Below are 144,179 nucleotides of genomic sequence, written 5' to 3'. Positions count from 1 at the left end.
CTCATACTAAGACCACAGTGAATTTCCTTCTAGCTCCATGCTCTGAATTTCAATCTAAGGGGAAAAGTCTATTAAAGGAAGATAATAGAAAAAATGAAAGCAACTATATGTAAGTTTTGAGATATTTGTTAGAAACTTCTCATTCTTTATTTTAGCTGTCTAAATAATATGCCAGAATTTTATTATAAACTGAAAGATTCAAAAATATTTTTAAGTTCAGTAAATTTACTTTCCAAATACATTTAACATGGCTGTTTAGCCTAAAAATCATCATTGACAAAGGACATCAGATTTCCTCATTTATATTAATTCTTACTGAAAGAACTGGAAATTTTTCTCCGGCATGGTATTTTCATTTCTAAGTCCAAAAGCTATGATTGACATATTACTATATTAAAAATTCTGTAATTGTCTTTAATGTAGCAGATAGACAATGATATGGCAAAAACATATGAACACAAGACTGTCATTTACTGATGTTCAATGTTACATTTCTTGTGTGTGCCTACAATTTTTAAATCCTGTAGTTCTTAAAATTATAGGTATGAAAACCACAAGCTAAATCAAATCAGAGAAAAACAATAACTGTGAAATCAGTTTCTTTTGCTTTGACTATCTTGTTTCTACTGATGTTGGAAATGGAAAAAGTTGTAGTGGTTTTATAAATGATAGAGTAGCCTTGATCTTAGAAACAGGAGATTTTAAAGCTTCTCTTCTTGGAGAAAAATTATTTTATTTTTACCTTCTCATGTGAGTGGACTTTACCATAGAGCATATTAGCAATCAGAATACTTACAGAAACTCTACACATTTTAATTGCATGGTTATTCATAAAGATGACTTTGATAATCACATATATTTCATACAATTATCTATTTCCTGTCTTCTCTGTATTTTCAGAAACAACTGTTCTAACATAGTATATGACATAGCACAGTATTGCATTATATGTAGTGTATGGGTTTCTAGGGGTAAAAAAAAATGTATGAGGAAAAGATAAATTAAAACATTGCTAAATGACACCAAAGGGAATAATTTTGCTTTAAACAAGTATACCAAGTGAATATGTAGAATATTTCCATAATTTAGACTAACACTTTCCTATTTCTTAGAAAATAATTCGACCATATATTAGATTGAGTAATTTAATATCATGAACATTTCAGAATGGGGAATTCTCTTGACAGCTTTCTGAGCTGTGTTCTAACAATGGCAGGTACCCCTGTTGCTTACCATGTAAGACTAAATATGCAAATATTCTCTGTGTTATGGCACTTTAGGGCACCTGGAGACTTGCCATTTGTGCTATTATGATAAGAGCCAGAAGCCAATTTCCTCCAAACCATGTATTTTGAGATAGAGAACATTAGCCAGGAGCAGTCAAAATGACAAGGCAGTAAGTATATGAACAGAATGAACATCCAGCAAAGAAGTTTAAAGGAATATGAATGCAATAAAAACTGGTAAAAACTGCCCAGTGACTTAGGTGGTGGACTATCTTCGAGTTTTAAACACTTTGAGAGAGGGTGTGTGAATTATTGTTCCAATTCCGTGGTATTTTTTGAGAGAAATAGGAATCTGGTCTGGCTGAAATAAAAATGGCATGAAAATGTCAGCTGAGCCTTTGAAGATTTAGGTTATGCTGCTCTGAGATTTAGGTGATGGCACATATCAGTAACCTAAGCAGTTCATTTCATGCTCTGATTTCATCTTCAAGGGAAACTATTTTAGACGTAACTCATAAGAAGAAGAATTAAGAACCTTCTCCTAATAACCATGCTGTCAAAGACCAATTTAAGTGGAAATGCTTAATTAGGATTTCTATGGGAAGAAGATTTTAGGGAAACAATTCAAAAACAGAACTCAAGTCCAAATCCACAATGCATTCATTTTAGCTCTTCTTTAGTTCATTCATCCAATACACATTCTGCTATTGTTGTTTGCTTTAGTATAACTGGCACATTTAAACAAAGACATTATCTTGAACTCTAACCAATTTTGGAGTTGTAGCAAGATGAACTTTTCACTTATTGTTATTACTAATTTATAGCAAAGAAGACTAATAGAAGTGACTAACAACACTGGATGAGGTATTTTACAAAAAAAACAGATTATTATTACTTAGGCCACCTTTCACCTTTTGCGTCCCTCACTAGCAAATGAAAATTCCAGGTTCAGAGAATAATGAGAGTTGAAGAATGAGTAGTTCATGGATATGAGGAGTATGTTCCTATCCTGTCACTCAGGCCTCCATGGAACATAGTGGGACAAAATACAGTAATTTTTTGAACAGTACCTATACAGCAAAATAAGAAAGTACCAACATGTTAGAAGAGTTATGTAGAGTTGACATTGAAAATGGCTATTTGGTGTTTGGTATTTACAATTTTCAAACTATAATAAGTTAGATTTCTTGTTACTTTTTTTAAAAATATCTTTATTGGAGTATAATTGCTTTAAAATGATGTATTAGTTTCTGCTTTATAACAAAGTGAATCAGTTATACATATACATATATCGCCATATCTCTTCCCTCTTGCATCTCCCTCCCTCCCACCCTCTAGGTGATCACAAAGCACCTAGCTGATCTCCCTGTGCTATGTGGCTGCTTCCCCCTAGCTATCGGTTTTACATTTGGTAGTGTATATATGTCCATGCCACTCTCTCACTTCGTCCCGGCTTACCCTTCCCCCTCCCCATGTCCTCAAGTCCATTCTCTAGTAGCTCTGCATCTTTATTCCCGTCTTGCCCCTAGGTTCTTCGTGAACATTTTTTTTTTTTTTTAGATTCCATATATATGTGTTAGCATACGGTATTTGTTTTTCTCTTTCTGACTTACTTCACTCTGTATGACAGACTCGACTTCACTCGACTTCACTCTGTATGACAGACTCGACGGACTCCACCTCACTACAAATAACTTAATATCGTTTCGTTTTATGGCTGAGTAATATTCCATTGTATATATGTGCCACACCTTCTTTATCCACTCATCTGTCGGTGGACACTTAGGTTGCTTCCATGTCCTGGCTATTGTAAATAGAGCTACAATGAACATTGTGGTACATGACTCTTTTTGAATTGTGGTTTTCTCAGGGTATATGCCCAGTAGTGGGATTGCTGGGTCATATGGTAGGTCTATTTTTAGTTTTATAAGGAACCTCCATACTGTTCTCCATAGTGGCTGTATCAACTTACATTCCCACCAAGAGTGCAAGAGGGTTACCTATTCTCCACACCCTCTCCAGCATTTATTCTTTGTAGATTTTTTGATGATGGCCATTCTGACCGGCGTGAGATGATATCCCATTGTAGTTTTGATTTGCATTTCTCTAATGATTAATGATGTTGAGCATTCTTTCATGTGTTTGTTGGCAATCTGTATATCTTCTTTGGAGAAATGTCTGTTTAGGTCTTCTGCCCATTTTTGGATGGGGCTGTTTGTTTTTGTGATATTGAGCTGCATGAGCTGCTTGTATATTTTGGAGATTAATCCTTTGTCAGTTCCTTCATTTGCAAATATTTTCTTCCATTCTGAGGGTTGTCTTTTCGTCTTGTTTATAGTTTCCTTTGCTGTGCAAAAGCTTTTGTTTCATTAGGTCCCATTTGTTTATTTTTGTTTTTATTTCCATTACTCTAGAGGGGGGTCAAAAAGGATCTTGCTGTCATTTATGTCATAGAGTGTTCTGCTTATGTTTTCCTCTAAGAGTTTTACAGTGTCTCCCTTACATTTAGGTCTTTAATCCATTTTCAGGTTATTTTTCTGTATGGTGTTAGGGAGTGTTCTAATTTCATTCTTTACATGCAGCTGTCCAGTTTTCCCAGCACCACTTATTGAAGAGGCTGTCTTTTCCCATTGTATGTTCTTGCCTTCTTTATCAAAGATAAGGTGACCATATGTGCATGGGTTTATCTCTGGGCTTTCTATCCTGTTCCATTAATCTGTATTTCTGTTTTTGTGTCAGTACCATACTGTCTTGATTACTGTAGCTTTGTAGTATAGTCGGAAGTCTGGGAACCTGATTCCTCCAGCTCCTTTTTTCTTTCTCATTGTTGCTTTGGCTATTCGGGGTCTTTTGTGTTTCCATACAGACTGTGAAACTCTTTGTTCTAGTTCTGTGAAAAATGCCATTGGTAGTTTGATAGGGATTGCATTGAATCTGTAGATTGCTTTGGGTAGTATAGTCATTTTCACAATATTGATTCTTCCAATCCAAGAACATCGTATATCTCTCCACCTATTTGTGTCATCTTTAATTTCTTTCATCAGTGTCTTATAATTTTCTGCATACAGGTCTTTTGTCTCCTTATGTAGGTTTATTCTTGGGTATTTTATTCCTTTTGTTGCCATGGTAATTGGGAGTCTTTCCTTAATTTCTCTTTCAGATTTTTCTTCATTAGTGTATAGGAATGCAAGAGATTGCTGTGCATTAATTTTGTATCCTGCTACTTTACCAAATTCTTTGATTAGCTCTACTAGTTTTCTGGTAGCATCTCTAGGATTCTCTATGTATAGTATCATGTCATCTGCAAACAGTGACAGCTTTACTTCTTCTTTTGCCATTTGGTTTCCTTTTATTTCTTTTTCTTCTCTGATTGCTGTGGCTAAGACTTCCAAAACTATGTTGAATAATAGTGTTGAGAGTGGGCAACCTTGTCTTGTTCCTGATCTTAGTGGAAATGGTTTCAGTTTTTCACCATTGTGGATGATGTTGGCTGTGGGTTTGTCATATATGGCCTTTATTATCTTGAGGAAAGTTCCCTCTATGCCTACTTTCTGGAGGGTTTTTTTTTTTTTTTTATCATAAATGGGTGTTGAATATTGTCAAAAGCTTTCTCTGCATCTATTGAGATGATCATATGATTTTTCTCCTTCAATTTTTTAATATGGTGTATCACATGGATTGATTTCCGTATATTGAAGAATCCTTGCATTCCTTGGATAAACCTCACTTGATTATGGTTTATTATCCTTTTAATGTGCTGTTGGATTCTGTTTGCTAGTATTTTGTTGAGGATTTTTGCATCTATGTTCATCAGTGATATTGGCCTGTAGTTTTCTTTCTTTGTGACATATTTGTCTGATTTTGGTATCAGGGTGACCGTGGCCTTGTAAAATGAGTTTGGGGTTGTTCCTCCCTCTGCTACATTTTAGAAGAGTCTGAGAAGGATAGGTGTTAGGTCTTCTCTAAATGTTTGATAGAATATGCCTGTGAAGCCATCTATCTGGTCCTGGGCTTTTGTTTGTCGGAAGAGTTTTAATCACAGTTTCAATTTCAGTGCTTGTGATTGGTCTGTTCATACTATCTATTTATTCCTGGTTCAGTTTTCGAAGGTTGTGCATTTCTAAGAATTTGTCCATTTCTTCCAAGTTGTCCATTTTATTGGCATAGAGTTGCTTGTAGTAATCTCTCATAATCCTTTGTATTTCTGCAGTGTCAGTTTTTACTTCTCCTTTTTCATTTCTAATTTTATTGATTTGAGTCTTGTCCCTTTTTTTCTTGATGAGTCTGGCTAATGGTTTATCAATTTTGTTTATCTTCTCAAAGAACCAGCTTTTAGTTTTATTGATCTTTCCTATCATTTCTTCATTTCTTTTTCATTTACTTCTGATCTGATCTCTATGATTTCTTTCCTTCTGCTAACTTTGGGGGTTTTCTTTGTTGTTCTACTTACTTTAGGTGTAAGGTTAGGTTGTTTATTTGAGATGATTCTTGTTTTTTAACGTAGGATTGTATTGCTATAAACTTCCCTCTTAGAACTGCTTTTGTTGCATCCCATAGGTTTTGGGTCGTCATATTTTCATTGTCATTTGTTTCCAGGTATTTTTTGATTTCCTCTTTGATTTCCTCAGTGATCTCCTGGTTATTAAGTAGTGTAATGTTTAGCCTCCATGTGTTTGTATTTTTTACAGCTTTTTTCCTGTAATTGATATCTAGTCTCATAGTGTTGTGGTCGGAAAAGATACTTGATATGATTTCAGTTTTCTTAAATTTACCAAAGCTGGATTTGTGACCCAAGATATGATCTATCCTGGAGAATGTTCCATGAGCACTTGAGAAGAAAGTGTAATATGCTGTTTTCAGATGGAATGTCCTATAAATATCAATTAAATCTATCTAGTCTATTGTGTTATGGTTTTTTTTTTTGGTGGTATGTGGGCCTCTCACTGTTGTGGCCTCTCCCGTTGCAGAGCACAGGCTCCGGACGCGCAGGCTCAGCGACCATGGTTCACGGGCCCAGCCGCTCTGCGGCATGTGGGATCTTCCCCAACCGGGGCACGAACCCATGTCCCCTGCATCGGCAGGCGGACTCTCAACCACTGCACCACCAGGGAAACTCCCTATTGTGTTATTTTAAGCTTGTGTTTCCTTATTAATTTTCTGTCTGAATGATCTGTACTTTGGTGTAAGTGAGGTGTTAAAGTCTCCCACCATTACTGTGTTAATATCGATTTCCTCTTTTATAGCTGTTAGCATTTGCCTAAGTGTTGAGGTGCTCCTATGTTGGGTGCATATACATTTATAATTGTTGTATCTTCTTTTTGGATTGATCCCTTGATCATTATGTATTGTCCTTCTTTGTCTCTTGTAATAGTCTTTGTTTTAAAGTCTATTTTGTCTGATATGAGAATTGCTACTCCAGCTTTCTTTTGATTTCCATTTGCATGGAATATCATTTTCCATTGCCTCGCTTTCAGTCTGTATGTGTCCCTAGGTCTGAAGTGGGTCTCTTGTAGACAGTACATATATGGGTCTTGTTTTTGTATCCTTTACCAGTCTTTGTCTTTTGGTTGGAGCATTTAATCCATTTACATTTAAGGTAATTTTCGATATGTATGTTCCTATTACCATTTTCTTAATTGTTTTGTGTTTTTTATTGTAGGTCTTTACCTTCTCTTGTGTTTCCTGCCTAGAGAAGTTCCTTTAGCATTTGTTGTAAAGCTAGTTTGGTGTTGCTGAATTCTCTTAGCTTTTGCTTGTCTGTAAAGGTTTTATTTTCTCTGTCAAATCTGAATGAGATCCTTGCTGGGTAGAGGAATCTTGGGTGTAGGTTCTTCCCTTTCATCACTTTAAGTATGTCCTGCCACTCCCATCTAGCTTGCAGAGTTTCTGCTGAAAGATCAACTGTTAACCTTATGGGGATTCATTTGTATGTTATTTGTTGTTTTCCCCTTGCTGCTCTTAATATTTTTTCTTTGTATTTAATTTTTGATAGTTGATTAATATGTGTTTTGGCATGTTTCTCCTTGGATTTATCCTGTATTGGGTTCTCTGTGCTTCCTGGATTTGATTAACTATTTCCTTTCCCATATGAGGGAAGTTTTCAACTATAATCTCTTCAAATATTTTCTCAGCCCCCCTTTCTTTTTCTCTTTTTCTTCTGGAAGCCTTATAATTTGAATGTTGATGTGTTTAATGTTGTCCCAGAGGTCTCTGAGAATGTCTTCAATTCTTTCATTCTTTTTTCTTTATTCTGCTGTGCGGTAGTTATTTCCACTATTTTATTTTCCAGGTCACTAATCCGTTCTTCTGCCTCAGTTATTCTGCTATTGATCCCTGCTAGAGAATTCTTTTTTTTTTTTTAAGAGAATTCTTAATTTCATTTATTGTGCTGTTCATCACTGTTTGTTTGCCCCTTAGTCCTTCTAGGTCCTTGTTAAACGTTTCTTGTATTTTCTCCATTCTATTTCCAAGATTTTGGATCATGTTTACTGTCATTATTCTGGATTGTTTTTCAGGTAGACTGCATATTTCCTCTTCATTTGTTTGGTGTGGTGGGTTTTTGCCTTGCTCCTTCATCTGCTGTGTGTTTCTCTGTCTTCTCATTTTGCTTAACTTACTGTGTTTGGGGTCTCCTTTTCGCAGGCTGCAGGTTCGTAGTTCCCGTTGTTTTTGGTGTCTGCCCCCAGTGGCTAATGTTGTTTCAGTGGGTTGTGTAGGCTTCCTGGTGGAGGGGACTAGTTCCTGTATTCTGGTGGATGAGCCTGGATCTTGTCTTTCTGGTGGGCAGGTCCACATCTGATGGTGTGTTTTGGGGTGTCTGTGACCTTATTATGATTTTAAGAAGCCTCTCTGCTAATGGGTGGGGTTGTGTTCCTGTGTTGCTAGTTGTTTGGCATATGGTGTCCAGCACTCTAGCTTCCTGGTTGTTGAGTGGAGCTGGGTGTTGGCATTGAGATGGAGATCTCTGAGAGATTTTTGCCATTTGATATTACATGGAGCTGGGAGGTCTCTGGTGGACCAATGTCCTGAACTTGGCTTGCCCACCTCAGAGGCACAGCCCTCATGCCTGGCTGGAGCACCAAGAGCCTGTCATCCACATGGCTCAGAAAAAAAGGGAGAAAGGAAGGAAGGAAGGCAGGAAGGAAGGAAGAAAGGAAGGAAGGAAGGAGAAAATAAAATAAAATGAAATGAGATAAAATAAAGTTATTAAAATAAAAAATTATTATTTTTTAAAAATTTAAAAAGTAATAAAAAAGAAGGAAGAACGGGGCTTCCCTGGTGGCGCAGTGGTTGAGAGTCCGCCTGCCGATGCAGGGGACGCAGGTTCGTGCCCTGGTCCAGGAGGATCCCACATGCCGTGGAGCGGCTGGGCCCGTGAGCCATGGCCGCTGAGCCTGCGCATCCGGAGCCTGTGCTCTGCAATGGGAGAGGCCACAGCAGTGAGAGGCCCGCGTACCCCCCCCCAAAAAAAAACGACGAATGAAAGAAGAGAGCAACGAAACCAGAAAACAAATCCACCAATGATAAGAAGCACTACTAAAAAAAAAAAACAAAACGGACAGACAGAACCCTAGGACAAATGGTAAAAGCAAAGCTATACAGACAAAATCACACAGAGAAGCACACACATACACATTCACAAAAAGAGAAAAAGGGAAAAAATATATATATATATATCATTGCTCCCAATGTCCACCTCCTCAATTTGGGATGATTTTGTCTATTCAGGTATTCCACAGATGCAGGATACATCAAGTTGATTGTGGATATTTAATCCGCTGCTCCCGAGTCTGCTGGGAGAAATTTCCCTTTCTCTTCTTTGTTTGCACAGCTCCTGGGTTTCAGCTTTCGATTTGGTCCTGCCTCTGCATGTAGGTCACCTGAGGGCGTCTGTTCCCCGCTCAGGCAGGACGGGGTTAAAGGAGCAACTGATTCGGGGGTTCTGGCTCACTCAGGCCTTGGGGAGGGAGGAGTACGGAGTGCAGGGCGAGCCTGCGGTGGCAGGGCACAGCATGATGTTGCTCCAGCCTGAGGCATGCCATGCGTTCTCCTGGGGAAGTTGTCCCTGGATCACGGGGCCCTGGCAGTGGCAGGCTGCACAGGCTCCCGGGAGGGGAGGTGTGGATAGTGACCTGTGCTTGCACACAGGCTTCTTGGTGGCTGCAGCAGCAGTCTTAGCGTCTCATGCCCGTCTCTGGGGTCCGTGATGATAGCCGTGGCATGCGCCCGTCTCTGGAGCTCCTTTAAGCAGCGCTTTTAATCCCCTCTTCTCGCGCACCAGGAAACAAAGAGGTAAGAAAAAGTCTCTTGCCTCTTCGGCAGCTCCAGACTTTTTCCCAGACTCCCTCCCAGCTAGCCATGGCACACTAGCCCCGTTCAGTCTGTGTTCACGCCGCCAACCCCAGTCATATTTCTGGGATCCGACCTCCGAAGCCCGAGCCTCAGCTCCCAGCCCCCACCCGTTCCGCTGGGTGAGCAGACAAACTTCTCGGGCTGGTCAGTGCCGGTGGGCACCGATCCTCTGTGCGGGAATCTCTTCGCTTTGCCCTCTGCACACCTGTGGCTGTGCTCTCCTCCATGGCTCCAGAGCTTCCCCCTCCGCCACCCACATTCTCCGCCCGCGAAGGGCCTTCCTAGTGTGTGGAAACCTTTCCTCCTTCACAGCTCCCTCCCACTGGTGCAGGTCCCGTCCCTATGCTTTTGTCTCTGTTTTTTCGTTTTTCTTTTGCCCTACCCAGGTACATGGGGAGTTTCTTGCCTTTTGGGAGGTCTGAGGTCTTCTGCCAGCGTTCAGTAGGTGTTCTGTAGGAGCTGTTCCACATGTAGATGTATTTCTGATGTATTTGTGGGGAGGAAGGTCATCTCCATGTCTTACTCTTCTGCCATCTTCAAGCTCCTCCCCCCTTGTTACTTTTTAAAATCCTCTTCTCTGTATGTAAGGTCCTCATCATCAAAGTTCTGCCTAAATGTCATATTTCATGGAAGGCTCCTCAGATCCCCATAGTCGAGAACTCTATTTACCTAAGCTCCTATAGTCTCTTATTTGTACCTCTTCCATAAAACTCTAACAATCTACCAAGTCCTGGAGCCATTTACATCTTTCTTTGAGTTCGTAGAGAGCAGAGACCATATTTTGCTATTATTTTATCCCCAGTATAGGGTTTTCACATATATCAATTTCTCAATAATTTTGCAGTAAATTAAAATATTTTGTACTTGTTCTTTTGCATAAAAGTAAATACACTTAGAAAATGTAATAGATTCTATCCATAAACAAATACATATCTTCTAAGAATTTTTAAAAATGAGAATTAATCTCAAGACTTAGTCAACTAGAGAGAAAAATGTTTCAGCTCTGAAAATGAAGCATCAAGATCTAAAATGAAAAATAACCAAGTTTTCCAGTAACATGTTTAGAAAGTACATTTTAATGTATTTTCTTTAATTCTTTTCTGCTATGCTTATTTTTAAAGAGTAGATATTATATTTTATCTTTTAGGTAGTAACATAACATACATGTTTCCCATGCCACTAGATATTCTTCATAAATATCTTAACAGTAGCAGTCTAATCCATCCTACTGGTATAGAATAGTTGACTTAGTTACACTTTTTGTTGACATTGAGTTTTACTTTTCCTATAGTAGATATTTTGAAGAAGAGTACAACAGATATTGTTGTATTAAATAGTTTAAAACATTATTTTAAATCTTAAATCATTAGAAATAGGACCTTCAATTTTTGCACAAACAGCAGTTGATAGGATAACACTGAAGACCTAACAAGACAGAGAAACCATGGCTAAAATAGCAGGATGATTAAAAAAATATTTTTCATATATATTTGCATTGCTGGAATTTTACCTGGAATTCAAAGAGACATGGATCAAAGAGACATGGAATAATGTCCAAAAAAGAAACACATCCTCAGCTAACATAAGAAGGGTATATATGCTGTAAGGCTAAGAAACCTACCTGTACACACCTTTCATACTTAGTACTTGAAGTGGAGTGGGAAGCTGGAAAACAATTTATGACGCCTAAGAACGATACCCAATTAGAGCTTATACTAAAAATTACTCAGTGTGGGAAGGACATTTAATAAGTGTTTAGTAAGGAACTGCACTGTTTCAGATTGTAGACTAGAGCCAAACTCATGGGTTCACATCACATTTCTTCCACTGATTGGTTGTGTCATTTGAGGAAAGTTTTTTAACTGCTCTGAACCTATTATTTCAACTCCAAAGAGGGAAATAATAACTGCACTTATCATCTAATATTGTGCATAAAAAATAAGCTCATAAGTATAATTTGAAATTTGTACAATTCTGTTCTAAGTATTTACAGTAATGTGTATATATGTGTATATACACATGTGTATATATCTATTTGTGAGTATACTGTATATATACTATACTATTGTAAGTATATTATATATATGATATATTATGTATATCATGTATATATATATATATATATATATATATATATATATATTTATAATTTGGAGAAGCAACATAGCTTAGTGTTTAAAAATGTGGTTTGTGGAGCTAGACTACCTGGGTTTGAAATCAGCTATCTAACTTATTGGCTGAATGTCTTTGGACAAGTTATTTAATTTCTTTGTGCCTTTATTTCATCATTGGTAGAATGAGATAATAATAATACCTATACATCATGTTATGTTTTAAAGGTTAAATAAGTTAATGTTTTTAAAGTGCCTAAAACATGTCATGTAAAAAGCTGTATATTCATTTGTTAAATTGATATAAGTAACACCAAAATATTATCAATAAGGAAGGTAAAGAGTGATATACAGAAATGATAAATCTCTGCTATCAATACCCCTCCTTTAAAAAAAAACCCTAATGCCTCAGAAATTAAAAGAGAAAATAGTAATAGTAGATGCACCACATGAGCATTGGTCTTCCTTTTTGTTTCTGTCACTTGAAATGTTGCCATAACTAAAGATTACATACTTCAAACATGTAAGAAAATTCCCCAACATTTCAGAAAACTACAAGATAAACCCTGAAATGTAAAACATAATTACTCAATTGGAATATGGCCAGCATTGTGGGGAAAGCAAAGTACCACTGTCACTATAGGAAGTGGAATAGGAAAACTCTTAATTCAGTGGTAGAAATGGAACTTAAACAGAATGACAAAACAGGACAGCCAAGAAATATAAGGAACAGATGCCAAGTAAGGTATAAAGGAGAAAAAAATGATACAAAGTGAAACCCAGAATTTGTATATAAATTAATTTGTCTTAGAAAATGTGAAAAACATCACTGTGTTACAAAAGCAGTAAGTTGAGAGTATATCTTTTTTTTTAACCAATACTGACATTTCTGAGACTTCAATATCCCATAAACATGGAATAGGTTATACTTTACTAAATGCAAATAGTTTTCTGTTAATTTAGCATAGTATTTCCCAACCCAGCCATACTGACATTTTTGATTGGATAATTCTTTGTTGTGGAACACCATATTGTGCAATGTAGGATATTTAGCAGCATACTTAGTCTGTACCCACTAGATGCCACTAGAACCACCCTACTTACGACAAACAAAAATGTATTCTAGACTTGCCAAATGTCCCCTGGAGGGGAAAAATTACCCCCAGTTGAGAACCACTGCTTTAACCAATTAGAGAATGAAACAATCTCAGGTTTGAATGACAGCTGAGAAATCACATAGTTCAGTTCTTAACACATATTCTCCTTATTACTAGATGAATCAGTGTTCATCTAGCACCTCCTTGAATTGTATCTGTGATTAAGAACTCATTTTCTCACACTCAAATTTCACACTATCTATTATTTAGCTGTTCTACCTTACATCCACTTCTCTGGGGAAAATTTTACCTTTTATATTTCTGTTTTATTTCTGTTAAGTCTTCTTATTCTTATGGGTGGAGAGGAATTCCTCTTTTTCCTTCCTGAATACTCAAATACTCCTATGTCATAGCTTTTAGCCTCTCCCAACAGTGTGCCAGTAGAGACACTAGTAAACAAATTCTCCAGATTCAGTGTGAGCTGGGGAAAATACACTCTGAAGTATGATGGTACTTTAATCTTCTTTGTTCCAAACTCTATATGGAACCTGAAATCATATGACCCTTTTCAGAAGCCTTATCAAACTGTTCAGTCATATCAAACTGGAAGACAAGAAAATACCCAGTCATTTCCATTTTCTCTGCTACTATATTTATTGCATGTACTCTATGCTTGTAGAGCTCTTAAAAGAAAAGGAGTTCCGGAGACAAAAAATAATTTTATAATAACTAACAATCCTCATTTATACTACCCTACAGAGGAGATAGTCAAAACATTTAACAGTGGGGAGATCAGAAGAACTGATCAATTAAAAAAGATGCCTCACCAGTGAAACTGGAATCCTGCCATAAAGAACCAGTAAACTCACCTCTGTACAAACCAACTAAATACCAGGCAACTCTCACAGGTGATTTTTTAAAAACTGATTTCAGGACTCTGTATCAAGGTCCACTAATTTTCACTTGCTCTTTCATTCTGTCCAGACTGTTTTGGATCTTGACCATTACTTAAGGTAAACAATGCAAACTAACTTTTTTAATGGTAACAGATAAAAACTTTATTTGACTTTCCTTAGAATGAGGAACCTAAAAGAAACACAAGTGAAGTGCTGGGAGTTCTATTAGTTAATATTGCACCATCAACTCCAGTCACATGGAAACGTACCATCCTTGTTCTTCTGACTCCAAACAAGACTGTAAACCTACTGTGTCGACTATGTGTTTTTCTTAATGGTTTTCCTAAAACTCTGTCTCACACAGGGCTTCTCAGCAATCTTGGTATCTTCCACCTTTTACTATTCTTACTGTGATGTGAGGCAGTCTTTACCAGTCAGAGTTGTTCATGCTTATCACATTTATTCCTCAACTCATTTTTTTTTAATCCTAAATCAGTTTATAGTGTCATAAAATTTAAACAAATTGTATGCCAGGCTTTTTCACAAAATTGATCAACATATTTTTTATAGACAAATTACCACACTGTGTGCTTGAGTAGCACAAATAATGAATTAACAATTAAATATAGAATTTATATGCTAAGTATTTTATTTTGTAATCTATAATCCTTTAAAGCATTTTATTACACTTTATATCCTTCCCCCTCCAAAAGTTTGGGGATTTGATATGCCTACCATAAGTTAGACTGAAAAAATTAGTATGAAAAAATTAGTAACATATAAATAGAAAACCAGATCATGGAGAAAAAATTTAAAAGATGAATACAAATTGCTAATCTGAAGGCTCCTAAAGCTACAAAAAAATTAGTTTTCTTTGTATTTCCAGGGCCCAGCTTAGTATCTGGTATCTAGAAATGATAGATAAATGTCTGCTATATAAAAAATGAGCAAAATAGTTATTCATACTGGAAATATTCATAGCATATCCAGGTTTTACTATAAATTTTATCACCTTGAATTTTCATATTTTAGGAAATAAATCCTTAGGAGTTTATTTAGGAACTATATTTTATAAAAATTTTTAGCAAAATGAATTATTAATGAAGTATAGATTTGTAAAACAAAGTATTAATGGATGCTATTAATTTCTTTCAATGATACTTAATGTAATTAATTCTAATACTTTGATTAAAATCATAAACTCTTATAATTAAATTAAGGGAATTTTTTGCTATAGAAGATCTAGAGGATTGTTCTCCAAACATTGATTAAACAATCCACTTTCTAACAATATATTTTGTTAGAGTTTAGAGACATTAAACAGAACCCACTTCATTACATTTCTACTAGAAAATTTTCTTTCTGTTTTTTCTCTAGAGTTTAAGCTTAATCTGTCAACATATAACAATCTCTCTAGTTTTGTTCTCTGGAGAAGAACAGAGTAAGTTCTTATCCATGTTTGCCAAATCTAGTTTATGTTCAGAAATCCTGGGAGATGGTGGTGGTGGATACATTTTAAAGATATGTATATATTTTTTCTTTAAATCACATCCCCTGAGAACTCTGATATAGCAGACCTGACTTTAGAGCTCTGAAATGTGTATTTGTAAATGTCATCTTGGTCATACTGATCATCAACCTGCACTGGCAACCACTGGTCCATGCTATCAACTTCGTATCTTAATGGTGAGACCAGTACATTACTTGGGAAGTGCATTTGGTATTGAAATTAGAAAACAGAAGAGAAAACAGAGTTCATCCTAAGTATATGTAGACCATTTTGAAAACAGTAGCAAGGCAGAAACTTCAATTGTTGAGATATCTTAAGAAATAGATTTTCTTTTTTGTGGTAAGCCTATTGATGAGATCTTGCTTTCTGCAGAATAAGAGACTGAAGTGTAATTTTCAATAAAGTTGATTCAATTCAACACGTGGAATAAAACACTCTTCTTCAACAGATGGATTTTGATGACCTTATTAGAAACTCTGTAGGAAAGACCTTTTGGTGACTAAATCTATAGCTAGTTCCTGATGAAAACTTATTTGATAAATAAACCATTATGAAGTTGAATTGCAAAACTCCAGTGGCCTGCTGGCATTCCCTCTTTTGGAGTCTTGCCTGAGTCAGTTCACACTAAATTTTCAACAAGTATATTAAGTGAAGAATTTGGGTGCATATCACAGGGAATATCAAAGAGTATTTCCTACAACTAGGATGGAGAATTAATAAATATAAGTCTTCCTTCTTTCCCTGACACCAACTGGCTTTACAAAAGCAGGCAAATTACCTTATTACACTTATATTCTTTGTTGTTTTTTTATCTGAAAAACAAAGGAATTAAAAGAAATACATTGATTTATTGAGCATATTTTTTAAAGTTCTTACTATATTAAGCATTCAGATAGATATGAAAGGATTTACAAATAAGATAAAAATAGAGCCCCTAGGAGACAGTAGAAATCAATTGTCATATGCATCAGTATTTACAATTCAGCATAAAAAGGAATATATGAAATAGAGAGGTGTGAAAAAATGCTGTGGAAGTTCTAAGAAGAAAGATAGTATTTTTGCCTTGGGTTCCAGAGAAGGTTTCTTTGTACTACCACTTGAGGAGTAAATAGGACTATCACATGCAAGGTTGGGTGAGATACTTTATGACGAGGGAAATTTCTGAACAAAGAGATAGAATAGAATATCATTTGTTTGGGGATAGACAGTTTGGGTAAGCTAAGGCTAGAGAGCAGTTACAACCACTTTCAGAGACTTAATATACTAAGGGAATCCATTAATGTATGACAACTTTATTATCTGGCGTTGGGAGACAGTTCAGCAAAACTTTACTTTTTCCAGAAAAAGTAAATATTGGTTTAAAAGCATTGAGATGTTGATTGTTAATGGGAGGGAGGTTGTGTTAATAAAAGGTTAAGAATGGGTTTAAGAATTTTCAAATACATCAGTGGTTTTCAGGTTTATTCTCTTGATTATTTTATTGACAAATAAAATCTTATCCAGAAACCCTATAAAATATCAATAAATAAAAGTCCTGCTGCTCTGATTGAGAGAGAGAGGAGAAGGGTGGGACCCAGAACCCCATAGGAGGAACAACCTGCTGGATTAGTAGGCACCCCTGAGGAATGTTATGTTTACTCAGAGCACATATTGAAAACTGTGGGCAGAGTGACTGGGAACAGGATGATGCTATGGACAGAAATCAGATCAGTAAGAGGAGCAAGTTGGGGATAGAGGTTAATAAATTGGCTGGTCACATTGAGGTACCAAATTTACATTCAATTATAAATGCCTAAGAGGAGATGGAGTGAGAGCTAAGGGGAGAAGTTGAGGTGAGGGATATCATTTGAAAGGATTGCTGAAATCCTAGTGAGAGATAATATTGCCAGAAAAGGTGCACAAAGAGAAGACAAATGGGCGAGGTCCAAGTCTTAGGGAATGCAGTAATTCAAGGTGTGGGAAGCAGAAAAGAAGCTGAGAGTGGAACAGGGAGAGAATAAGGGACGAAGCAGGCAAATGTCAGGTCACAGATGCTTGAATTACAGCTGATGATGCTTGTAGAAAATAAGGAATGGCATTTGGTTTGTTGGCTGGTTTTGTTTATTTGTAAGTTTTTGATAAAGGCATATTCAAAATTTATAACACTTTAAATATGATATGAATAGACACAAAATGGCTTGCTAAAAAAGGAAATAACATGTATTTAGAAACACAGACTTGTTTACTAGATTAATTCATGAGCGAATGGAAACATTCCTTCTGGCTTGAATTTGATGCAAGGGAGTCAGACTATACACCCACCAGTGAAGGGAAAGAGAAAAAACTTGAAAGCAGAAAAAACAGAAAACAAAAAACCACCATTACCATCTTGATTTGTATTAGATTTATTGAAGTCAGAAACTTTTTTTTTTAGAATGAACATGTGTCAAAAATTTTACTCAGCCTATTGATGAGGGAACCAAAATGATGGCAATAGTGGTTCAAAGGAGGAGGCAAGGAATGCAGATTTATACTGTAAGTTGTTCAAAAGGAGCCAAAATGAAATAGCTAAGAGATTCAAAACTGGGCAATGTCCTACAATCACTAAACCATAACTGTTTGGGGTTCTTTTTCTTTCTTTCTTTTAAACATCTTTATTGGAGTATAATTGCTTTACAATGTTGTGTTAGTTTCTGCCATATAACAAAGTGAATCAGCTATATGTATACATATATCCCCATATCCCCTCCCTATGATTCTGTTGGGGAGTCCAAAATGTTATATGATATATTAAAGGAAATAAGATAAATTTATTAATGGCATTATTACCTGGAAATATTACCTCAAATATCTAACAAAAATATGTTTAAAATAATTTCTAAAGAAGGTCATGACTAAGTGCTATAGAGAAGCAAAAAAAAAAAGTGAAGACTGAGAAATGATACCAGATTGGAAGATTAGATCAATGCTGATCACCAGGGTTGAATGATCTCCCAAAGCTTCTAATAGTTATAGGATTATTCCTGACTATATATTTATATATTGGCAATGTGAATATTTTCTTTTTATATGTAAAATGTGCATGTGCATCTGCCTCTACACACATACATGCACACATATACACACATACTCACAAATGCTAATTTCTATTCTAAATGGCATGTACATTGATCATCATTGTGTATATAATATTTACTAATAAAGTTTTATGAATTTTAAGTGCTTTTCTGATGTTACACGTTACTAGAGTAGTGCCAATACTGCAGATCATGAGAAATACTGAGTAATTTATCTGCATTAGCTAAAGATTTAAAAACTGTGTTGATATTAACTCTTTGTATTCTTGATAATAAAACACTGTTACCAGACTTATCAGGGTGGGGATGAGATGTATGTCTTTCTTATATGGCATTCCTAAATTCTGTGTGGTAAGTTTGAAGATGCACTGAAATATTTCTAATGTCAAGAGTGACAATGTTTCATTGCACATCAGTTCTCTGTTAGATCTTTTCTTCCACAGTTGGAAACCATGCCATGTGACTTTTTTTAAAATTAGTTTTTGTGCCTGCCCTAATAGATCTTGTGCTTATAGAGTAAGTCATAGTCTTCTGTATTATTCCATGTTCTCCTCCATGAATACTTAAACTGCTTTTTCTTAGCGCAGTCTACTCATATTAAACTATTATAACCAAATGTTTTGCATTTAATTCTCTTTCCAAACAAATTAGTACATAAATGGGACCATAGAGCAGCTCTAGAAAAGAGAATAAAATTATCAAAAGAAACAGCATATGAAAAGAATTATATAGAAAATACAGATAAATATCCCATATCATAAATGTTCTAGAAATAACTAACTTACTTGAATGTAAAACTATAAGAATGAAAGGTAGCTTAACGTTATTGACCTAAATTGGTCCAAAGTTTTACTGATCAGTTAGAGTATTTAAAAATATTTCAGAATAAAAATGCTTTTCCTTGGAACTAATTTCACTTTCCTCCATGGCAACAACAAGTTCTCCCTGAGGCAGCGTCTCCTCATCTTGCCCCAGCTCCCCCAACCATGCAAAGTGTGTGAATGCACTTGGCAACCTCCCAGCTTCACTCCTGGGATTTTGTATACTTGGCTATAGGTGGTTGTGTTTGTGATATTGAACTTAATATACTGAGAATGCATTCTAGAATTGTAATTAATTGTCAAAATATAAGCAAATACAATCAAAAGATAAATATGTTTTACTGTATACTACATCTATGACAAAAACACAGCAGCTGCACTTGCAAGTAGAGATGTAATGCAAGGTGTGTACCATTAGAAAGAAAAATGTATTAAGTACTAATGAAGTCCTCCAGTATAGGCTAAAAAATTAAAGATGGCCGAGTTGATATTACATTTAATGATACACTTTTTCCTAATTTTTTAAAAAAAAATTTATTGGAGTATAGTTGATTTACAATGCTGAGTTAGTTTCTGCTGTACAGCAATGTGAATCACTTATGTATATATACATATATCTGCTCTTTTTTAGATTCCTTTCCCATATAGGTCATTACAGAGTATTGAGTAGAGTTCCCTGTGCTATACAGTAGGTCCTTATTAGTTATCTAGTTTATATATAGTACTGTGTATATGTCAATCCCAACCTCCCAATTTATCCCTCCCCCCCTAATTTTCTTCACTATGTGATGATAATGGAGGTGAAGCATGAAAAGACAACTAGGGAATCATGGGAGATAAAGAGTTTTTGATGAAGTTAGCCCATCCCAATATTATGTGTCCTTCTACAGGTACTGAGTTATTTCTTCAAAACCTGTGATTTTGCACATACTTTGTATCCCTCAGCCTGTGATGTTCAGCCTTCATTCTGTGGCCTGCCTCTCCTACTCAGTATTCAAAACATAGTTCAATTACCCCATTCTCTGAAAAACAGTTCCTGATCATGTCCTATCTACTTTTTACTGAAATAGCAATGACCTACAACCTAGCTCTTATCCTTGCACTTGACTCTCTTATAGCATCTATCACATTGTGTTATAATTACCCATGTATCTCCTGTTCTAAACACTGAGTACCTTAGGAGTAAGAGAAGGGTCTTTATGGAAAACAACCAGCTAAGCTCTTGGAGTATAGTAGGGGCTCAGTAAATGCTCAGTGAATTGTTGAAATGGATTGTCACTAATTATTCACTGGATCTCAGTTTCTCATCTGAGCATGGTGTGACTGTCCTAGTTGATATCTAAAGTGCTTCCGAACTTGAAAATATAGATCAGTTGTATGAAATTCTGACCCCAGTATCTCCATTAACACTATTGACCACCTTTTCTGAAAATTTTTTCATTTTGCTTTGAGACTACTCTTCTTTTTTCTCTCTCGAAAGAGATCCTTCTCTTGATTTTTCATATTGAATTCCAGTATCCAATTAAAAAAAAAAAAGCTTAATTTGCAGTTGCTTCCTGCTCTCTCCCCATCTTTCAATCGCCAGTTCTTTATCCATTATTTCAAAGCCTATATCCCCAGTCTTCAATACACATTGTCAGTGAGAAGTTATGTCTCTGAAGAGCAGTTTTTGAATTCTGGCCTGCTTTTGAATTCTGACTGTAAATAGGAATACTGTTTAGTGTCCAACTCAGGGTCGTTGTGAATATTAAATGAGATCTTACACATAAAGTGCATAGCATGGGGCCTGGTATAAGATAAGCATTCAAGAAAAGAATAAGAATGTCTGCATAAGGTACATATTCAATAAATGCTTGTACCTTGTATGTACTTTGAAAACCATGGTAGTTTTAGATAGAACCCACAGCTGTGAATGAAGCTTAGTGTTATTTATAGTTGTGGCAGTTGAGTTTGGAAATAATCTTAGGCAATCCCTTAACCTTTCTTAATGTTTCTTAAAAGGGCCCCAGATTAATGGTTCAGCCCAAGTAATCTGGTAAAACAAAAAAAGCCTATCAGCTGACTTGGTTTATTTAGGCTCATCTAAAGCCCATTTTAGAAAGAAAGCACTATTTGTGTGACTTCATCTCAAGAGACAGTCTATTTGTAAGGATACTTTCTTAAACTGATAATAATTCAGGTAGCTAGAATTTCAGCATAATAGTATGAATTCAGTGGAGATAGGCATTATTGTTTTTTTAAGTCTTGAAGATTAATAGTTGATAGGAATGCTATAATATCTAAAATCTAAGGCAGAGTCTCTTTATTTCACTTAAGATTCATTTTTGACATAATCAATATTTTTTAAATGAAAGTTTATTAACCCACTATCATGGGAAATAAGAAGATGTGATAAAAATACCACCCTGAATAAGACTTCCAAATCCTTTAAAGCTACATCTTCCCTTTTTATTAAAAAATTTTGTGAAGGAATTATACTAAATATATTTTAATCTATCATTTCAGAAATATATTTCAATGTATCATTTTAGAAATGGCAAGAGAATTTGCCATTTGTCAAACACAAAATACAATAAAAACATCCCATAGAGTTAAGCACTGGGGGATAATGTCTATTCAGTTCAGGTGTTCACTTCCATTTCTAAAAACATTCTCCATCCCTCCCTACAACTCTAGGACTTCTTTTCCATGCTGTCAAACATAGAGGCAGATATAGTGTAGCCTTAATGTTTCACAACTTTTATAATAAAATATTTTATAATAGACATTTTTCCCACAACATCATTAAATTTGCTTTAGAATTGCTATGGGCTTAATACAAATTTAGAAAGCAAAAGGAAAACATACTACTCCATGTATTGTTCCATCAACTGTCAACTATGGGCAAGAAAACTAATGGCAAAATGCCTTTTTCTTTTCAAACTAAACTCAGTTCACCAGAAAACACATTCTGACTCTCTCAATACTTTAAACTTTTCTTTTTATGTATTTATTGGAATGCTTATTTAAATTTATTTTGAATTATGAAAATCTCAATAAGACTAATGTTTGCCATCAAGTGTTCCAAAGAACAATAGTTAAGAGGGATGTTAATAGATAACTATTTAAAAAATAAACAAAAACAAATGTTTCATGTTCAAAAAGGTTTTGGAAACTCTGGGTCAAACAAAATAAGATAGGTTTCTTTACTACAAAATATGCAGAGACTTTAATATGGTAGTTTGTATTATGAGTCTCCAAGTTATAAAAAGCAGCATTTCTCAAGAAAAGATAATGGAAGCTTTTTTCTTTTAGCCTAGTTTCCATTTACTTGTTCATGAATCAAATAACTACTGATTTGAGTGTTTACTATACTTTCTCTTTTCTGCAGCTTACATTCTTATATGGCAGAGAGAGAAACAGACACACAAATTGTGTTAAATGTTGAGTGAAGAGCAGATGATATAATGGGGAAGGAGGAAAAAAAGTCACATAGGATCTCTATGGAGATATGACATTTGGGTTGAGAAAGAAAATTCTAGCCAGAAGAAGCAGATGCAAGAAAGGGTTAAGTGCATCTGTGTTGTAGAAATAGAATGGAGAATACTACAGCTAGAGAAGAACTGCACAGAGGGAGTAAGAGATGAGGTTGGAGAAGGACACAGACAGATCATTTAAGACATTGTAGGTCATGTTAAGATGTTTAAATTTTATTATAAAAGTCACACAGTGGGACTTCTCTGGTGGTCCAGTGATTAAGACTCTGTGCTTCCACTGCAGGGGGTACAGGTTCAATTCCTGGTGAGGGAACTAAGGTGGTCAGGGAGCTAAGATCCCGCATGCTGGGCGGTGTGGCCAATAAATAAATAAATAATAAAAGCAACACAAAGCAAATGGCTGGTGATGGTAATAGATGGTAATGAATGTAAGCTCTATGAGGGCAGATACGTGCAGCTAGCCACAGAGCCTAGAAGGATATCTAGCCCATAGTATGCATACTATAATGTTTCTTGAATTAAGACCCAGAAAGTGATGATTCTTAGCTAGAAAACAGAAATTTAATATAAAACAAAAACAGGAATATCCAATTTGGCAATGGTATTAAAATTTAAAAAGAGATATACAAAATGGTTTCAGTGAGAGCTCATTCTGAATATATTTTTACAGTTTATAAATGACTTTAGTCCTGGACTTATAAAATTATTAAGGGTCTACAGAGGTCGCTTTTATTTTTCAGATTTATTTCACTGCATTTTATTGGTGAGTTAAATCTTATGATGCATTTCTACATACTCGGAGAGTCTCAAAATTCTTAGGATATTTACTTTGTATATGACAAAGGTCTACTCCATTTGCAGATAGGTAATCTGTAAGTAAATGAGAGATTCTCAAGAATACAAACTGTCCCTAAAACAGAATTTCTTAGGAAAAATATGTTTTATTTTAAGTAAACTTTTCTAAGTTACCTCAAGTTATAATAACATCCTTTATATCAACTACATAGTTTACTGTAAAATATTTTTGTAAATATACATATTTATATGGAAATTTTCATGCAGGTACTTTACTGTGTAAATATGTAAAATGGAGGTAGAGAAAATATCTAATTGCACATTAATACCCTTCCATATTTGGTGTAAACATCTTTAGCTAAAATTACAATATAATCACATGTACATAAATGTTTAGTTTACCAATTATAGCATAATTATTATCATGTTTACGATGAAAGTGATATATGAAAAGATATTTTCAATAGTCTCAGAATCATGAATCTGCTTTTCTTATTAATTATAGCTAATTCCAAAGGCTGATTACAAACACAATTTTAACTCCTAACTTCATATACTTAATGTTTATTCAAAAGGCACTATAATTTTTTTTAACCAATAGGAAATATAGGTTTAGGGAAAACATTTAAGTGTTTGAAGAGGGAAAATTAATATTTATTTTTTATGCATACTATAGTTTTGATAGATAAAGATCATCTCAATTGTGCTAATTTCTAACTACCACCATCTGCCTTTTAAAAAAAATTTTAGATTTAAAATTATATAATTTTTGACCATGTTAGACTTAAATAGTTTAACTTTAGGATTCGTGCTGATCCACAATGAGGTCAGGAATATAAACTGTAATTATCACTTTTAATTACCTGAAATTTTTTTTCAAGAACTGAGATAAACAATAAGGTTGCCATATTCACCGAATTCAGAAGGGCCATTATAAAGTCAAGATCCTAGACCATTATTGAAGTAAGCATGAGCTAAATGACATAAAATTTTAATCCCAAAATATTTGAGTTTCATTTAGATATCCTTAGAGTTTCACTTGGTAGGAAACATCAGGTAGGTCTTTTATCTACCAATATTGCTTAAGTATTTTTTATAGCTAGTCATGTCATTTGAACACAGGAGACAATTTTAACATTGATGGATCCTGAATGTGGATGATGTAAAATCTTGGAAATAGGGATAGTAATCTCTATTCCCAAAGGTTATTGTGAAGTTGAAATTAAAATAAAATGTATTATGTGTGTTAATGTACTTTGCATATTCTAGATGCTCAATTTATTTCTTCCTATTATTAAATGAAACAACTAACTAATAGGATCTAGGACCTTCTCAAATAGTTGCTTGGGTATAGAACAGATACACTTCCTTCAAAGTCCTTCAGTAATGCTTCCTATGGAATCATTCCTGGGAAGAAAGAAATTCTTCTAGAGTTGCTAGTACCTACTCTCCAGTAGATAACATCTATTCTTTTATATACATACCTACATACATATACAAGCACACACATATAATATATCCATTATATCCATATATACACACACACACAGACACACAGACACACAGACACACACACACACACACACACACACACACACACACACACATATATATTTGATATCATTTGTCAGAGATCTTGAAAACACCAGTAGGTGATTCTGCCCACTTGTGGGATGAGGGTGTAATAATTAACCAATACCATTCTGTTGATTACTGGGTTGCCTTTTGAAGATCCTCCTCTGCCCCAAAATTTGAGTGCCTCAAACTACAGAGTGAAGCAAAGAATCCAAATAAAAACCCCAGAGCAAAAATCATTCTTCTTTTTGTAGAGAAACTCCAAAGAAAATTTTTTAAAGTAATTGCCTTTAAAGATAATCATCTTAAAGATCAATTACTGGTAGAAATGATTAAGTGTATTTATTATGTGTTATTAAAATTAGAAATGTTAACTCTGTGTCTATTTTAACAAATAAACACATTCTAGAGTGAGTGTAATCAGGGAGAAGTAAAATTGGAGAGTGAGTAGGGTAAAGGCTTTTATTTTAAAAAATGAAGTATCCTTTTAGGAATTTTAAGTACTTAGTGATAGAAGGACAGATAAGACAGTGCTGTGAGATTTCTTCCAACCCCAATAATTCTGCCTTTGAAACTTATTCTGAATAAAATAAACAGTATTAGTAAACTGAATGAAACCATTTGGTGAGAAAGTCACATTCTGAAATAAAACATATACTGGACCTGAAAATATGGAATAACAATGACCTCTTATGATGAATATGAATTTTTTTGAGAAGACTGATACAGGAGAATCCAGTAAATGCATTTAGACATTACAATCCCTTTTTAAACAAAATAGGAAATGGAAGAAAATCACTTTGGGAAACATGGTTATATCTAAAAAGTAACAAGTAAAGATATCCTCCTTCCAGGAAATATAAAACTAAATGCCTTGCCACAAATTACTAAAGTTATACAAATTCCAGCTGAATAAATAAATAAAAACAATACTAAGTACCTTGATCAATGTTTTCCCCAAGGTCAGAAATGGGACAATAAATATTTTGACAGTCAATAAACTGATGGATGAGGAATTATTACAATTTTAAACAACTTTTTTAGAAAAAAAATTTGAAAAAATCAAATAGCTGTATTTTTCACATTGGGAAAATCACAGTTAAAATATTAAACATTAATTCTGAAGGGCTTATAGGTTTTACCTTTCAGATGAACATAGCTGTAGGTAGTATGGATGGCAGGCTTTTGTTTTCATACAGGTCCATACATTCATTCCTCTTCATTAAGGGAAAACAGGATATAGATAAGGATTGGTTTTGGATACCCAAATTATCTCCATCTGCATCTTGATTTTCCTCTATGAAAATCCAATTACAATATTCTATTTGAATAACATATTCAAAATAATTAACAATAGTTATGCTACAACCCCATGTGCTCAGAAAAAAAGGCCATCTGTAGTTATCTATTATGGCCAAATAGATACTATAATAACTGAATATCAGCTTTTCTTCTACTAAAATATAGAAGTAAATTATTACCACAGCTATGTCACTTCCAGAGGGGTTTCCAGGTTCATGTATTTAACTTCCTCCTGAGTATCACAATTTGATTTTCCAAAATGCCAACACATACCAAACATGCACATAACTTAATGCATATCTAATCCTCAGAACCTTATGCTCCTATTCCTGTGATTTTTATTTAGAGAATAACACTACCATCCAACCCGATTCGAAATTTAAACCATTGAACAGATCAGAAGCCAAGGAATCATTCTTGGTATTCCAGGGATAGGGATGGGGAGGCAAGGCACAAGTAGAGAGGAGAAGCTGCAGAAATTTTCTAGAGGCAGTTCGCTGAGGACTTGTAAACCATCTTAAAGTTTTTTGAACTTTATTCTAAGCATAATGGATAGCACTGTGATTTTAAGACTACAGTATAAGGTATGCTAAGATCTAGATTTGCGTTCTGAATTTTTCAACATTATTCAGTGTTGCTGATTTGTAAGTTGTTTCAGTATCCAAACGTTATTTTCAATCTGTTTTTTCTGGATACGATCATTGCTATTTTTATATGATGAATTCCATTTCATCCTATTTTGCACATATTTGTAACTTTCTATATACAATTTCATTCTGTCCTCTCCATGGACTTTGAAATACCTTTGTTTTAGCAATGACTAAACATTTTGTGAACTCTCCATCTACTGTTCTCCTAGCTTTAAAATATTAAATGGCAGAAAGCATATTATCTTTTCCTTCAGTATGTTAATTCCCATATGTTCATTATTTTCAAGCAAGCTTTTCAGCACATTACATTCACAGAAAAATCATAATCGTTAGTGTACTTTTAACAGATATGTATGAAATACTTCAGTGAATTTTTTCTTATGTATACATCATAGTATATATTTACATAATATACAAAAATCATTTCATATATGATTAATATTTCTTTATAGGGTAATGCTTTAAATAAATTTTAAAACTTCACCTTGCTTATTTGAAATGTAAGGCCAATCAGTATTGTCTTCTTTTTTTTTTCATTATTTTTTTTAACATCTGTATTGGAGTATAATTGCTTTACATTGTTGTGTTACTTGCTGCTGTATAACAAAGTGAATCAGCTATCCGTATACATATATCCCCATATCCCCTTCCTCTTGCATCTCCCTCAAAACCTCCCTATCCCACCCCTCTAGGTGGTCACAAAGCACCAAGCTGACCTCCCTGTGCCATGCGGCTGCTTTCCACTAGCTATCAATTTTACATTTGGTAGTGTATATATGTCCATGCTACTCTCTCACTTCTTCCCAACTTACCCTTTCCCCTCTCCGTATCCTCAAGTCCATTCTCTACCTCTGTGTCTTTATTCCTATCCTGCCCCAAGGTTCTTCAGAACCTTTTTTTTTTTTTGATTCCATATGTATGTGTTAGCATACGGTATTTGTTTTTCTCTTTCTGACTTACTTCACTCTGTATGACAGATTCTATGTCCATCCACCTCCCTACAAATAACTCAATTTCATTTCTTTTTATGGCTGAGTAATATTCCATTGTATACGTGCCACATCTTCTTTATCCATTCATCTGCATATGGACACTTAGGTAGCTTCCTGGCTATTATAAATAGTGCTGCAATGAACATTGGGGTAATGAGTCTTTTTGAGTTATGGTTCTCTCAGGGTATATGCTCAGTAGTGGGATTGCTGGGTCATATGGTAGTTCTATTTTTAGGTTTTTAAGGAACCTCCATACTGTTCTTCATATAGGCTGTATCAATTTACATTGCCACCAACCAACAGTATAGGAGGGTTCCCTTGACTCCACACCCTCTCCAGCATTTATTGTTTGTGGATTTTTTGATGATGGCCATTCTGACTTGTGTGAGGTGATACCTCATTGTAGTTTTGATTTGCATTTCTCTAATGATTAGTGATGTTCAGCATTCTTTCATGTGTCTGTTGGCAATCTGTATATCTTCTTTGGAGAAATGTCTGTATGGTTTTCCGTGCATTTTGGGATTGGGTTGTTTTTTTTTTTTGCTATTGAGCTTCATGAGCTGCTTGTAAATTTTGGAGATTAATCCTTTGTCAGTTGCTTTGTTTGCAAATATTTTCTCCCATTCTGAGGGTTGTCTTTTCATCTTCTTTATGGTTTCCTTTGCTGTGAAAAAGCTTTTACGTTTCATTAGGTCCCATTTGTTTACTTTTGCTTTTATTTCCATATCTCTAGGAGGTGGGTCAAAAATGGTCTCTCTGTGTTTTATGTCATAGGGTGTTCTGCCTATGTTTTCCTCTAAGAGTTTTATAGTGTCTAGCTTTACATTTAGGTCTTTAGTCCTCCTTGAGTTTATTTTTGTATATGGTGTTAGATAGTGTTCTAATTTCATTCTTTTACATGTAGCTGTCCAGTTTTCCCAGCACCATTTATTGAAGAGGCTGTCTTTTCCCCATTGTATATTCTTGCCTCCTTTATCAAAGATAAGGTGACCATGCATGCGTGGGTTTATCTCTGGGCTTTCTAACCTGTTCCATTGATCTATATTTCTATTTTTGTGCCAGTACCATACTCTCTTGATTACTGTAGCTTTGTAGTATAGTCTGAAGTCAGGAAGCCTGATTCCTCCAGCTCCGTTTTTCTTTCTCAAGATTGCTTTAGCTATTCGGGGTCTTTTGTGTTTCCATACAAATTGTAAAAGTTTTTGTTTTAATTCTGTGAAAAATGCCATTGGTTGTTTGATAGGGATTGCATTAAATTGAGATTGCTTTGGGTAGTATAGTCATTTTCACAACGTTGATTCTTCCAATCCAAGAACATGGTATATCTCTCCCTCTGTTTGTATCATCTTTAATTTCTTTCATCAGTGTCTTATAGTTTTCTGCATACAGGTCCTTTGTCTCCTTAGGTAGGTTATTCCTAGGTATTTTATTCATTTTGTTGCAATGGTAAATAGGAGTGTTTCCTAAATTTCTTTTTCAGATTTTTCATCAGTGTATAAAGATGCAGGAGATTTCTGTGCATTAATTTTGAATCCTGTTACTTTACCAAATTCATTGATTAGTTCTAGTAGATTTCTGGTAGCATCTTTAGCATTCTCTATGTATAATATCATGTCATCTGCAAACAGTGACAGCTTTACTTCTTCTTTTCCCATTTGGTTTCCTTTTATTACTTCTCTGATTGCTGTGGCTAAGACTTCCAAAACTATGTTGAATAATAGTGGTGAGAGTGGTCAACCTTGTCTTGTTCCTGATCTTAGTGGAAATGGTTTCAGTTTTTCACCATTGTGGATGATGTTGCCCATGGGTTTGTCATATATGGCCTTTATTATCTTGAGGAAAGTTTCCTCTATGCCTACTTTCTGGAGGGTTTTTATCATAAATGGGTGTTGAATTTTGTCGAAAGATTTTTCTGCATCTATTGAGATGATCATACGGTTTTTATCCTTCAATTTGTTAATATGGTGTATCACATTGATTGATTTGCATATATTGAAGATCATTGCATTCCTGGGATAAACCCCACTTGATCATGATGTATGATCCTTTTAATGTGCTGTTGGATTCTGTTTGCTAGTATTTTGTTAAGAATTTTTGCATCTACGCTCATCAGTGATATTGGCCTGTAGGTTTCGTTTTTTGTGACATCTTTGTCTGTTTTTGGTATCAGGGTGATAGTGGCCTCGTAGAATGAGTTTGGGAGTGTTCCTCCCTCTGCTATATTTTGGAAGGGTTTGAGAAGGTTAGGTGTTAGCTCTTCTCTAAATGTTTGATAGAATTTGCCTGTGAAGCCATCTGGTCTTGGGCTTCTGTTTTTTGGAAGATTTTTAATCACAGTTTCGATTTTAGTGCTTGTGATTGGTCTGTTTATATTTTCTATGTCTTGTTGATTCAGTCTCAGAAGGTTGTGCTTTTCTAAGAATTTGCCCATTTCTTCCAGGTTGTCCATTTTATTGGCATATAGTTGTTTGTAATAATCTCTGATGATCCTTTGTATTTCTGCAGTGTCAGTTGTTACTTTTCCTTTTTCTTTCTAATTCTGTGGATTTGAGTCTTCTCCCTTTTTTTCTTTATGAGCCTGGCTAATGATTCATCAATTTTGTTTATCTTCTCAAAGAGCCAGCTTTTAGTTTTATTGATCTTTGCTATTGCTTTCTTCATTGCTTTTTCATTTATTTCTGATCTGATCTTTTGATTTCCTTCCTCCCACTAACTTAGGGTTTTTTTGTTGTTGTTCTTCTTTCTCTAATTGCTTTAGGTGTAAGGTTAGATTGTTTATTTGAGATGTTTCTTATTTCTTGAGGTAGGATTTTATTGCTGTAAATTTCCCTCTTAGAAGTGCTTTTATTGCATCCCATAGGTTTTGGGTCATCGTGTTTTCATTGTCCTTTTTCTCTAGGTATTTTTTGATTTCCTCTTTGATTTCTTCAGTAATCTCTTGGTTATTTAGTAGTGTATTGTTTAGCTTCCATGTGTTTGTATTTTTTTACAGGTTTTTTCCTGTAATTGATATCTAGTCTCATAGCGTTGTGGTTAGAAAAGATACTTGATAAGATTTTAATTTTCTTAAATTTACCAAGGCTTGATATGTGACCCTAGATATGATCTATCCTAGAGAACATTCCATGAGCACTTGAGAAGAAAGTGTATTCTGTTGTGTTTGGATGGAATGTCCTATAAATTTCAATTAAAGCAATCTTGTTTAATGTGTCATTTAAAGCTTGTGTTTCCCCTTTTATTTTCATTTTGGTTGATGTGTCTGCTGGTGAAAATGGGTGTTAAAGTCTCCTACTATTATTGTGTTACTGTTGATTTCCCCTTTTATGGCTGTTAGCATTTGCCTTATGTATTGAGGTGCTCCTATGTTGGGTGCATAAATATTTACAATTGTTATATCTTCTTCTTGGATTGATCCCTTGATCATTGTGTAGTGTCCTTCTTTGTCTCTTGCAGTAGTCTTTATTTTACAGTCTATTTTGTCTGATATGAGAATTGCTACTTCAGCTTTCTTTTGATTTCCATTTGCATGGAATATCTTTTTCCATCCCCTCACTTTCAGTCTGTATGTGTCCCTAGGTCTGAAGTGGGTCTCTTGTAGACAGCATATATATATGTCTTTTTTTTGTATCCATTCAGCCAGTCTCTGTCTTTTGTTTGGAGCATTTAATCCATTTACATTTAAGGTAATTATCGATATGTATGTTCCTGTTGCCATTTTCTTTTGTTTTGTATTTATTTTTGTAGGTCCTTTTCTTCTCTTGTGTTTCCTTCCTGGAGAAGTTCCTTTAGCATTTATTATAAAGCTGGTTTCATGGTGCTGAATTCTCTTAACTTTAGCTTGTCTGTTAAGGTTTTAATTTTTCCATTGAATCTGAATGAGATCCTTGCTGGGTAGAGGAATCTTGGTTGTAGTTTTTTCCCTTTCATCACTTTAAATATGTCCTGCCACTCTCAAACTCTGCCTTGCAGAGTTTCTGCTAAAAGATCAGCTGTTAACCCTATGGAGATTCCCTTGTTTGTTATTTGTTGCTTTTCCCTTGGTGATTTCAATATTTTTTCTTTGTATTTAATTTTTGATAGTTTGATTAATATGTGTTTTGTTGTGTTTCTACTTGGCTTTATCCTGTGTGGGAGTCTCTGTGCCTCCTGTACTTGATTGACTATTTTTTTTCCCATATTATGGAAGTTTTCAACTATCATCTCTTCAAATATTTCTTCATTCCCTTTCCTTTTCTCTTCTTCTTCTGGTACCCCTAAAATTTGAATGTTGTGTTTAATGTTGTCCCAGTAGTCTCTGAGACTGTCCTCAAGTCTTTTCATTCTTTTTTCTTTATTCTTCTCTGTGGTAGTTATTTCCACTATTTTACCTTCCAGGTCACTTATCCATTCTTCTGCCTCAGTTATTCTGCTATTGATTCTTTTTAAAGAATTTTTAATTTCATTTATTGTGTTATTCATCGTTGTTTGTTTGCTGTTTAGTTCTTCTAGGTTCTTGTTAAACGTTTTGTTTATTTTCTCCCTTCTATTTCCATGATTTTGGATCATGTTTACTATCATTACTCTGAATTATTTTTCAGGTAGCCTGCCTATTTCCTCTTCATTTGTTTGTTCCAGTGGGTTTTTACCTTGCTCCTTCATCTGCTGTGTGTTTCTCTGTCTTCTCATTTTGCTTTACTTACTGTGTTTGAGGTCTCCTTTTCACAGCCTGCAGGTTCATAGTTTCCATTGTTTTTCGTTTCTTCCCCCAGTGGGTAAGGTTGGCTCAGTGGGTTGTGTAGGCTTCCTGCTGGAGGGGACTGATTCCTGTGTTCTGGTGGATGAGGCTGTATATTTTCTTTCTAGTAAGCAGGACCCCATCCGGTGGTGTGTTTTGGGATGACTGTGCACTTATTACAATTTTTGGCAGCCTCTGCTAATGGGTGGTGTTGTGTTCCTGTCTTTCTAGTTGTTTGGCATGGGGTGTCCAGCACTGTAGCCTGCTGGTCGTTGAGTGGAACTGGGTCTTATCGTTGAGACAGAGATCTCTGGGAGAGCTCTCACTAATTGATATTACATGGGGCCTGGAGGTCTCTGGTGGTCCAATGTCCTGAACTCATCTCTCCCACCTCAGAGGCTCAGGCCTGACAGCAGGCTGGAGCACCAAGACCCTGTAGCCACACAGGTTTTGGCAGTCTGAGGCCTTCTGCTATTGTTCAGTAGTGTCCTGTAGGAGTTGTTTCCCATGTAGATTTTTTTTTTAATGTATTTGTGCGGAGGAAGGTGATCTCCACATCCTGTTCATCCACCATATTGAAGGTCCTCTCTCTTCACACTGCCTCTTACTAGAGGATCCTCATTTCATCTGGAAAGGACATAAATCTGGCAATCTCACTTCAGGCCTAGCCCATCCATGTTTTTTCCCTTTGTGCTTAGTCTGTTTCACTTGCTTATAGCCGGCCCCATGCAGAGGCCTTGGACTCAGCCCTTCAGACCAGAGTTCCTCGTGAAATGGCTGAGCCAACACCTCAGCTCGGGATGTGTGCTGAAGCTCCTCACAAGACACTCAACTCAAGATGGCGGCAGGCCATGCACAGAGACACTACATATGCCCTGCAGTGTGATGTCAGTATTGTCTTCTGTTTTTAAAATTTATTCAGAAGATGATTCAATAAACAAAGATACTTTCATTTTCAGTCAAGATTTTGGTCAGTAAGGTTTTCCAGATCAATTTTTCTATGCAAGGAGACATATATAAAACAGGTATCAAATGAAATACATTTAGCAACTGTATTAGTTGCCTTTTATGTTACTGTTGTGGTGAATAAAAAATTGACCCAGACTGGAACTTGGTCTTCCAAGAGGTAGCGTTCATTCAAGTAAAAGATGTTAACAACCAAAGTGATAGGATTTCTTTTTTTATTGTTTGTTTGATTACTGAATTTGAAAAAGTCTATTTGTAAAGAAAAGTAAATGAAGGAATTTCTTCAATTAAAAGAAATGAAAAGTTAAGTAAATATAATTCCTCTCAGAAGTAAAATATTTAACATTAGTATATAAATACTATTCAATGCAATTTTTAAAACCTCACCTATTGAAAAATGGGTAAATTATATGAAAAGGAAATTCACAAAATAACAAATGTAAATTATTTAAAATAATGTTAGACTTTTTGGTCACTTTCGATGAGGTTTGGAAAGTCTATGATGATTTGAATACAAAGTAAAGTAAAGCTTTTAGACAGCAAAATGACAATAAATTTTAAAAATTAAACTTCCATACTGCAGACTAATCCTTAGAAAACTACAAAAACTTACAAAAAGACATACATAAAGTCATACTGTTGATTTTATTTTATTTATTTTTTATAACATATTTATTGGAGTATGATTTCTTTACAATATTGTGTTAGTTTCTTTGATTTTATTTTAAAATTATAAAACAATCTGTTAAATGTTTAGAGACTGATGAAATAAAATACACACTAAAGATGGACATTCATACAGTATTAAAATTACATTCCATGTAAAGATAAAAGAATTACCTTATATGCTAATATAATTATCTTAAGTGATAAAAACACAAAAATAGTATAGTCCATATGAACTTCATTTTATTGTGTACACATATATGTATATGTGTACAAAATGATAACAAAAGCAGAAAAATTGGCAAAGATAACTCGGGGGAGTGTAGATATAGGTAATTTTTCAAACATTTTACAGTAAAATTTAGAAAGCATAGAAGGAAATTTATCATTGAATTTGGCCCATGCTGTAAACATTTAAGAACTATGTGGTACATACATATAAAGTAAGGATTCTGCAAGATAAAATGAAATTAGTGTTATAATAAAATATTGAACAGAATTTAAGGATTCTGAGATAGAACAATTATTTCCACTAAAATAATTCATCAAAAAAGCTTTGGGCTTCCCTGGTGGCGTAGTGGCTGCGAGTCCGTCTGCCAATGCAGGGGACATGGGTTCGTGCCCTGGTCTGGGAAGATCCCACATGCCACGGAGCGGCTGGACCCATGAGCCATGGCCGCTGAGCCTGCGCGTCTGGAGCCTGTGCTGCACAACAGGAGAGACCACAACAGTGAGAGGCCCGCGTACTGCAATTAAAAAAAAAAAAAAAAGCTTTTATGTAGAAATTTAGAATAGTGTAGAATTTTAGTTGAACCTTAGAAAAGAACTGAGGCACACCATAATCAAAAGCAACAAGACATCATGTGTATTTTTGGGAAAAGGAATAATTTTTGTGCCACCTGAACAGAGCTTACATGCAGGAAGTCGATCTAAGGAACCTGGAATTTTCCTAACCAGCTATAGGAATCTTTTGTTGCCCTAAAAAAGACAAAGAAAGAGAGAGAGAGAAGGAAGGGAGGGAGGGAGGGAGGGAGAGAAGAAGGGAGGAAGGGAGGGAAGGAGGGAGGAAGGGAGGGAGCGAGAGAAGGAGGGAGGAAGGGAGGGAAGGAAGGAGGAAGGGAGGGAAAGAAGGCAGGAAGGCAAGAAAGAAGGAAGGAAGGAAGGAAAAAGGAAAGAGAGAGAAAGAAAGAAAGTTAGTAGAGAGTATTTCCTATTACCCAGGGGTAAATATAAGCTCATTCTCCTTCAGTTGCTCGAGTTAACTACTCACTCAGTGATTAGTTAAATGAGTCATTGTCCAGATTTTTCTTCAAAAAGGGAAGTTATGTTCCATGTTTATAAATAAAAATAAATGAATCTGCAAATTGCAAAGATATCTTTGAGATTAATTTGATTTTGCTTTTGGAAAACGTTAAGGCTGAAAATACTTCACAACCTTTTTCCAGAATCCAACAATTTTTTTTCAGATATCTCAGGTGATTTATTTTACAAATGTCAATCTAGATTATTTTACATAAAAGTTTTCAAAATTATGTATACACTTAATCCTCTAAAAAGTGTTTAAAAGTATTTTTTCTATAATATTATAATTAGCTTCTCTTCTATCAACTTCTGTGTCAGAGGTTTAGAGAATCTAATTTGGGACAAGTTTTATAATAATCATTTTAAAAAATGTCACTATTAATATTCTAAACTCCTTTAGTTTTGCAATTTGACACAACCCAAAAGAAAATATCTTCTAAAATCAAATGAGCTTCTGAATACAGTTTTCAAAATAAAACATTGAGATTGTTCTCATAATACTATAAATTTAGTCACCACATTTCTAAGTTACATCAATTTATCAACATCCTTGGACCTAAAATAGCAGCACTCAACTGTTAAATTGATATATTACAGACATCCATTATTGTATAGTTCTGGACATATTTATAATATTCAAGCAATACACAGATAATTAAATCCTTTGTCTAGTGAGTTTTCTAAACTTAGAAAATTACAGAAGAGTTAACTCTAAAAGTCTCCATCAACATTTTAGAATGATGCCTCACATGCGACAGTTAGAAAAACTAATGTGAAGGACTTCAGGGTACTTACACAGAAATCAGTGACAGGACTGAAATGAAAAGAAACAGCATGCAAGTTAGGAACCTGGGTCTGAAATCACACTGATGGCATTTAATGTGCATGTCTGCCACTAACTACTTTTGTGACTTTAGGCAAATGATTTGATCTCTCTGGGTTACTATTTTCTAATCAGTAAAATGAAGGTAGCAATATAGTTTAACTCAAAAATTTTGAGAGTTCAATAACACGATAACATTCAAACACCAAGAAATATATCTGACACAGAAAAAATGCCCAATACATACATGTTATTATTTTCTTTTAAATAGGTGTCATAAAAATACAGAAAATAGTATGTCTAATTCTGTTGTTTCAAAGGAGCATATATCTAAATGCTGAGTAATTTCTTATGAGACCTACGGATATACTTATAGCTTTTTTCCCCTATTGTTTCCTCTGGAGTTATTCAGAAATGCATTTCCTTTAAGCGAGTTCTAATGGCTGTCACTATGATTTAAAGCTTTCTACAGAATCTTTCACATAGGGTATGGCTGCCTAAATTACTTTGGACCTAATTTTAGATAAACTGCCATAGCAAGTGTTGAATAAATGCATGAGTAAGCAAAGTAAGGCAAAACAGATATTTAACATTTGTGACTGGTGTTATCTTTCTAGAGTGTTTGAATAGAAGTAGTTTAAGTTGGTTAATTAGGTTCCTCCACACATGCAAAACTTCATGTTCAGAAACATTACATTACACTCATCATCTCTCTAAAAGGCTTGTCACTAAATTCCCTCACAGTGGGTGAGAAAGCAAGAGGTAGAGAGAGAAAGAGAGAGAGAGAGAATGAAATCAGATCAATTCCAGATACATTTCCCTCAAAGACACCATCTCATCTTTTAACACAATAATACTGAAGTATAAGGTGGAAGTCTGATATTAAAATACATTTAGGCTAGCAGTGTTTTTCGACAGAAAAGTTCCATGATGTAAATGATGTTGTTTTGGTAAAATTAAATTCATTCTATTGACATGATGTATATTGATTATACATATTAGTTATTACACTGGATGAACATCTTAAACATAAAATGAATTTAATACAATTAATTTGACAATGTGAAAAATGGAAAGAATGGCAAAATTCTACAACCTGTGGTTGAATTTTAAATATAACTGAATGTAAAATGGAAATGTAAATATGGACTACACATGGAGAGAGACTGATACCCCCTTCTCCTTTACATCATCTCCCCCATCATTCATAATAAACACAAAGGTCTCCTTACAGAGCTGTGACTAGAAATATGTTACAAAATAATTTCATTTTTAGCAGTATTATCTTGAAAATCATTATTTAAATAATCTTTAATTAGTGTATGTGAATAATTTCCTCTTCATCCACTATGATTTGCTTCAGGCAGCTTCAGCAGGTAACTCAGACACCGGTCTCTGAAACTCCTTGTTAATATCCAGTATTACAAGTGCTTCTTCTGAATCGAATGCAAACTTTGAATGCAAATTGACCACAGGGTGAAATCAATGAAGTCCACCCAAATGCTAAATGAGATCAAAGAAAAAAGCCATAATAGACAAAAAATAGACAAATGAATAAAGTGATGAAAGATAGCTAACTGTAAGAGTTCTGTAAAAGTTACTATTATCAATCATAAGCACCAAAGTCACGTTTAAAATGTCAAGAGTAAAGCTGAACATTTAAAGGAAAGAGAAAATAAGTGCTCTGTTAATTTACAAAAGTCACGTTTAAAATGACGGTTTAGTACTGAGAATGTGTGGCTGAGAGCCAGAGCTCAAAATTTATAAAAGTCACGTTTAAAATGTCAAGAGTAAAGCTGAACATTTAAAGGAAAGAGAAAATAAGTGCTCTGTTAATTTACAAAAGTATAGTTCTCTTGTCTAGAAAATTGAATACTTGCAACTTTACGCTATCCTTTTAATTACAAAAAGGTCTTTATTGATAGTTGAATTATTTAAAATTCATCCTAGGTCTGTTTAGTTCATATTCAATCATTTCAGATTTAGTTGATTTCAAACACAGTGAGTATTTCCCATACAACTTTGGGGAAATGTTGTTCTGAGCCCTTAGAAACTCAATGGCTATGAAAAAGTACATTTATTGACAAAGAGCCAGCTTTGGTATTAAGCCACACCTATGTGACAAAGTTTTAAAAAGTTATTTTAAATTTTGAGCTCTGGCTCTCAGCCACACATTCTCAGTACTAAACCGTCAGAGCCAATTTCTCCTAGGCAGTTAAATTAATTCAGAAGGATGCTCTTTGCCAACACTATGCTTTACAGTTTGCTAAGATTTTATTGCTACTCTACATTCGCTATCCAGTCTTCTCCAGGCCAGATGACTGGCTGCAACTTCAGCAGATGAGCTGTAGATTTTCTACATAAGCATGAATAGCAGTTTCTTCCAAGGTGTTCACCCATTCCAATTTCTGCTCCATCACTTTTAATTTAATTCTTCTTGGCTCTCCTTAACCTCTTAATTTTCTGTATCCATACATATTCCACTATTCAAGAATGCCTTTTTCCCTTTTTATTCAACAGACAGCATCTACCACAGTTTCCACAACCATTGCAGGTGGGTTGAGGGTCATAGCTGCAGTTCGAATAAAACATTTTTGTTTTTTAGCTCCTTCCTCCTTGAGAGCTTGTTAGAAATGCAAGCTACATTCCACCCAGACCTATTGAATTAGAATTTGCCATTTAACAAGATCCCAAAGTGATTTAAATACACATTAAAATTTGCAAAACACTGAAGCTAACACAGTTCATTCAGCTGAGAAGGTAAGATGACTTTCTTTATTCCCCCAGGTTGGGTGGATGGAGAGAGCATGGGTAAGTCAAGGAAGACCATGCTCTTTCCACTGTCCAGGATATAGCTCAAAAAGCCTCCACGAACACACACCACTGAAGCACATTAACCACCAAACAGTCCAACTCACTAAAACAGAGGTCTCCAACACACAGTGCTCTTTTATCTCCTATGAGCCATAGTATGTTACTACATATATAAATATTCAAAGTAGACACAATACTAATTTTTTCTACAAAATTTCGTGGTAAGCATTTCCAAAAACAAGCTTCATTTTGTGAAAACCTATCAAACAGTATTTTACTATGAACAGTACATAAATCATGCTCCCAGAAGACACAAGATAGGGGAGACAAACACGTATTTTTAGAAACTGGAAAACTGGAGATGGACCTACTTTTCTTTGTTTTAAGAAGCAAATATCTACTCCTTCTGTTATGTATGGTGTATGTGATGTTCTTACGACTGTCTCATTCCCAATGCTATGCACTTTCAACATGCATATGATATTTAGGGAGAAGACTATTTCAAAATATAGTTCAGACTCAAAGGCTGAAAAATTGAAGTCTGTCCTCATCTGCACCACTGATTCCATCTATAAAGCAGTAGCAACTGCACAATACAGGTGGGCAAACACTGCATAAAATGTGTGTAGAGCATGTCTACCACAATGAAATAAAAAGGCTATATTTCAAAACATGGCACTCCATTTTAGTAAAGGTGTACACTGACATTTTAAAAATAAATACTCTGGGCTCCTGGTGTACCTCTCACGGGCATAGAGTATATGTCTACACTGCAGTTTTGATAGCATAATATTATTTTTTACTGTTGGTTCACATTATGTAATTTTCATATTTATATAAAGATGCAATAAACATGAACTATTTTCCAGTAAAATGCAATGAAGAAAATTTAAGTTGTAAGAGTAATAAAAATTAATCCAAACTTTTTCTTTATATGCATATGCCAGGATTATTATTAAAAAGTTTAAACTTTATTACTAACAGTTCTATTCATTATACTTCCTTTGGAAACTTCCTAAGAAAAATTGTTAAAAATTACAGTTTTTTATGACCTGTTTTTTGATATGAAAAACAAATATTTGGTAGTGTTTCCAAAACCATTGAATTCAATCTCTTCTCTCTCTCTCTCTGGGCAGTACATTTCTATCATAATTCCCAGAAGATAGTTAATTAAATTTTTAGAATTATGACCAACTCCTTCTTTTCAACACACACACACAGACTAAAAATAAATAGGTTGATGTTGACTTTTATGAAATGAATTGATCCTTTAAAGACTTTTTTTCAGGGGGATGAAAAAAGTCCTCATCTTTTTTTTTTATTGAAGTATAGTTGATTTACAATGTTTCAGGTGTACAGCAAATCCCACTTCTTGGCCCAGGAGTGGGATTCCTAGGTCTTATGGTAACTCTATTTTTAGTTTTTTAAGAAACCTCCATATTGTTTTCCATAGTGGCTGCACCAATTTACATTCCCACCAACAGTGTAGGATGGTTCCCTTTTCTCCACACCCTCTCCAGCATTTATTATCTGTAGACTTTATGATGATGGCCATTCTGACCAGTGTGAAGTAATACCTCATTGTAGTTTTGATTTGCATTTCTCTAATAATTAGCTATGTTGACATCTTTTCATGTTCCTGTAGACCATCTGTATGTTTTTGGAGAAATATCTATTTAGATCTTTTGCCCATTTTTTGATTGGGCTGTTAATTTTTTTTGATATGGAGCTGTATAAGCTGTTTATATATTTTGGAAGTTAATCCCTTGTTGGTTGCATCATTTGCAAATATTTTCTAAGTCCTCATTCTTGATTAAAGTAATATTCTTAAAAATTTTCAGACCTTCTATAAACATTTGGTCTATACCAAAAATGGGTCCATAAATTTATAAATAAATATCTCATATTGATGAATAAGTGGATTACAAATGATAGTTATAACCAGACATTTTCTAAATAGGTACTAAACTAAATGGTTCCCCTTTCTTAATTTATATTGCACAACACTGGTAAAATCCTACAAACTCACGTGATAGGTGAGGTTATTTATGCTAAAGTTGTTTGTCTAGTGATACAAATCTGGATTATCCAGACCAAAAGCAGAGGTCCTGATCCCAGATATAACTGATGATTGATTCTCTCCTATACCATTTTGCTTCTCAGAAATGAAATCTTTGATTATGGGCCAATCACCAATATGAATTGGTTAGTTCCTGCTTCCTTAGAGAAGGAAGGTACTGGCCAGACATGGTCTGTAATTGATTTTATTCATGTCTAATAACACTGACACTTGACAGATTATTTTATCTCTGATGTTATAAGACCTAGAAAAGTGGAAACTTAGAGCACTTGAAGGGAAATGCGAAGTGTAATCTTCAACAAGCAAGAACACGCTGGAGCTTTACTTCTCTAAGTAACTAAAGAAAAGAGTCTAAGGGTCAGCATCTTACAATGAAAGCAATATAACAAGTGTTCATATGAGGAAAGCCCCTTAAGGCCCCACCTAATGGTGTTGTGGTGCCAGGTACTAATGCTTCAGGTACCTAAATTTGAAGATAGGGGGTGCCAGGACCTTCTACTTTAAATCCTCTCTGTAGGAAGGACAGGAATAAGACAGCAGGCCAGTGTAGAAGGAAATGCCTAGATCAATTTTTCAAGACCCTTTGGTAATAAGATGATACCTGGACTTGTTTCCTGTCATGAAGCTCCTAGTTGCCTATGTAGGTCGTAGGGCCCAAGGGAGACAGCACCAAAAGAACCAAAAATTGAGATGATATAAGATTCTATAGGTCTTTGCCCAGTAATCCACATTATTACATGCCAGTATTAGCTATTTCACTTTCAAATGTAGTTCAGGCATACATTGAAAGAAGAAACTAATTTCCGAATTGGGGAAACATACCCCAAATCCATTCCCATAAGTTGTTCATACATATGCTTTTATTTCTACTCAATAGTAACAGATAAGTTTGCCAAATAATTTAAAGTGATGACCACTTGCAGTCTTTGTGATAGTGATTGGATCACATATCTACCATGTATTCATTTTTCCTATTATATTAACTGCAAAAGTATGATCACTGTATGTTTTAGTACAATTCTGTATTCCACAATAAGATATAACATGGTGGTGTTATACAATTACTGCTGCAAAGTCATACCACTCGGAAAGTATACTGGATAGGAAATGTTCATGTCTTGCTACAATGATCAAAACTGCCAGAAGCAACACCCGCATACGAGTCTCAGCACCTGACATTTTGACATGTTGATGGATCCAAGGAGCAGCTGCTGGAACTTAGTGAGAAATCAAGGTTTTAAGAAGCTTGGGGTGTTTTCTGTCAAGTGCAGTCAAACACAAAGAGAGATGAGGGTAGAGTTAGGGTGGGGAAAATGGTAATGACAAATGAAGATCTGTATTAAGTACTTATCCCAAAGTCCAGAAGACAGAGATATACTGATAGAGGAATGCAAAGCACTGGCACGGGGATAGTACAAAATTTGAAGTAATTTGGGATAAACATCCACAACACCCTTCTCGATGTGGTGTTCCAGTTGTTCCATGAAGACAATTTTTACTTTTATTTTCTTTATTTCCCCTGGACTTTAGGAATTCTTTATGTTTTTTCATACTCCTGTTCTGTTCCTTTGCCTTCTTTTAGCTCAAATTATTCCCCTCCTCTCTCAGCCTAATCTTTCAGTCCGGCAGCAATTTCTATAGGCCTTGCTCATCCCCAAGAGTAATGCTTAGGGATAAAGGGATTATTCTTCAAGATCCCTCAGGAGTAGGATTGGAGCTGGGAAATCATCCCTTAGAAATAAAAGCTTTCCACAGATCACTTCATAATCTATTTTGATGATGAAGATAGTGTGTAGGAATCATTCTAAAAAGCAAAGAATACTAAATGTTCCTATTAAAATTATAAGGAAGAGGTGAAATACAATATGGAATACAGTAAACCATCAAGATATAGAAAGTAAAAATGTTATACTTGAGAAAGTATAAGTTCAAAGTATATAGGAAATTGTGAGTGAATTAAAGCGAAAAACAATTATACTGAGGAAGGGGAAACACTGGACAAATCAGTGCTGAAATCACCACTAGAAACCAATAATATTGCACTGTCATATGACAGTGAGTACCTTAGAGAATTTATCTTAGTAATTTGAAGAATTTACTTCAAAAAAGTGAATTGTGATTTCTTAGTTCTAAAGCCTACGAGGATATCAAATGTGTCCCAGAAGAGACAGAAATAAAAGTAAAGATAACAGAACTGCTACCCAATCCTGAACAGCATTAATAGTTACTCAGGAAGATCCCAAAGTGGCATCATAAGGTAAAGAATGAGAATGTGAAAGGAGTCCAAAAGGACTGACAGGAAACAGCAAGAATTTGATAATTCAGGGGAAAAAAAGTCAGCCTCTCTTAATTCCAGTGACACAGATGTAGGTGTGGCTATTTTCTATTAATCCTCAATTTTTCTACTCTTTGACAGTATAATATATATAGGAATTTAGAAAGAAGGGAATAAAATATCTCCTTTAAAGCTAAAGACTTGCCGTCATATGGTTGAGTTTTATGTGATTTGATGGCTCCCAAGGCTGGTTTAGAATTATTGTAGTCACGTTCAATATCTGACCTTTGGAGGACTTGTTGGTGGCCTGAAAACACAAAACACACTGTATTACATTCTCCCCTTACCCACACTGTCATCTGTCACCCTGGCACTTGTTTGTAAAAGAAAGAAATAAAAATACAAAGAGTGTTGCTATATATGACAAGCATTACTTTTCAAGCAACAGTGTTTACCATATACCACATATTGTCTAGTCAGTGCTTTAGGTGGTATGTAGATCAATAAACAATTTTACATTCTTTGTTTTAAAATCCTATTGGCTTCTTTGTTACACTAGACTTATAAATCCCAACTACTTCAAGTTTCTCAACCTCTCTGAGCCTTAAATTAGCCATCTGTCATATGAGGATAATAGCTATCCCTGTAGGTTATATAAAGATTAAATGAGATTCTTTAAGCACACAAAGTTTAGCACATTGTAAAAGTGCAATAAATTGTAGCATTTGTTATTACTGCTATTGCTGTGGTTGATATTCCTAAATTTTATCCCAGAGAGTATACATTCATGTGAGTATGCATGTGCATTAATGTATACGTTCAAGACTTGGAAGGAAATATTTTAAACCATAATAGCCTAAGGAAAAGATATATTTTGATTTAGGGAAAAAGATATAATAGTAGTATAGTGAACCTAAAACTTCCCCAAGGTACTTATCTTGTATACATTCTATAACCATAGACTTTGTATTGCCTTTGAATGTCATTAATTTGAAATTACTACCCTCTTCCTTTCTTATCAAAAAGTGGAAGGGAAAATGAAAATTCTTATTTATCTCTCATATTAAAGTAAAATGTGTAAACATTGATTTATTTCTTGGTTAAAAAACACTTTCACATACATGCACACACACACACACACAAACACACAGTTCTTGCCTTGATCAAATTTTGCTTCTGTGATTTGGAAAAGTATTTTAATGTTTAAGTCTTAATGTTTGACCTATAAAATTGGGTCAAAGAAGTTATTTTTGTGAATTGTTTTGAAACTCAAATGAGACAATTTATAGGAAAGTGCTGCATAACTTAAAAAGTTCAATGCGACCACCTAGAGGGGTGGGATAGGGAGGGTAGGAGGGAGACACAAGAGGGAAGAGATATGGGGATATATGTATATGTATAGCTGATTCACTTTGTTATAAAGCAGAAACTAACACACCATTGTAAAACAATTATACTCCAATAAAGATGTCAAAAAATTTTTTTAAATAAAAAGTTCAATGCAAATACTTGACCTTACTCTTAACTGAAGAGGAGGAAATAGAGTGTCTGTAAAAAAATATGACCCAATCCCTTAGATTTGTACCCCTTTTGTGAAGAAATCCTATTTATCTGTAATCCATGAGTTTACTTGTTTAAGAATTCCATTAAAATGATATAATGTAAGTTCAAGTTTCCAGTTTGAAGTCTTGCCAGTCACCAAATATAAGAGCAAGATACTGCTGTCAGAAAGATCATCAGAGAGACAGAGCTGCATCCCAGCACAGGGATTCCCCTCCATTTTTGCCCTCTTTCAAGATTCCCTCTCCCTCTGCTCCCTCCATCTTCCAGCCTGTACTCTGGTCACTTTCCAGACACTCAAACTGCACTATACTATACTACAGTAATTACTGTACTATACTATACTATACTATACTATACTATACTATACTATACTATACTATACTATACTATACTATGCTATACTATATTCCTTTCAGTTGCTTCTACAAGCTACTCCACCTAGAGGAGGCAAAAAGCTATTCAATATCCTCAATCAATCCTAGGCAAAATCTGACCTTATTTTACTTTACTTGATTCATCTCCTTAGAATTAATCAAGATAGCATTGTACTATATGGAAACTACATTTCTACATGAGACAGTTTAAACAAAGATCTGTTGTTCCTATGTATTCTCCAATACATTATTTTACTACTGACAGTACATTAAGTTGAAACTCATACAGTTACAAAGAGGAGTGACCTATATGTTTGCATCACCCCAAACTCTTCTACATCCATTCAAATCACTTGAATACTTCAGAGTAGTTCAGGATTTTTTTCTTTTTCTATGTAGAAATAGTGCCAGCACTGATTATTTTTTTAATTAAAATGAAATGATTTTTTTGTTGGTTGCTGTTACCTGTGTAGGACTGTGACATGAGTTGTATGCAGTTCGAAAATAAACAAGATTTCCTTTATAGCCTATATCTCTGGACACATAAAAACACATTTTCCTGTTTGAATACTTTTAGTCACTCATAAAGAATGCAAAGGGAAAGTTCTGCAAATTCTACTTGGATGATTTTGGCAAGTTTAACTTCTATACCCAAGAACTGGTTGCAGATCCCCAAGGAATAGAAATTCCCCACTACTGAATCATTTCACCTGAGAACTGGCAGCTGTTGATACTGTAATTCCTTGCAAGAGTGTTTGTAGCTTTGCATGGTGATCATTATTAATATAGATAACTTTAATTAATGAGTTGCCTAAGTAAAAAAGGAAAGATCTGGAATAATTACAAATAAGTAACATATGGGTCTGAATTGCCAGATTTATGAGTGTAATTCCACTTAATAGAAATGACTTTTGAGAGATGCAGCAGACTGTAGAACACCTAATTATTACCAGACCCTATCCTAGTAAGAAGGAGTATTTCAAAAACACCCAGCAGCACATACAGTCATCAGCCAAGAACTGATTATTCACAGGTGGATTGCCCACACTGCAGTCTCCAGGCACAGCAGATTTCCTTGCTCAGCTGCTTCATATCACCTTAGGCAAACTCTGCTCTCCAGCATAGCATTTCTGCCGCTCAGTCACGTTGCCCTACCCTCTGCAAATTTTACACGGTCTTGGATAGCCCAATCCTCATGCCTCAGCTTTAAGAAGCACAATCAACCCTTCCTGGCCTTCCACTGCCTTTGCATTCTCAGCTGGCTCTCCCAGGTCTACAGGTAAGTGCATGCCTCCAAAACATTTCTACTTTGGCTTCCATTAGGAGTCTCAGCCGTTCCCTAAAAAGTCCTTGGCACAAACATAAATCTCTTTCTAATCCCCTCTGATCCTTACTTCCCTGCACAGTATCTACTGCAGGGAATTGGGAGAATGTAAACTGACCCAGAGACATTTCCAGTTATAAAAAGCAATTCTTAGAGGCTGTCCTACAGAGAGCTGGGAGCTCAAAAATAGCAATACAGAAAATCAGAAAGCCTTCATATCACTCAAATTAGGACCAGGGGGCTTCCCTGGTGGCGCAATGGTTGAGAGTCCGCCTGCCGATGCAGGGTACACGGGTTCGTGCCCCGGTCCGGGAAGATGCCGCGGAGCGGCTGGGCCCGTGAGCCATGGCCGCTGAGCCTGCGCGTCCGGAGCCTGTGCTCCGCAATGGGAGAGGCCACAACAGTGAGAGGCCCGCGTAAAAAAAAAAAAAAAAAATTAGGACCAGGAAAACATTGAAGGGACATGTACTTTTGAGGCTAATATTTACATAATCACCACATATTCAAGAACTTAGTACAATTATAATCATTCATATAAATTTTCAAGTGACTGCTATATTTAAGGCCCCATAAACTAAGGGCTATATACATTACCTATGTTACCCCTGTACTTCCGATGGCTAACAAGATGCCTAGTGAGTCCAACAAATAACTATTAATTGAAAAAAGAATATTCATATAGAGAAATGATTTGTTAATGGCTTTTAAGAAGTCCTAATTTGACCTGGTATAGAAAAAAAAAATCAACCAGTTTGTAGTAGTTAATAAAACACTTGAAATTATAAACACTCCCAAAAATACCTCCTCAAAATAATTTCCTATAATTTATGGAGTTGACTGGAATGCAATTTGATCTCCCAATTGGAATGAGAGGTTAGAAAATAACCTTGCAGGGGCTTCCCTGGTGATGCAGTGCTTGAGAGTCCGCCTGCCAATGCAGGGGACACGGGCTCGTGCCCCGGTCCGGGAAGATCCCACATGCCGCGGAGTGGCTGGGTCCGTGAGCCATGGCCGCTGAGCCTGTGCGTCCGGAGCCTGTGCTCTGCAATGGGAGAGGCCACAACAGTGAGAGGCCCGTGTACTGCAAAAAATAAAAAAATAAAATCCTTGCAAACATTACAGTGCATTTATTTTTCTTATAAGGTCAGGTTCTCTTTTATGTCATCACCAATGTGAGGTATATCCTTTCTCTTTTAGTCCTTTCCGTTTTCTTTCTGTGCTCCATTTATTCATTCAGTATTTATTGAGAGTCAACTGCATGCCAGGCACTAAGCAAAAATGAAATACTCCCTATAGTCAAATTCTCAGTATTATAAAAACATCATCTTATAGGGAACATGACATGTTCTGGAACATCAGGAAAGGCTGCCCTGAGTTAATGGATGTAAAATGAGATCTAAGAGACGTTGCCGTAAATCAGATTCATCAGAGTACAGATAGTAAGATAAGTATTTTTGTGCAAGTGGTTTATCGAGGGAGTACTCTCAAGAGTGGGAAAAGCAGGACAGGAAAGGTGACAAAAGTCAAACAAGTGTGTGATTTCAGGCAAAGCAACAAGTAGCAGGAGACTGAGGGCAAACCTCCAAAGAATGTATCAGATGTGAGCACTTAGATGCAAAAGTTCTGGAAGTAAGCCTCATAAAGGCATTAGAGAGCATTCCAGGCAGAAGGAATACCATGTACCAAGGTCCTGTGGTAGAGTGAAGCATTCAAGGAACTGAATGAAGTTTAGTGAAAAGAACATAAATAAGAGAAAGCAGAACAAAGTGAGGCTGCAGAGATAAGCTAGACCACCTTAGGTCATGTAGGCTATATAAGCTAGAATAATACTGGGTATTCAAATATGCAAATCCCAAAATGTCAGTGGTTTAGCATGATGTAGTTTACTCTTCATTTACCTGAAAGTCCAGTATAGCTGTTTGTTATTGGTAGATGACTTCTTGCATGGGGCGATTCATGACCCAAACTGCTTTTGTCTTGGCTTTCTGCCAACTGTGTGATCTTAGAGCTGTCTGTGTATATGCAGAAGGGAGAGAGAATCGAGAAACTCCATTGACTTCTTGAAACCCTAACCTAGAAAAGGTAATGATTACCTCCACTATATTTCGTCGTGAGAACTAGAAAAAAAGGAAGGAATACAGGGAAATGCAATCCCATGCTAGGTAGTTGTCTTGACAAGTCCAAACTATGGAAAGGGGAACATGAATTTTGATGGACAGGTTAATATTTGTTATGGGTTTGAGTGTTTATTATAAACCAGTGGAAACATTCTTAAGGAGATATATAAGAAACAGTAGGGACCGGTGTAAATTACATTAACTGACATAAGGTATAATTTGGATGTGGGAAAGATGCATATATTAAAAAAAAATGTCAAGAGCTAATAGCAAAATGGCTATTGATAGAAATAAAAGAGATCATTAGGTTTAAGATATTTTGGTAGATAAGTAGGCTTTAGTAGAATAAATGGGACAAGAAAAAAAGATATCAATAAATTCTAGGCTCTGGACTATACTATGGTATGAATAGTATTTCCGTTCACTGTTACAGGGAATATGGAAAGAGGAACATACTTTTAGGGGCTGCATATGGATGTTGTAAATTTGGCTATGTAATTCTTTGTACACCCAGACTGAAAAGTCATTTTCACACCTTTGCTTGGCAGACTCTTCATAGTTGAAGATATTAATTAAAATGTCTCTATTGGAATATGAGTATCAATAAATAAAACTCATCTCTTCAATTCTCAAATTCAGAACCAACTCATAGCCTGAAGAGTCAGACAGATGGAAATCAAAAAATGACTTTTATTACTATTAAAGCTAATTGTAAAATGACTTGGCAAACCAAACTTGCATCCCAGAATTGAATTTACCCATTCAGACACAGACAGAGTGCACGATCACAGATTTCTGAGTATGGGCTCGTCCTATAAAATTTCAAGGCATGGAGAAGCAAGGAATGCCTTCTTTTTGTATGTGGAACTACACTACCTAGTTCCTTCTCCCAAACTAAGATAAGTCAATCCTACTTCTATGGGGCGGTATGAGTAGAAGGGAGGTGTGAATAAAAAGCCAGAGAGAGGCCAGAGTGGCACTGTTGCAACTCTCCTCACATGGAAATACGAAGAGTCAAGTCTAAGTGTTCCACCTTAGGTCCTTCATCAAGGAGTATCCCTGAAATTTTTCCTTCATCAATAGTAATTTTATTTTACTAAGCTTTGTTTCATTTTCTTCATAGCCCTTATTACTATTTAAAATTATTTTACAAAGTTTTTTACCTGTTTATATTCTTTCACCCTCTCTAAATTATAAGCTCAAAGTGAGAAGCAATTTTTTAATCTTGTTTACATCTAGTCCCCAAAGTCTAGAATAGTAACTGGCACAAAAGTAAATGATCAATACATATTTGCCAAATAAAATAAGCAAAGAGCCCTGTGGGAGAGAGTATAGAATGAAAAGATGAGGTCTGGGGTAGAGAGTGATAATAATGGTCCCCAATTAATTATGACTCGCACTGTTCATGGTCTTTGACACTGTGATGTCACCGCTCCTTCTATCAAGAGGTGGAGTGGATTCCCACATCGCTTTGAGTCTGACTGGCCTTGTGATTTGTTTTGACCAAAAAATTTGACTAAGATGACTTTGTGCAAGTTCCAGAGCCTAAGCCTCAAGATATAGTATAACTTCTACTTTTACATTCGTGAGACACAGGCACTGTGTAAAGAAGTGCAGGTAAAACAACTGAATGATGAAAGACCATGTGGAGAGAGAGGTCCCAGAAACCCGCCTTCCCTGCCAACATTCTGGACATGAGAGTGACGTCATCTTTTACTCTATATGTCTAGACTTAGCAGATGAATAAAGACATACAAGTGAGCCTAGGTGAGACTAGGAGAACTATCCCGCCAACCCACAGTCATGAGAAATAATAAGTTGTTATCGTTTTAAGGCATTAAGTTTGGGGATGGTTTTGCTTTATGCATAATTGAAACAAGGGCATATAACCAAGTGTTGAGATTCTCTAATATTCAATTGCTAGACAGAGAAAAATTAGACTGCATGGGAGAATAACAAGTAGCAGGCAGAGAGGTAGAGGAACATTTAGGAAATTATATGTCATGAAATACAAAAAAAGAAAAGAGAGCGAACAGGGGAGACAGAGAGAGAGAGGGAGAGTGTCTCAGTGTGAAAATTATCAATATGTCAAATATTGCTGATAAATAAAGATGAGGTCTGAAAATGACCATTGATTTAAGAGTATTGATGACCTAGTGAGAATTGTTTTGGTAGTGATATGGGAAGAAGTCAACTCAGAACAGATTGAGGAGGGAATGAAAAGATAACAAATGGAGACAATTTGTTCAAGTAATTCTTCTGAGATGTCTTACTGTAAAATATGGGAGGGAAATAGAATGATGACTGGAGAGACTTGTGGGTTCAGAGATGGGTTTTTCCCAGTGTTTATAAAGTTTTTTTGTTTTTAGTTTACTATGATTATTTTAAATTTAGACATACATAATGGGAAGTACCAGAGAAATTTTGAATATATAGAAGAGAACAGGCATAATTGAGAGGGTCTGGTTTCTTAATAAGTGAGTCAGGTAGAGGAAGCATAGGGAGAGGAAGTGGTTATAGGTGAGAAAAGGTAATGCCTCTCTATTAAAAGATCAAGGAAGAAGCATATAATGAATATAGACATAAGATTATCACAAAAGTATATGGAGAGAAAGTTAGAGTTTCCATTTAATAGTTACCATACCACTCCCATTTTTTTCTTAAATCAGGAGGCATGTTCATTTGCTGAAAATGAGAAGGATTGTGAGTGGGAATTGGGTAGGTTGGAACATCATTGAAAAAGTTCGAAATAATCTTCACACATTTGGGGGATTGAATTGACAGAAAAACAGACTTTTGAGCAATGTAAAGATTCCAGCTGTGACAGGTAGTTATTAATTTATAATAATTTACTGTGCTATTGTTTTCCACTATTAATCTTCTCCAAAATTATTCACTGCTCACATGCATACATAGAGGAAATAGGCAGTTGAGTTCAACCAATATTAATATGGTGTATCACATTGATTGATTTGCATATATTGAAGAATCCTTGCATCACTGGGATAAACTTCAGTTGATCATGGTGTATGATAATTTTAATGTATTGTTGGAGTCTGTTTGCTAGTATTTTGTTGAGGATGTTTACATCTATATTCATCAGTGATATTGGTCTGTAATTTTCTTTTTTTGTAGTATATTTGTCTGTTCTTGGTATCAGGGTGATTGTGGCCTCATAGAATGAGTTTGGGAGTGTTCCTTCCCTGCAATTTTTTGGAACAGTTTGAGAAGGATGGGTATTAGCTTTTCTCTAAATGTTTGATAGAATTCACCTGTGAAGTTATCTGGTCCTGGACTTTTGTTTGTTGGAAGATTTTATTCATAGTTTCAATATCATTACTTGTGATTGGTCTGTTCATATTTTCTATTTCTTCCTAGTTCAGTCTTGGAAGCTTATACATTTCTAAGAATTTCTCCATTTCTTCCAGGTTGTCCACTTAATTGGCATACAGTTGCTTGTAGTAGTCTCTTATGATGCTTTGTATTTCTGCAGTGTCCGTTGTAACTTCTCCTTTTTCATTTCTAATTTTGTTGATTTGAATCCTCTCCCCCTTTTACTTGATGAGTCTGGCTAAAGGTTTATCAATTTTGTTTATCTTCTCAACGAACCAGCTTTTAGTTTTATTGATCTTTGCTATCGTTTTCTTTGTTTCTATTTCATTTATTTCTGCTCTGATCTTTATGATTTCTTTCCTTCTACTAATTTCGGGTTTTGTTTGTTCTGCTTTCTCTAGTTCCTTTAAGTGTAAGGTTAGGTTGTTTATTTTAGATTTTTCTTGTTTCTTGAGGTAAGATTGTATTGCTATAAACTTCCCTGTTAGAGCTGCTTTTGCTGCATCCCATAGGTTTTGGATCATTGTGTTTTTGTTGTCGTTTGTGTTTAGGTATTTTTTTGATTTCCTCTTTGATTTCTTCAGAGATCTCTTTGTTATTTAGTAATGTATTGTTTAGCCTCCATGTGTTTGTGTGTTTTATGTTTTTTTTCCTGTATTTTATTTCTATTCTCATAGCATTGTGGTCGGAAAAGATGCTTGATATGATTTCAATTTTCTTAAGTTTACTGAGGCTTGATTTGTGACCCAAGGTGTGATCTATCCTGGAGAATGTTCCATGTGCACTTGAGAAGAAAGTGTAATCTGCTGTTTTTGGATGGAATGTCCTATAAATATCAATTAAATCTATCTGGTCTATTGTATCATTTAAAGCTTGTGTTTCCATATTAATTATCTGTCTGGATGATCTGTCCTTTGGTGTAAGTGAGGTGTTAAAGTCTCCCACTATTACTGTGTTACTGTCGATTTCCTTTTTTATAGCTGTTAGCATTTGCCTTAAGTGTTGAGGTGCTCCTATGTTGGGTGTATATACATTTATAATTGTGGTGTCTTCTTCTTGGATTGATCCCTTGATCATTATATAGTGTTCTTCTTTGTCTCTTGTAATAGTCTTTATTTTAAAGTCTATTTTGTTTGATATGAGAATTGCTACTCCAGCTTTCTTTTGATTTCCATTTGCATGGAATATCTTTTTCCATCCCCTCACTTTCAGTCTGTATGTGTCCCTAGGTCTGAAGTGGGTCTCTTGTAGACAGCATATATACAGGTCTTGTTTTGTATCCATTCAGCCAGTCTGTGTCTTTTGGTTGGAGTGTTTATCCATTCACATTTAAGGTAATTATCGATATGTATGTTCCTATTACCATTTTCTTTTGTTTTGTGTTTGTTTTTGTAGGTCCTTTTCTTCTCTTTTGTTTCCCACTTAGAGAAGTTCCTTTAGCATTTGTTGTAGAGCTGGTTTGTTGGTGCTGAATTCTAATAGCTTTTGCTTGTGTGTAAAGCTTATGATTTCTCCGTCAAATCTGAATGAGATCCTTGCTGCGTAGAATATTCTTTATTGTACGTCCTTCCCTTTCATCACTTTAACTATATCATGCCACTCCCTTCTGGCTTGTAGAGTTTCTGCTGAGAAATCAGCTGTTATCATTATGGGGATTCCCTTTTATGTTATTTTTCGATTTTCCCTTGTTGCTTTTAATAATTTTTCTTTGTCTTTAATTTTTGTCAATTTGATTATTATTTGTCTTGGCATGTTTCTCCTTGGGTTTATCCTTCCTGGGACTCTGTGCTTCCTGGACTTGGGTAGCTATTTCCTTTCTCATGTTAGAGACGTTTTCAACTATAGTCTCCTCAAATATTTTCTCAGGTCCTTTCTCCATCTTTTCTCCTTCTGGGGCTCATATAATGTGAATATTGGTGCATTTAATGTTGTCCCAGAGGTCTCTTAGGCTGTCTTCATTCCTTTTCATTCTTTTTTCTTTATTCTGTTCCTCAGCAGTGATTTCCACCATTCTGTCCACGTCACTTATCCATTCTTCTGCCTCAGTTATTCTGCTATTGATTCCTTCTAGTGTATTTTTCATTTCAGTTATTGTATTGTCCATCTCTGTTTGTTCTTTTATTCCTCTAGGTCTTTGTTAAACATTTCTTGCATCTTCTCAATCTTTGCGTCCATTCTTTTTCCAAGGTCCTGGATCATTTTCACTCTCATTATTGTGAATTCTTTTTCTGGAAGGTTCTCTATCTCCACTTCATTTAATTGTTTTTCTGGGGTTTTCTCTTGTTCCTTCATCAGGGACATAGTCCTCTGCCTTTTCATTTTGTCTATGTTTCTGTGATTGTGGTTTTTGTTCAGCAGGCTGCAGGATCATAGTTCTTCTTGCTTCTGCTGTCTGCCCTCTCGCAAATCATTTTTGATTAAACTGCATATTTCACTTCCCTTTTAAAGATCTTCACATGATGCAAAGTTCTGAGTCTTGCATAATCTTTTAAAGTTTCTGATTTATATAAACCTGGAACCCATTTTTTCAAATTATATCTATTGAAATATTTAGCAAAACATTGCAACAGAATAACAATAAGAGATATAACTTATTTCATAGTCACCATGGCTGGTTAAAGTTTTTTACACAATATTTCATCAAATCCACATAGTAAGTTATAAAGTAGGTAGAATTTCCCTAATATTATAAGCTTAAAAGTCACTTATCCAAAATTGATGGAACCAGGATTCAAGCCCAAAGTACTCTGACTCCTAATCTCTTTATTTATATATTATGCAGGAACCCCTACATAATCTGTAGGACCCATTGCAAAATAAAAATGCAAGGCCCCTTGTTCAAAAATTATTAAGACTTTCAATACAGCAACATCAGAGCATTAATACAAATGTGGGGCCTTCTGAGCATAGAGCCTTATATGACTGCACAGATGGAATGTCCACAGAGCCAGCCTTATGATTATGAATATTGCCTCCAAGTATGCTATAGTCACTATAAAAAAAAAATACTGTCACTAGAGTGAGTACCATTATCATTTAAACTGTTGTGCAAGCTCCCTGAATAGAATAGCTCAGACACTTCCAGTTTGAGTTGCCCATATTATTGTGAAGACTAAACTCTGCCACTTAATAAGTATTTGTTAAGTAAAATAAATAAGTGACATAACCATCTGTCCTAAGTTTATTACCATTAGCATGTTATGATTTCAAAGTCATCATGAACCTGACTTCTCTGTTCATGACTTAAACTGACTATGCAGATACTAGAACCCTTTTTTTTTCTTCTAAATAATTGAACTTATTCTAATACTAAATGGCACAAAATATTAATGACAAAATCAATTTGAAAAACATTGTATATAATCAGACTTTTTAAAATATTAAAATCTGAGGAGAGCAGATATCTTGTCAAAGCAATCACTGACTCAGTAAATTTTTGTTGAACATCTACATTTTTGAACATCTATTATTGTTCAGAAGCAAGGGTGACCTGGCTGAAAAAATCTTCTATTCTAAGGAGCATGAGAATTAATTAACCATTATTGTGTTAAGCCCTACAAAGAATTCTGAATTAGGGAACCAAATGTGAATGATCATCATAATCTACTATAATCCTTGAAATTAAAATCTCTTTTGCCAAGAAGTTGGGTATATATGGCCATAGTAAATAAAAAACACACAATAAATTCTGAGCAGACATAAGGTTGCATGTTGCAGTCAAACAAAATTTACAGCCAATTTAACCTAACATTTACTTATTTGCATAATAATTATTACACTGTTGGGTAATTAGGCATAAATGCTAGGGAGTTTACCAAAAGGACTGCAATTAGTATTATCTTTACAAAAATATTTCAGTAATCAGCTCTGGGTCAGGAAGTTTTTGGAAAATAGAAGCCTGCCTTTAGGTATTGAATCCTTACAATTGTATCTAGGTTTCTAAAATCAATTTGGTTGGATGTGAGTGGGAAAAGAGCAGTTTTGAAGTGTGATATATAAGGAATGAAAAGAAATTTTGCAGGGAGGGGCTTCCCTGGTGGTACAGTGGTTAAGAATCTGCCTGCCAATACAGGGGACATGGGTTGGAGCCCTGGTCCGGGAAGATCCCATATACCATGGAGCAACTAAGCCTATGCGCCACAACTACTGAGCCTGTGCTCTAGAGCCTGTGAGCCACAACTACCGAAGACCGCGCACCTACAGCCTGTGCTCCGCAACAAGAGAAACCACCGCAATGAGAAGCCCACACACCACACCAAAGAGTAGCTGCCACTCGCTGCAACTAAAGAAAACCCGCACGCAGCAACAAAGGCCCAACATAGCCAAAAAATTAATTAATTAATTAAAAAAAGAAATTTGGGGGGAAATTCCATTGAATACATACAGCTGGACCCAAGGGGGCAAATACACTCAGGTAGCAGGTCCCTTTTCTCCAGAAGTTTATGGACATAATATTAGTTTTCCTATTTGTTTTGTCTGATAGATGTAACCACACAGTGATACTGGGAGACATACAGAGCAGATGCTGGGATCCTACAAAAACCAAATTTGCTGGGTTTGATATATCACCCAGTGACATGAGTTGAGCAGTTATAAGCCAGCTCCCTTAAACAAGGGCTTGGCTTCAGAGCCAGAGAGGTGGGATACAATTTCCACAGCCAAAAGATTGGGGTGGAATAATGAAGAAGAGTCTGACAATAAATTAAGTTATGTAAGGAGTCAAAGCCAGAGGAAGTTAGGAACAAATGAGGTAGGCAGTATATGACTTCCCATCATTATCAAAAATCTTGCAGGTATGTAGTGCATATGTGCTGGGATGGTTAAAAGTATAAGATCAAAAGCTACATGATAGCTGAAATACAGAAAATGGAGAGAGATGGGAGAGTCTTATAGTATTAACAAATGATAGACCTTGTGTTATTAAATGTGAGAGGAAAGAGAGTGAAAAAACTCAGCCAGGGCTCCAAAATGCCAAATATGTGACAAAAAGAATAGTGGTTTATAAATAAAAAGAGGGAACACAAGAAGAAGAAAAATTTTGTGAGCGAAGATGATAAGGAAATTCAGTTCACCTATGTTGTATTGGAGGTGACATGAGAGCATACAGGACAAATTTCAATAAATTCATGTGAGTAAATATGAGTTGGAGTTAAAGAACAGGCTCACAAATGGAGATGCCAGTTTGAGGCTCTTTTGCATAGTAGTGCTAGTTGGAAGTCATGGAAATGGATGAAAAGAGAAGAGGGCTAAGGGTGAGAAATGAAAATCATCTATGTAAGAATGAAAAAAAAAACCCAGCAATAGTGAAGATGCAGTTGGAAAATCAAAAGAACTATGAAAATATTCAGATTGCAAAGGAGAAGAATATTCAAGTGTTAACTACTAGCAACCCAGCCTCAGGATGTCAATGACAGATTTTTCTCACTAAATACTAGACTCTCAATCACTGTTGAACTTGATTGGTTAATACAATTTCTTATGCATCTCAAATAGCCTATTTGTTTCTTCTGCAATTACTGTGTTAAATGAGAGGTGGAAGCCTCTCTGTGTTTGACAAGCAAAGTGCTGACTTGCTTTTCCTTCTGTCAATATTAAAATTCTTGTTTCTCTTTGTATTTTCTCTCACCCAATTACATCTGTAGTAATCTGTAAAATATGGCTCAATTGGAACATTAATTGTACTGTTATTGATTCCCTTTCCCTTATGATTCTCTGGTGAGTCTTGTTGGAAGGAGCCTAGCAAAACTGCATATTACTAATATATTGCTTGTCTTACGTCTTTCCTTGGTGTCTCTGAAATCACAGCTCAAATGTTAATAGAAATCTCTATTTTAATAGGATGCTCTTGCCTACAAACTCAACATCAACTCAATTATATATTCTGAAAAGCTATTTACAGCTTTAAACCTAATGCAAATTAGGAAAATTAATTTAAAGCTTGCAAGTTACTCAACAGTAATAAGAACTTCAAAAACAGAATATGATTTTTTGTCTAATAGATATGAATTACCCACCATTTTAAGTTTATGCTAGTTCTAATAACAGTATTATACTATGAAAATGAACTTGGAACTGATGAACATTATCATTGGAGGCATCAAGAAAATTGCTTAACTTCTTACACAGTTAAAATGCCTTTTATTATTGCCATATTCTGTTCCAACCAAAAAAAATCCATATTCCAGCAATGAACCATTTTCATGATTTTATATAAAAATTCAACCAGGGCTTCCCTGGTGGCACAGTGGTTAAGAATCCACCTGCCAAGGCAGGGGACACGGGTTCGAGCCCTGGTCTGGGAAGATCCCACATGCCACGGAGCAACTAAACCCACATGCCACAACTACTGAGCCTGCGCTCTAGAGCCCACGAGCCACAACTACTGAGCCCATGTGCCACAACTACTGAAGGCCGTGCACCTAGAGCCCATGCTCCTCAACAATAGAAGCCACCACAATGAGAAGCCCACGCACCGCAATGAAGAGTAGCCTCCGCTCGCCGCAACTAGAGAAAGCCTGCGTGCAGCAACAAAGACCAAAGCAGCCAAAAATAAAATTAATTAATTAATTTTAAAAAATTCAACCAATGAACAAGAAAGATTATTCCTAAAATTACTCAGTCTCCACTCTAGAAATATTCAATTGAAAATGAAACTGAAGATACCATAGAGGTGCTTTCATTTTTATTGCAAGAATCTCTTTTCTAATTGGCAAAGAAATATACGTATTTCTGAGAAAAAGAGAAATTTCTAATGTTGAGATTTTCTAGTAAAAGTGAGAAAGAAAGTAATGTTTTATTATTTTATGGAAAGCCATGCATATGTTTAAGGTGATTAATTTCTCTTCTAGTTCATTTCATTTCTCTGCCTCTTTCTCTTTTTTGTCTGTAGGAATTCACACACACACACAAATTTGATATATTTGCTCACTGAGATGGAGGTATCCAAGCAAGTGTCCCTTGATCTGAGAAATCTATACACACAACCATTCCTAAGAGGATGCCATAGGAAAATAGAGAGTGCACACTGATGCCAGAGGGTTTCTCTTGCAATTCCCAGGTGATGGTAAACTGAGTAGGTTTTCTGTTCAGACCCTGATCCTAGGCAGAAAAAAGACTCTAAGCCAGAAAGATTAACTGCCTATAACTGCCTATTCAGTTCTTTTTCTTTTAAATTTTGTTTTATTTTATTTTTTATACAGCAGGTTCTTACTAGTTATCTACTTTATAATATTAGTGTATATATGTCAATCCCAATCTCCCAGTTCATCCCACCACCTATTCAGTTCTCTGATCTGCCGTGGACACAAGCTTCAGAGGTAATCTATAGTCTGTGACAGAAACATTGAGTGTCTGTTTATAAACTCTTTTAATCAAATTTGCAATGATTTGTGTGTGTGTGTGTCACCATTTATAAGTTACTCCTAAAGAAATTTCTGAAATGATCAGTAGTACGTAATGCTAAAATGGCTTCCAGGGAATTCAATAAACCCATTTTTTCAGAACTATTCTGGATAGCTAACAAAATCATAAAGCCTTAGATTCATAAAAACTCCTAAGAATGAACTCTTTCATTTTATAGAAAAGTAAATTAAAACCAAATGAAAGAAAGGCATTCTTTCACTATTACATACCTGAAGGCTTTCAAGTAAGCCAAAGTTCCATTCACCTGTCACACTTTTAATTTAGGTTTAAAATAATGACCTTGATGGGACACTAACAGGTTAATGAAATGCACACATATTAGTGAATAAGTCACTCAAAGCAACCAATGCTATTTCAAACAAATAGTTTACCAAATTCAGCTCTCTAACAAACATCTAGGGGCAGATGGGGGTTTACTTTTGTTAATAACATACGTCTTTTTTTAGGTTACAGTCACGATAGTTTTGCTATCCACCATAGAATTCCATATAAATGCCTGCAAATAACAGATGGTCTTTTAAACAACCATATTTCCCACTGTATCATCAGCATAAAGTTAAATACAGATTGCTTATTTTTGCTCTGACGCAGCTTCAATGAACTCATCATTAGCACATCTTTGTTAAACACAATAATAACTCAACTGTATCTTCAGAGTGTAATGTCAGAGGTAAAAATGTTGTGGCTAAAAATAAATTAATAAGCCAATTATTTTTCTTCACTTTGTCAAATTTGAAACATAAATTCTGTTTTGACTAATGCAGCAATTAAATATGTTCAAATTGTAATCCAGTTACAAAGGCACATTAGCATAAATATGCTTCTCTTTGCTTACCCTGACAAAGAAAAGTACTACCCAATGATAAAAAGAGTGAATGTAACTCAGAATTCCCTGGTGACCACTCTCCTCTTCTGCTGACTGAGAAGTCTCTAGCTCTTCAATTCTCTGGGAATTCAACAGTGTACCCTCAAGCCTAACCCATAGCACTTACAAACTATAAATTCCAGATTTTTATATCATGTTTTCCCAATGATAAGTATCACTAAACTACAGATCTTTTTTTTACTGAAAGGCATTTTTAAATTAAAAACAAACAAAAGACTCAGTATTTCTAGTCCATGGGGACCAAATTAGGAAATGTGATACAGACCATGACTCCTGAGATGTGACTCAGCAATAGGTATTTCCAAGGGATTCATTTTAAACTCAAAACTATTAATGAGTAAGAGTAAATGAAAACAAAATAAACTGCCACAGCGCTGTCTTGCAAGAACATGGGGGATTCATGTTTTGGTGGGAGGCTATACTTGTGAAAAAGTAGTACATAAACTTACTAAATATTAACATAAGTAAATTTACATTGTATAATATGAAATATAAGCATACAAAATATTAACATATTTGCAAGCATGGACAGAAACACATAATAATGTACTTAGAGGTTTTTTAATTCCCAAAGAATATTGAATTAATGTATAAATTTTAATATTAACTATTCATAATTTCATTCAACTGAATATATATTTCCTGAGAACTTACTATATATTCCAAGTACTGTGCTTTAACAAAATAAATAGGAATGAACAGAAGAGACAGGACCCTTGCTTTTATGGATTTTAGAGTTCTTAATAACATTTAGCCATTGCAAGAAATCTATTTCCTAAAATAATGACAAAATTAACATAATGCAGTTTGAATTATATTTGATATACTTTGTTTTGTTATTTAAGAGAATGCTCTATTTATTCCTTTTGAAAGAAAAATCATTTTTTTCTTTCCCTTTTTTAATGGTAAAATACACATAAAATTTAACATCTTAACCATTTTTAATCATGCAATTCAGTGGTATTAAGTAGATTCATACCATTATATATCTATTCCCACCATCTATCTCCAGAACTCTTTTCATCTTCAAAACTAAAACTCTATACCCATTAAAAATAACTCCCTATTTCCCCCTACCCCAGTTCCTGACCACCACCATTGTATTTTCTGTGATTTTGACTACTCTAGACATATCAAATAAGTGGAATTAAGCATAATTTTCTTTCTGTGATTGGCTTATTTCAACCTAGCATAATGTCCTCAAGTTTCTTCCATGTTGTAGTATATGTTAGAATTTTTCTTCCTTTTTGAGGCTGAATAAGATTTCATTGTATGTACACACCACATTTTGTTTATCCATTTATCTGTTGATGGACATTTTGTTTGCTTCTACAATTTAGTTACTGAGAATAATGTTCCTATGAACATGGTTGTACAAATATCTCTTGGAGACCCTTCTTTTAATTCTTTTAGGTATATACTAAGAAGTGGAATTGCTGAATTGTATGATAATTCTATTTTTAATTTTTGAGGAATTGCCATTCTATTTTCCACAGCAGCTGTAACAGTTTACATTCCCACTTGTAGTGCACATGGATTTTATCATGAGTTATCATCATGTTTTTGGTAGTTTCCTTCTATTACTAGTTTGTTGAGTGTTTTTAACATGAAAGGTGTTGAATTTTGTCAAATTCATCTGTTGATGAATCTGCATCTGTTGAGATGACTATGTAGTTTTTTTTTCCTCTTCATTTTATAAATGTGGTGTGCCACATTGATTGATATTCATGTTAAACCACCTTTGCATTTCAAGGATAAATCCAATTTGATTATGGTACATTATCCTTTTAGTATGCTGAACTCTGTTTGCTAGTATTTTGCTGGGGACTTTTCCATCAATGTCCATAAAGGATACTGGTCTGTAGTTTTCTTTTCTTGTAGTGTCTTTGTCTAGCTTTGGTATCAGGCTAATGTTAGCCTCATAGACTGAGTCAAGAAGTGTTTCCTCTTCTTCACTTCTTTTCATTTTACAAAGTTATGAAAGATTGGTTCTAGTTCTTTAAGTGTTTGGTAGAATTCACTGGGAAACCATAAGGCTCTGAGCTTTTCTTTGTTGGGAGGGTTTTGGTTACATATTCAATCTCCTTACTAGGTATGTCTATTCAGATTTTCTGTTTCATCATGATTTAGTCTTGATAGTTTAGTGTTTCTAGGAATATGTCCATTTTATCCAGGTTATTAAATTTCTGGTTAATATAGTCTCATAATTCTTTTTGTTTCTGTAGAATCAGTATTGATATCCCCACTTTAATTTTTGATTTAGTAATTTCAGTCTTCTCTCTTTTTTCTTAGTCAGTCTAGCTAAGATTTTCGCAATTTTGTTGATCTGTTTGAAGAACCAACTTTTTATTTCATTGATTTTCTCTATTGTTTTCCTATTCTCTATTTCGTTTACTCCTGCTCTAATTATTATTTCCTTTCTTCTTCTAGCTTTGGGCTCAGTTTTTACTTCTTTTTCTAGTTCTTTAATTTGTAAAGATATATTGTTGATTTGAGATCATTCTTGTTTTTTAATGTAAGTGTTTATAGCATTGCTTAGCATTGCTTTCACTGTGTCCCATAAATTTTGATATGCTGTGTTTTCATTTTTATTTGTCTCTAAGTATTTTCTAATTTACATTCTGATTTCTTCTTTAAGTCTTTGGTTGTTTAAGAGTGTGTTGTTTAATTTCAACAAATTTGTGAATTTTCTAGTTTTCCTTCTGTTACTGATTTCTAACTTTATTCCACTGTGGTCAGAGGAAGATGTTTTGTAAGATATTTATATTTTTTAATTTATTGAGTTTCAGTTTGTGACCTGACATATGGTCTGTCCTGGAAAATATCTCATGTGCATTTGAGAAAAATGTGGTTTTTATTGTTATTGGGTAGAGTATTCCTTATATGTTTATTAGGACTAGTTGTTTTCTTATGTTGTTCAAGTCCTCTGTTTTCTTACTTTTGTCTGGTTGTTCTATCCATTATTTAAAATAGGGTATTGAAGTCTCCAACTATTTTTGTAGTAATGTCTATTTTTCCTTTAAAATCTGCCAGTTTTGCTTCATATACTTGATGGTCTGTTAGTAGGTGCATTAGGTTTATAATTGCTATATATTTTGCTGTATTGAATCCTTTATTAATATATAATGTCTCTGTTGGTGTTTTTAACTTTTTTTGATTGAAAGTTTATTTTGTCTGATAGTAGTATAGCCACTCCTGCTCTGTTTTGGTTACTATTTGCTTGGACTATCCTTTTTCTATCCTTTCACTTTCAACCTTTTTATGTCTTTGAATGTCAAGTGAGTCTCTTATAAATAGCATATACTCATATTATGGTAATTGATTCCATTATGCCAGTCTCCATCTTTTTATTGGAGGGTTTAATACATTTACATTTAAAGTAACTACTGATAAGGAGAGACTCACTTCTGTCATTTTGCTATTTGCTTTTTATATGTCTTATACCTTTTTTGTCCCTCAGTTCCTATAGATCTTCTTTTGTGTTTAGTTAAATTTTGGCAGTGAAATGTTTTAATTCCCTTGTCATTTCTTTTTGCACATTCTCAATAACTTCTTTGTGGTTACCATGAGGATTACATTTAAATGATAAAGTTATGACTCTAATTTGAATTTATACCAGCTTAACTTCAACAACATATAAAAACTCTGCTACTTTACAACTCTGTTTCATTATGTTAGATGTCAAAAAACTACATATTTATACATTGGATGTCCAAAAGCATAAACTAATAATGTTTAATGCATTTGTTTCTTAGCTCATACAGAAAACAAAATGTGGAGTTACAAATCAATGTTATAGTAATACTAGCTTTTAGATAAATTCTTGTGAGGCTTTTTAAAATGTATTAGTCTCTAGCATTGAAAACAAAATGTGGAGTTACAAGCAATTGTTATAATAATACTAGCTTTTATAATTGCCTATGTATTTACCTTTACTGAGATCTTCATTTCTTCATATAGCTTTGAGTTACTATCTAGTGATTTTTCATTTCAACCTGCAAGACTCCCTTTACATTTATTGCAGATATAGAATTCCTGGTAGACACTTTTTTTTCTTTGACTACTTTGAATATATCAGCTCACTGCCTTCTCACCTCCAAAGTTCTTGATGAGAAATTTGCTAACAATCTTATTGAGGAAGAGTTGCTTATCTGTGATGAGTTGCTCTTCTCTTGCTGCTTTTAAGATTCTCTTTTGTCTTTGTCTTTCAACGGTTTAATTATAATATGTATTGGTGCAGATCTCTTTGAGTTCAACCTACTTGGTTGTACAGTAGTACTTGTCTATGATTCATGAATAAAATATGTATTATTCAAGAATCATATATAGTCATACACAACACACACACAATAGGTGTCTCAAAAGTATTAGAGTAGTGACTTATCCAAATAAATGAGGCTAGGAAGTAAAAGTAAATTTTGGCTAGGAATCCAAAATTTCTAACCTAGTTCTTCTATGCTGGAACTGGAAAACCTTGGGATTATATTATTTCTTCTTTTGTTCTACATGATTTTGTTCATGCAACATATCAGCCAATTTATACTTATTCTTCAAGACTACACACCATCACCTCTACTGTAAAATCTTCCACAGTCTCTCATGGTACTTCTTTCACATATCTCTGTTAACATTTATCATGTTATATTCAATTTGTTTGCATCTCTTACTCCTCACACTGTTTAAAAAAAAAAAAGCAGCAAATATTCCTTACTTATTGAGTACACTCAGCACAATCCCTGAAACATGACAAATTCTCAATAAATGGTAAGGAGGAAATGGTAGGAGTTAGAGCTGAGACATTTGCTTGGTAGTGAAGTAGGTTCTAACACTTAAAACTACAAATAAGAGTAAAGTGTTTAAGGACAGTGATGCCAGTCTGACTGGAATAAACAATTTAGGAAAACAGCATATGTTCTCATGTAATACTTAATTCAGCAGAATTGAGTAATATAGAAAACTCTAATGAGTGTCAGAAAAATTCTAATTTATGATTTCAATCAGTTCAAATCACTATATTTAAGTACTGCCAGAAAGAAGAACAATATGTATCATGTGAAATCCAGAATTTGGTCTCTATGGATAAAATTGTGAGTAAGCTCATTTCAATCAATTCTAGGTCAGTTCATTCTAACAGTTACCACAAGATGAACTACTATGTCGTTTAGCTCCATACCCATCCTTGGAAAGATTCAAGTATAGTCCAGACAATGCCTTATCTGCACAGTCCTATGAAGAAGTGGAGACTGAGCCAGATATATTTATCTTTAATTGCTCATTGGGAATTTCAATTTTCTCTAAAATATATTACCCGTAGTTTTTAGGATGTCAAGATTCCAGCCCACAGAATTGCTGATTCCCTAGTCATTGTTATATGGATAATAAATAGTAAAAACTCTTCAGTATGGATTTGAAGTATTTACATAAACATATGTGAAATAGTTAATTAATAAATGTGCTTTTACAGAAAAAGGAAAACTCATAACGTGTCACATCTAGAGGTGTTAGACGTTTCACTTTTCTAAGAATCTATGAAATATATTTAAGTTCTGTTCTTTACTGAATAAAAAGGCTGTGCTGTTCACTGCAGCACTATTTGGATTGACACAAGGCTGGAAAGAATCAGATTCCCACTAAGAGGATACTGGTTAGGTAGACCATGAACATCCACACAATGGAGTACTATGCAGCAGTATTAAAGAATAAGAACTAACTTTTTATACAGTGAAGGAGTGATACCAAGATGTAATGTTGAGTAAAAAAATGGGGAGTAATTTGTGTATACTATGCTATTGTTTAGCTAAAAAATATGAGAGAAGTATAAATATACATTAATACATAAAATATTATATTAATAATAAACCAATGAAAGGATATACCATAAAAATAACAGTTATTTTTAGGGGAAAGAGGAAATAGAGTAGACAGAACAGAAGGTAGACTTCTTTGAATATATCTTGTTTTGTAGATTTTATTTTGGAATCCTGTAAATATTTTATAAGAAAATGTTGTTTATATGGATAAACAATCTCTGGAAAGTAAACAAATTAAATTGTTTGTGCAGTTGGCAGTGTAGCCTCAGAAGAGGACTTGTGATAGGCAGAATCATGGCTCTCCCCAACAGATGTCCAAGCTCTAGTACTCAAAAATTGTGGATATGTTATTTTTGTAGCAAAAGGGATTTGCAGGTATGACCTTGGGATGCAAACCTTGGGAAGGGAAGATTATCCTGGATTATCTGAGTGAGTCCTTAGAAGTGAAGGACCTTTCCCAGTTTTGTTCAGAGAGTGAAGTGAGGACTGAGGAAGTACCAGAAAGACAACAACATTGCTGGCTTTGAAGATGGAGGAAGGGTACCATGAGCTAAGCAAGGTGGACAGCTTCTAGAAGCTGGAAAAGGCAAGGAAATGGATCCCCCTCTAAAGCCTCCAGAAAGGAAAGCAACCCTACCAACACCTTGATTTTAATCCAGTATTGAACTTCTGACTGCAAAACTGAAAGCTAGTAAATTTGTGTTGTTTAAAGCCACTAAGTTTGTAACTTTTTTATAGTAACAATAAAAAAAACAAATACAGGAATAATTCCAAATGACCTTAAAAAAACAGTAATTTGACTCTATATTTTTAATGGGATATACCCTAAGGACTAATAGGATACAAGTGTTCCTAAACTATTTCATTAATCATATTATGAGTTAGTTTCTCTATTTTTATGCTGAGTTAAAAAGAAAATTGTCAGTGCTATTGAGAACTAAGATATTTAGCATGGGAGAAAGAATATCAAGATCTAAGACTGATTAGGTTAAATCTTTGTAGTCCTAAATTAGAATTAGAACTGTCCTTATGAACCCAGGAACTATTTTATCTTGAAAGAAACAATCTTGTTCACTGAAAACTCTTAAGAACAATAACTGAGTTCCCCATTTCTGCAAGTGCTATTTTCCCTTAAAACCAAGCAGGACTTCTTGAAGAAATGGCTGGTTTGAGATCTGGTGTAGGGAATGTACAAGATGAGACTTTCCACATTAACAGACAAGGAAGCCATCAAAACTATCAACGTATTCAGGAGTCAATTGAACAGGTTCTACTGATCAAAACTGGGAAAATTTTAACACCACTAAAGATAAAACTGCAATGGATTTAAGCACATCAAATATCTATGGACTCATAATGATACTCAAAAAACAAACACAACACCTAATTGGTCACCTTATAAAGGATCATAAAGAACTCCTTTACTATTTTCAAAAATGGGTAAACACAGGAAAATAATCTAGTATTTATTCTGCCTTTTCTTTCAAACTGTACCTCTGTGTAACCAAGTAGTAGATGAGAGAATGTTTGTATTACAGAAATATTCAAGACAATAAAGGAATATATTTATTGGAACATCACAATTTAATAACTTCTACTGAATTAACACGTCTAGTTATTAATGAAAATCAAAGTCAGCTAACATCACAAAAAAAGAGAAAAAATGGATCCTTTATGATGGAAGTATACAACCACTCTTAAAAGTCTTTTTTAAAAGAAGAAGAAACAAACAAAAACTTTAAACAGTGATCTAGAATCTGATTAAGCCTCTAGATCATATCCAATAGAGAGTTAATATAGGAGAGAGGGGCACATGTTATATGACACCATGTGCAAACAGTGAGTAAAATGTACACCATATGAAACTGCAGAGCAAATAACTATTTCCTCAACAAACAACTTACAAGGAAAAAAGTAGTGATGAAAAATAAAGAGGTTGCAAGGACTTAAAAATATTTCAGCCAATTACAGTGCATGCTCCTTATTCGGATCTTGATTCAAACAACAAGCTGAGAGACACAGAGAGAGAGAGAGAGATTGTAAAACAGGGAGGGGGAAAAAAGAAAGAATGGAAAATGGAAGATCAAAAAGGAAAGCCTAAAGAAAAAATTTAAAAATTGAACATTCAACTAGATATTTGATAGCTATAGATATTCAATAATATTATAGAATTGTTCACTTATTTTCAGTGTGATGTGGCTCTTATGAATATTTTTGAGAGTTTAATTTTTGGAGAAACATTCAAAGATTTATGGAAAACATAAAGCCTATTGTTTGCTTCAAAATAATCTTGTGCAGATGAGATGATATTGGATGGGGATGGGCTTATACTGAGTAGGGATTGATGGTGTGTAGAAGTGGGTTGGAGTATCAATAAGCAAGATTGGTCAGGCTGATTATTTTTGAAACTGGGTGATGAGTACATGGAGGTTCCTAATACATTTCTGTCCATTTTTGTATATGTTTGAGTTTTTCCATAATAAAAAGTTAAAAGAAAAACAAATGAAAAATAAGTAGAAGAATCACTGTGGGGAGATTTTTAAGCTGCTACTAAGATATTATTTTTATAACTCCTCTAATAATAATTCATTTCTTATAGTCAGCCAGATATGAAAAAAATCTGAAAAGTGTTATTTGTTAGAAAAAAGTTTTAAACATCTTCCTCTTTCTTAGTTCCAATAGACATAGTCATCAGTTACCCCCAATTATAAAATTACTATGTAATGCATAATAAAATAATTTACTCTACAATTGTTTCACGCTTCTACTTTCCACTGCTCATGTGTAGCAGGTTCTTTCTGCCCAAACTCCAGCATTCCTTTTTTAAATTATGAGTTATTCAGAGCAATGATTAAATGCAGATAGTTTAAGCACTCTTTCGCTGGAAGTTATCAGCCCATCCTTTATATTCTGGTTTGTCCGCAATAGATCCTAGCAGGCCTGCTTGGGAAACCCCAGGATGTACTCTTTTTAGAGCTGCCCCAGGGTCTCTAAGTTACAAGTGAACAACAAAGACTAAAATATATTGCTTTCCTTTTTTTCAAGCCTGTCACTGATAGTGGGATTTTCTTCCCTTATAAATAAGAGATCTATTAAGATTTCTTTTTTTTCCCTTTAGCACTCATAGAAAATATGATAATTGTTTTTTTCAGGCATGAAGGAAATTGCGTCCTCTCTCCTCTTTGATAATTCTTTCAAGAAACAAATAAAATAATCCTGCAATTCCTTGAGATGGTAAAATATGAGTATCCCCATAGTCCAGGAGCCACCATCGAAAGCTGAAAAAGTGGATGATACGGGTTGTGAATTCTGCTTATATTCTAATCAAATTTGGAGTAGAATCCTAAAGAGCATATAACCATTCTCAGTACATAATGTGTTTAGAAATATGTAGATATTAATATCACTACTAGTAGTAACAGCGCTATAAAAGAAAAAAATAGAAATGAAAAAAATCCTTAAGATTATTGCTTAGAGAGGACTATACAGGGAAAAATAAATAAGAGGAAGCAAGGGCATTATACTGTGAGGGTCAGTTTTAGATTTATCAATGGTTCCCTCTTCGCTAAGGCACTTCTCTGTTTCCTTAGATTTCCAGTGGATTTCTATGCCCTGAGCAGAACAATTTTGTAGGAGCCAAGCAGTACCTTGAGAATGGACAAGGTTGTCTCTTTTAACAGTCCCTTAGATGCTGACTAATTATTTTGATAATCTGAAAATCAGGGACAGAATTACAAGTTTTCCATTTTATCTGATGCCAATCACTGAGGAGAAATGTAAATTGTAAAAGTATAAATTACCCTAGATCACTCTGTATTCTATCTTCAATATGAATGCTTCCTTCTTGCCCTTCCCTCCTCTTCTAACCAAATCAACTCTTCAATTTAGTTTAAATATTTGTAGCTTTGATCAACAGTCCTTTATCCTGATTCAGAACAAAGCTGATGACTTCATCTCTAGTGATATAACTAAAAATTTTAGATTTGTAAAAATTCTCTTTTAAACCTTTGAATTCCCTAATCCAGTCTCTCGGGAATAGCAGGCACTCAATAAATGTTGAACAATTAATTAATTAATTATATAAAGTAGGCTTCAGTTTCAAAGCCAAGATTTTTTTTAAGTTTAATGTTAAAATGAAATTATTATAGCTCACATTAATAAACATAAAAAATTCCATTGAAAGTTACAGTGAACATTGGGTTTGCTGCCTTTCCTGCTTTAATACTGAAGAGACTACTGGGAAGAAAAATCACCATTAATAATCTCATTGAATTTAATTGAAATAATGTAAATGAAAGTACTTTGTAAACTGTTATGGTATACACAAATAAGTATTCTTTTCTACCATACAATGTTATAGTTTTGATTAAGCAAGTAAAATCTTACTGTGGAAAAAATTTAAGTGGTAAAATCTTGTTAAAAGAAAGTGAAAATGGACATACAGATGGCCAAGAGGCACACGAAAAGCTGCTGAACATCACTAATTATTACAGAAATGCAAATCAAAACTACAATGAGGCATCACCTCACACCGGTTAGAATGGGCATCATCAGAAAATCTACAAACAACAAATGCTGGAGAGGGTGTGGAGAAAAGGGACCCCTCTTGCACTATTGGTGGGAATGTAAATTGATACAGCCACTATGGATAACAGTATGGAGGTTCCTTAAAAAACTACAAATAGAACTACCATATGACCCAGCAATCCCACTACTAGGCATATACCCTGAGAAAACCATAATTCAAAAAGATACATGCACCCCAATATTCATTGCAGCACTATTTACAATAGCCAGGTCATGGAAGCAACCTAAATGCCCATCAAGAGACAAATGGATAAAGAAGATGTGGTACACATATACAGTGGAATATTACTCAGCCTTAAAAAGGAACAAAATAAGGTCATTTGTAGAGACGTGGATGGACCTAGAGACTGACACACAGAGTGAAGTAAGTCAGAAAGAGAAAAGCAAATATCATATATTAACGCATATACGTGGAATCTAGAAAAATGGTACAGATGAACTGGTTTGCAAGGCAGAAATAGAGACACAGATGTAGAGAACAAATGTATGGACACCAAGGGGGGAAAGCAGGGGATTGGGGGAGTGGTGGTGGGATGAATTGGGAGATTGGGATTGGCATTGTATACACTAATACGTATAAAATAGATAACTAATAAAAAAGTATAAAATGGTTTATGTTGGTTAGATAAGTGATTATCTATCTATATTCATTTTAGTATTTTAAAAATCAATGTCAAAGTTCATGGCATATTTAAGAAGTTATAACACCATAAGAGATTAAAAAAGACATTACATTTCTATTTCCTAAATTAGAAATTTCTAGACTTTCATAGGTAAAGTTTCACCCACAGGAAGTACATTGACATATATACTGATCAATCCATTATTTCATCAAAAAGATGAAATAAATGACTGAAGTCTATGCATTTACTATTTTTTGTACACATGCTTTTAAAGATCTCACTAGAAACTCTCCTATTCCATTCTTTAAATCTAATCTCAAATAACTCTCTCATGATTAACCTACATCTTCATCCAAAGCATTACTAATGGAATACAAATGAGATTTACCTTCAATTTCCATAATAATCACTGCAATTTACATTAAATTTACATGATAACAATCATAATTAAGTAGCATTATAGTAATGGTTATAAAAACAACTGTCATAAATAGCATACACAGAATTTTGAGGGAGACAGAAGCTTTAAGCTATATCGATATTTATTTTACTGTCTTGTTTTACTGGAAATATATTCATGCCACTAATCTCTTGTAATATTTCTGTTTAACTTCAACACAGAGCTGTAGGGGTATATTACTTTTTTATTTTGAGAATAAGATGATGCATTCTGATTATCTGAAAACCAGGAATGAATTTACTAATTTTCCATTTGTGGCCAACACTTAAAGACAAAGTCTGGGTAAAAGAATTAAATAATCATCTATTTTTGTTACTGCACCATTGTAATGTTATTTCTTTTCTTTTACTTTGCCCAGTTCTATTATTGTCTTGCGTTAGTTTTGTCTCTCATCTTTTTACCTAGTTTTTCTATCTTTTAGAACTGTTTTTCCACTTTGACACTTTTATTCTTTTTGTTTTCCTTCCAGGATAATTAAGTCTCTCCTTGGCTACGCTAACATGGGCATAATGAATAGATAGCTTGACATGTTGTGAGGGGAATCTTTTCTTACACAGAGAATATATTAATTAGGACTAGTGTCAAATTAAAATTGCACTGGACAGAGTTAAATAAGCAAGAATGACTTTATTCAAGATCATTGCAAAAGGGGAAAGAGATTGAATTCAACTGCACTGGAACAAAAAGCAGGAGAGTTTTTAAGCACTGGGATGAGCTACTGGAAAGTCTTGAAGGACATTAGGAAGAGGTTGGTCAGTGTGATTAAGTCATCTGTGTCTGCTAATTGATGCTTATCAAAGTTAGGCTCCTACCTCTCACAGAAACTAGAGATAGGGGTATGATCTGTCTTGATTATATTTCAAAGGATGGCTATCAGATTCTTGAAAAAGACATCCTTAGTTGTAAAACCCGTAAAAGTCTGTAAGAAGATTTACATTTCAAAGGGGGAAATGCTGTAAGAATAGAGAGATCAGGGGCCTATAGACAGGAAGGAACCTGTACAAAGTTTAGACAAGCTGGGAGAACATTCAGGCCATCTTGGTCATTAGGTTTGGCTAAAACTATAGAAAAGTCCAAAATAACTACAGCTACAGCTTGCCTAATTTTTTTTTTAAGTTCATTTCTTTCTCACATAAAAGAGTGAAAATTTGCAGTCCAGAGCAAATGGCAGTTTTGTCCTAAGAGGTCTTCAAAATCCAGGTTTCTTCCAGATCACCATTCCCCTATTTTAGGAGGTGCTCATTTTCTTCATAGTCCAGTAGCACCTCAATTTACATTCCAGGTAGCAAAATGGAGAAAGGGAACCATGATAAAGGCAAATGTCTTGTGTTTGCTGTCTCTTAAGAGAAGTTCCTAGAAGCTTCTGTGGGACATACCTTTTTACATTCTTTTTGTCAGACAGTCTGCACAGTCCAGCATTTTGGATAGCTAAATAAATGTCCATACTTTCCTTCCCACATATACAACAGACTCTTTCATCAAATAAATGATTCTATTTGCTTACTCATGTTTACCTCACTTTTAAAGAATTTATGGAAAGTGACAAAAGCAGTCAAAACACAACAAATTTAAAAATTTCTCTTTGTTCCCCTAACACTATAGTTTTGTCAACCCACAGCCTTCTAAGAAAATTCAGGAGACAGTGTCCACAAAATGCATTGCCAAGAAAGAATGAGGTAGCTTTTCAAACTTGAAATATCTGAGTTGCTGTCACATGAATGATTCCATTATGCCATTGAAAAAAGTTCAGATTTCACTAATCTAAGTATATCATTGCTAGTACGAAATTCTTTATTTCTTAACCTTACGTTAAGCAGCTAGTAACTAAAAAACCCAGAATAAAAGGAGCTTAAATAAGAAATTTATTTCTCACCGGTATAAATGTCAGAAACTTTATAGTTCAGCAGTGGAGAAGTAGTTTAGAGACTCAAAATACTTCCAGCTCTCCTCTCTGTCATCTCTACAGTGTGTCTTTGTCTTCATTATTCAAGGCAGTATGTACAGTCCAGAACACAAGATCGAAGAAGAGATAAAAAAGAGAACGTGAGTGGTTTGCTCTAGGTATCTCTTAAGGAAGTTCCTGGAAACTGCTACAAATCACATATACTTGCATCCCATCTGGACAAAACTTAGTCACATGGAAACACCTAGCTTTAGGACGCTTGGATGATATAATCTTTTTTTTTTTCCTTTGCTTTTTAAAAAATTTTTAGTCATACATATGCCTGGCTAAATATGTTATCATTTGGGGAAAAAGGAGAGAAAAATATCGAAGGAAACAGGCAGCTTCTGACACAGGGTGATACAGCCAGTGGTACATTATAACTTTACTGACAATTTGGGCATCTCTTGGGCAAATTCATTTATTCTTTCATTTAGTAAATTCTTATAAAATACAGTCTGTAAACAATCCTTGGAACAATCCTCTGACATAAGTAAACAGACTTGATAACATATTTTTAGAGATGAGGAAACAGACACTGACAAATTAAGTGACATCTGAATGCCACAGTGTTACTGATTTGTGAAGCCTGATCTCTCCCTCCCTTTTGCCCCTTACCAATCAATTCTCCACACAGTAGCCAGTGAGTTTATAAAAATCCATCTGATGATGTGATTACCCTAGTTAAAATTTGTGATATCCTCCTATTATCCTTAGAAGGAAGTCCAAATACTTTAACATAGGTCACAAGGCCTTTTCAAATTCTGAGCTCTTCTCATGTACCCAGGAACCACATCCTACTCTGTGTTCTGTCCTTCACTTGCTCCCAAATATATGCTCATTATACTGAAGTCCTTAACATGGGAGAAACTTCTCTTACTTCCAAGCCATTAAAAGATATTCACTTCATGAGATATATTTTTCTTCTTAATCTGGCACTCACAATTCCTTTGTCTAACTTATGCCTACTATTTTTTTTCTCTTTTTTTTCTAAACTGAGTTATAACAAGCGTATAATGAAGGGCATAAAGTTTACTAATCTTAAGTGTACAGCTTGATAAATTTTTACATTCATATATACCTGCATAACCACCAGCCAGATTAAAGTATAAAATATTTCCAGTACTCCAAAAGCACTCCTGTCCCTTCCTGATTAATAGCTATTCCCCTACCCACAAGGACATAATTTTATGACTTCTTTCACCATGAAAGAGTGTGATAACTTTGTGGAGTGTCACTTGGCTAAGTTAATCTACCTTCCCCAAAATTCAGGTTTTAGTATGTTTCCAGATAAGGTGAGCTACAAGAGACATTCTTACTTGAGAGGTAGAGGACTGAAGGGATACCATGGCCATGTTGTAGCATATACACACCTCTTCCCAGTTACTCAATTAAATGTTAATCTAAGCATTGCTGTAAAGGGATTTTGCAGATATAATTAAAATCCCTAAGCAGTTGACTTTATATTAGGGAGATTACCCTAGGTCATTCTGATTTAGCCAGAAATCCTTTAAAAGAGTTTAGGGCTTCCCTGAAGGGTAGAAACTCCCAACTATAGACATTAGATAAGCTTCAGACCCCGCCCACGGGATTCTAGCTTGCTCCTGATCTTCCCTTGTGATTGGTGGCCTACATGACCTATAGACTTGGAACTTGCATAGCTAGCCTCTACAATTGCATAAGCCAATTATATATATATATATATATATATATATATATATATATATATATATAAAATAAATATGTGTATATATTTTTCAGAAGGATCCAAAACAATACTGAATATTGGGGTTTTGTTTTGTTTGCGGTACGCGGGCCTCTCACTGTTGTGGCCTCTCCCGTTGCGGAGCACAGGCTCCGGACACGCAGGCTCAGCGGCCATGGCTCACGGGTCCAGCCGCTCCGCGGTATGTGGGATCCTCCCGGACCGGGGCACGAACCCGTGTCCCCTGCATCGGCAGGCGGACTCTCAACCACTGCGCCACCAGGGAAGCCCTGAATATTGTTTTATTGATACATTATGTGTGGTAATAGTATATCAGTGTGGAAAGGAATGATAAACTGGAAGTTCAGTATTGTGGGGATGTGTTGAGAGGGAGGAAGAGGAATGAGCTTGTGAGTTTACAGGAAGGTATAAGATATTTTTTTAAGGAAAATACATGACCTAAAAAAGCTAAAATTTGATAAGCTTGGTGGTGGAGCTATGAGTTTTTGTTACATTATTCTGTACATTTCAGTATTATTGAATTATGTCCTAATAAAAAAAATAGTCACCTGAAATTTAAAAAAAAATAAAGTTCATAGAGCCAGCACAGTGTAATGAAAAAGGCTAAAGTTTGGAGTTAGAAAACTTGGTTTTTGCTTTATGGAATTTTGTGGATGCTCTTCACTTAACGCCAGCCATGTTAAAGATAAACATTGGGGACCAAGTAAATATTTAAAAGTATCCTATGTTTGAGTATAGGTAAAACTGGGCCACACAATTGAACAGAGACTTGTATTTCCATCTGCCTCTGGGACTCAGGACTCCAGTGTCTAGACAAAAGATGGGACCAATTAAAAATACCTACTTGGATGGCTTACTGTATGGAGTTTCATAACCAACACTGTGTTTGATTTTTGGTTCTGCCATTTGCTAGTTTTGTGACCTTATTTAAACAGTCTAAGCCCGAGTTTCCACATTTAAAAAATTAGGCTATTTACATCTGCCTTGCAGAGTTTTATGAGGATTAGAGATAAGGTGCTTATTGTTTAGGATGGTGCCTGGCATGAACACAGACACCCAATAACAAACAGCAGTTCTTAATACTAAAGATAATCCCTCTTGGAACAATCCCTAAGATATTTGAATCCTTGTCAGAACAGAAGGATACATATTCATCTTACGGATGATTATTTTAAACTGATTCTAAATGCATATATGTATTCAAAGTAAACAGGAATTATAAGTACATAGATAGCATAGAAATTATTTCAATAATACATTTCAGTTAGCTCCAGAAATATTATTTGTTATGCTTTTAACACGAGGTAGATTGCCCACTGCAATCTGTTTGACTTAAAATTATACATAACCCAATTAACTATTTTTAAAAAATTCATGCTTGTTTAGAACAAACATGAAAATAGATCACTCATGGCTTAGGAACATAAAAGTTGTTGGCATAAGTTTGGGGTAAAAATAGGAAATGATGGCTTCTGTGGATACACATTAGGACAGTTTTAAGATGAGCAGCCTTACCGAGAATAGTCTGCCAAGCAATGAGGTAAGATGGGAATTGTTTCCTAACAAAAGGATACCCACTCAGTCTTCTCCTTCTCAGCCTCAGGCTAAAGGAAGATTTCTGCTGCTTTTGTTGGTAACAAATGGGAAGCAAGTTTTAATGAAAATATCATGAGCTTTATAGTACATAGACAGAGACTTTTAACTCCAATCCTATCACTTCTCAGTGTTGGTTTCTTCATGTGTGAACCCAAGAATAGTAATGCCTACCTTGCAGTGTTATTTTAAAAATTAAATGAAATAATATGTGTAAAAATATATGATACAAAATTGCTGCTCAATAAACACTGGTTCATTTTACTTTTCCCATCAGTTTTAAGGACTGTCTTGTTTATACTTAGTTCAAGCTCAAAATAAGATGAAGTGTTACACGAGGCATAGATACAAATTCTCCAGGTATGGGTTAGTGCTAAGATGACTAAACTGTACATAAGAATATTAACCTCTCTGATCTGAAAGTTCATAAAACAGTAACATTCTCTCACCAAATTAGAAGGAAATTTTCTAGGTACTTCCTGGGAGTTTGGAGGGACATTTATGGAGAGGAAGGACAATACACTAGATTGGGAAGTAGGGGCCTATGACAATTAATTACACACAGAAGACTGTTGGGGACAAAGCCTATCACTGTGAGCAGACTACCTGGGCATAGAGGCCACATCAGGTATTATATTCCTCATGCACCTATTCACTCTGATGGAAAACAGAGTCAGTGCAGCTAGTCTTGTGGTATAGTTCTGCCAACAAAATGATGTCCAGCAGACATTCTACAGTAAAAAGATTCCTCCCCCAAGAACAGTTAAGGTTTGCTCAGTGAGAGAAATTATGGAACTTGAGTTGATGATAATTAGTCTTTAAACTCTTTTCATGCCAGAGGAAAAAAGTGTTGCTAGCCCTTTGGTTTGTCCTCTGGAAAAATGTTTGTAGGTTCCTAGGCAGAAAATTTGAAAGTACCGAAAGTAAATGAATTTCAAAGTATAATTGTTACACTTCCTTATTTTAAATGAATGCATATGGAGGTCATCTTCAACATGGGAGAAGAATTCATAAGAATATAGAAGGGCCTTATTAAGAAAATTTGGGGAAATTATAATTCTCTCTCCCTCTCTCTCTCTCTCTCTCTCTCTCTCTATATATATATATATATATAGATATATAGATATATATCTATATATATATATATATATATAGAGAGAGAGAGAGAGAGAGAGATGAAGAACAAATAAGAGACAGAAAATCCTAAGAAACAAAAAAATCTAGTGTGGATAAAAATTCAGAATGAGTATGCTATTCTACTTTGGAAAAATGGACTGGGTGTATTATAGAACAAAGAAAGGAAAAGGCCCAAACTAAAAAACAAAAAATATATACCAAGAGATTATCAGATGGAAAAGAGCAAGCAGAAGATGTGAACCAACAGGACCTACTTTACTGATCAGCTGAAGTAAATCAGCTATAATAATATGACACATCTCTAGTGTCCTTGTATATGCAATTCGGCTCTCTGTGTCCTTCTGTTGTTTGTGATAAGAGCAATCATCCTGTTTCCCATTGTTTTTAAAAATATAAACAGAGGTAGGACCAGAAGCTACATTACAAAGAGACTGCCAAAATGTGCTGATAACAGCTAGGATGTTTTACACCTGTCACATTTAGACTCCCTTTACACAAATAATCTAAAGCAAACCAAAAAGCGACAACAGATTATGCCCGCACTATGGAATTTTGAACTGATATTGTGGCTATGTAAGGCAATTCATACAAAATAGAATCTTTTGAAGAAGTTCTAATATCTCCATTCTAAGTGCTTTATAATTCACCATTCATTCTTTCATAACACTTATATTGGGGATCAGTACCTTTCTTTCCCTCTAAGAGAGCTCAAAATCAGCCTTTTAGTCAGAGAATGAGAATTAACCAGGGGTCAAAATATGAGGAAATTAAGACCAGCTTTGCCATCTTATTTCTGATTTCAGTCTGAAATAAAATGGCCACGATATCTTCAATGGAGTAGGCATCATTTTGTTCAGATGATGCTATGCTTAGATGTATGACCATCAGAACTGATGCTGGGGGAAAACGGCAGTAATCCTTAAAAATGATAGTTATACACTTGAAAAAACTTCCAAATGGATTCTTCAATCTAACCAAATTTGTCCTAGTTTGAGTAGATATTGTCATGAAAAAAACTGCTATTTTTTATAAGCTAGAATGACATTTTTAACTAAAATGTAACCTTCTAGAAGGCAAGACTTCTGTTTTGTATTCTTTTCTTTTTCTCTGTATAGCATTTTTCTACCTGCCTACAAGGAGCTCAAAAATAAGAATCACTTGACAGAACTAATTCTTATAAATTTAAGTATTAGCTCTGGAGACTCAAAATGTCCTAAAGTCAATTGTTATTGGTGTTCCCAAATATTAAATTTTTTCTTACTTCCACTCTTTCCTTTCCACCAAACTCTTCTCATTTTACACCTTTGCTTCCTTTTTTTTCTTTTATTGTTTCTTTTCTAACTGTGCCTTTCTATGATAAAAACAATGACACCGTTGACCATTTTGTATTCCCACTGATGGCACTCATAGCTAACGGGATCACTGACCACTGCCCTATTTCCTAGGAAACGAGAAAGTGATGCTGAATTGAGTTAGCTTTAACTGAAAATGTGCACATTAACCCCTGACCAGAGTGCAGGTGAAACAAAAGCTATTGCTAAAAATAGTTCCTTTTTCCTTTTAGTTCATTCACCATTTTTAATAAACTAGAGAAAAGCTATCTTTAGTGTCTCTAGTTCATTTTATGACATTATCATTTACTGGTTTAAGTTTAATGTATAACTAAATAAATTCATTTTTACTTAAAACATAGCTTTCAAAAACAGGTAAATGTATATATTGATGCTTTTGCTAGAAACCCTTTATGATTTGAAACAAAGTACCATTTTTTAATTCTCTCACTCCAGTAGCTTATATGGAGCTATATGTTAAACTACGTCTGTCTAGAGTCTTTAACACTCCACCTACTAACATCTGTCCAAAGGGAAAAAAAGGTACAAAAAATTTCAGAAAATAAGGATTTTTCTGAGTTCAGTGTTTCTCAACAAAAGGAGGATGTATAAGTATTCATCAGTATAAAGCACAGAACAAGGATTTAACTGAAGTCATCAAGAATGAGCTTTGTAAAGCTGTTCTCTAGCATCCCTTGGTTATTAGACATTGATTAAATAAGAAGAAACTTTGAAAGAGGTGGAATCTCTGACACATTTGAAATACTCAAGTTTATGGAAACTGTTTTAGATAAAATGAGAACCCCTGCTGATCCTGGCCCACTTTTAGAGATACATTAAAACCCTAAGCTTTTTTTATTTCTAAAATAAGTTGTTAAGTGATTTTCTTTTACTTTTTTCCTTTCGGCCCAGATGGACCCACATCTAAACCCCTACTTAATGTTTATGAGGGCATTTCTTGAATAATGGAAATCAATTATAAATTTCCTCACTCTTTTTACTTAAAAATAAATCTTTTATTTTTATTCTAGCTTTATATATTTCAAGATTCTACTTGTTCAAATAAGTGTAATAAACAAACACCAGTCAAATAAACTAGGTTTTTGGATGCTAATCAAATACAGCACTTGAAATTCTGAGCTGCACATTTCCTTCAATATCAGTACAGATTTCTGGAAGTTACATAATACTTGTTTGGAGATTGCAATGAGAAACAAGACCATGCTAATCATGGGGAAAAGATCATCATTCCGTTGAACTAAATTCACTTTATGTTCCATTTCTTTGCATCACTGACAATAGGTTTTTTATCCAACTGTGATAATACTTTTGCTGTGAACATACACTTCCCTGTATGAAAGTCACAACAGGCAATTGATGTTGGAATGGCTTAGAAGAAGGAAACATATACATATATGCAACTCATACAGAAAATGGGAAGAAAACTTGCCATGATTAGCAGGATGGTCATACACATCTTAAGTTATAAATGTCATGCACATCTATCAACATTAATTTTTCCTTTCCTTCCTGACAATATCATTGTAGCTTAGCTAATACGATGAATCACCAAAACTTTCAGAGACAAAGGAGCCAGTAACTAAAAGTTGAACTTTCTCAAATAGAGTACTCTTAGAATAGCATTGTGACAAGTGGCAGCACAAATCAATATAGAGTATTAGCCATTCACATTCATAAGGAAAAAAATAATCATTTCACACTGAGAAATATTCAAGGTCCAATAATGCAAAAAAGTGTTTTTATTTGTTATGGTTGTTATAAGGGTTAATAATACTAACCTTCACCTCCTTTTCTCAAGTAAGATAAGTATGGAAAACATTCCTCTAATAGATTTACGCATATATTGTTTATATTAAAATAACTTATTTTATTTGATGAAATAAATTATTAGCCAGCCCAGTTAATTAAACAGAAGTGTCTAGGTCATTAGTTAACTTATTTTAGCCTTCAATCAAGTGTACTACATTTAGTTTCCTGTTTCATTTTTATATTTCTAAGTATCCAGATGTATCCACTTGATACACCCCTGGATATAGGAAAGTATGAACAAGAGACTCCATTTTTGGAAAAGTGAAAAAGGATATTAATCAGTACAGTCACAGCTCATAGGATTGCTGGGAGGGCTGAAGAAATGCTCTCGTGGCTAGACTTCCAAAAATGACTTTTAATACCGCAGTGGTACAGAGCCCCAAGGAGGCTCACTGTCATGATCCGTGCCAACAAATTGGATACCCTTTCTTCCTTCATGACTTAGATCCAAACCAAAGTAGCATATGACTCTATCTAATGTGCCAAATCCAAATCACACGTGAAACTACAGCCACAAAGAAACTGAGAATAGTAAATATTGTATCTCCAGCCTCTGCATTCCAGAAAAAAAGTATTAGAATGGGTTTTGAGAGAACTGATACACTTCTCCATTTGTTGTATTTGGAAACCAAAATGTTTATGAGTAAGGGCTAAGTAGACCAAGACTTAATCCCACTGAAGACAATTTTGTTTTACCAAGGAGCACCATAATATACTATAGAAGAATTCCGTTTCTACATGATTTCTAGCTAAAAGGAATGGATGACTCATCAGAAATCCATCACCATTCATTGAGGAGAAAAACCCTAATATTGCTGATGTTCCTGTCTACTGATGGAGAGTCACAATGGTCATTTTCATTTATAAAAATGTGAAAATGATGTTCATGAGACAGAGCATTAATTAATCTAAAATTAGTTGCATCTTATTTTATTTATTTTCAGCTTTATTGAGGTATAACTGATAAAATTATAAGATATTTAAAGTGTACAACATGATGATTTGATATACATATATATTGTGAAAAGATTCCCCCCATTGAGTTAACATCTCACATATTTACTTTTTTGTGTGTGTGAGAACATTCAACTTCTGCTCTATTAGCAAATTTCAATTATACAATACAGTGTTATCAGCTGTAGACACCATGTTTTACATTAGATCCTCATACCTTATTCATCCTATAACTGAATGTTCATACCATTTTATCAGCTTCTCCCTATTTTTCCCACCCCTGGCAACCACTTTTCACTTCTCTGTTTCTATGAATTCAACTTTTTTTTATTTTTAAGAATCCACATATAGTGAACCTGTGCAGTATTTTCTTTTTCCATCTGACTCTGACTTATTTCACTTAGCATAATGACCTCCAGGTTCACCCCTGTTGTCACAAGAGGAGGGAGGATGGGTAGATTTATTTTTCATTTACCCATACACAGATGGAATGGCCCTTTTGGGTTTTCTCTTCATGAGATGCTCTCTTAGACTTTATCTGCAGGATACCCCATTATAATTCCATAGCCTCCACAATTTTAAAATTGAAGATTATGAACAATAGGGCTTGGTGGAAAACTTGTGATCAAAAGAGATCTTTGACATTAGTATATCTATCTTCCAAGATCCCCATTTTTATAGTGTTTCAGCTTTCTATAGTTACTTTCTTCTCAGCTCAGTGATATGTTTTAATAGTGTCTTCAACTATTTTTTTTCAGAGAGGGTTATGTATGCTGTCTAATATACTGTCAGAAATGTAAATCTCCTTATTTATCTACCAAACTATTCATTTCTTGCTTTTCCAGCTATTCTTATCCTGGACAAAAGACTTTTTGGACACATTAGAGCCAGTGAAGACCTATCACATGGAAAACAAACTAGGTTTATTTTGTGAAACTTGAAAAACAAAGTAAAAATACTCTTATCATAGGTAAAAACGTTTGAAGTTCATGTATACAATACCTATGATATTCTGTTTTCTGTGAGATGAATGCTTATAAGTGATATAGAATTTAATGTCAAATCAATGTGAGGAAGAACATTTGAACACAGCTTTCCCAAAATGGAGGAAGAGAACCACCCTTCATTGGAAGTTCCCAAAAGGGCTGAATGATTATTTTTCCATGGGATTAATATAAAATATAATATATATATAATATATAATATATATATAATATATATATATATATATATATATAATATATAATATATATTAATATAAAATATATTATTCAGGGGTTGAATAGATGACATCTAAATTTCCTTGCATTCCAATATTCATTTTTTTTAATCCTAAAATAAAACATCTACTCTTCTTTAGGTTCCAAATGTCTGAAATATTTTCTGAATTATCAGACATTTCTTCAATTAAACTATTCTCAAATACAGTAATATGTTTTCTAAGCATTTCTTGATTCAAGAATTCATTTACTCTTGAATTTCTTCTAAGATGACAGGAAATAAATGGAATTATTTCATTATTTTTGTTATGTTTTTCCAAACACTTACATGTTTCAACAATTATCAACTTAAGGAGTTCCATAGTTTATTTCCTTCTAACTTGTAAATCAGAAAAAAACATGATCACAGATTTAAAATAAAAGTACTTCAACTCTATCATGTTAATATTGAGAGCTCAAAGTTTGATTACATGGAGGAATCAGTATTCATTTTAATAACAGTGTTATCATAAATGTAATCACAAATCATATCAAATTATATGCATACATAAAGACACAACATCAAAAAATAGCCCAAATTCACACATTAATTTCTTAGTAACCTTACTGTGTAATATACACAATAATTACCTATGAAGCTATCATTTTCTTTAGAAGTCATATACCATTTGTTCCTTATAGACTTTTTATTTGTTTGCTTTTTTATGTTTTTTGTTTTTATGCTTCAGGAAAACCCATTTCATGCTTCTTGCCACAATCTGGCAAGTCAAAAAATAAAAATATTACAGTTGAGTGTTATTTTCCTGACCAAGACCTCAGCATTAAATAAATCTTAGCCTGAACTAACAAATGTCACAAAGTCAAAAGCATGAAAACCCATACGATAATCATATAAAACATTAAAATGATGCTCTAGATCATATAAAATAAATATCAATGCAATATGCACATTGATTATGTGGGGGAAGAAACCTACAGCAAATAACATATAACTACTGTATCCAAAATTTGAGCTAAAACTATTAGCTTAGCTAGAAGAGGCATCAAACATTTAATTAAGAGGGATTTTGTTTTATCTTCTTAGACTTTAGAAGGGTATATAGAGGGAGATGATCCTGGTACTTTAAGAAGATTTATAAGGATCTCTGAGTCATGCTTTCTTTTTCCTCATATAAATTTCTCAGTAGTAGGCAAAAACTTTCAAAAATCACTATGCTGACCTTGGAGGTATGCTTTAAGTAGTATATTTACTGCTTCTAGTTTTGTTTTTTCCACTGAAAAGCATTTAAAATGTGAGGTGCTACCTTTTACCCATCTCCAGCAAGAAGGAAGCAGTTTTGTCCATCATCTTCAGGATTTATTCTGTCTCCTGAGAGCTCACAGCCCTCCCTAATTCAAATGTTTATTTCCCTTTGTCCCTTCATAGCTTTCAACTTTCCCACCCCAACTTAGCTCTCAGTGTCTTTGAATAAACTAAGAAAAACAAAGAAATTCAAAGTGGCATTTTTTGCAAAATTCCCTGCTGAATGTGAATTGGTGACTTGGTTATGATGAAAACTAAAGGTGTAAAGATTATATCTTAATAAGAGATAACATTATTGAATAGCTTCTGTGCATGATGAATGATGCTAGCACTTTACATTGCCTTATCTCCAATACTCACACTAACATTGACAACAAAATTTTATTTCCATTTTAGGGATGAAGAAATCAGGTGCAGAGGATTTAAGTAATTTTCCCAAAGTCCCACACATAGTGAATGGAAAGCTGGGATTTGGATAAAATCAGTCTATCTCTAAACCCTGTCTGTATTTTTTTCCTTCCACATTGATCTTCTAGGAACATAGAGAGTGATGAGGAAATTCATTTGAGTTTTAATTTCTGGAAAGATAGATAGATATGCTTGCTAATTTGTTTTCATGCAATTCCATAAACATTTCTTAAATTGTTATTTTGAGAACACTGTATTATGCAGATTGTAGGGAATATTCAAAATATCTTTTAGACAACATCTTAAATTCAGGATGCTAGTCTAGAAATGAAATAAAGTAGTTCCATCTATCTATATGAATTCTGTCAAAAGATAGATATCTATCTTTTGATCCATTGGTCAATGTGATAGATCAGGCTGCTATAATATATTATCATAGACTGGGTGGCTTTTAAACAACATCGACTTATTTCTCATAGTTCTGGAGGCTGGGAAGTCCAAGATCAAGGTGCCAGCATATTCACTATCTGATGAGAGCCCTCTTTCTGGTTCATAGACAACCATCCTCTCCATGTGTCCTCACATGTTGGAAAAAGAGCAAGTGAGCCATCTAAGGTCTCTTTTACAAGGCACTAATCCCATTCACGATGGTTCCACCCTCATGGCCTCATTACCTCCCAAAAGCTCAATCTCCAAATACCACCACATTGGAAAGTAGACTTCAACATATGAATTTTGGGTGGACACATACATCCAGTCTATTGCAGTCAACTATATGCATCCTGATTCTCTTTTCAGCATCAGACCCAATTAATGTTCACATACAGACATAAAATCTTTTCATCTTTTTCTTCCTGTAATATAGCAAACAATCTTGCTAAGGTGATTTCTGCAGTCTGTTTTTACTATTGAAGAAGATTTCAGAGAATCATCAAACAGATAGATTTGGCTTTAGCTGCATAAAAAAGTATTTTGATTTATTTTGCAAATAAACAACACAAAGGGGGTGTTGTGGATTACTCTTATATGATGCCAGCCCCTCAGGTTTCCTTTGTTCGTCAACCTACACAGCTTAGGCAAATTCTACTGAAAATGTTTCCTGATGGGCACATACATATAGAATCACAGATAACTGTGATATCCTCACTGAAATACAGCCACTAGATAAGCTCCCGCAAGTTACAGTCTCAGTTCAGAGATTTTGGAGTTTAACATTGTGTACTCAAATGCTTCCAAATCCATTCTGGATGTTCTATCCAGCATTTGTATTCAATGGTTCAACCAAAAAGTAAATTAAAAGCTGAAATAAACTCAGTATATTCATTGAGCTTTTTACCCCTAACCAAAGCAAATGTAAACCTGTTTTCTAGGCCATTAACTGAATTAGATTTTACTCTGGCTTTTTTGTTTACATGCGTGTTGGTTTCTAATTCAACTGACTAGGTCAAACAGGAACTAAATCTACACATTTCTCTATGAAACAGGTATAAAAACAATACAAACTATTTTTCTAAACCAAACAAATATTTCATTAAATCTAAGTTTGTGAGAGAAAAGAGGAATGGGAGGTGTTCTGGCTTCAGAGATTGCATTGTAGTGACTTGAATATACTCTTATGATGCTAAATATCAATATGGAATTTCAGCTACTCATCACTATGGTGCTGTTATGTCTGACTTCCCTTTGATATCATGCCAAATTCTTTTCCTTTAACTTATTTATTCACAATCCAAATAACCAAAATGAATTCACATGCACACACTCATACATACACACATACACATTTACTCAAAAAAAAAAAATAAGTTAATTGTTTGTCACTGCCAGCTCTACTAGGTATACGTTTCTCACTGTGGTTTTCAAGATCTTTTATAACATGGTCTTAACTTATCTTTCCAGCATTATTGCCTTAATTTCACCTCTGTAAATCCTAAGTAACCACAAATTGAAATAATTCACTGTGGCTAAAGGCAATAATATTCTATCTCAGTGACTTTGTTAATACTGTCCCTTTACCTATATTTTCTTTCTATTGATACTTTTATGGGAAATTCTACTGTTAGGACTTTGTAAAATTCCAAAGGTAGAGGAAAGGTAAGCAGAAGCCAAATTATTGTATGACTTACTAAAGGGTACAATATATAATATATCCTGAAGCATCTGATGCAAGACCATAATAGGCATATTTAATAGATTATTTTCCCAGAGTGAAAAGGAAGTTAGATAATAGAAATAAGGTTAACAGTAAAGAGAATAGCTAGGAAGCAAAGACAATAATTCAAATAACGATTAGGGATTTGAACTGAAGAGTATTAGTAGAGATTTATTCATTCAATCAAGTGTTGTGATTCTTTTTTTTTTCAGTGTTTTCTTTTTATTATTGAAGTAGAGTTGATTTACAATGTTGTGTTAGTTTCTGAGATTCTTTTTAAATGCAGTCTGTTGTAACCAGTACTAGCTAGTACTACTCATTTCTCAATCATTGCACTTACAGCCACACGTTTATTAACTACATTATCTGGTTTCTATACTATCACAGGAGTCAGTTGTATCAAATGCCTTGCCACACATGGGTCACCATTTTTCCAGGCTCCTGTAATAGTTACCTTGTCACCCACTGCCAAGATCCAAAGTCAATGCCTTATATTCTCTATGTTTTGTTAGAGCAACACCCAGTCCTGGTAGAAATTCCTCCACAGAGATTAACCATACAGTTCACCAATGTCCCCAACCCTGGTCATGCTCAGTGTTCTCTTCAAGCACAACTCTGCCTTTCCCAGAGCTGGCCCAAGTAATGACAAGTTTCTGAACAATCTTTCATCTGTTCTATAAAGCATCTTGTCTTGTATGTAGAAGTTACTCAATAAATTCTTATTGAACAAAATCCATATATTTATTATTATATGTTTCTTTGTTATGCTCTTAACTCCAAAAAGATTTGTAATAGTCTTTACTTTTGTGCATGTGTGTATGATTATACCTCTGATCAACAGTGAAAATTTTCACTTTTACTGTCTTTAAACAGTGAAGTAAAGCATCATTTACCAGTGAATATGTAAGCTAAATAGACAGTTGTTCAGCATCATTGTAACTTCTGAGGTTCATTTTGAACCTTCATAGAGAAGTTCAAATATGATTACAAATATTTGCTACAATGTTTTCTATGTTATGTTATACTAACTTTTATTATTTTAATATAAAAATAACAACAGCTGTTATTTTCTGAGTAGATATTATGTGCCAGGAATTTTTATGCATTTGATTTAAATTTATTTTATCATCACAATAGCCCTATGAGGTAGTTATGATTCAGAAGATGCAGATTAGAAAACTGAGGGATAAAGGGAATAAATAGAATAACCAGAATTTGAAAATCGAAAGTTCGATTCCTGAGCTCACTCTTAAACACTATACAATATTTCCTTTTTAGAATGTGGAGGCATATCAGATGTTAGAACTAAGGTGTGGAATTTTCATTGAACAAGAATGTATCCTCTAAATTGGGATTTCTCAACCTCAGTTCTGTTGACATTTTAGACTACATAATTCTTGTTATAGGGGCTATATGTGTATTGTCAAGTGTTGAGCAGCATCCCTGCCCTTTACCCACTAGATTCCAGTAGCACCCACAAGTCATGACAATCAAAAATGTCTCCAGATGCTTCTCTCAGTGTGCCCTAAATGGGCAAAATCACCTCTGTCAAGAACAACTGAGATACATTTTTAAAAAGTGAAACTATACTTAAATTCTCATTAGTCACTGATGCACCCTCATAATATAGTATGGTTGAATGATCTTGTTTCATCAAGATATAGCCTAAATTAAGCACATTTTATTCTAGGCACTCAATATCTTCTTTTCACATCAGAATGTCTTTTCAGGGACAAAAGGTATTTTTAGAAGCTGTTCTCTGTCAGTCCTTTCACTTAATCTTTCATGATATCCATCAGCTGAGAAAAAAGACCACAATGGAGTAAAATATCTGATGAGAAAAGATGTCTCAAAAAGCCCCCCCCTTCTCCCAAAGCTATTGCAAATGAACCATTATGTGTAAGCTCTCAAGGAATAGCTCTCAGGTAATAATGACTTTTTAAAAAAGTAAATTCCTGGTAGTAACTCTTGAGAATGTAACTAGATGCAATTGTTCTTCATCAGCTCTTCAGATAGCCAATCTTATACAGGATATCAATTATGTTAAGAAAGTTCCAAGGCCATGTGAGAGATTGTTAGCAGCTTTTTTCCCCCTCAAATCACCAGGATTTGAGAACTATGACTGCTGTGGTTTCATTAGTCTCATACTTACAGCCAGATTTTCATTCTTTCTCATGTAAGAGTGTATCATATTATTATCAAAAGCAGTTAATATTATCATAAGCAACAACCACATCATCAGCTGTTCACACATGGTCACATGAGGATGAGTGACATGTATAAGTGCAAAATCCATGGAGAATTAGATCATTTTTTCTAATAATTATTCTAATTCATGGACCCTTATAAACTCCCAGACTTGTGCACTGAAGTTTGTGTTCAGCAAACTCTAAGAGGAAGTACTTATGGAACAGAACATTTGTAATTTTTCATTGGCCGTCTGAGCCATCTATCTAACTGGCATAAGTATTTGACTGTTGAAAGCACGTCTGCATGGTTTAGATAAGATGTGACATTTTCCATTTTAATCTGAACCAACAGCCCAGAGTTCTCAGTGGACATTTTACATTACTGGTAGAAAATTCCTTCTAAGAGTATCCTCACCTCTTACCAGTTTATTGTGCAAAGATAATATTGTGCAAACACTGGTCAGGTTTTTCATTGTGCTCTTTTCCTCTCATGTTTTTATGATTATTTCATAAACTAAAAGAAATCAGTTTAATTGTCATTTTACTATTGACTAGTTTCACAATGAATGTATAAATTACCATTCTTATCACTGTATTTTCATATTTGAATTTGTCAAGTCTTCAGAGTTTTTCCTTGACTTTAAATCTTTCTTGTACAAGATGAAATTCCAGTCATGATGTCAGGACCATGAAGAATAACTTTTCCTAGATAAATGATTGGTCCTTCTATATCGGTTATCTATTGCTGCATAATAAAACACCCCAAAGCTCAGTGGCTTATGACAACAACTATTTTATATGGCTCTTGAGTCTGTGGGTCAGCTTGTCAACTCTGTTGATCTTGGCTAGGCTCACTCATGTGACTGTGATCAGCTTATGGGTCAACTGGGAACTGGCTGGTCCAGCATGGTCTAGGCTAAGACAACTCAGCTCTACTCCACATAGCCTCTCATTCTGCAGTATGCCAACACAGCTTATTCAACATGTTAGTTGGGTACTGTTCCAACATAGTGAGCAGAAATACTCAACTTCTTTGAAGACTAGGCTTGAAAATGGCACGTCACTTCTGTTTCATTCTGTTGCTGAAAGCAAGTCACAAAGCCGGTCCAGATTTAAGAGGAGGGGGAATAGCCTCCATCTCTTGGTTAGAGGAGCTACAGAGTTAGTACAAAGGGCATACATAGTAAGTAATGACTTTTGCGGGGGATGGGGGGGTTGTAATCTACCACACCTCCAATATTGACAATTTTGACATTTTGAATGTAAGCAGTGAGCCTTCTGCACGTACAGCTATGTTGTCAAAATATGGTCAGAATAAACTGATTCTGTGCCGCAATTTTATTACTCACAGGGAAGTTGATTAAACTGACCAGTTTACAGATGTAAATATGGGAGATGGCGCTTTTGAGGGATGGGTTGAGAATTTTATGATTTATCCTAAAACCCTTTCTTTACTAATAAACAGATGCAGAAACAGAGAAAAAAAAATTGAGTAGTGTCTTTAAAGTTTAGGCATATCTTGGTAAAGTTTATCTAATGCAGCACCCTATGTATTGTTATTTTATTAAGTCAGTAGGATCTCTGTGCATAGATGGCATGTGAAGCAGGTGAAAATGAGGCAGAATGTTCTGTTCTTTAATGTGGGAAAAAGTATAATGTGCACACATTCCATTTCAGTAGAAAAACCCCATGGAAATGTAGTATTCCAAGCAGAACTAAGACTCACTACTGCCTAGTAATATTACTTCTAAAAAGCTATCATAATGCTTAGCTGGATTTCAGTAGTCTTATTGCTCATGAATGTTCAAATTGCAGGGAAAGCACATTGAGAATAATTATCTGTTTTAAGCCACAACAAAGATACTTTCTTTGATTCCTGCTTATTTTGGAATATGTACAGAGGTTTAAGTGGAACAACCAAAATTTAAAAAGTAGAAGAAAAAATTACTTATGTTATAAAAGTGAATTATATATGAACTACATTAAAGGTAAACACATTTTTCTGACCTAGTTAAATGTGGTAGATTCCTCCAATCCTTTGGGAGGGATCCGTTTGCATTGGCACATGACCATGACTTCTGACTGCATATGAGGGATGCTGTGAGCTAAAATCAGCAATAAAAATATTCATATGTGTATATCACTTTGCAAGGAGTGTTCATATACTTTGTGAACATGTTATTTTTATCAAATCTGTAAGGAATACAGGGCATTATAATTACGCATTTTATGTGAAAAGTCTGAGGCTCAGGGAGATGGCTGACTTGTCAAATGCCATACTGCTCCTGCATAGGAGGATATGAAAGAAATGTGGGTTCTCTAATTCAATGTCCAGAGCTCTTCTCCATACACCATTATAACTTTTTCCTATAGATATTGAATAATGATGCAGTTACTTAACTCCAAATACCAGAGAGGAATGAAGAGACAGCTGGGGTCGTACTTAAATCCAACTAGGTTCACACTGCTATATTTAAAATGGATAACCAACAAGGACATACTGTATAGCACAGGGAACTCTGCTCAATATTATGTAACAACCTAAATGGGAAAAGAATTTGAAAAAGAATAGATACATGTATATGTATAACAGAATCACTTTGCTGTACACCTGAAACTAACACAACATTGTTAATCAACTAAACTCCAATATAAAATAAAAAGTTAAAAAAAAAATCTAACTAGGTTCCATGTCTAGCAAACTTGCAAGATACGTCCAGAAATCTAAAGGACTTCTCCAATACCCCCCACCCCCCAGCCTGGGAAAACTCATGCTGGGAAACAGAGGCAGGCATGATGAATTTTATCCATAAAGAAAGTTTTGTTATTAGAGAGAAATAATGATTTTGAATGTGGTTGCAGTCATTTAAATCCATCTTGTGGATGCATGGATTTGTGCCTGTGTCCTGGAGAGACGAACAGGGCTGTGATCAAGTAAATTTAAAAGAACAGTTTCAGTTTCTTCTGTAAAGTCTGTACAAGCAACCTTGCCATAAGACTTTTTAAATCCCAATCTCACCCAAAGAGAGATAGGAGTTTCCCCTCTCCCCACAGTGCCAAAGAGGCCCCCAACAGCTTTATGCTGGTGTTGACTTTTACTTAGTGAGGATGGTGATGTTTGTTGGCTCCACATCGGTGACTGTTGCTATTTCTATTTCAGCAATGCGGATGCCCACTAGGAGATCCCGGTATTAGCAAAGCAATAGGAGAAGAAGGTGAGTTCATGAGTACATTGTAACAAACATTCATACACTCGGTCTCAGATGATTTTTAAAAATATATAACTTTGTACAACTTTGCTTTTTAGCTTCAGGCTGCCTTCAGTAATCATTTTACCCCATCCTGTTCCAGGATAGTCTATATGGTCAAGAGATTTGTCAGTAAAATTCAAGTCACTGTCCACTGTCCAAAGTCCAGGAACTGGGAGGAAAACGTTCAGTCATTCTGGAGCTTTCCAACCACCTCCTATTACCCTTTGCTATTATCCTTCTCTTCAGGATTTTGTGCATTCTGAAATCAGGGAAGGAACAGGGATTCCATGATAGCCTTCGGGCGAGGTAATTCATTCCATTTGGCCCATGAACTCCAGTGTCTGTCTATGCTCCATTTTCTTGGCTCACTTGATATTCTTTGTTTATGCTAACATTTGTTTTCATAACCATGGACTCTGCCATTTTCTCCACTTGGAATTACCCTCACTCAATGGCCTCCTGAGTCCAAATCCAAATTTCTTATTGACTGGCTTTCTCCACACTTCCAAAACACCAAGAAAGCACAGAATTCTGGACTGTCTTCACTGTACATAGTGAGGAGTTCAGAACCCAAGGTGAGTTTGCCCATAGGCACCAACAGACTCACCTATAAAAATTGGTCTGCTACCCCTTCCATGCCATAGGGGGCATGAATCCACGACTAATGCAAGATTTCTCTAGAAGGTTTATAATCTCCCAAGGATACAGCATGGAAATGGGACACTGGACATAATCTGAGTGTTTCTACATTTACATCTTCATCTTTGCTCTCTCTCCTCTCTTCCTCATCCTTCCCAGTAGGAAACTTCTCCTAGACTGAAGCCTTGTCCTTCCTATTCCACGGCTCATTATAATAACTCTGTGCTACAAGTATTTAGGATTGACTATTGATACTAAAACTTAGTTTTGAGATTTCTAAGGAAAATCTTTTCTCTCTCAACAAAGTCTAACTTTTCCTTCATGGAACTTAAAAACTTAAGTTTTGCCAAAGCAATGACATCTTTGTTCTAGGCATTATCTTCTCCTTCCTTCACAAAACCCATAAATTCTTCTTCTTAAATAAATGCTGAGTAGCAGCTAGGAAATATTAGGGTGTGATTTGGAATAAAACTGTATTGATTGATTATTTTATTATTTTCTCAGTTTTGACTGAGATATAATTCACTAATAACATTGTATCAGTTTAAGGTGTACAGCATAATGATTTGATACATGTAAATATTGCAAAATGATTACCACAATAAGTTTTGTTAACATCCATCTCCTCACATAGCTACAATTTTTTTCTTGTGATAAGGACTTTAGAAATCTACTCCCTTAGAAACTTTAAATATATAATACAGTACTGTTAACTATTATGTATGTGTGTGTGTGTGTGTGTGTGTGTGTGTGTGTGTGGTATATATATGATATTATTTTTAAAAAATAGAATACCCATATCACTATCAAATATGATTTATTCCTGGATATTCATTTGGAGAGAAATGAATTCATTTGGAGAAATTCATTTAATCCTTCATTAAAAAGTTGGATGACTGAACCAATAATATTTGAGCCATTGTTGATAATGTAGTGTCAGTTGTGTCTACAAGCAGATGAAGTCTGAAAAACTCAGGTTGCAAAACTTTGTTGTATTGGGATGGATGCAGAACCCATAAAGGCTTATTTAACCCAGTGATTTTCAAACTGTACCTCATAGTGCCATTCAGGTCTGTGGAGCTGTTTCTGGGAAAACCAATTGTCAGTCAGAGCATTTACACTGTTTTACATACTAGCATTTCAATTAAAATTTCATTTGAAGGAAGTTTCCATTATTACAGTTTTCCATCATTACAAGAAATTATATAAATAGATGATAAATACAGTGACATAGATATAGAGCAACATATAAATGTAGATAAATAAGACAGATTAGATAGATAGATAGATAGATGTAAACCTCTATTTTAACCTTTAAATTCAATGCTTTCCTGACCAGCAAGTCCACCTTAGTTTATGGTGATGCACTGAAGTTGGTGGAAAAGGAGGATTGACTTGGTTTTCTTTGATAGAACACTTATTATTCCAAGCACAGTGCATGCTACTTTCATTATTTAATTCATCCTCACAGGAATCATGTGAAATGGTAGTATGATCTCCATTTTATGAATGGAAACAGGCCCAGGGAAGTTAAGAAGCTTGTTCAGAGTCAGTGAACAAGAAAGACAGAAGTGGTTTTTAAATTAACTCGGGTGTGACTGAACTAAAAGTCCATACTTTACTCCTACAGTTATAATACCATGTCGCCTCTAACATGGTAATAAGTGGTGCATAGTGTAGATATAGTCATCTTGGGGATAACATGCAGAAAGATGTGTAGATTCCATTTGCTGCTACAATCGCCATGGTTCAAGTAAAGGGGATCTTTTATTAAACTTGGAAATGAAAATCAGCAAATCTTTTGTACCATAAAATTCTAATATGTATGACTCTACTTTAGAAGTCTTTGTCAAATTCTTTAGCTTTGAATAGAATTTTCTTAATCACAGCTTTTGTATCAAAATATATAATCATATGCCTGCTCTTCAAAGTATTCTACTTTCAACATTCACTGTTTTATTCCACAAATACACACATTTTAAGACATTTATTGCCAAGTCTACTGCCTCATGTTATTTTTTTAAACAAAGATTTGATTTTTATTTTCTTATATCCCCATATTATGCCTCAGTACTTTATTCAAGAAGAGGATTATTCTTCCAAATCAACTCTCTAAAACGATGCTTCAGTAATATGTTAACTATATTTATTCCTTTATAAGTTCAATTTCATTTAACAAGACATTGTGACCAAAAAGTTAGCCAAAATTCATTAGGAACAAAAGCAAAGTTAATGAAATAGAAAAACAAATTAAAATCTGACTACATACATTCACTAACGATATTATGAAGAGATCTTAGGTGAAAATAGTAAATAAGAAATTAATCGTGAGAGGAGTAACTATATTATGATTTAAAAATTAACATAGGACTTGACAACGGAAGATCTAAGTTCAAGTCCCAGATATGCCATATACTAAGTTTAGCAGGTAAGTTAATATGTGTAACTCTCCAATTAATGTTTGTAAAGTGAGGATAATAATATCTATCTCCTATAGTAATTATGAGGATTAAATAAAATTGCATGTAAAAACATGTTAAGATATAGAATTCTATACAAGTAAAAGGTACATTTATTAGAAGACATTTTTCTGTTTCAGAGTAAACTGACTTAATTCAATTGCCAACACAAGTGCACATAGTCACCCCAATGGGAGACAGATGCCTTTGGCTGGTCTATGCTTGTGCCAAAAATGAGGCTGAGAAGTAATAAGGAGCCAGCCCAGCTGAACACTCCAATTATATTCCTTTTTTTAACCAAAGACCCAGAGGTTTCTCAAGATTCCTCTCTTTGTTTTCCAGTTAGTACACCTGGAACTCTATCCAATTTCACAGCAGTCATCTCCTTTATGTTTTGGATTGGGGTTTTCTCTTGTCAATGGGATTCACTGATCTATTTATCGATCACTTTCTTAGCAATTTCTTTGTTCCAGGAATTATTTTAGGTGATAGGGTAGGGTATTGAAGAAGACTAAAAATATGTCATGGAGACTATATTACATAAATAATATGCAGTAAAAAATAAATAAACAAGGAGATTGTATAAATACTACAGTGAAAATAAGAAAAGGTGGTATGATAGCAATTATGGGTGGATATTTAACAATGATTAGGAGTTAGTGTTCAAGAATCTGCCTCATAGAGAACCCTAATTCAATTGCTGGCTAGCCTTACCACTTTGGAAAATTGCTTTAACTGCTCTGACCTTGCATTTCCCTACCTGCAAAATGGCAATAAGTATGTTAATAACTATTTCAAAGGGCAGTTGAGAGGATTAAATGAACTATTACATGTAAAGTGTTTGGAACAGAACCTGGAATGTACTTTAGACTAAGTAGTCAGTGCAGGCATTTCTGACAAAAAAATAGTCAAGGCAAGACCTGGATGACAAGGAGATGGCTTTGAGAAGCTCTGAGCAGAACACTTAGTGAAATAAAACAGTGAAAAATAGCTCATACAAAGGTTCTGATATAAAACCAGGCTTGAGTCTTTTAGGGAAAAAAAGGCCATCGGTGTTAGAAGCATGTTGTGATGGTTAATTTTATATGTCAACTTGACTGAGCTAAGGGATGCCCACGCAGCTGGTAAAACATTATTTCTGGTTGTGTCTGTGAAGGTGTTTCTGGAAGATATTAACATTTGATTCAGTAGACAGTAAAGAAGATTCCCCTTGTTAATGTGAGTGGGCATTATCCAATCTGTTGAGAACCTCAACAGAACAAAAAGACAAAGGTAGAGAGAATTCTCTCTCTCTCTTCTTGTGCTGCGACATCCATCTTTTCCTGCATTTGGACATTGGAGCTCCTGATTCATGGGCCTTGGGACTCTAGGACTTACGCTATAGGCCCCCTTGCTTCTCAGGCCATTGGATTGGACTTAACTATACCACCAGCTTTTCCTGATTTTCCAGCTTGCAAATGGCAGATTGTGAGACTTGTCAGCCTTCATAATCATGTGAGCCAATTCCTATAATAAACCTCTTCATATGTATACATGTTATTGGTTTTATTTATCTGGAGAACGCTGACTAATACACATAGTGATCAGGTGGCAAGATGCTAGACCCAGTGAGCTCTTGATGGAGGTTGGATTTATCTTATGTTTGATGGGTTGTCTTCTGAGGAATATAATTAAGGGAGTGGAAGGATATGTTTGGCATAAGAGGCTATCGTAAAATCCAGTGCTGAAATGATAGTGGCTTGGAGTAGAATGATCTCTGTAGTTGTGGAGGAAAGTAGGCAGACTTCATAGCAAAAAGGAAGGTGCCAAAAATGGAGAATAAGAAGGAGTTGTAAAGGAGGAAAGAGGAAAACTATAAAACATGTTATCATAACAGTCAAGGGAAGACAATTTTAAGAAGGATGGAGTATTCAACCGTCAAATGTTGCTGAGAAGCTGGATCAAATGAAGACAAGGTTGTGGCCATTCGTCATTTGATGATGGTCACTAAATACTTTGAGCACAGTAGTTTTAGGGAAATGCTGTAGATGAAAGGCTGGGTAGGTGAGGTGAGAACGGGAGGCAATGAAATGAAGGCAGCAGTTCTGGACATCTATTCTGAAAAATTGTACTGCAAAAGATGTCAGGACCAAGCGGACAGAGCGGCGAGTTCAAAGAGCTTTTGGTTTTGGTTTGGGTTGTGTTGATATAGTTGTTTATAATATGGGCAATACTAGAGCATCAGCTTTAATTTTCAAAAATTGTTTGTAATGTCTGGTCAGCAAATACACACAGCAACAATTCCCACACACCCACTTTCCAGCTTTTTCTTTTCCAGGTTTGTTGTGAACTTGAACCATTAAATATGTAAATATTAGCTACAATTTCCAGAAGTTCAGGCCCAGAAGAAATAGTAAACATTCGTCTTTACTATCATGACTCACTCCTGTATCTGTGATTATCAAACATCCGAATTAAGATGTCAGTAGTGGCCAGGGTCCAGCCCATCTCAATGAGTCTGTTTAGAAAAACTAAAGTTCAGCTCAGAAAATTATAAAGTTCACATTGCCCCATCACTTTGGTTTGTGTGGATTTCAACTATTTAGCAATTTTAATTAATTTAAAAGCTACCTATTCTCCAGCCTCTGGACACTCATGCATTTACTTCCACTAAGCACTTCACAACCAGCATGGCATTTCAACAGTGCATTATGCTCTGAATGTGACACACTGAGAAGATAACAATATCGCCTAAGACAGAGTTCCTTTCCAAATGTTTAACCTGAATCTAATCATGAGGAAACAATCAGAAAATCCAAATTGAGAACCATTCAGCAAAACAACTAGCCTGAGCCCAACAAAAATGTCCATACCGTACAGACAAATAGAAGGCTGCTGGCCTGAAGGAGATTAAAGAGATGTGACAATGAAATGCAATGTGTGATCACTGATTAGATCTTGGATTAAAAAAAAAAAAAGCTAAAAAGGACAGCATTCAGGTAATTGGGGATATTTGCATATGGACTGTATATTAGATATAAATTTTATATCCGTGTTAAATTCCCTGAGTGTGAGAATTATAGTATAGTTGTAAGGATAATGCTCATGTTTTTAGAAGCTAAATGCTGACTTATTTATGTGAATTATTTTGTCTTTCTTCAATTTGTTCTTAGATGCTTCAGAAGGGGCAGATAGGCAGACAGAGAGAGAAGATATAAAGCAAACAAAACAGACAAAATAAAATATGAATAATAAATACATAAATAAACTCCTCATGCTATTGTCTGTGTTTAGAAATTTAATCTGCACACAAATGCTAATAATCTTCACTGTCTAATCATAATACATAGTTCAGTTTTCCCCACAAAATTCCAAAATCCTTATAGGCAGGAAATAAGTGATATGCATCTTTATCAAAACACTGAGCTCTAGAAAAAAGTTCACAAAACTGAAACTCAGAAAATGTTTGCTAACACAAAACCTATAAAAATGCTAAAAGTATTAAAACTGCTAAAAAAAAACCCAAACAAATAATATTTAGACACTATAGTAGAAAAAGTATACCCCCGATACATTTTTTTGAAGTTCTGGTAACTATACTTTAGAATAGATGGTTAGTAAAGACCAAACTCAAAGAGAAAACAATCATCACAGCCTTAGTAATAAAAACACTGATGAGTAATTATACAAGTCACTACAAGGCTGCTTTGAAATCAGTGTTCAAAAAACAACTATGAACAAATCCTAGACTTAGAAATTAATATTGTTGGAAATATATCAGTACAAATCATCAATATTCAAATAAAATTTTCTTAAATCAAATTCATCATTTTAGCTCCAGAAAAATGAACTATTTCATTTTACAGAAGATATAAGAATCTATAAAAATATGTAATGCCAAGACTTTCCGTTGTCAGTAAATAAACTCCTAAAGATTTTAAAGGGTTCAAAAGATTAGGTTTCATCAATTTGTAATTTTTCCCTTCCGTCACTTTGAAAGGACTCTTTATGCAAGTCCATTTTGTAGACCTTATAAAGAATCCTCTCATTTCTCTCTCAAAGAACCTGCATTGTGTATGACGGTTGTGAGGTTAGAGCCAATCTGTGGCACTGGTCTCAATAACTATCATCCCTATCTTCATCTACTTTTAAGGTTCTAAAAAATAATCAAGATAAAAATTTTATTCTTGTGGTTTCAATAGGCAATTTTTCTGTGATTTGCCCTTTGATGTTATAACATGTAAAGTAATGTGGAATTAATCAGAGGATTCCATTCATGCATGGTAGAAAAATAAAGGTATAAGATATACAGTGACCGTCTGTGTGGAATCACAGATTTTTATTTGGCCAAGCTTTATAGAATTCATCATTTTTCTCTTTAGAGTATCTCATTTTCCCTCAACATCACCATCCCCCAATACTACCCCCATTTATCATTCCAACCCGTAAAAAAAATATATTGGATGAAAAAAGAATACATGATCCTTCATTAACAAAAGAAAATTAGAAAATGTATTCTTGTCTAAAATGGAGGAATAGCTTTGAATCTTACAAAATAGATTCCTTTGATATTTTGTTCTAATTTGCTTAAGCTGCTGTTAGTTTTATTGAGCAACTCTATATTTTAGAATTTCTGTGCTAAATATACTGCATTAAAGCACACTGTATTTTACCCTCCTGCTAAGATCAGGCTCAAAGATACAAAAATGGAGGTGGGAAGACTTAGCAATTGAGGCTACACTTAATATACTATTTGAAAAACAAAAAGTGGACTAAAACATATGGCATGTAGGCGAAACTGTGTTTAAAATATATTTCTCCAACAAAAATAAGTTAAGGTGATCTAGGGTTAATAACCAAAGCCGGGAAAAGAAGACTCTTCTGCAACTTACATTGTTTAAAATTATCAAGAACATATATTGAAACATGAAAATTCTCTTCTACATTATAGAAGACTTTCACGTATTCAGAATGTTAAAAATAAATATTTTTGAAGTTATCTTTACTTCCTATTTTTATTCTATGTATGCCTTAACTATCAGTACTTTTAAAAAACTACTACCTCAGGCTTCACACTGAGATTAATTTGAATATTTTTAGAATCCTCTGCCTTTTAATTAGGTTTCCTCTAAAATCTTAACTCATTTCTTCTCATTTTACCATTTAATAATATTTCTTTTGATTTCAACTGATGCTCCTAGATCAAATGAACTAGTAATTTCAAGAGCTATCTTGATAAGTCTCTCCCAAAATACAGACCTTCTAACCATTGCTCAAAAAGTTTCCCATCTAAGCTAGTAAAACTTGCTTACTTATGCTTGATATTTCCTCCCACTCTTTGAATATCAGAAATGCTTTACAGTAGGCATATTTAGGCTCACCTGTGCAATATGAGCCAGCAGGATAAGAAAGGAAATTTCAATTATGCAACTGCTAAATAAATCCATTTACATTATTTTTCAAAAACAACTATGAACAAATCCTAGACTTAGAAATTAATATCAGACATAATACATACATAAAATATGTATGTAATTTATTCCTACACTATATGTCTAAGTGTTTAATATATTTTAATTTCTCTTTAGGTTATGCCTCTAGAGAGGATTACAGTTTTATTTCCTAAAAACTAAACTGAAAAATCTATATAAACACATATTTCAGATTTGATCCACATAAGTTTTCAGATTCAACATACAAATAAATTTGTATCTCCAACATAAATCCTTGAATTAAGTGTAAATTTGTTAAGTAACTCCTTGATTACCTGTTTATATCTTGTTTTTATATCAGTTTTTAACATAGAAGCTTCTCCCTTTAAGAGCTTGACCCTACACACACACCCCTACACACACACTGCTAGAGAAGACTGGAATTGAGGCACAGCACCACTCTACTGCTGTCCCGGAGAGACCCACATAGTATTTTAGCTGCATATTCCGATTTTGAACATCTTTATAACACTGCTCTGGAAATCCCCAAACTGCTTTTGCATCTATGAAAATAAAGGGTCCCATTGTTATGCAATGGGCTATAAAGAAAGTACAAGCTTTTTATTCTTATGGGTCCTTTTATAGTATCTGATGTTATTGGAGCAGGGACTGCTTGGGGCAAGGGAGAACTAGGCCAAGTTTCGAGCCAACCAGTTTGTTCATTTCCCTTTATGTTCACTGATGCACCACTTTCAGTAATGAGATCCTTATTCCATGTTTTGGCACTCTAAGTCATGACATTAAAACGACTATAAGGAAACGTATCACAGGCTATTTGCGAGGTAGATAATTTAGAAATATAAGTTATGTGTTTATTATTTTTTTTAAAGATTTTTTGATGTGGACCATTTTTAAAGTCTTTATTGAATTTGTTACAATATTGCTTCTGTTTTCTGTTTTGGTTTTTTGGCCCTGTGGCATGTGGGATCTTAGCTCCCTGACGAGGGTTCGAACTTGCACCCCCTGCATTGGAAGGCGAAGTCTTAACCACTGGACCGCCAGGGAAGTCCCAGTTATGTGTTTAAACCAAGGAAATTAACAAAAACAGTACACTTCAGGATTATTGTTGACTTAATTCTGAGTTTATGATATTTATTGAGAGCTCTCTTCAGTAATGCAGTTAGAATATGTACATATTTATATATATATACATTTTTATATATTTACATATAATATAAATAAATTCAATGTAGACACAGACCTATTGAAAGAAAGTAAGTAGCTATAAATCTCTATTGAAATAATGCAAAAGGGCTTGCTCCAGACTTCATAATTTCTTTGCCATGTAGACCACTATTTCTAATCCTTTTACGCTTTCCCTAATTTAGACTGTTTAAAACCTCATTCCATAGCAAAGAAAACTGAAAAAAGTATGCTCTATTCTTCCACCTCAGAAACACATGTAGTTACTTCCAGTTTTAGCTCAAACATGTAAAAAGCTTGGAAGCAATCCTTCTCATCCCTACGACTAGAAAAAAGCTGAACAAACTAAAAATCAGCATCTTTGTTTGGACTTATGAGAAAAACTGAGGTCACAGGGTAAACTGACACCCCAAAAACCTGGAGAAATAGGCAAACACAGAGAGTTACAGCTAGAAATGCTTGCCTAAATTAGAAGCAACCGAAAACATAAAGTGGTGGGAACATATATATGATAATTTTGATGAATTTCTGCAGGCTGATTATGGACTAGCGTGAGAGTGAGAACTCCTGGAGGACACGGTTTTGGGGGATACCAACACACTTTCAAGGGTTTTACCCTTAAGAAACTGCATGAGGTTCTCAAAAGGAAGAGCCAGGAGAGATTCCTCATGGTTTTAGGAGAGGTGAGGAAAGGAAGGGTAACCAATGTGAAATGTACCAGAGCATTCTCCATACCAAAAGCCTACTCTCCAGAGAAAAAGACTTTACCAGAGTCTTATCAACCTGGAGGAAGGTCATTTCCCAGACATGATCCCCCCTATAGCCTTTCAGTCTTACCTAAAAGGAGAAAAAATAAATAAAAGCTAAGAAACACTTGTCAAGGTCACAGCCCAGGGATACAGGCCCACCAAAAATATCAGAAGATTATAGTTTCTCAACTTCATAAAGAACATCTACAAAACACCTACAACTAATGTCATACTTAATAGTGAGGTTCTGGCCCCTAAGATTGTGAGAAAAGCAAATAATATCCTCTCTCAGCACTCCTAATGCAATTTCATACTGAGAGCTAGTGCAATAAGATAACTAATTAACCAACTAACTAAATAAATAAATAAATAAAAGCTGTACCAATTGGGAGGGGGGAAAAGCCCTATTTTTGTTGGTAGATAATATGATTGTCTGTGAAGAAAATTTAAAAATCAGCTAAAACTCCTAGGAATAATAAGTGAGTATAGCATGGTCACAGGACAAAAGGTTAATATACAAGTTCAACTGCATTCCTATACACCAGCAATGGCTGTGTGGAATTTGAGATTTTAAAAACACATTATTTACAATAGCACCCCCAAAATAAATACATTAAAATATGTACAGGATCTATATATGGAAAATTACAAAATCCTGAGAAAAGAAATTTAAAAATTAAATAAATGCAGAGATAATTCATATTTATGGATTGGAAGACTCATATTGTTAAGGTATTAAATTTTCATATTTTGAATTCTGGATTCAACACAATCCAAATCAAACTCCAAGAAAGTAATTTGCAGGCTATATAAAAACTGAATGCAAAATTGAGATAGAGAGGCAAAATACCTAGAAGATCCAACACAATAATAAGATTAAAGTTGGAGAAGTCACATTACCTGATTTCATGACTTGGCATAAAGTTACAGTAATCAAGAGAGTATGATATTGATGACAGAATAAGCATACAGGTCAATGGAATGAAGTAGAGACCCCAGAAATAGCTCCATACAAATATAATCAACTAACTTTAGACAAAAAGCAAAGGTAATTCAATGGAGAAAGAATATTCTTTTCAACAAATGATGCTGGAACAACTGGACATTGACATGTGAAAAAGTAAGGTTTGACAAAGACCTTTACACTTTTCAAAAAATTAACTCAAAATATTAAATGGAAAGCTCTAAAACTTCTAGAAGACAACGTAAGAGAAAACCACCAATCTGGGTTTAGTGATGAATTTTTTAATACAAGACCTTAAAGCATGATCCATGAAAGAAATATTGATTAGTTGGACTTCATTAAAATTATAAAAATTTCTTCTCTATGAAAGACATTGTTAAGGGAATCAAAAGATAAGCCAAATACTAGGAGAAAATAGTTGCAAAATATATATCTGATAAAGGACTTGTGACCAAAACAACGAACTCTCAAAACTCAACAGTAAGAAAAGAAATAATCCAATTGAAAAATGGGCAAAAGATTTGAATAGCCACCTTACCAGAAAAATGTATACAGTGTGGTGTCCACAAATATGGTGGAGTAGGTAACTCCATAGTACCATCTCTCCAAAGAAACATCAAAAAATCAAGCAAAAACTGTTAGAATAAACATTGCCAGAACTTTAGAAAATTGCCAAAGGTCTACAGCAACAAAGAAAATGCTGAAACAGGAGCAAGGCAACTTTCAAACAACAAGGAAGCTTTGCAACATTTTTACTTGCCCTTGCCACGCTCTCCTTTCCAGCTCAGTGGCAGTCTTGAAGATGGCAGCTCACACTGCAAATGTAGGACCCTGTGCTCTGGTTCTGGAGGGAGCAGAACTGAGCCTGTTCTTAAAGAATGGCATTTGTCTGCTTGTCAGCTTCCTGCCTGGAAGCTGCCTGAAGAAATGACACAGAGTGCATGTCTTTGTTTCTCCTAACTCAGAATTTACTCATGGCAGACTCACTGTCATTCCTCAAAAATATTCTAAGAAATGAACAACTTGCTGCCAGCTGGGGCAAAAGAATACAGTGGAGGCAAACAGAGTGTTGAAAGCCTGAGAGGAAAAGGTGGAGGGTTTCTTTGGGAAATTAGGGTAGTCAAAAGAGCTGGGGTATTTGGAAAAATCATACACATGTGCATGTCCAGGGCAGGATGCATGCTCAGAAAAAACCTGAGAAGACCCTAAGTGTTCACCTATAACTGATCTGTAGCCTTGGTGTAAACATGAAGTTAAGGCTGTCAGAGTTGTAAATGGCCTCCCAGGCTAAGTGCTGAAAGGCCCCAACATGGAGCCAATCTGCAAAGCAGGGGAGTTCTTTGGCTTGTTCATTTGTTTGTTTTTGTAGTGTTGTTCTTCATTATTATTCAGCAAAAAATATTTTCTAATTTCCTGTGTGATATTTTCTTTGACCTATGAATTATCCAGAGTTGCTTACTTTCCAAATATTTTGGGATTTTCTTGCTATTCCTATTGATTTCTATTTAATACCATTACTGGCAGAAAACAAAACTTTGTATGTTTCAATCATTTGAAATGTATTCAGATGTGGTAGGGACCAAATTTTCTCACTGCTGGAGGGGAAGTTTATAGCTAAGCAATAGGATAAGTCCAGAATGGTCCATGTAGTAATGGACTAGAATTGGAGACATAAATATGAACTCAGGTTTAGCTTAATGAAGATACCATTGGTTACATATAGAAATATATAAATATGTGTATGGTACAGACATATATATTTCCTTGCTCTGTCAGCTGAGACTACCTAGAAGAAATGACACACAGCAGTAGCAATAAACAATACACCAGATCTTGGTTTCTTGGTTTCTAATACCATTCTTCCTTAAAAGGAACTAGGGATCCTTGGCAAAATGGCTGACTAGAAATGAATGGAGCAGGAAATATATAAGATGAGGCTTGAGCATCTTGCAGTGCCAGAAATAAGGGAGTAAAATAATAATAATAATGGTGATGATGATGATGGCAGTAAGTCAAAGGCACACAGAAGCCAAGTTAAAGAACTTCCAATGACCAAAACTGGAAAAATTTGAGCAAACAAATATATAAAATAGTATTAGATTATAACCTAAAGTTTCAGTACATACCTATGAGTCTTGTACTGATATAAATGAATGACTGAACAAATAAACCAGTGGAAGATGAGGGACAAATCTCAGGATGAGAAGCATAACTTCCAATACCTTAAGTGTAGGCTGCACCAAGTGACTTCCTTCAAAAGAGTGCAGAATGTAAAAGGAAAAAGGAAGAGTAACTTTATAGTGGAGAAACCTGACAAACACTACTTCATCCAAGTGATCAAGGTCGACATCACTTATCAATATAATTCAGGTTGATAGGATACTTTACCTCTGTGATCTTCCTCCCCAAAACTTACAACCCCAGTCTAATCATAAGGAAAAAAATCAGAAAAATTCCAATAGAGGGATATTCTGAAATATATATGACCAATACTCCTCAAAATTGTCAAGGTCATCAAAAACAATGAAGGTTTGAGAAACTGTCACAGCCAAGAGGAGCTTGCAGGAGACATGACAACTAAATGTGATGTGGTATCCTAGATGGAAATCCTGGATTTTTACATTAGGTGAAAAGTAAGGAAACCTGAATAAAGTATGGACTTAATTATAATAAATCGCATAGTAATGTGTGATGTTCATAGTAGGGGTACCTGGGTTTAGGGTATATGAAAACACTCTCTTTTTCACAATTTTTATGTAAATCTAAAACTTTAAAAAATAAAGTTTAATTTTAAAAAGATATAAGAAACCCTCCTCAAAAAAATACATTTACTTACACATGCAATTTTTTTGTGAGGTAGGTTTGGGCAGGGGATGGAGAAAGCGCCTATGGACTAGGAAATAGATGCATTTGAGGAGAAATGATATGTAAGCAGCATCCTTATAAAAGGTAATTATCCAATGAGTAGTTCCATGACTGGGTTGAGTGGCCAGTCATGCTGTGCATTTTTAAGACTACAGACTGTTCATTACTAGGGGCTGTCATTTTCTACCACCTCTCCCTGAGTGGTGGGCACCACAGAAGGAGCTAGACATTTAGAGATTCTAAACAGATTGCTAAACAGATATTATTCCGACCTTTATTTGTGTTCACATCTTTGCAAAAACTCATGTTGTCCTCCCCTCTCCCTTGTTGCTCACAGTCCAGTGTTCATATAATTCTCCTTGAGGCTGATGACACAAGACCCCTAGGACCTATGACTGACACAGTTAAAAAAAAAAAAAAAAAAGAAGGCATATGCTTGACTAGTCAAGCTGAACAATTTGCATGACCTGTGACAAACCCTGCATGATGCCCCAGCAGTGGTTCTGAGTTAGATTGGTAAGACCTTTCCATAGCCCTAGATTCTTCATCCATGCCCTAAACAGAGTTATTCTGCATAAATTAGTATAAAGAGAAGACTAGATAGAGAAAAGTTTTACTTGGATATGAAATAGGTTACTACAAATCGGCTGATGGTATCTGCCAAAGAGGAGAAAGATGTTTTAAACAATAAGAGGACTTCCATTTCCAGTTAGGATTGAAAACGTAATAATGTTGATCTAACCATAAAAATGAAAATAAGCTGAACAAATTACCAAACAGTATCTAAAATAAATTCAGAGAGGAGAATGCAAAGAAATCAAAGTAAGCTAATATCCAGAAAAGGATGAGTGCATAGTATAAGAGAAGACATCATCACTGCTTTCATCCTTGGTGAAGCAGAAGAAAGAAGACTCTGCCATAGACTGAGGAAAAGACACCAGAAAAATTCATACATACTTTTTATAGCTACATATGGGCTGACATGATAAATTAGAATTCTAAAGAGCCCCACCACACAGCAAGTTGTCTTCATCTACCAACCCTTTTCATAGTCCTACAGCAAATTCAGGAATAGACCAAAGACTGGGTTCAAGGTAAAATAACTGTGAGATCCTCCCAGAGGCATGTGGGGCTTTTCACTAAACAAAGCAACACCTGACTGAATGAAGTCAGGACAAGAGAGCTGAAAGGAAATCCTGAGAGGCACTCACTCTCTGCCTTAACCAATGTCAAGGCAACCAACGTTAAGGCAACGTTAAAGCAACATTAAGGTACACATTTATATAAGTATATACGTTTTAAAAGATTATTGACCATTTAGAACAAAATAATAACAGTGCATTGTGAGGATTTTAGCATATGAAGAAATATAAAGTATGATAGGAGCCAAAACGGAGGGAAGGGCAAATGAAATGATGCTATTATAAGGTTTACACATTTGCCATGAAGTCACATAATATAATTTAAAACTAGGTTGTGGTGTTATAGACAAATCTTGTAAACTTTATAATAGCCACTCAAATATAAAACAAAGAAATATAGCTAATGAATCAACAGAGGCCATAAAATGAGTTATTAAAAAATGTTCAGCTTACTGAGAAAAGTCAGGAAAGGAGAAACAGAGAAACAGGACAAATCAAATAAGAAGCAAAAACCAAGATAGTAGACTTCAATATAAGCATACTAATAATAACATTAAATACAAATGACCTAAACACTCCAACTGAAAGCAGAGATTGTCAGATTGGACAAGAAGAGTGATCCAACTATATGTTGCATATAAGAAATACTATCGACTTTCTGGTTTCAGTTCTGACATGTAAAGAACTACTTGCAACCAGACAACCAGAAAAAGTTGGAAAAATTGAAAATCAGTGACTTTTCTTGGGCCCATAAGAGATTTGAGATTGCAGAACAAACCACCATCTTTAAACCTGGAGAGACAGGCACATCTTAAAGAGATACAACTGAAACCTGTTTACCTAAAACAGAATCCACTGGAGCCATAAACTGATAGGAACTCTTAAGTGGGAATCATGACTAATTGCTGGAGGCTGATTATGGACTAGATGGAGAGTGAGAAATTCCTGAGGGCTGCAGTATTGGGTGGGAAGAGTTACACCTGAGTTTTTCCTACAGAAACCCCACCAGGTTCTCACAGTGAGGATCCAAGAGAGCCCCCTAGTGGCTGTGGAAGGGAAGGGCAAGAGTAGCCACTGTGAAGCACAATGGAGTCTTCTCCATAGCAAAAGCCTGATGTCCAAGAGGAAGAACTTGGCAAGAGCACAAAACCTAGGAAGATGATTCCTTCCTATTCAAGGAAATAGATTGAAAGAGAGTAGGGGGAAGAGAGGACAAAAGCTAAGCCACTTGAGGAACACTCGTGAAGTTCATACCCCTGAGAAACAGGCCCACTTAAAAGGCTAGATTATTCAGAATATTATAAAATGCTTCTACTCCCCCACTTATAACCACACCAACAAGGCACCAGTATAATGATAGTGCATTATAGCTGAAGAGAAACAAGACACAGACTTTCTCTGAGCAGGAATACACGGCAGCCCAAATATAACAGGGAGTAAAACATTAACACCGGAAAAATTAGAAGTCCCTGGTACCTATAGCTACACCAAATATTAAACATAGCCCAACTCCTAGCAGATTAGCATAAATCCTCACACTAAGGACCTGCTTACCTCAGTTCCTACTGCCTAATGCAACATATCTGGCTTTCAACAAAAAATTAGCAGTCATGCCAAAAGGCAAGTAAAAACATTCTGAAGAAAGGAAACAATCATTAGAACAACACTCAGACAAGAAACAGATGTTGGAATTATCATACGGGAATTTCAAATAACTATGATTAATATGTTATGACCCCTAATAGTGCAAATATATAACAGTCAAGAACAGATGGGTAATGCATCAGAGAGATGGAAACTCTAAGAAAGGATCAAGAGGAAATGTTAGAACACAGTAACAGAAATGAAATGTCTTTGATGGACTCATCAGAAAACTGGACATGGCCAAGGAAAGAACTAGTGCACTTGAAGATAGGATGAAATATGCCAACCTGAAATGTAAAGAAAAAAAACCAACAACTGTGAGACAATATCAAAAGGTGTAACATATACATAATTTTAATACCAGGACAATCAAACCCACTGATTCAGGAAGCTGAGAGAAGGATAAGTATCTTCCCATGCTCCCCATACCGCCCGAAAAAAAGCCCTCAGAAAACAAACATGCATATATATATACAGGCACATCATATTCAAACTTCAGAAAACAAGAACAAGTTAGATATAGAGACACAGACAAATTGAATGTAAAAGAGTAAATACAGTTATCGTCAGAAATTTTTTTTAAATTGATAATGATAAAAAGGTCAATTAATGAGAAAGACATATTAATACTAAAAGTATATGTACCTAAAAATAGAGATTCAAATGCATGAAGCAAAAATTGAAGAACTAAAATGGAGTAATAAACATCTGTAGTCATACTGGAAATTTTAACATGCTCTTCTCAGTAACTGAGAGAACAATGAAGTGAATGCTGTTAAGGAGAAATACTATTTCTGCTATTGTCTCTAGAGACACACTGACTGGGTTCAAGTTTCAGCTATGTGACCTTGAACTAGTTACCTAATCTCTTTCTGCCTCAATCTTCTAATCAACAAAATGAGGATAGTAATGCCATAGGATTGTTGAAAGGATTAAATGGGTTAATACATACAAAACAATAAGAACTGTGCCTGGCACACTGTAAGAAATATATGGTTTATTTTTTATATTTAAATAAACTGAAGGACAGTTGGCTTAAATTCTTGTTTGTGTAGCTTCATTTAGGAAAACATCTCTCTGAGTTTCATTGCTGTATTCTTTGTGTGTGATTAGCTACAAGGTTTTTCAGCATAAGTTCTTCCATAGAACTTCACTCAAGACTTACAAAGATCAGTGACATATCACCAGGTTTCTGTATCAATCTCTATTTGTCCAATTCTGTCCCTTCTCTGTCACAACCCTCTTCTGTATTTTATTCATAGCCATATCAGTGAATATATTTAGAGACCATACTCTTTTATCTTGTCTTTGCAATTTATTATTCACATGACCTTAAACAAATTGCTCCTACTTCACGGTGTCACGATTTCATTACCTGTAAAATGTGGACCACGCTTCTGATTCAGCTCACTAAGCTTCTGCAAGTGTTGCCTAATTAATGAAGTAAAAGTGCTTCAAAAAGCAGAGTGCTTCGTGCATTTCTCAAACTTCATAGGAGCGCAGTTTGACAGTCAGTAAAAAGCAAGGTGTTTGTGACTGGCTGTCTTGGAGCCTCTGCAGGCTCTCCTGGAAATGTGTATGTGTGTCCTGTGTCACTTTCATTCCTTCCCTCATATTAATGGATGTACCAGAGAAACTTCAGAGACTTATTTTTCTTCTTTCAGAAGAATCTTCTTTGTAAAGAAGCTAGAATATAATATGCAAAAATAATGAAAGTATATTGTGGTTTTATATCTTATAGGCACTGTAAGAAATTTTTACAAAGGAATATGTGAGGTATATTTCTCAGATGTTTAATGATTAATTCATCTACTTTGGAGAGCTCATAGGATAAGAATTCTATTTTGTTTTATTTGGGAGATTCACATCTACTCTTCTGTACTAATGTTGGTGGTTTTTTGCAGTCATTCATCATATTCTTTAGTTTGATACTCCACAGGTGGAATGAATTCCACCAGAGATTGTTGTGGAAGACATAACTATGGACCAGAGGAATGTTACTCAAATTACTTCTTTGGAGCACTACTGTATCAAAAGATATAGCAAAGGATGCCAAAATCAAGTAGGTCAATGATGATATATCTACTTCTTGGATAGTCACAATGTACTCTAATGTATTTAAAGACCATTCATTCATTCATGGAATCTTTACTGAATATCTATATGTCAGGGAATTTTCTAGATTCTGATGGCACACAATTAAACAAAACAGACTGAATTTTCTCCTTTTGGAAATCCATAGTCTAATGTTTACAGGAAACCCCTATTTCACAAAAGAAACCCAACTTAATTTGCATTAACCTAGCACATACTACACTTCCATAAACTCTCCTCATAGAAGAGAAATTAAAATATCATGGGTATCCCAATATTGTTGGGAACACAATTTTGAAAGTGGTGATGGTATAAAAATCAGCTCTTTTGACTCCGTGGCTTCTATCTCTTTAATATTTGCCTAACTATATCAGAAATGAATGTCATGGCTGGTATATACTCAACCGGTATAGATTGCCTAACAGACACTCTACTTGGCATTACACATTATGTTTGTGAATTTTGAGTTATCACATGACCTCCCAAAGGATTCAGTTTGTTACATTTAAGATTAATGAGGCACTGGATAGCCATTAAGAAGCTATTTAAGAATATGCATTTAATTAAAATGAATTATGTATATGCATTAATGCCATTCAACCTTTTTAATTTAGAGAGATAAATCATGGCTATTTCACTCCTGAGAAGGGTCCTAACGTTGGCAAATTGAATATTGATGTTACAATGCCCAAATAATTAATGCCGGTCAGATTCATCCATAATGTGTATATCCTAAGACTTAGCCCACCAGAGAAAATTAAATATTTATTTTTTAGTTGACTATGTGTATGAACTTGCACATTTAATGAGCTACAATGGGTAGTTTAACGTTACTTACACATAATCTCTGAATACAAAGCAAGTGGTAACATCAATTCTCAAAATACTGACCAGCAATAAGGCTTAACTTATTCATCAGCATTACTGACTCAGTATGAATGTTTTCCTTTAAACACAACCACTATTCATATGCAACACAGTTACCACCTATTGACTTAGTAATACTTCCAGTGGCATTTTTTTCTGCCCAAGGGAAATGATGCCAATACTTTAATTCTACCAAGTTTGTATTCAGAACAATGTCATATATCCAATGGATGGATACCTGAATACCATGGTGGACAGAAATTCTCTCTTTTCTTCTGTATTTCTTAGTGCCTCTAATAGGTAGGTGTTCTATCTGTTCATAGTGAGTTTAGTTGAGTGAAGAGGAGAAATATGGATAGTAAAAATAGATCTGAAAGCCAACATTTGCTGAGAGATTAAACTAAATACTTTGCTTGAAGTAATTTACTAAATCCTCACAGTAATCATATTGGTTAGGTACTATTATTATTCTCCTTTTACAGATAAGGAAATTGAGACATAAAAGGTTAAATGATTTGTTCAAGATCACAGAGTTGATACTTGATAAAGCCTAGGTTTGAATTCCAGCAATCTGACTCCTGAGCCTGCTTAAGTTTTGCTGTACTGGCTTAGTAAGTGTAGAGCATCTCACAGTATCACGAAGCCTAAGGAACTCGCAGTCCATTTCTTTTGTTGGCTTCTTATTCATATTCAGTGACGTTAATAGTTTTATAGGACTAATAACAAATCCATTCTGAGTCACATATTTCAGTTCTCCATGTGTTTTCTAAGAAAATCTAATTCCGTACAAGCACACCTTCTTTGTGTCTCACCATAAGGAAACCCACCTAAACTTCTTGAAATATGTGTATACACACACACACACACACACACACACACACACACACACATTTAGTGTCAAGTATAGTAGAAACTCAAATACGAATAAAGAGATGAATTTTATATAAGCTCCTAGGTCTTTATAGAATTAGAATTCTTTCATTAAAAAATAGAAGAAAAATAATATTTAACTAGAAGCTTCCTTTTAGAAATGGAAAGAATCTATTAGTTACGGAGGGAGAAGTAGTGAAATGTCAAGACTAATGTGATTACAGTTTCCTAAAAACATTTCATTTGTTTTTCAATCACCAGCATCACAACTGCAGCCATCTGACTACAAGCATAACAATAACCTTAAAAGGCTTGTATCACATGGTTTAGGCTGTACTTTCACCAACAGCTTCACAGCAGTTTAATCAATAAAGCAGCACAAGCTGTGAACAATTATAATAAAACACCTTAAGAATGATCCACAATTAAAAGGTAGAGGAAAAAGAGCCCTTCAATTTGGATAAACCAATCTGCCACTCAGTTTGATAAAGTTCAGTTGAAGTGTTCTGACACTCTCATGGCACCTATCAGCAGAAAGATCTGTAGCCTTGAATCTAAATTAACTCTTCAGGTTGTACAAGAGTAAAGAATCATAAGCCTCTAGTTACACACACTGGAGTATTACTTGTAACCTAACAAGCAAATTCCTACTGAAATTTCACATTGCAATTTACCAGGAGGTATCTATACGGATTTTAACAAGTGGTTTGAAATATATCTCTAAAATATGACAGTTCTTCATTTTAACATATAAAAATTGATAGACCCATGCTTACAATTAATATAAAAATATACAGTTATCACCTATAATTTGATAGACAGGAGGGATTAACAGTAAGTAAGACATACTCATCATTCTTTTGGGGCTTGCCTTTTTATGATGTTCCATTCTACACTAAACTTGAAGAATTGGTTAGTGAGGAGAGCAGGGGGCGGGGGGGGGGCATACATACAGGTTCATCCAGACAAAAGGACTGGGTAAAATGTGAGTGCCTAAAATATCTTAACCTTCAGAATTGCAAGTAGTTTGGGGGCAAATCAGGCATGTAAGAAAGTAGTGGTATATGAAGCTTAATATTAAAAGATTTTAAGTCAGAGAGTGACATGATTTGAGTTTTCAAATTGCAACTTAGAAATAATTCTCTGGCTCCAGAGACAAGAATAGATAAAAAGAAGTAAAACTAGAGAATATTACGTTATTTCAAAGTAGAAGTGATGAGTTGAATTTTCTCAGTCAGCTCTGCCAATGTGGGTGAGATGGATTCATCTGAAGGGTCTAGAATAGAATGTAGCATAGAGGTGTAGGGGTTTTTTGCAGGGTAGGCCTCAAGGTTGTACTTCTCCAATTTTGGGTCTCGACATCTGTTCATCGAGAGAAGAGGTGAGTAATATCTTGGGCATACTTCCAAACACTGGTTAATATATCTTTATTCCATTCCTTGGACATCTAGACATCATCTTTCCCATTTTCATATTCCCTTAGTTAGTGGCTGGGTTGTAGGGGTAATGATGCTTTTAAGACCTATGAGTAATACCAAGGATGGAAATTTACTGTGGAAGCAGGTGCACTAGGAGATGGTGACATTACATGAAAAATCCATGGCAGGTAGAGGATGTATTATCTAAAGAAAATGTAGCTAGAGTAGGATCACTCAAAATCTAGTTGAGATATACATCTGGCTATAAGTCAGTCCTCAGAGTTGGCAGCAGACTTGTAGATTAGAAACAGGGAGGTTAGAAGAGTAACTTCCTAAATTGTAATGCTGACTGAGATCCAAGATCTGTGGAATGATGCCTAGGGAATCCGTGGAAGTCAGAATAATTCCTGGGTGAATAACAAAGCAGTGGATAAAACAGTATGGAAACAATGCATAGACTGAAGTGTGCTGGTTTACTGTTTATTCATAAATAACGGAGTATTGTCCTTGTCATTGGTATATTCTTCATAGGTCTCTCTCATGTTTCTGTACACCTTGTCAGCAGAGGTGATGACAACTTCTGTTTAGGACTCCTTTTACAAGGATGTTTATATAGCAAATGTTTTTGGAAGATAGGGATAGTGTCTCCTGGTTCAGAGAGCAGATTTGTTTGCCATCCAATATAGCAAAGATAATGTCTCCCTCCAGGGGAAAGGTTGAACAGCTCTGCTTGCAGTCCCTTTAAAGGACTGGAGTTTCTTTAGCTCAGGGTTCCTTAGCTACGATGCAAATGTACTACATGCACAGCTTACACCTGATCACTTCACACTTTTCTCATGGGACTTAGACGACAAGGGAAAATAATGCAAACACATAGTTCACACTCCCTGCTGAGACATGTAACAAAGTGATTTGTGTTTGACCCAAGGGTCTCATATCTTTTGCCAGAAACCAGTAACTGCAGCAGGCTAACCTTTTAGCTTGTAAGTAGGGTAACACTCTCAAATCCTTCAAAGTTCTTGACAGGATAGTTATTTTATAATGGCATAACAAAAGAGGCATCTCAGCTATTTTTTGAGAATATTTTCATCATAGTTCTAGTTTTCAGGAATATGTACACTTTAATTCAATTTGTTATAGACGGACCACATCAGTACTGTCACATAATAAACTAATTGGTGACATAAGGGGAAGGGAGGGGGAAGTACACTCAGAATAAGATGTTTTTAAATTCACTGTAGCCTGATTACAGAATCAGAATATGCAACTTTTAAAAGAGCCCCCAACATAGCCAGATTTTCACCACATGAATTCATTTGTCTCTACAGCCCAGATGCTTGCCCCAAATGCTAATGCTTTGCTCTTGTATTGTCCACCAATTTTCATCTAGAATAGTCTCAGAGACTTTGAATCTTTCACTCTTCACTGCCTGAATTTAATGTTTTCCTTTTGGCCAGTTCTAGCTTCTCCTTGTAGTCTGTTCTAAACTGTACTTTCATGGTTTGGGAGTTTCAACCATGCAGGTGGCCAACAAAATCTAACTTAAACCCATACATATTGTCAAACATGTGTTGCTGCTATGAATACAGTTATGCTGAAATACAATTATTAAGAAACAGATTGATAATTAGTGTGAACACATGAAGCCAGTGGATCATACCAGCAAGAAAGAACCAATTGTGTTTTTTCCAAACTCGGTGTTTTGTGATCTCACGTTGGAATCTTACTCACTGTAGTGGGAATATTATATCATGGAAATAAGCAAATGCTGAATATTAGGTTGTTGTTTTTTTTCTGGACAATTAGTGGCATAACCAGAGTATACCTATATTCACATTTCAAAACCAAAACACAATTTTGGGGACTAAATAGTTTTTGATTATTTTATTTTTTATTTATTTATGTTTTTAAAAAGATCCCCAGGAAATTCTCTTTATATATTCTTCCTTCCTTCCTTCCTTCCTTCCTTCCTTCCTTCCTTCCTGCCTTCCTTCCTTCCTTCCTTCCTTTCTTTCTTTCTTCCTTTCTTTCATCTTTTTGGCTGCATTAGGTCTTCATTGCCGCTTGTGGGCTTTCTCTGGTTGTGGTGAGCGGGGGCTACTCTTTGGTGCGGTGCGCGGCCTTCTCATTGTGGTGGCTTCTCTTGCTGTGGAGCATGGATTCTAGGTGCGCAGACTTCAGTAGTTGTCGCACGCAGGCTCAGTAGTTGTGGCTCACGGGTTGTAAAGTGTGGGCTCAGTAGTTGTGGCACACGGGCTTAGTTGCTCCACAGCATGTGGGATCTTTCCAGACAAGGGCTCAAACCTATGCCCCTCCATTGGCAAGGAGATTCTTAAACACTGTGCCACCAGGGAAGTCCTGTTTTCGATTATTTTAATGTTCAGTTTATTATTCAGGTAAGTCAACTTCTTTACTGGAAAACAAAAACAAAAGTAACATGGATCTTAGTCAATAAAGCAATGGAGTTAATACTGAAGTCTTAGTAGAAGGCAACCATTCACACAATTTTTTCCAAAGTTCTCCCTAAATACTGGAGATATTAATATTTTTTATGGTACAAAATTATAAGGCATGGCTGGATACTGAAAACAAATCTAGAAGCTTGCAAGTAGTTTCTTGGAATTATTTTATCTTTGTGCCTTAATTATAGCTCATTTAACATCACAATAACCAGAAATCTTTAATGAAAATCATAAATTCAATATAAAAAATGAAAAAGAATATGATGTAAAGAATTTTAAAAAGAAGTAAAAGCAAATATACTGGGGAATACATTACATTCACATGTACAAAAATATTAAAATCTTGGATTGGATTTTTTAATATATATGCCGACTGAGACAATTAAAACATAATGACACAGGCACTATGGACTCTGGTCTGAAGAGCCAGGTGTGAGGCCTCTGCCCCCCAGCACCAATGAGCAAGTGAAACTAGAAAGCACAAAGGAAAAAAAGGGAGAATTCTTTGTAAAATATGAAGAAGGAAATCTCCTTCATCCAACACACCGGAAAGCTAACTCAAAGAACACATTGAAGAAGATTTGAAGCTGTGTGGCTGAAAATGTCTTGGTGCTCCGGCTGGCTGTCAGGCCTGAGCCTCCGAGTGGGAGAGCCGAGTTCAGGACATTGGACCACCAGAGACCTCCTAGCCCCACGTAACATCAATTGGAGAGAGCTCTACCAGAGATCTCCATCTCAATGCTAAGACCCAGCTCCACTAATGACAAGCAAGCTCCAGTGCTGGACACCCCATGCGAAACAACTAGGAAGACAGGAACACAACCCCACCCATTAGCAGACAGACAGCCTAAAATCAAACTAAGTTCACAGACATCCCAAAACACACCACCAGACGCAGCTCTGCCCACCTGAAAGACAAGATCCAGCCTCATCAACGAGAATACAGGCACCAGTCCCCTCCACCAGGAAGCCTACACAACCCAATGAACCAACCTCAGCCACTGGGGACAGACACCAAAAACAACAGGAACTATGAACCTGTAGCCTGCGAAAAGGAGACCCCAAACACAGTAAGTTAAGCAAAATGAGAAGACAGAGAAATAAACAGCAGATGAAGGAACAAGGTAAAAACCCACCAGACCAAATAAATGAAGAGCAAATAGGCAGTCTGCCTGAAAAAGAATTTAGAGTAATGATAGTAAAGATGATCCAAACTCTTGGAAATAGAATAGACAACATGCAAGAAATATTTAACAAGGACCTAGAAGAACTAAATAGCAAACAAACACTGATGAACAACACAGTAAATGAAATTAAAAATTCTCTAGAAGGAATCAATAGCAGAATAACTCAGGCAGAAGAACGGATAAGTAACCTGGAAAATAAAATAGTGGAAATAACTACCACAGAGCAGAATAAAGAAAAAAGAATGAAAAGAATTGAGGACAGTCACAGAGACCTCTGGGACAACATTAAACGCACCAACATTTGAATTATAGGGGTCCCAGAAGAAGAATACAAAAATAAATGGACTGAGAAAATATTTGAAGAGATTATAGTTGAAAACTTCCCTAACATCGGAGAGGAAATAGCGAATCAAGTCAAGGAAGTGCAAGAGTCCCATACAGGATAAATCCAAGGAGAAACATGCTAAGACACATAGTAATCAAACTATCAAAAATTAAATACAAAGGAAAAATATTAAAAGCAGCAAGGGAAAAGCAACAAATAACATACAAGGGAAACCCCATAAGGTTAACAGCTGATCTTTCAGCAGAAACTCTGCAAGCCAGAGGGAGTGGGAGGACATATTAAAAGTGGTGAAAGCGAGAAACCTACAACCAAGATTCCTCTACCCAGCAAGGATCTCATTCAAATTCGACAGAAAAATTAAAACCTTTACAGAGAAGCCAAAGCTCAGAGACTTCAGCACCACCAAACTAGCTTTACAACAAATACTAAAGGAACTTCTCTAGGCAGGAAAAACAAGAAAGAAAAAGACATAAAATAACAAACCCAAAACAATTAAGAAAATGGTAATAGGAACATACATATCAATAATTACCTTAAAAGTAAATGGATTAAATGCTTCAACCAAAAGACATAGACTGGCTGAAAGGAAACCAAAACAAGATTGGTATATATCTTGTCTACAAGAGACCCACTTCAGACCTAGGGACACATACAGACTGAAAGTGAGGGGATGGAAAATGATATTCCATGCAAATGGAAATAAAAAGAAGGCTGGAGTATCAATTCTCATATGAGACAAAATAGAGTTTAAAATAAAGACTATTACAAGAGACAAAGAAGGACACTACATAATGATCAAGGGATCAATCCAAGAAGAAGACACAACAATTGTAAATATTTATGCACCCAACATAGAAGCCCCTCAATACCTAAGGCAAATGCTAACAGCCATAAAAGGGGAAATCGACAGTAACACAATAATAGTAGGGGACCTTAACACCCACTATCAGCAATGGACAGATCAAACAAAATGAAAATAAATAAGGAAACACAAGCTTTAAATGATACATTAAACAAGATGGACTTAATTGATATTTATAGGACATTCCATCCAAAAACAACAGAATACACTTTCTTCTCAAATGCTCATAGAACATTCTCCAGGGGAGATCATAACCTGCGTCCCAAATCAAGCATTGGTAAATTTAAGAAAATTGAAATCATGTCAAGTATTTTTTCCAACCACAACGCTATGAGACTAGATATCCATTACAGGAAAAAAACTAAAAAATACAAACACATGGAGGCTAAACAATACACTACTAAATAACCGAGAGATCACAGAAGAAATCAAAGAGGAAATCAAAAATATCTAGAAACAAATGACAGTGAAAACACAGTGACCCAAAACCTATGGGATGCAGCAAAAGCAGTTCTAAGAGGGAAGTTGAGAGCAATACAATCCTACCTCAAGAAATAAGAAACATCTCAAATAAACAGCCTAAAATTACTCCTAAGGCAATTAGAGAAAGAAGAACAAAAAAACCTCAAAGTTAGCAGAAGGAAAGAAATCATAAAGATCAGATCAGAAATAAATGAAAAAGAAATGAAGGAAACAATAGCAAACATCAATAAAGCTAAAAGCTTGTTCTTTGAGAAGATAAACAAAATGGATAAACGATTAGCCAGACTCATCAAGAAGAAAAGGGAGAAGACTCAAATCAAATAGAATAAGAAATGAAAGGAGAAGTAACAACTGACACTGAGGAAGTACAAAGAATCATGAGAGATTACTACAAGCAGCTATTTGCCAATAAAATGGACAACCAGGAAGAAATGGACAAATTCTTAGAAAAGCACAACCTTCTGAGACTGATCCAGGAAGAAATAGAAAATAAAAACAGACCAATCACAAGTAATGAAATTTAAACTGTGATTAAAAATCTTCCAACAAACAAAAGGCCAGGACCAGATGGCTTCACAGGTGAATTCTATCAAATATTTAGAGAAGACCTAACACCTATCCTTCTCAAACTCTTCCAAAATATAGCAGAGGAAGGAACACTCCCTAACTCATTCTATGAGGCTCCCATCACCCTGATTCCAAAACAAGACAAAGATGTTACAAAAAAAGAAAACTACAGGCCAATATCACTGATGAACATAGATGCAAAAGTCCTCAACAAAATACTAGCAACCAGAATCCAGCAGCACATTAATAGAATCATACACCATGACAAGTAGGGTTTATCCCAGGAATGCAAGGATTCTTCAGTATATGCAAGTCAATGAATATGATACACCATATTAACAAACTGAAGGATAAAAACCATATGATCATCTCAATAGATGCGGAAAAACTTTTCAACAAAATTCAAAAACAATTTATGATAAAAACTCTCCAGAAAGTAGGCATAGAGGGAACTTACCTCAACATAATAAAGGCCGTATATGACACACGCACAGCCAACATCATCCACAATGGTGAAAAACTGAAACCATTTCCACTAAGATTAGGAACAATTCAAGGTTACCCACTCTCACCACTATTTTTCAACATAGTTTTTGAAGTTTTAGCCACAGCAGTCAGAGAGAAAAAAGAAATAAAATGAATCCAATCAGAAAAAGAAGTAAAACTGTCACTGTTTGCAGATGACATAATACTACACATAGAGAATCCTAAAGATGCAATGGAAAACTACTAGAGCTAATCAATGAATTTGGTAAAGTAGCAGGATACAAAATTAATGCACAGAAATCTCTTGCATTCCTCTGCACTAATGATGAAAAATCTGAAAAGAAATTAAGGAAACACACCCATTTTCCACTGCAACAAAAAGAATAAATACCTAGGAATAAACCTACCTAAGGAGACAAAAGACCTGTATGCCGAAATCTGTAAGACACTGATGAAAGAAATTAAACAGATACAAACAGATGGAAAGTTATAACATGTTCTTGGATTGGAAGAATAAACATTGTGGAAATGACTGTACTACCCAAAGCAATCTACAGATTCAGTGCAATCCCTATCAAACTACCAATGGCATTTTTCACAGAACTAGAACAAAAAAATTAACAATTTGTATGGAAACACAAAAGACCCCAAATACCCAAAGCAATCTCAAGAAAGAAAAACAGAGGTGGAGGAATCAGGTTCCCTGACTTCAGACTATACTACGAAGGTGCAGTAATCAAACAGTATGGTACTGGCACAAAAACAGAAATATAGATCAATGGAACAGGATAGAAAGCCCAGAGATAAACCCATGCACATATGGTCACCTTATCTTTGATAAAGGAGGCAAGAATATACAATGGAGAAAAGACAGCCTCTTCAATAAGTGGTGCTGGGAAAACTGGACAGCTACATGTAAAAGAATGAATTTAGAACACTCCCTAACACCATACACAGAAATAAACTCCAAATGGATTAAAGACCTAAATGTACGGCCAGATACTATAAAACTCCTAGAGGAAAACATAGGCAGAACACTCTATGACATAAATTATGACAAGATACTTCTTGACCCACCTCCTAGAGAAATGGAAATAAAAACAAAAATAAACATATGGGACCTAATGAAACTTCAAAGCTTTTGCACAATAAAGGAAACCATAAACAAGATGAAAAGACAACCCTCAGAATGCGAGAAAATAGTTGCAAATGAAGCAACAGACAAAGGCTTAATCTCCAAAATTTAAAAGCACCTCATGCAGCTCAATATCAAAAAGACAAACAACCCAATCCAAAAATCGGTAGAAAACTGTAATAGACATTTCTCCAAAGAAGGTATACCGATTGCCAACAAACACATGAAAAGTTGCTCAACATCACTAATCATTAGAGAAATGCAAATTAAGACTACAATGAGGTATCACCTCACACCGGTCAGAATGGCCGTCATCAAAAAATCTACAAACAATAAATTATGGAGAGGGTGTGGGGAAAAGGGAACCCTCTTGCACTGTTTGTGGGAATGTAAATTGATACAGCCACTATGGAGAACAGTATGGAGGTTCATTAAAAAACTAAAAATAGAACTACCATATGACCCAGCAGTCCCACTACTGGGCATATACCCTGAGAAAACCATAATTCAAAAAAAGTCATGTACCACAATGTTCATTACAGCACTATTTACAATAGCAAGGACATGCAAGCAACCTAAGTGTCCATCAACAGATGAATGGATAAAGAAGATATGGCACATATATACAACGGAATATTACTCAGCCATAAAAAGAAACGAAATTGAGTTTTTTGTAGTGAGGTGGATGGACCTAGATTCTGTCATACAGAGGGAAGTAAGCCAGAAAGAGAAAAACAAATACCGTTTGCTAAAACATATATATGGAATAAAAAAAAAAATGGTTCTGAAGAACCTAGGGGCAGGACAGAATAAAGATGCAGATGTAGATAATGGACTTGAGGACACGGGGAGGGTGAAGGGTAAGCTGGGACGAAGTGAGAGAGTGGCATGGATATATATACACTACCAAATGTAAGATAGATAGCTAGTGGGAAGCAGTTGCATAGCACAGGGAGATCAGCTCAGTGCTTTGTGACTACCTAGAAGGGTGGGATAGGGAGGGTGGGAGGGAGACACAAGAGGGAGGGGATATGGGGATATATGTAAAAATATAGCTGATTCAGTTTGTTATACAGTAGCAACTAACACAACAATGTAAAGCAATTATACTCCAATAAAGGTGTTAAAAAAAAACCCATAATCTTACAGAAACATAGATGCTAAAAGAATGGAAAATATATATACCAAAGAAATGTAAAACTAAAGGAAGTTGATAAAGTACTACTATTATCAGATGAAAATAGACTTTAAGTTAAAAAACTTTATTAGGGATATGAAGGCCATTAATAACAATAAGGAAAAAAATCTGTAGAAAAATGTACTAATGGTGAATTTTATGCCTACAACAATAAATTCTCCAAATATATAAAGTTAGACAGAATTACATGAATAAATTGAAAAAAATCAGAATTTTAGTAGCAGTGTTTTTAATATATCACAGTCAGAAAGATAGGAATAAGAAAAGCAAACCAAATTAGCATGGGTATAGAATATTTGATAAACTCAATTAAAAAAAAATATATATATATAACCATATATGTATATATATATATACAGGTTATATTGAAAATTTGTAGATTATCCATTTTTTTTCAAGGACATACAGAAAATTTACAAATATTAATCATGTACTGGAGTAGAAAAAAGTTTCAACAAGACTAAATAATAAATATCATCTAGAACATAGAGTTCCCTTATTAAAATAAAATAAAATTGAAGCAACAAAACAAAACAAAAAACTCCCAAACTTCATGTATATAAAAGATTAAAAACATATTTTTGAATACTTTCTAATCCAGAGAGAAATCATAAGGAATATTATATAAATCTATATATGTTAAATATATGTGACAATTCTTTTTGAGAATAACTACTATAAATAAAAATAGGATATGTAATTTCCACAAATACTGAATGAAAAATACATTCATACATACACACACACACACGCATGCATACATAGATAAGAAATAATGAAAGGAAAAAATAAAAAAGGAAGATGAAAGGAAGGATAAAAGGAGAAAACAAAAACAGGCAAGAAAGGGTACAAAAGAATATTACAAAATATATTCAAAAGGAAAGCAAAACAACATAAGATGAAGGGAAAATGCCTAAATACATTAAAAATCATGATAAATATAAATTAACTAAGCATATCAGTTAAAAGAAATACATGTTTTATTTTATTTAAAGCTGTATATTCTTTAAAAGAAACAAACCTAGAAGTCAAGGACCTCATGATATTGCAAGTAAGATGATTTTTAAAATGTATTCTAGCTAAATATGAACTGAGATAAACTGAGTAGATAGATGGCTAGATAGATAATATATAGATAGATCAGGTTAAGAATGACTAAGAAGAAAGCCTATTAGCAATGGAGAGAATTACTATAAGGAAGAAAGATCTAACTCACTTCATAAAAATTAAGTCTTCAGTATGACAAGGATACAATCAACATGATGAAAAGAAAGGTCATAGGAAAAGATATTTTCAAACCTATAATTAACAAATGACAAATTTACAGAAATATATAAAAGTGTAAATAAGAATGTAAAATAAGCAATATGTAAATAAGAAACAAACATCCCAAAGGAAAAATGGGCAAAGGAAATGAAATGGAATTTATTGATGTAGAAGCACAAATGTTCAATTAAAATATGGAAAGATACTTAAACTCCTGATTAGTTAATAAATGTAACTATAAAATGAATGGAAGGAAATTTTTTTAATCTGACAAAATACTCGTAAATAGCCTATAACAAGTATCAAACTTAACGGTGAATTACTGAAAAGATTTCCCCACTGCCCGTTTTGAGAACAGGAGTTGACAAGGATGTCTGAGATCACAACCTCTATTCAATTCAACATTGTACTGGAGGTCCTAGTCAGTGCTAAAAGCCAATGATTAAAAAAATGAATAAAGGAATGAAATATATAAAGATAGAAAAAAAGAAATAACACTTTATTTCCAGATAATTAAAGAATCTAAAATGATCTATAGAATTAATAAGTGACTTTAGCAAGCTGGATATGAGGTCTTCATATAAAAATTAATATTTCTATATACTAGCAATTAGTAAAAGAAAATTTAACATAGAATTTAAAAAACCTCTTAAAACATGTAATATCAAGGAATAAACCTAACAAAAATATGCAAAACTTTCGTAGAAATTTGTCACAAATTTTGAAAAACCTAATAAATAAATAGACCAATATCATATTCTATATAAATGAGTAATCCTTTTTTTTAGATAAAGCTACTAACATTTGTTTTCTTATTGTAGCCCTAGCCTATAATAGCTCTGGTCACCAAAAAATATAAAGTCTGACAAGAGTAATTGTTGAGAAAGATTTGGGAAATAGAAACTCTTACTGGTAAAAAAGTAAACTTTTTCAAGCTTTAATGGTAATTCTGGAATAACTAGTAAAGTTGAAGTTATAACTAGTCTAAAATTCTATTGTATCTTTCAGATAAACATTCTACACAAACTCTTGCATACATACATAAATGTAGTTTTCAGTACTGTACAAATGATAATTTAAAAACAACTTAAATATCCATCGTTGTGAGAATGAACATAGGATTTGAATTCTACCATAGAAATAAGTGAAGACCACAAATTGAGAAAAAGCATAGTAAAGGAGTCAGCCACCATCACTGGCCTTTGGCAGACTTGAAGGCAGGTGGAAGAGTGTGAAACCTAAAGTGGAAAAAAGAGAAGGCTTGAGGTGTACTGTGTGATTGGAGGTTGTTGGCATGGGGAAGCTGAAGGAGGGCTAACTAAAAGCAAGGCATCTATGTAATTAGTTAGGGAGCATATCTAGCTTTCTCTAATTGGCCCTCAGTTGGAAGCAGGGACAAAAATTCCAGCTGCTGGCAGTTACTTGACCCGGTTATTTATTGTCTTGGGTTGACTGATGCAGACGTTGTGGGTCAGACTTCTATTCAACATTTTTATATATGATGTAGCAATTGTCTGTATATTCAGTCTCTCACTATATGATTATGGAAATAAGTGAAGTAAGTTGTCAAGTTTCAAACTAATGATATCTCAAAATATAACACTATCCAAAAAAATAGGAATGTTTCTTTAGGTAGTACAATATAATAGGATTTTAGGACAAAATATTGTATTTTATTGGGAGAGGGGATCAAACAGAAAATAAACGTACTAAAAAACTGCAGAGGAGGTTTCCCTGGTGGCGCAGTGGTTGAGAGTCCGCCTGCCGATGCAGGGGACGCGGGTTCGTGCCCCGGTCCGGGAAGATCCCACATGCCGCGGAGCGGCTGGGCCCGTGAGCCATGGCCGCTGAGCCTGCGCGTCTGGAGCCTGTGCTCCGCAACGGGAGAGGCCACAACGGTGAGAGGCCCGCGTACCGCAAAAAAACAAAAACAAAAAAAAAAAAAAAACAACTGCAGAGGGCTTCCCTTGTGGCGCAGTGGTTAAGAATCCGCCTGCCAATGCAGGGGACACGGGTTTGAGCCCTGGTCTGGGAAGATCCCACATGCCGCGGAGCAGCTAAGCCCGTGTGTCACAACTACTGAGACCGCGAGCCACAACTACTGAAGCCCGCACACCTACAGCCCGTGCTCTGTAACAAGAGAAGCCTCCACAGTGAGAAGCACATGCACAGCAATGAAGAGTAGCCCCCGCTCGCTGCAACTAGAGAAAAGCCCATGCAGAGCAACGAAGACCCAACGCAGCCAAAAGTAAATTAATTAATTTAAAAAAATAAAAAAACTGCAGAGAAAGGATACACACTAACTTTGATGGCTGTTTCGTCTGGAAAGGAAATCAAATGAATGGAGGAGTAGTGCTTTAGTGATATGCATAACACTTTATTTCTGAAAAATAAATCTAAGTAAATCTTAAAAATATACCTGGCAAATATGTTTATATGTATCTATTTTCTATGTTTTTAGAGTATATGAATTTTCACATTCAGAATTTAACCTTTACTTTTTTTCCTCCTGCTCCCTCTCCTCCCCCTCCTCCTCCCCTTCCTCTTCCTCTTCTTCTTCTTAAGAACAAATGTCATTCACCTGGATGTTATAATTAGCTACCAACGGACATAACATAGATAGGAGTCAAGACATCTTGTCCACCCCAGCCAGGCAGATAACAAAAGAATGTGGATAGGGCTTACTATGTAAAACAACGAGGAATGACGGTGACTGGTTAACCTGAAAGTGAACGTTTCAATTAAAGATTTTCGAACTGAGAATAATTTAAAGCAGTGTGTAACCCAAACTACCTTTTTTGGCCTATATGCTCTTAGAATTTGAACAGCATTGTTAAAAGTCTCCCTGTGAGCTGTAAGGAATGCGGTGTATAAGGGCAAAAGACTTCAAAAGAGAGAAGTGCTAATAGGAGCTAGCAAGAATGGAGGGAACTAGGGAAAATCTTCACGGCCTGAATAGGCTGGATCAGCAGGGCAAGACTGGACCATTCCTCAGTCCACAAGCAGTTAAGGAGCCTACTCTAAGTCAGGTGTCATGTCAAGTGCTAAGGTTTCAGAGATGACCTCAAAGAGGTTATATTCTAAGAATAAGAGTGTCCTGAATTAAAGCAGCCACACCAGGTTTCCCTGGTGGCGCAGTGGTTAAGAATCCACCTGCCAATGCAGGGGACACGGGTTCGAGCCCTGGTCCGGGAGGATCCCACATGCCACGGAGCAACTAAGCCCGTGTGCCACAACTACTGAGCCCACGTGCCACAACTACTGAAGCCTGCGCACCTGGAGCCCGTGCTCCGCAACAAGAGAAGCCACCACAATGAGAAGCCCACGCACCGCAACAAAGAGTAGGCCCCGTTTGCCGCAACTAGAGAAAGCCCATGTGCAGCAATGAAGACCCAACACAACCAAAAATAAATAAATTAATTAATTGAAAAAAAAAAAAAAGCAGCAGCACCAGGCCTAAAAGAGAAAGATTGCTTTGAAATATTTCTAGAAGGTAAACATGAAAGAATTGTTTGTCTGACATAAGCATAGTGGCTACTATTTATTTCCAGGTGAGGTTTTATATACTAGGGATATATATTCTTATAAAGATAAGAGCAGGAAGTACACAAATGGATTGGGAACAACTCCCCACCCCAATATATTGAAAAGGAAAGTAAGACATTCTGCAGGAATAAAGAGTTTGAAGGAAGCTATAGACTACTATCAAATGGGTAATTTTTTCAGATATTAGCCCCTAAAATCAGACAGAAAAAAAAAAAAATTAAAATAGGGACACAGACGCAAGAGAGCCAATCTGCAGATCAGGGACACTGTGGGGACACAGAGATAGGCCTGTTAATGAACTAAAGTTTTAAATATATTCTCCATTTCTGCATTTTAACATTGAATAGACACCACTGACATATAATTCTTCTGAGACACATGTAGATATCCTGGACTACTAGCCCCCCATTCAGCTGTTCACAATCATGAACTCATATGGGTCAACTAGTTGTGAGGTGTTTTGCATGTAATTTACTCCTGTGAATAAAGGATTAAAGTTTCCTCTCTCAAGTGGAAGGGAAAGTGGAGTTCCAATTAGATGTCAGGGGAATATGTCATGTGTGTTAATATCATCCATCATATGTGATATAATTAAAAAGAAGAGAACTGATGCCTGATTGATCATGAGAGAGAAGAGAGTAGGCTGAAGCACAAGAGGCTGCACATAGAGCAACTGATGCTTAATGGTCTTAGGTATTTTTTTATCTCTCGTGTGTGTCCGAAATACAGAAAATGTAATGTAATACTGACATTCATTCATGAAAAATTCCCACATAACAACAAAAAGGACAAAGCTATGTGATTTGACTATAAAGAATCATCAATGATATTTTAGCAAATAAACCTGAAAATCCATCACAATATAATGTTTGAAATTATTAAATCAGAAGGGAACTTCTTACAAAAAAATGCTTTTGGAATTCTTTCAGAATTTGTAGTGTATTATTGTGCATATCCTGAGACTAATGGTATCTCTGTTAAGAGTGGACTTGTTTTATTTTTATCTTTATTGTTTTTTAATTATGAAATATTTTAGGCATATTAGAAAGTGTGGCAAATAAGATAAGAAACACCTATATACTAATTGTAGTGTTGAAATCCCTCTGATTTCCAAACTCTACCAGAGGTCATCAAAATCCTGACTTTGGCATTTAGGTTTCCATAGATTTTTTTTCACAGTTATCATTTCATGCGTATATGTATGGTGAGAACATTTAAAATCTACTCTCTTAGCAGTTTTTTTTAAAACAGCCAAACATTATTTAATGCTAACTTAGGTAAATAAAAACAGGATACTTACAATCTTATGTTACTCAAAATCTCAGATAGCAATTTCAAAAGGGTCCAAATAAGTTTTAATCAATGGAAACAACTCTTAAAAACATGTATTAACTACCATGTTGGCTACTCCAAAGTGTGCACCTTTACATGTATTTTTCAGTATATCTGTTTTAAAAAAACAAATGAAAAAAAGGCAGGTTTTAGAACTTTATGGCCACATGTCTACTATCTAATAGTAGAGCTACAGACAAAATTTTAGAGTTTCTTTTTCAGTATTTGCTGCCTTAAAAAAAAGAAAAGTCAAAGCTTGCTTTATACATTATACATAAACCAACATGGAGATGTGCTGCACAATGATTCCATTTGTGAAATAAATTCTGAACTATTATATACTTTCATATTCAGATACTTTTTGTGTATAAAACTTTATAATATTTTTCTGTAACATCAAAGTTTTAATTTCTGAGCTACCTGATGTATTAAAAATAATGTATTCCTTCCTTCTTTTAATCCAACTTCCTGGAAATAACAAATTGGAATGTCTTAATATATTAACTTTCCATTAAAATGCATATAGATTTCTCAGATGTGGGGAACCAATTTGACAGACTTATGAACTTTATATCTATTAAAATGCCTCCTAGTTGACATAATAGCTTTAGGAGCCCTGAAAACTAGGATTGGGAGCAAACTGTCTCTGTATATTTTTCCATCTTTCCCTGTGGAAAGCTACTTGGATCAAAGAGAAAACTTCCTATTTTAATGAGTCTACCATCACATTATCTTGATGGTAAATAGCAACCCTTGAAATGATTTAGCAGGAATTACATAGACCTTTGGTCTATGACCAGTGTGATTGATAAAATGATAACCATTCTTTTATTGCTTATTTCTATTTTTGAGATAGAAATTTTACACTAGTTGAAAAGTCATTATTCCAATTAAAATTCACTCAGAACCTCAACATCTTTCTGAGTCTACTGAAATTATAACTGTATAAAGACTATGGTTATAATCTCTCTCAATCCATTGTAAAGCTCTTGTGATTGATGAAAAGAAGCACAGACCTCCACTTACACTGCAATGGAAGATTTCCCCTCAAGGAAACATGGCAGAATAGCAGTGAGTAGGCTAAAACTGATTTTTAATGCCCCAAGCCCAGACAATCTGCTGCCTGGTCAACCTGACTCTGAGGTTAGAAAAAATGGCCAAAAAGATAAAAGAAAAGCTATTGACAAAGTAATGAGACATCTTAGAGTTCAGAAGATAGGCCCTGAGTTTCAATATGGGTTATAAGGATTATGTATTAATTATTATTATTTATATGACAATAAATATGGGTTATAATGAATTACAAAGTAGGCTAAATTCAGCCAAATGTCAGGACTTGTGAACAAGGTCCAACCTGTGTACATTGCTCAGCAAGAGCAAGTACGAAATTCCAATGATGCCTGGACAAATAAGTATTAGTTTTCAATTCTTTGATGGTCTCCATATTGTTAAGCTTTATGCTTAGTAGCATTCAAATAATTCTATCCAGTATTTTTTCTAATCTCCAAAATGTGAAATAGGCTTTTAAAATATTCCTTGTCTTGTATATATTAGACACAAAATTTTTTATTGAATAGGCTTATAAATTAAAGAAGATTCTAAAATAATTCTCAGTGGTAAACCCTAGTTCTTGCCAGCATACTTATACTAATTTTCAATTTTCATTTAGTAAATGATTAAAAATTATTTTCTTTGTGCCACAATCTATGGCATAGTCTTCTAATAAGAGGGTAAATAAGACAAGTTTAATGGAAATAAGAGTTCCCATACTATGATAAAAAAAAAAGACACACCTCAAAGTATTACTTATAACCTCTTGCTTTATGATCTTTTTATTGTAATTAAGATCCTCCAGGGTAATGACCAAGGCTTGTATTTACAATTGTCTAATGAATGTGAAAGATGCTGATGTTGACTATGACAACATGCTAGGTCAATTGGTGCCAAGTCAAAGCAATCAACAGTGTTAAGAAAACATGATGGGCTAGTCATAAGGTGGAAAACCTAGCTTTTATGGACGCATAATCAGATTCAGTAAATCCATAGGCTTCTGAATTAAGCAATGCTTACCACACAAGCATTTTCTCTCTTTACAATATTTAAAAACAAACATAATGCTGTCTGACAAATGTTATACAAGTGCTTTCATAACTGTTACAAAAGTGTAGAGAGAAATAAATTTTGCAGGTGTTGCACAGAGAAGAATTTCAAAAAACATGTAAAGTGATAGAATTTGAAGCTAGCAATATTTGTCAACTTCACCAAAGCCCAGGAGGAATTTCCAATAGCAAAACCATGTTACTGTGGTAAAACAGCAGGACAGTAAGACTTGAGCACTAACCCCACTGAATTCTGATGCCTTAAAAACCCAGGTACTTCCCTTAGAAGGTCCTTCTAACTCTATAGCACAGTAACTCTGTTGCTCTGTTCAGAGGTAGTTACATAGGGCCATTAGTTTATTACTAAATTTTCTTCTACATTCTTTTGGTTACACTTCCCAATAGAGCAACAGGGTCAGAGGCAGAAATTACCAAGTGACGGTACATTGTAACCTGAGCTGTGATCTCAGCAGCACAAAGGGTAGAAATACCAGAAGACAAGGGAGCAATAGGAGCTGTAGTCATCTATGTTCTGTCTGGTGTTATAACCACCTCAAACTACTCTAAGTTGTATAAGGGCCATTATTTATGTCTTTGTCACTACCAGTACCCTTTTTTTTTTTCTTCACTAGAACAGAAATAAATTTTAATTCATTGAAAAGTGCAGCAGTGAACAGGGTCCTTCAAAGGTCACTTTCTAAGTCAAATGACTGAGATGACACAGAGCCAGGGCAGAATAACATCTAAGAACAGATAATGCAAACACAGGAATTCACAAATTCAGTTGGACCTAAGCAGTGGTGAAACAAAAGACCCAAATATTCCCACCTAGTTCCACTGATGGATCAGTTTAAATACCTTTTGCTTTCTCTTAATAAGGATACTGGGACAATTTATCTTCTTTCATTAAAACACTAGTCCTTAGACACAAAAATGTAACCCTCCATGGCTATCATTACTATTTTGTACAAAAACCCTACCGTTGTCAATTAAAATGTATTTTGTAGCAGCACCGTTGGTCCAATTCAAAGATACTCGAAAGGCATTCCCTACTTTGTAGTTGTAGGGAATGTTATTTTACTTGAGAGAGAGCTTTGTAATAGGAAATCTTATATGGCAAAATCTCTATTCATCCCCAAGACCCCTGTCTCTTTGAGACATGTTTTCATCATGTCTCAAAATTTTGTGGGTAGTGTCTCATATGGGTGGGTCCTGTCTGAGCATCTACCCCAGAGCATGAAGCAAAAAAGAAAAGACATATTACTTCTGGACATGTTGGGGGAGAGGCCTCCAGCACTTTCTATCTCTGGTCTCATGGTAGAGAATTTGTCCTTGATGCTGTCTGAGGAAACCAGGAACATTTTTTGGCAATAAATTTGGATACCAAGTTGGGGCCAAGGCTTTGGAACAAAGTTGAGGCCACCTCAGGGAAAGAGAGAGGAAAAGCCTATACTCCCTTAAATTGTTATATCTGTTTATAGAAATGTCATCAAGCTTACCTAGGAAAACATACTTTTTCAGTGCTCTCCTTCAATGATGTAGTAATAATTTCCAGTTGCTCTCTTAATAAAGGCAGGAGAAATGTTAGAAAGTCATGAGATAAGTAGGCATAGCCAACAAACCCATTCAAATTAGAAAGTTATGAAAGGTTTGGGAGACTGGGTTGTAAATCTTGTGTTTTTTCATTACTATCTTACTTCTTTACTGGTCAATAGTGTACTTTCTATTTATCTACATGTATGGAAATATCTTTGAGTAGAAATGAAAAAGTAGAAAGACCTTGGCACCTTAGTTAAATATCATGGAATGCAGAGTTAACACTCCCATACATAACATAAGACAAAATTAATGAAGTTGCATGTTTAGTATTACAGGGAGTCAAAAAGACGTGTGCAACCTTATGCCACTTGATTTAGGCACCTCATCTCCTCCCCTGGCTTCACCAAAGCTTAGAGAAAAGGTACTGAATGTGGTTGATGATATCTGGTATCTGAGGGTAGGACTAAGCGATTACCACAAAACCGATTTGAAGAAAGTGAAAGAACTGCTGAAAACCAAAAGGAAGTCAGCCAACATGATTAGTCCTTGAGATGAGTGATGATGCACAAGGAGGAGGAACTTTGTAAATACCCCATGATATGCTATAGATTTGATTCAAAGTATTTTTTAAAAGATTCAAACATCCTCAGATCATGACTCCACTGTTAAGTTTTGTGTAAACAAGCATACCCTATAGACATTAGACATGAACCGACCAGCTAGGCAAATTTCTCCGGAAGTTTTCTATCAGAAATATACTTAAAGAATCTTAAGGTCCACACGTAGAGAAAAAGGGAAATTAACACTGAGAGAATTAAAATAGAAAGAGATTTTCCAGATTTCTAGGGTTTCCAAGAGAGTGATGTCAACATTCAACTTGCAAATCTAAAAATGAAGAATTTGCAGTTATTTGTTCAAAAACTGAGCAGAAAATGGTAAAGCAAATGAAGAGAGTCCTTTTATCCAGAGACTGGGTCAAGTGACTGTCAGCAGGATTTTGCATGCAAAACTCAGAACAACTCAGACCTAATGGCCTGAAATCTCATAATTATGATTGCTAGGAGAAGAAATACCTGGAACACATAAATTTCTCATTTACAAATTAATGATAATGGTTGCTATGAAAAGTACTCCGGTAATGAGAAACATCCCACTGACCAGAGAGCCTGGAGATTAAAAAAATTACCTTCACTGGGTTTTTAACTGAGAAAGTCATAAAAACAAAGTCTCATGAATCCAGATGATGTTGTTCAAGATAGCATTGATTCTCTCAGTTTCCTTTAGAAAAGGGTATCAGATCTAAAGATAATGTTTCAAAAAAGAAGCAAGCTTTAATAACAGATGTTGTTTTATTCATCTTCAAACAGATTTCACAGCCAAATACTATGAACTGATAAACAGTCTGTGGAGACCTGACCATCCTTAGTCCTTTGTTGTTCAATATATGTCTTATGAACTTGGAAATTTTGAGGTCAGTAGTTACATTTGTGTTTGTAGATATAAGATTTAAGGAATACATTTCTTCCATTTTTTAATTAAAATATATTATCATTAAATTAAAAAGGAATACATTTTAGAAAGCATCTAATTGTATCCTCTATAGACTAAAAAAGTATAAGGAATAAACTAAAATGAAAAGGAAGGTTGCTAAATTACAGTTTTATTAAAAAGCTACATGAAATAAGAGGAAAAAGTAAATGCAAAAGTTAGCAAAGAAACATGTGCAATAGAAGCAGTAAATATAGTAATTGATGCTATAGAAAATGGAATCAGTAATGTGGAGGGAAAAACAGATAATTTCCTAAAGTGCATAAAGAAAAGGAAAACAATCATCTGCAATAAAGACAGAAAATATCAATACTAATTAAACCTGGCAATAATTGGTGCTTATAAAATCAAAATCAATAATCAGGTCTATGGTAGAGAAATACTTTCCTGAGCTCATATGACTCATGATTTCAGATCAGTAGGTCTTTTGGAGTATGAATATTTGGTCATATTTATCATAGGAAATGAGCACCTAGACATAGTTCAGAGGTTGTATATCCTGTTGTGATGTTATACACACACACACACACACACACACACGCACGCACACGCACAACACAGCCAAGAGAGGAATATTTTGATTTGCTGATACCATAACATTTTGCATCTATGCTCAAGAGTAAAATTGGTCCTTAGTTTTCTCCTTTATTCTGTTTTCATCCAATTTTCTTATCAGGTATACATGAGCATTGTAAAGTAGAGTGTGTTATTTCCTATCTTTTCTCATGTTCTTAAAAATACTTTCTCTAAGATTGGAATTATCGCTCACTTGAAATTTCCCATAAAAAACCCGGACGCTTATGCTTTCCTAAGGACAAATCTCTAACAACCATTTTCATTTTTCTAAAGTTATTGCTCTAATCATATTTCTTACTTTATCCAGGGTCAATTTTGGTGATCTATAGTTTTCTTCAAGATTGTCTAAGTTAAAAAATTTTTGCTATAAAGTTGTATATAGTGTTCTCTGGAAATGTTATCTTAATCTCTTCTGGACCCGCAGTCATGACCTCCTTTTTTCATTACACGTATATATTTTTTTCCTTTTGTGTATTCTCTTTAGTTAGCTCTTGATCATAGTTGTTAAAGGCTTGTCTGTCTTATCGATCTTTTCAAAGAACCAGCTTTTCTCTTTATTGGTCAATTCTGTTTTTGTTTGTTTGCTGTTTCATTAATTTCTTGTTTTAGAATCAATTCCTTTCTTCTTCTGTTTAGAGATTTAGTTTATTGTTCTTTTACTATCTTATTGAATTGTGGGTTTAGTTCATTTCTTTCTACTCTTCTTATTTTCTAATAATTATATTTAAAGCTATGTTTTCTTCTGTCACTTTGATCCTTTAGTTTAGTATGTGGTATCTCCCTTGGACTGTGGAGAAAGTAAAGCATAGTGATTCAGTGTTTGAACTTTAGAACTAAACTGCTTAATTTCAAATTCTAGCTCTATTATATCTTACCTATGTGAAATCTGGTAATTATTAAACTCCCTGTGTCTTTTTTTTTTTTTTTTGCCGTACGCGGGCCTCTCACTGTTGTGGCCTCTCCCATTGCGGAGCACAGGCTCCGGACGCGCAGGCTCAGCGGCCATGGCTTACGGGCCCAGCCGCTCCGCGGCATGTGGGATCTTCCCGGACCGGGGCATGAACCCGTGTCCCCTGAATCTGCAGGCGGACTCTCAACCACTGCGCCACCAGGGAAGCCCTCCCTGTGTCTTTAAATGGTATTAATAATAATACTGATCTCATAGAGTTTATTTTAGGATTAAATATTTGAGTGTGACTGACACATTTGGAAGAGCATCTACACACTCTAAATGCACAATAAATAGTACGTATTATTTTTAATGTCGACATTGTCATGTAAATCTAGATAGTCAGTGATCTCTGTTTTATTTAAACCCAAAAGTTATTTAAAAGTATTTTTATAATTTTTTATGATTGAGGGACATTCTGTCAATTTTTAAAATTTTTGTTTTATGATCATTGAATTTGACATGTACATTATCAACTTTTTGAATATGTTTCTGAGTCTCCTCTTAAACATAGACAATTTTTGTTAATGTAATATATCACAAATGGTTAAAAGAAATTTGTATTCTGTTTTATTTTGAGGATATGCTGAGGCATACATCCTGTTGCTTAATACCTAGCTCATATAATGGGGAAGATAAAATGTAAGAGGTTTTAGAAAAGGTATAGACTAATCACTGCAGAGTTTCTTTGGCTTCAACTAGCTTGAGGCACCGTTCACATATTTCCTGTATGTGTCCTTAGCTGAGGCTTATCTCTTAAATTTTATTGGTTTTCTAACTTTAAGGAACTGGTCATAACTTCTGGTCCAGTTAGAGAGCCTATTTTTGTTGGGTTAGTTTATTTCCTTGCTATTTAAATTTTATATTGTTTCTAGATATTTGACACAGGAGGGTAAGAATGAAGTGTGTGTTCAGCTCACTATCTTAAAACAGAAGTTACAGTGTGTATTACTTAAATGCAACACATTGAGATCAAAATTAAACAGAAAAGCAAAAAAAAAGCCAAAGATTTGTGAGGTATGCCAGATAAGAAAAAGAATGAAAGGTTAATAATACTAATAATAAGGGAATTTGAATTAAAATATTAAATAAAACATTGTGGGTATATTTTTACCTTGCTGATGTTATTATACATATTTGAACTGTCCTAAAATTATTTTCTCCAAATTAAAAAGCACCCAACAAATAGGGGGGAAAGTGTTAGAAATATGAGGAGAAGGTGACAGAAATGTTTATATTGACAGACATCTCAGAGTCTGAGAGATCGTGTTGGTTAAAAAATAGAATATAAAGTATTTGAGATAATGACTTATAAAATAGCTTTCATGTATATTTATTAAACTTTGAGTTTTACAAAATTGATGTTTTGTCTTTGCAAGCCTTCACTGAATAATTTTGAAAGTTGATCATACATACTCCCACAAAAAATATATTTGAAAAAGCAAACTTGCACAGCCAATAATATTGGACCAAACTAAAAAATAAAACTTATTTATAATAAATATTTAATACCAGCTACTGATGACAAAAATTTCTGTCTCTCCACAAATGCCAACTGGTATAAATTTTTAAAGTATGGAACAAAACAGTTTACTATATTATTATTATTACATTATTTTATTTGATTGCATGTAGTTTTTAAAATCAATCTGACAAGAAGTTTATGCTTTTTTTCTTTTTTAAAATTTATCTATTTATTTATAATTAAATGCTACCTAATTTGCCAAAGTGCAACCATTGATTATTTTACTTGTTGCCTCAGGAACCAAATGTGGAAACCTGAGTTAGTACAGGATTTTATATTTAGTCTGGTAACGTATTTGTTTAACCTGTAGTTCAACACTTTGCACCATTGCCCAGTTAGCCTACTCTGTCTTCCTGTAAGATAGGTCAGAAATCACAGTCATTAGTGGGTTTTTAATCCTATTTATCAGCTCCTCTCTAGAGCGTGCTTGATTCCATCACTATTAGTTGTCATTAGTTTCATGTGCTGTTCTAAAGAACCCCCTTACATATGTATTTGTGGCCACTTTAACAGAAAATTGAGGAATATCTGATATTTCCCCTTACTTTGTCATCATCCAGAGCAACCATAATCCAACCCAGAGCATAATCCAGGTTGACCAGTAAAGACGCAGCCCAGCATGCACAGCAGTTAAACATACAGACTCTAGAGTCAGGGTGAATAAACTGAATGCAATGCTGGTTCCCTAACTTACAAACTGCTAGTATTGGGGAAAGTTACCTAAACTTTTGAAGATCCAGGGATTCAGTTATAAATTGCAAAAAAAACCAGTATCGGGCTTCCCTGGTGGCGCAGTGGTTGAGAGTCCGCCTGCCAATGCAGGGGACGCGGGTTCGTGCCCCGGTCTGGGAGGATCCCACGTGCCGCGGAGCGGCTGGGCCCGTGAGCCATGGCCGCTGAGCCTGCGCGTCCGGAGCCTGTGCTCCGCAACGGGAGAGGCCACAGCAGTGAGAGGCCCGCGTATCGCAAAAAAAAAAAAAAAAAAAAAAACCAGTATCTCCCTGGTAGTATCAGCGTGTAGATTACACAAGTTAATACACACAAAATTGCTAATGCAGTGACTAACATACAATAAAATTCAATAGCACAGGGAGCTCAGCTCGGTGCTCTGTGATGACCTAGATGGGTGAGATGGGGATGGGAAGGGAGGTCCAAAAGGGAGGGGATATATGTGTACATACAGCTGATTCACTTCATTGTACAGCAGAAACTATCACAACATTGTAAAGCAATTATACTCCAATTAAAAAATAAATTCCATGTAGTCAATTGAAAAAAAAAAAGATTAGCTAATATCATTGTTAGTTACATTTAGCAGTCAGGAGTCATATCAGATTCAAGTATTTTCTGAGTAATAATATCCTCATGGGCTCTTTTATATTCAGTATAGATAAATGAATAAATCAGTTTATCTTTTACTGCAATGTATCTTTTATTTTTTACTGAGAGGAGTAAAACAGGGAGTTGTATTTTTTTAAGTAGAAGTTGCTGCTTATAATTCTTATAATTGGATCCCCACAGTCAGTCAGACTTTCTCATTTATGCTTCTTTCTTTTTCTAACATTTTTAATCAGAGCATTTCCTATGCCTCTTTTGAGTTCAGGCTCCATTTCTGAAAATCTAAGAAACAAAAGAAAGTTTTCACAGTGCTAATCCCCTTTTTAAATAGCATGTATATCATAAACTTCTGTGAGTATGTTTGTGGGTGGAACGTATGTTTGCATTTGTATCTGTAAAAATATTAGGTTAGATTTTTAGATATCTTAGGTGTGGGGTGCTTGTAAGATTAAAATACTTGAAAACGTTAATACTTGCCTTACTAAACCAATATTTTTAAACTGAATTGTCAGTTTATATTTTAACATCTAAATCATCTGTTCATACAACTAACTGTGTTTGTTGGTTTATTTTAAAGAAATACGCTATTTCATCAAAAAATTAACTGATTTCATGCATATTTTAGTTATCACACAGAATCATTCTCTGTGTATAAACTGATGCCAACTGCAAATGATTAATGCTTTATAGTTCTCGGTAGTAGAACCCATTCTGATTCATGTCTATTGCATTTGCTAATGCTCTAATTGTCACATTGGTAGGAGATTTTCGTCTATTTATTTTTCACAGGTGCAACCAGTTGTTGGGTTTTCAAGGCATATTATACATTTAGCTAAAAATAAAAGTGATATTATAATATGTATTCACTAAATAGTTTAAAAAACTAAGATTAAAAGATAATAATGTAAGAGACAAAGTACCAAACTATTATTGGGAAATAATATAGGATAATTTTTGCACAGTTAACCAAAATAAGTTCACAGAAACATATATTATTATATTTGGGTGAAATCAGTCAGGGTTCAATCAGAGAAGCAGAACCGCTAGGAGATAATAGATGACTGTTATTTCTGTGCCTGGTGCTGAAGCCCTGAAGTCTGTGAGGGATGCAGTTCGGTAAAGAAAATGGATATGAAGTGGAGAAAATAAGGACGAACTGGAGCCTGTGAGGCTTAACTGGAAAGCGCAAGGTCATACCAAAAATCTCATTCATCTCTGACCACTTCTAAGTCTCCCACTTTGAAGACTTTGATGGGGACGGAGTTCTGCAGGGGAAGTTAGCATCGTTCATCTCAGATAAACACACCCCCAGGCCAGGCATTAGAGAAGCTGAAAGCAAAAGTCTGACAGGAATCGTAGGCCTGGTGTATTTGTTTTCCAGAGCTACCCTAACAAAGTATCAATATCACAAACTAGGTGGCTTAAAACAACAGAAATGTATTATCTCCCAGTTCTGGAGACCAAGAGTCCAAAACTGAGGTGTCAGCAGGAACACTTTCTGGAGGCTCTAGGGAAGGAATCTTGTTTCTTCCAGCTTCTCTGGTATTCCTTGGTTTGTAGCTGTGTCACTCCAATCTCTGCTGCTATCTTTGTGTGTCCTTCTTCCCTGATGTCTTAGGACAACAGTATTATTGAATAGAACCCAGCCTAACTCAGTATGACCTCTTCTTAATTTGATTATATCTGACCTATTTCCAAATAGGTCACATTCACAAATACCAGGGGTTAGGACTTCCATGTATCTCTCTTGGGGGATGCAATTCAATCCACACACCTGGCGTCTCCTGACACTGGGGAAATAAAACAACACCATGTGTGTTAGAACAGTGCCTCTAATCTCCAGAATATAAAGGAATAGAACTGATTATCCATTCCCTCCATTGAAATTTTGTCTAAAATGTCTCTTTTGGCTCATGCCAACTCAACTGTGCATGCTCTCTCCATTGATCTGCAATTCCATCTCTGTCATCCATCCATGGTTTATAAATATATGGGTCTGGTTGGAACTGCAAATACACGGAAGTACTACGTTTCATTTCAATTCCTTACTCTGCCAAGTTCTAAGCAACTTTCCGTGATAATTGCTGGTAGCAGTAGTTCTGGGTCCTTTACTCTGAAGGTTTAGGTTTTAGGAATCCCAGCTTAGTATGGAGTGTGTCCTTTTAGAGTCCTCACTTTGGAAGACCCAAAGCTTCAACTTCTGTTCCCTATAGCACTCAAGGCCATGTAAATGAAAGTTTTGCCTATCCATGGATTGGTAAATAACAAGGGCAAAAGTGGCTTCAGTATTCTACTCACCTCTCCAAGTTCTTAATTCTCCTACATTGATTTACTTCCTGTTGGATCTTTTATGGTTAAAATGATTTAAAAATATCTTAGATCTATTTTGATATTTTTAGCAGAGTGTTTCCTGCAAATAATCTAGCCAATCATTTCCCTAGAAATAGGAGTCCCAATCTTTTTCTTATACTAGACAGAATGATTTTAATGTTTATATGAATGGATAAATGTTAAAAATAATTGTTAATGATGTCTTGATAAAGAAAAAATGAATAAGACCAACAATGCATTAAAATGAGTAAAGGATATGAATGGGAAACTCACAATTAAGAAATCACAAAGGGCTAATAAACATATGCAAAGGAAAGCCTAGATAATTCAGTGATATATAATAGGTTCTATGAGCAAGGCTCATCTGGACTTGAAGTAGGACACATAAGGGAAACACAGAGACAGACCCTCTGTTCAGTGATGTCTTCCTGAGAGGATATTTAAGCTGCTTTTTAGCATTTTTATCAACTCATAAATTAACGATTTACATGCCACATGTTTAAACATTACATTTCTTATTTTCCTGTTTTTCCATGTCTCTTTGCCTTTAAAAATCTTGTTCATACAGCACAAAACTTTTTCCTTCAGGTCATTTCACAACCACCTCATTTTGCATCTGCATTTCCAAAGTAAGATATGAAAGCACAATCCATATATGCTAGTGATTGTAAAACGATCATCAATAACTTGTTTCTAGAAAATAATCTATATGACTTAACAGCTTTTTTATCCAGTAATGGAAAAGTTATAAAATAGCCAGGGAGTGATTTTAATTTCTCTTCCTGGAATATATAGGAATGGATTAAACTGACTTATGAACTAAATTAGTATATTTGGGTGCAGTTCAAGGCAAACTGTTATACTGACTTCCATGTAAAATTTCCATGTGCTAGTAAACTATTTTTAAGGCTTTTCTCAATTTCTTTTCAAACTGAAATCAACTTCAAGGAGGATATACACAATTCAAGTATCACATAATTTAAATAAGAGCCTACCAAAATTTTGTTATCTAGGGTTACAACATTTTGAGGTCTACCAATAGTCTCATTATTCACATATCATTATGCCAATCCCATTTCAAAGGAGATTTAGAAAAATTCCAATAAAGGACTGATGACTTTATTTACTTTTAAATCTTTTTCTTTGTTTTTTAAAAAGACTGATTTTATTTTGTTTTTCCATTCACACATTTACAATTAAGACAAAATCAATATTACTTTTTATGCCTCATTACTTACCAGGAGAAAATATTTTTCTCTCTGGGCCTTTCTTTCTCCATTCGTGAAATGGAGAGGTTCCAATGGATCTCTCAAACTTTAGATTTAGAATTTGAAGCTACTAAAATATAATGATTTAAATGAAGAAAATTAGTATTCAGTTGTTTACTACTTCCATCCCCTATATTCTTAACAGCTATTAATAATCACTCCATGTAGTCACCTTCTTCCAACCACCAATTATTTCTATTGTCCTTAACATTCAGACACACTAATTACATTCCTTGAGTAACAAATACACAAGCACAAATCATCTTGGTGGCAAGTTGGATGCTCATTTAAACACTTTTATCATTTCTACTTGGAATTCCATAACATAAAGACAGTGATAATCAAAAAGTTGATTTGGCCAATGAATTATTTGTGATATATAATTTCTGAAAATATCTTAGAAAGCAGCAAAACAAATTGAGGGATTATTTTTGTTGTTGTTGCTCCTATGTATAGGAATTTCTATTGATGGTGAATTTATGTTTTTATATAATTGAATTAAAACTAAAGTCCAGGGCTTCCCTGGTGGCGCAGTGGTTGAGAGTCCGCCTGCCGATGCAGGGGACGCGGGTTCGGGACGCGGGTTCGTGACCTGGTCCGGGAAGATCCCACATGCCGCGGAGCGTCTGGGCCCGTGAGCCATGGCTGCTGAGCCTGCGCGTCCGGAGCCTGTGCTCCGCAATGGGAGAGGCCACAGCAGTGAGAGGCCCGCGTACCGCAAAAAAACAAAACAAAACAAAACAAAACAAAACTATAAAGTCCAGGAAAATTGTAAAT

Source organism: Leucopleurus acutus, assembly GCF_964270905.1.
Source record: "Leucopleurus acutus genome assembly, chromosome: 11".
Taxonomy (NCBI): Eukaryota; Metazoa; Chordata; class Mammalia; order Artiodactyla; family Delphinidae; genus Leucopleurus; species Leucopleurus acutus.
This window is presented reverse-complemented; position numbering follows the sequence as displayed.